At 40.8% G+C, this 144,179-nt stretch overlaps 3 protein-coding genes across 3 annotated transcripts; 1 reads left to right on the forward strand and 2 right to left on the reverse strand.

The window, feature by feature from the left end:
- Positions 1-36,698: 36,698 nt before the first annotated feature.
- Positions 36,699-103,010, reverse strand: ajap1 (adherens junctions associated protein 1). Its single transcript, XM_086277248.1, has 7 exons — positions 102,364-103,010; positions 102,056-102,177; positions 59,496-60,235; positions 46,055-46,142; positions 45,672-45,914; positions 44,207-44,339; positions 36,699-43,289 (listed from the first exon to the last, which is right to left on the reverse strand). Exons 2-6 carry the CDS (start codon positions 102,082-102,084, stop codon positions 44,267-44,269), a joined length of 1,173 nt encoding a protein of 390 aa, XP_086133374.1. The 5' UTR covers positions 102,085-102,177; positions 102,364-103,010; the 3' UTR covers positions 36,699-43,289; positions 44,207-44,266.
- Positions 87,573-92,819, forward strand: LOC147305183 (uncharacterized). Its single transcript, XM_086278130.1, has 9 exons — positions 87,573-88,010; positions 89,165-89,377; positions 89,621-89,756; positions 89,957-90,450; positions 90,632-90,942; positions 91,054-91,229; positions 91,592-91,764; positions 91,946-92,160; positions 92,452-92,819. The coding sequence occupies exons 1-9, from the start codon at positions 87,712-87,714 to the stop codon at positions 92,709-92,711; spliced, it is 2,277 nt and encodes a 758-aa protein (XP_086134256.1). The 5' UTR covers positions 87,573-87,711; the 3' UTR covers positions 92,712-92,819.
- LOC147305184 (uncharacterized) lies at positions 92,142-93,928 on the reverse strand (the record flags this gene model as incomplete). Its single annotated transcript, XM_086278131.1, has 1 exon — positions 92,142-93,928. A coding segment is annotated over one exon (762 nt), but the record flags the coding sequence as incomplete, so codon positions are not given.
- Positions 103,011-144,179: the final 41,169 nt, after the last annotated feature.

Genomic DNA, 144,179 nt, shown 5'->3' on the forward strand with positions numbered 1-144,179 from the left:
GATTGAAATGGAGCATCACACCCCCCAGGAGGTCTTTATAAGCCCCTCTTCTCTGGCAGGAAAAGCCACAATCGGAAGGCTGTAAATCATAACAGAGATGATAGTGGTTTTCCTAAGATAGAACTGGGGAACAGGAGAGACATTGAAAGCCAGCCTATAAAGGCTTCATTCAAGCCCCTGGCAAAGACCTTCCATAGCCCCCCAAGTGCACCTGCCGCTGCCTAGGGGACCCATGAGGAACCAGAGAGTGAGGCATGGAGAGAGAAAGAGGACAAAATAACAAAAAACGCCAAGGGAGATGGACAGGGTCTTAGCGTGTAGCCATCGCTGGCCAGCAGAAGTGACTGTCCTTTGGGTTTGCCAGTCTGGCAGTAATGCCAGAGGAGGATGTGGACTGTAATTCAAGCAGAGTGAGTTATCATGCTACTGGATGCCTGCCCTCATATAACAGAAATATATTGAAAAGGCTTGAAACAGCACTCAGAAATCAAAAGCACAAATCCAAGAGTTATTGATATGTTATCCACAACTTATGGTTATTTTCATGGCGCCAGATGTTATTTTTCCTCAAAGCTTAGAACAGATAAAGCTTTGCGTAAAGCTGAGGAAGTGGAAATGATGACGAGGAAATTGTGTGAAAATAAAAATGCTCGCATCTTCCTGCAGGGAATCTTTTAACTGTGAAGTTTCTGCAGTCAGCATTACAATAAGACACTCAGAAATGTTATTCACACACACTGACCAGGAAATGATGAATGGAAGCAGTTTTTTTTTTTTAAATCATTGTTGAAAATAAGTCACAATTTGTCAAAAACTGGACCAATAAAACACTAATAGCTTGTTCTGATAAAAAAATATATCTAAAGAACTAGAACCAATTCTCACAGGCTTCATAGACAGATAAAGCTGGGTGTCATCTGCATAATTAAACTGCATGCTATGCCTTCTAATAATAGTGTAATATAGCGTATTATGTCATTGTAAATTATTTTAATTTTGCTTTATGGTAAATTTCTATTAAGCTGATCATTTGACTAATTCTCAAAGTAATTACAAATCATCTTTTTATATCAGGGCAACAAACATATTATGTTTACAGTTAGCAGTAGCATAAAAGTCAGAAGAAACCATGAACATTTATAGAAACATTTATGGAAACATGTTATCCATTTCTCAAATCAAAGTTACACTTTACCTTTCCAGCGTGGATTAATCAGTGAACATTTCCATCTATTGAAGATATATTGCAAGATTGACAATGCACACAAACATTTATATTTGCACACTTACACTAATAAATGGCAAAATAGTAAACTGTGTAGCAGAGTGACAGCTCCATTTTGAGTGGAAATGTTCTTTTTTTCACCTGGAAAAACTCCAGCAGAACTGGTACATCCTTCACTTACATAAAAACAGTCATTCAGGCACACTCTCGGGGGTTTGCCACGAGGCATCCTGGGGAATGTAGGTCAGTGTAAGTTGAAGCTGAATAAAAGTACACAACAGCAAAACTTTTGATAGAAATGACTCTTGGTGGTGATAGTATGTGCTGCTCAGAAAATACAAATCTTGACATTATGCTTTTCATATTCTTTTAACCTCTTATCTTGTCATTATATTTTGTATTTTTAAAATCTTTTATTTTAGCAGCAGTTTCACAAAAATAAGTGGAATTATTAAAAACCCCTCATACTCTGAGCCTCTAAATAATAGAATATCTGATATTTTCCCACCTCTCTGCAGCTTTAGGAGACTATTGGTATTCAGAATCCTCATGAATAACTGTCTGATTACAAAGTGACGAGCAATAAAAGCGCCGTGAGCTTTAGTCAGAGGTGGCTGGGTCAAATTAGGATGCAAATTTAAACTAAACTTAATTCAATACATTAAGTACGCTCAGAGCAGTGAATCAGGGTTGATTTGGATATAGTATGCTTTCAAGCTTAGTGTACGTTTGTGCTTTGGACCCATAATGATAAAACTTTGTGCTTATCCCCTTGGCATTTTTAGACATTTTTGTGATTCAATAAATGCGTACCTGATGCTTTATCAGATAAAGACTGTCCATTTTTGCAGAGATTTCACATTTGCTTATTTAGCTTTTTTCTGAATTACATTGAGAAAGTATGTGTACACCTAACCTTTATACCCATATTGTCACAGGCTGGGTCTCTGACCCAGCGCTCTGAGTTCATGTTTGTATTTGTCTCATTTTGTTATGTGATTTAGTTTGTGTTATTTCCTATCTGCCTTTAGTTTAGGCAGTTATTGTTCCTGGGTTTTCTATGTTTTGGGGTTTTGTATTTATTCATCACGTATTAGGTCTGTTAAGTTGTGTTGTCATGTTTAGTTTTAGTATTTCCTGTTTTATTTTGACAATGTCATGTGTTCTTTGTTCATTGTATTTAGCTTTCCTCTCCTGGTCCTGTCATTAGGTTTATGTCTGTCAGCTGTTCCCCCATGTGTCCCCACTTCCCCTGATCACCTCATGTCTGTATTTAAGCCTTTTGTTTTCTTCATGCCATTGTCGGTTCGTCTGTTTACCTCAGCCATAGTTCTAGTTTTCGTCTGTTAATTCCACGTTAGTCTTAGTCTGTTTATCTCACCAGAGTTACAGTTATAGTCTTAGTCTTTGCCTGTTATTTTCCACCTCAGTTATAGTTATAGTTTTTGGTCTTAGTACCTTTAGTGTTTTGTTTCTTAGTGTTTTGCCAGTTTAGTGTTTTGTTTCTTAGTGTTTTGCCAGTTTAGTGTTTTGTTTCTTAGTGTTTTGCCGGTTTGTTTTGGTTTCCTGGTTTAACCCTGCCGTCATTTAAATAAAGCCTCACCTTTCTGTTAAACCTTACTACTCCTCATCGTCATCTGCTTTTGGGTCCTGTTTCCACACACATCGGCGCACCCCGCCGTGACAGAACGAACCGACCAGTATGGACCCAGCGGATGTCTGCGAGGATTTTTTTGAGTTCAGCGCTCGTGTGACCATCCTCCAGGGACAATGGAACATCTATTCTGTATGCAGACAGGAGAGTGAGGCGGAGTCAGTTAAAGTTCGGCTTCGCCAGATCCTGTCTGCTTACCCTGTCTACACGGCAGAATTGTCGGAGGATGTGCAGGATTTCGTTCGCACTATTTTTTTCACTTCGACAACATCAGGACTGCGAACAGGAATCACTGCCGCTGCCTTGCGAGCCTGAGACAGTTCGTGTCGGCTCGCTGAGACTCGCTGCAGCGTCCCCACCTCACAGCTCACCAGTTTCCACGCCCTCGTCACAGTCTCTCCATGCTCTTGCCACGGTCCAGTGCGGGGAAGCACTGGACACCATGGACTTAGACCACGACGAGCGCCAGTCAATATTCTGCGCTCTGTTGGAGGAGGAGCTCTGGTGGAAGCCATGGCTCATTCCGGAGCACGAGCTCTCTTTCCGGGGAACTCGACTGGCTCTCGGGGGACCTCGGAGTTACCAGGGACTTCCACCCATCGCTCCGATATCTTCCACTCACAAGAAAAAGCGGCGTGCGCGTCACCAACGCTCCGCACCACGAACGCAAGTGAGTGATTATATTTTGGCTCCTCATGTTTTTTCTCCGGAGGTTATGGAGACTGACACTGTTTTTCCGGTTCATGAGCCCGGCTGTGAAGAGACTGTTTGCACAGGAAATGCTAGCCAACAGGCTCAGCTAAGCTGTTGTGGGACTGCTATCCAGGCCGTTTTGGAGCCGGGGACGGAGGTGCAGCTTGTGCAGGCTTTTTCAGTGTTGGCTGGAGGGCCCGAGGAGCCCGTCCAGCTTCATGTTTCGTCTGCTGGAGGTTCGGAAGAACCCAGCCAGCTTCATGCTTCGTCTGCTGGAGGTTCAGGAGAACCCAGCCAGCTTCATGCTTCGTCTGCTGGAGGTTCAGGAGAACCCAGCCAGCTTCAAGTTTCGTCTGCTGGGGGTTCGGGTGAACCCAGCCGGCTCCAAGTTTCGTCTGCTGGAGGGCCCGAGGAGCCCGTCCAGCCTCAAGCCACGTCAGCTGGAGGGCCCGAGGAGCCCGTTCAGCCTCACGCCTCGTCAGCTGGAGGGCCCGAGGAGCCCGTCCAGCCTCACGCCTCGTCAGCTGGAGGGCCCGAGGAGCCCGTCCAGCCTCACGCCTCGTCAGCTGGAGGGCCCGAGGAGCCCGTCCAGCCTCACGCCTCGTCAGCTGGAGGGCCCGAGGAGCCCGTCCAGCCTCACGCCTCGTCAGCTGGAGGGCCCGAGGAGCCCGTCCAGCCTCACGCCTCGTCAGCTGGAGGGTCCGAGGGGACCGTTCAGCCGCTATCTGCCTCATGTCTGTATTTAAGCCTTTTGTTTTCTTCATGCCATTGTCGGTTCGTCTGTTTACCTCAGCCATAGTTCTAGTTTTCGTCTGTTAATTCCACGTTAGTCTTAGTCTGTTTATCTCACCAGAGTTACAGTTATAGTCTTAGTCTTTGCCTGTTATTTTCCACCTCAGTTATAGTTATAGTTTTTGGTCTTAGTACCTTTAGTGTTTTGTTTCTTAGTGTTTTGCCAGTTTAGTGTTTTGTTTCTTAGTGTTTTGCCGGTTTGTTTTGGTTTCCTGGTTTAACCCTGCCGTCATTTAAATAAAGCCTCACCTTTTTGTTAAACCTTACTACTCCTCATCGTCATCTGCTTTTGGGTCCTGTTTCCACACACATCGGCGCACCCCGCCGTGACACATATGTTATTGGCATTGATGTATCCTCAAATATTTCAGGGAAGACCTTAATCAGACTTGTAGAAACTGTATTGAGGAGCTTGCTTCCACTCAGCTGAAAGGTAATCAGTGAGGTCACCGATGTGGGGACAATTAAAACTGCACACTGAGCACTTTGAGTCCATCCAAAGGTATGGATGTGGAACAAATTACCAATATAGCATTTTAGATAATACCAAACAGATCTAAACAAAATGCTTTTGGATTGAGTCACCATCATTTACTCTTTTTAAGGTGCTCAGCTGAGATTATCAATGTTATACAATGTCAAGCTTTAATTAAAAAGGGTAGGCTGTATGTGTTACTAAATATTGGGGGGGGATCATCAACAGTGATTCTTGTAGTGCTATTTAGAGGTGCTTTTCAGCCTGAGAGAAGACAATGAATTTGGCCCTGATTACTGATGTGCCTCTTAGTTTTCTCCATAATGGCCGCCTCAGGATTAGCAGACAGTGTCAGCCTGTATTTAACTGTAATAAAGCTTCATTTTGGCTGAGTGGCTGAGACTACTGCTCCCTACTGTCCACTGTGCTCTTTATGTGTTCCATTATGATGAAAAAGAAAGAGCTAGAGGGCAAAGCTCTGTTTAAAAAAGATAAGGATGTCACCATCAAACAAGGAACAATGTCAAAGATTTCCATTTTTGAGGAACTGACTTAAATCGATCTATCGATCTATCTATCGATCTATCGATCGTTACTTTTGCAAGTATTAACACCACATAACAGTCATTGCATTTCTGTATAATCTCTTTAACATAATGGTTCTTAAAAGTAAGAACAAGAACTCATTTGTGTGTGTGAAACTCAAAAGTTTAAAAGAAAAAACTGTTGTCATATGTAGTGGATGTGCTTCTAACACAGAGAGTTCACACAAAATTTGCGATTTAAATCGACATCAACTGAAGCTTCTATGTTGCCCCTCATGCAGACTCGTAGAATGTTACTACCGCAAAGAGATAGAAAGAGATACTATAAGAGAAATGCCCCTAAATGCCTGAGCATCTTATTTTGCAAAAAGAATGAAGCAAGACCTTAATGTCTTATAGACTATGTTACAGTTTTTCTCAGTCGCTTTGGTGCGTTTCTCAGAACACCATTAACATTTGCACAGCAGTTAGTGCATTTCCCAAAACAATTAGTGCAAACTGCAAAACCTAGTGGATAGCCTGCAAAAGCACGTCACATGCACAGAATTGATTATCCATACCTCAAAAGCAAGTATCTATGTCAATGAAACTGTCAGTGCCATCAAAATGAAAAGTCTTGACACCATCTTTATGAACAAGATAGTCAAATGGCATTGTCATGTTTCCACTATGACAGTTTATAATTTCAGTGTTTCCCATTGCAAAAACAATTGGTGACATCTGAAAATGCTGACGACAGCACTATGGCCTACCTGTACAGCCATCTGAAATGTGCAGTAAAGTCACTGTAGATGTTATGGGAGTCTTGGGAGTAACTGAGACACTGAATACGTACGTTTCACATTTCCATTGTGTAGAAGTGTTTGTAATCCTACAGAATTGTGCAAAAGAAAAATATGCTACAGTCACTTGTGCACTGTAGAATACATGTAAACATAAAATCACCCATTTGGTAGAGCTGTGCACTAATGTGAACAATAAACAGCACATGTAACAGTACAGTAAATCATTCTGGCACATCCAGACGTTCCTGTCTGTCTGGCCACATATTTTCATCTACATCACAACAGATGTTATCCCTCGCAATGCAGCGAGGAAAGTATCTCCTGGAGTGGCGAATCCATCCTCTGCAGGACCCTGCTGTGATGTCGTCACATGCTGCATCCATGGCTGCTAGCAGGGCCATTTGCTCATGTGGATTTCATTTTTCTTGAGTACTCTGTCAATTGTTGAAATTGAAACAGATTCAATATTGCCAAATACCGTGTAATTCTCTATGACAGCGCTTTGTATGTCTCTCAGCTTTATTGCATTGTTTGCAATGACCATTGCACAAATGGCTTCTTCTTGCTGTGGGGTAAAAAGGGGCCCTCTTCCGCCTCCGCGAGGTTGTCTTACAATCCTATGTGGTGCAGAGTAAACTTTTTGTGAAATTGCAAATACAGTACAGTAACATGTGATGTGTCTGAGATGGCACAGTACAGTACAGTGTATTACTGTTTGCATACCTGTTTTCCCTACGGAATGTTTGAATGATTGAACTGACAGTAGTTCTTCCAATATTGGGTTGCACCCTTCGACCAGCCTCCTCCATGGTGAGGCCGTGATTGACAACATGGTCCACAATTGTAGCCCTTATTTCATTAGGAATCCGCCTATATCTGCCTCTTCTCCCTCTTCCCCTTCCTCCCCCCATCCTCACCCCTCTTCCACGGTGCTGACCTTCCATTTTGTGTCACAGAAGTGTAGAAATGGTACACACTAGCTCCTGCGCAGTTTATATATGCTTGCCAATTGGGGATTCACAGGATTCATCCATAATTGACAGTGAACAAGTTGTTTGTCATTGGTTACAACTAAACTTTCACACGCCTCCTCATGAGTGACAGCTGTAATTCACCCGAGATCAATTGTTCAATTTCGGAGACATTTCCAGGAACAATGATACAGAAAGGTATAGGATTTGCTTGACAGATGGCCAATATTTGGCATGTGATAACTAGTTCAACAATTTTGTGTGTGATGACTCAAGCAATGGATGTATGACTATTAGTTTTATTGGGAACGACTATTCAGCATCCATAGGTATGATTACTTTTGACTGACATGACATAAGCAAATGGAAATGTCAGAAAGCAGCAGGGAAATGTATGGAAGCAACTGATTCATGTCCAAAATCATTTGCAGTTTGTTCATGCACACAACCCACATATCCCATCCCATCCTTCCTGCTTGCATTCCCTGGCGCTTGCTCCTAAAAGCAAGCTGCTATTCTAGGAGCAAGGTAACAATCAACATGGCCAAGATCGTTAGCCTCAGTTTTCCCTACGGGCCAGGCACAGAAAATAACTTTCTCTTTCCCTGGCATCTGCAGATACTGGGGTAAATGAAGACATACAGCCCCCAGGTCCAGCGGCCTGCTCAAGGTAACCTCTGCTGTCAGCACACATTTACAAATACCGCCTGTCGAGAGGAGGGAGGCACCAGGAAAACGGAAAATGATATGCCACCAAGGTAATGCCCCATGCTTGATAAATTATTAAATAAATACCAGAACCCACTCCCATTTCATTTCCATAAGTAAATTTGCACCTCAGGTTTCTCCAAACAAAAACCTGTGTACTTTCTGCAGGTGGCCAACACTTCTGAAAAATCCATACGATAGGTTGGGTCATGTATTAGAGCATTCCCTAGTTAGAAACAGAATCTTTTTTGGCAAATTAAGGTATTTCTGTATATTAAACTAAATAATATTAAACCCTAGCAATTTATCTCAATCTAAGTTCACTTCCTGGGAGTGTTTTAGATATTCTTCAAGAAACTGAAAGACTCGGAGAAGAGGCCAAAGAGGGATGAATGTGCAAGTTTCCTGCAATTGTGATGTAAATATAGAATATGTAAATGATAATTCATATATATTTCTCCACTAAATTTAAAAATACTATGTTAATATTAATTACACTTTTGCTTTTCCTCCTATGACAACTTAACATATTGCCACAGTGCGACTGCTCAGTGGTACAAAGAAGATAAAAATATAAGCAGTAATAAGGTCATAAAAGTTTTGTCTTTTTTCTCAGTTTTTCTTCTTACCTTCTTTTCTTTTGAAGCCCCAATGTGCATCCTCTCTCATTCCTGTATATGTGCATGTTCATATGACAACAAAGTACCTGCACTTACTGACAACACTTATCCTTGGGGAAGCTTACAAGACCTATTACTACTGCGTACAAGGTCATTATTATCATACACAAGGCAGCAAGCTGCAGGCTCTGGCTGTAAGCTATGTTTTCAATATGTACTGAGTATATAAGGTGCAGACCATGTTGAACTTTACACTCCACATCTGCTCCAGTTGTTCATTCAGCCCTGTGTTCTTCTCAAGCCTGGGGCCTAAGAGTGCTTGACCTTGGGTGGAAACCTCCTTGCGCTGTGAGGAGTATTTACATCTTGACATTAGTTGCATCTCCTCTTGCATTCAGCTTATTATTCCAGCTGGATATCTAATAACATACTAGTGCATTTGTATTGGTGGCTTGCATTATATTCTGACCTGTGAGCTGGCACCTGTCTTTTATTGCTGAGATATTTGTACATGGGGAAATACCAAAATACTTGTGACTGCCCTGTTTGTCTACTGCTCTGTCTTCTCGTGAATCCACCTTCCCTCTTTTTGCCACCACTCAACCATACCTATCCAGTCTCAGTGACACCCAGGTGTCCTTGCTGTACTTCCTGGTCAGGTGAGTTAACCTCTTTCTCCTTCCTGGGGTAGTTTGATGTTATCTGTGTACAGCAGATGGCTGATGGTCACCTCACAGCGGAATCGGTTTCCATATCTGCTCTTTTTGCTTGCTGAGGGAGCTGAAGACTATGCATCACATTTGTATCTTCTGCAGATGATGGTGCAGAATATACTGTGATATAGTCTGCACTTGAGTGCTGTCTTCCACAGTCCCCTTGATGAAGGTTATCAGTGCACTTTTTGCCTTGTATAGTTTCAAGTGCTCCAGTATCCATGTGTGGAGTCATAGACTTTCTAGCAGTCAATCCAAGCAGCGCTCAGGTTGGTCTTCCTGGTCTTATAGTCTTGGTCTACAGCTCTGTTATCCAGTAGCTGGTGCTTTGGCCCAGTGGTGTTGTTTCTAATGCCATTCTGAGCATCATTCATGTGCCTAATACTCAGCTTGGTTGCTATGATGATTGAGAGGAGCATACATGTTGTGGAGAGGCAGGTAATTGGTATTTAGGTAGTAAGAAGGTGTTGTACCTTGGTAAGAATCATGAGCTAACTTTTTTATCATCTGTACTTCCAATGACTCTGAGTTTTGGTTTCATCTTTCCAAAGAAAGTTTTCTCTCTGGTCTGTATAGCCTCGATCTCACATGAGCATGAGAATACTTTTAAATTCTGCCATTATTTCTTAGCCTCTGAAAATGAGCACCCATGTATAAAAGTGGCTGTCATTCCAATTCCATTAATATAAGATTTTCTTTAATCCCTCTGCTGTGACAGTGCAAAATTTGAAAAACTGTGACAGTGTCTAAATACTTATGAACCTGAACCATTTCAGAACACTAACATTAAGCTAGGTAACACTGAGGGCAATTAGGTAAATAAAGGCAATTTAACAGGGAAGTCTCTTGGTTCTGGTCACCAAAAATCGTTTTCGTTTCTCAAATATAATTCAGTAATAGCTCTTTACTTTCACAGCCATCACATTACCACAAGGGAAATAAGTTTTAATACGGCCCTCTGGAGCAATATTTACAGACTACTGTCAATTAGACTATCCCCTGATTTAGAAAAAAAAGAAAGAGAGAGAAAGAGAGCATGAACTGAACGCCTCTATGAGCCCACTGTGTGTAGCGGTGTGTGAGAATCGCAGGGAGGAAGAACTACTTGTGAAATTTTGAAATGTTGAAGAAACGTTTTTGAGGAAAGTTCCTGTTAAAGTTTTAACACTGACTCTCCCATAGTTTTCCTGGCAGAAAAATGGGTCTGGGATGTGTTAATATTAATATTAACATTGGAGTCGCTCCAATGACATTTAAAGAAGAATACAAAATAAATCTGTATCACTATAAACATTAAAACTAAAGCTTTTCATCAGTAGCCTCAATTCTGTTAAGGAAAGTGAACTATATAGTTGAACTGCTTTCTCCAGTAACTTGGCTTTGGGTGAATAAATGAAAGAATAAATGGGACAAAATCGCCCGGAGAATTCTCATCAGAGGAAACATGTTTCAGCTCATTAACACTTGCGGCACACAAACTGTTTTCACTGTTGTACCACTGGCACAGACTGACCATTATGATTGCTAGGTCAAATTAAACAACCTATTGAACTTGCAATTATGTTCTTTTATGTTTGTTTTATATCCAACCGTTGGTCTTAACCACATATGTGACACTAAATTTCAACCGAAAGATTAAATGTGGTTTGAAAAACATCCTGTTACTGTCATTATTAGGATTTGCCATGTGTTTGCTCTTTAGAATTTACTTTTTAAAAAGATTAGATATTAATCTATGTCTGTATTATACCTTCTAATTATTTTTGATGGCATACATTGCAGATTCAAACAAAAAGTAAAGTGTTTACATCAGTCTGACCTGATTTGGCACTGCTAGCTGTAAGTATCTTGACTGATCATCGCACACAGTTTTGTTTCCTGTTTATCCTCCGAGCTAGAGGTTCATATTCATGCAGTTTTGGGCATTTTAACATTATTTCAATGCTACACACAGATAGCTTGAGGAATACCAAGGAGTTGAGTCGTGTAAGGGTGTTCTGGGTGACTAGTAAGCAGGTATACATTTATGAGATAACCACTAACCTCAGTATTTTGAAATTCAATTTGTCATTTAACTGTACTTGCTATTTTTGAAGGCAAATATTTTTTAGCCTGTGGATAAGTCAGACCAGACCATAAAGCTATATATACCAGTTACATAACATTACGAGCACTGACAGGTGAAGTGAATAACACTCTTTTCATCATGGCACCTGTTAGTGGGTGGATACATTAGGGATTTTGTCCTCAAAGTTGATATGTTAGAAATAAGGAAAATGGGCAAGTGTAAAGATTTGAGGGAATTTGACAAGGGGCAAACTCTGATGGCATCTACAAAACTGCAGCTCTTGTAGGGAGTTCACAGTCTGCAGTCTGCAGTCCATGGAAGGTACAGTGGTGAAACAGTGAGAGAGTCATGAGCGGGCACGATTCAGTGATGTACATGATGGAGCAAAGACTAGCCCGTGTGGTCCGATCCAACAGATGAGCAACTAGAGCTCAAATTGCCAAAAAAAAGTTAAAGGTAAATATAATCTATAGGTGTCAGGATACACAGTGCATCACATGTCTGTGTAGGTTCTCCATCATCCAGGTCATGGTAAGGCAAGGCAAGTTTATTTGTATAGCACAATTCAACAACAAGGTGATTCAAAGTGCTTGAACTACCAGGTGCCATGGTAGTTCTACCAGGTGCCATGGTAGTTCAAGGAGCTTGGAAAGAAAGGAGCTGGAGTTCTTTAAGTTTCTTCAAGACATTTCAGCTCTTATCTGAGAAGCTTCTTCAGTTCTAAAACCGTCTTCAACTTCACACCTTGGCCCATGTGGTGAGATACTTGATCAATAGTCTTAAGGGACAACTCCTGCATAACTACACATCAAACAGGGTGTCCATGCTGACCTCTGTCCACCACCAAAAATGCTAATAATCATGAGCATCAGAACTGGAGACAATGGCAGAAGGTGCCCTGGTTTGAATCTTGTTTTCTTTTACATTACATGGATGCCCATATGTGTGAGTCGCTTACCTGGTGAACACCTGGCACCAGGATGCACTGTGGGAAGAAGCCAAGCTGACAGAGGCAGTGTGATGCTTAGGGCACTGTTCTCCTGGGAAGATCCTGTCATCCAAGAGGATGTCACTTTCACATGCACCACCTACCTAAGGACTGTTGCAGTCCATGGAAACAGCATTCCCTGATGACTGTGGCCTCATTCAGCAGGATACTGTTCCCTATCATAAAAATGGTTTAAAGAGGAGCACAGCAATGAGTTTGAGGTGTTGACCTACCTGCCAAATTCCCCAGATCTCAGTTCAATCATGGGTCAGGGCACCTTGTTATAAATATAAATATATTTAATATTTATATTTATAACAAGGTGCAATAATAATTAATGTGCAATAATAACAGTGTGCAATACACATACACTTATTCTTCTTTTTTATACTAAGTTAATATACTGTGTTGTGTTGTTTGTTACGTTGTGATGTGTCATATCGTGTCGTGTTGTGTTATATGTAGTGCCGACGTAGGACAGTTTTTCCAATTTCATTGTACTACTGTACTATGTATGACTGTGCAATGACAATAAAGAGTTATCTTATCTTATCTTATCTTATCTTATCTTATTTGGCAGCATTAGGACCAACAGAATATTAGGAAGGAAGGTGGTATGTTCTGATCAGTATATGTATCCACATGGAGGGTTACAGTTTTATCAGAGTGTACCAGTGTACCCTGTACTGGAGATGCAGGCTTCCTACCTGTTCTCCAGAGCCGAAGTGACAGTCAGCATGCAAGTGCGAGGCTAAATGGAGGACTGCATGCAAGCTTTTTCTTTTTCCTTCTACTTGTTTCATTTCACTGTGTATTGCTGTCTTCCTGTTGCTGTCGACATTCTGTCTTTCTTCCCGTCCTATCCCCTATATCGTCACCCCACATCTAACTGGCTTCCTCTCACCCTCCTCTCTCTCTGTCTGACAGCAGTAAGGCTCCTTTGGGAGGTAATTAGGAAAAGCTCAACAGAGACACACACAGCAGCTGCTGAAAACAAGGCTTTCAATCGCTTTTACTCTCTCTCTGCATTACAATAGCAAAAGGCCGGGAGTCAGGGGAAGAGGATGATGAGGGAGGGTGCGCGGGCACTACCAGGACATCTTTAGGGAACAATGTCTGGGAGAAAATGCTGCTTTGGTAATCCTAAATTTTTATGTGCTGAAGAACCAGGTATTTTTTTTTTTAAATTACTTGTACCTGCGCTTGTGTCATTCCCTGTCTAGCACAATGGCAGCTTTGAAGTGAAGATGACACAAAAACTGAGAGTGTACAAAAGGAGACACATTTCAGTAATTTAGGACAGAGATGAAGTTGCTTTTCTTCCTTGAAGCAATTTGTTCACTTTTCAAAACTGCGTGTTATTGGCTCTAAGCCTTGTTCTCTGCAAGCTAGTAAACAAAACCATAGGATAAATCCTCAATAAAGGCACCTGATGGTTCTTCTCTCTTCAACAAACCTGCTGCCCTCTGGGCTGATTTCAAGTGTTTTCATCAAGCTGTATGGTCATTCTGTGCCCTCTCTGCACACTATGACTGACCTAGTTCAAATACTTCACTACTGAGAAACAGAAGAGGCTGTTGATGGTGTTGGTGACCATGAACCAAACTTTTAACCGTGCCAATCACAAACTTTACATTTTATAGATTTATAAGTCAAATGTCACTCCCCTTCACTCCACTCCTACATTTCACTGTTCCTGTCAAATAGAAGGCCAAAAGTTCCTGAATGCAATGTTCCATAAATTTCCGGCCACATTCCATAACCACAAAATGATGGCTTAATCATACCACCCAGAACTGGATGGTTTTATACATTTCAATACAGGATGTGAAAATATGAAAACATTGGTCTCTGAGTAAAATTCTATTACAAGATCCAGACAGAACAGCGTGACTATTGCCATGCTAATGCAGTTGTGTAACCATTGCTATAGAGCTCAGTTCTCACATTAGCATGCAATATGCTCACTATGACAATCCTGACATGGTGACATTTAGCGGTTTTAGTTCATCACCATGTTAACATTTGCTAATTAGCTGTAAAGACAAAGAAATGCTGAAGCTAAAGGGGAAAACTGATGATGCTGGATGAAAAGTGATTACAGTTAAAGACAGGCACGACAGTCCAGTAGATACAGTCCAGTGGTTACTGGACATTTCACTTAACTACAAATCCCAGCATTGTGATATTGATATGTATTTTTCTATCCTTCCAGTAATGATTTTGAAGATTTTTTTTAATATAACTTAAATATTGACTTTTACTCAATAGAAGCTATTCAGTTTATTTTAGTAATCAGATAACAATAAGAGACTGTACTGCAGATGTGTAGCATGGAGGAGTAATATCAGAGCCTTGATAAAAGTGAACTTTGCTTTTGTAGTTTCTGCAGCAGCATTAATAACTAAATGTGCAAACCTCTTCATTGCCTGCAGATGCAAAGTCTGTTATTACAGAGGTGAGCATGGAGAGGGGGGAGTGCATGCGGTAGTTCCAGGAGGGTGCACCGCTGTGCATTTTAAACACAAGCATACATAAATGCTAATGATATAGACAAACACAAATATTTACATACACCTGTAGATGCAAAGTGCACTGGCAGTTCTGGACTTTTCACTCAGCAATTACCTCCCACTTAAGACTGTACATCTGAAATCTCATTCAGCATATCTTCAGTCCCTCACTGCTGAATTACATGCTTTGGATATGCAGTATGCTGCACATCATGCATTAGAGCCCTAAATTTCCAATAGAATCATTTCTTTTATTTCCCACACTGTGCTCTGAATAGTTCTTTCCACTCTTAAATTTTCTTTGAAGAACTTGCAGTAGCTAAGTGTAACTGTCTTTTGAAATACATGGGACTGAATTCGTAACATTTCCAAAACTGCAGATTTCTTTGCTTTTCTTTGCGAAGTGTATGTTACTTTAATGCTGACGGTTTGTTAAACGTGGCTAAAGATGGATGAGCGGTCATGCTGAAGCATACCAAGGGTGAACAGATAACTTTTCTGTGCTGCAAAGAGGATGGATGGATGGATGGATGGATGGATGGATGGACGGTCATTCTGTGGCACGGAATGAAAGAAAGGGCTGACGATCGATGACCCACCATCTCTGTGTGTGGACTTCAGGACAGGCAGGCCAGGCATGTCTGGACAAGCCAAAATCAGCAGCTTTTACCTTTGTACAAAGGCAAGTGAAGACAACCAATTTGGCTGGAAGATTTATTCAGTGGACACCAAGCATCCCGACATGACAGGACTTCCACTGCAGAGATCTAGAAAATATCTTTGCAGTTTCTGGAGAGAACTGATTATAAAAGAGAAGAAAAGAGCGTTGGCATCAGACTTGACGTTACAGGAGCAAGGAGCCCAATCATATATAAAGCACTCTAAGCACTGTGCTTTCAGAAGTCACTTATTTTTTTTAAAGCCAACACATTGCTTTTACTGCCTGTGAGATTCAAATTCAGAGAGCAAGTATTAAGAAAGCTTTGACAGTATAGTTTAAATGAGGTCATGCTTCAGATTAAAAAGGGTGGTATTCAGCAAAAACTCAAACTCCCGACAGTAAAGTATTGCAAACACTCCCTTCTCTCTGAGGATATTATTAATGTGCTTTTAAAAAAAAGAAGGGGAAAAAAAGCAGCTTTATAATATTGCAAACTGACCAGTTGTGTACATTGTACATTCTCTTTTGGCTCTTGCTCAGATCAGAGAGGTGTTTAAATTATTTATGTAGAGATGTTCGTGCATTTGCATTGAGTGGTGATGCAGGAAGGATCGTGGGTGAGCTGTATACCGTACAGTGCGAGCTGTCTAGGTTCCAGGCTGATAAGCGCTAAAAAGAGTCTTTAGTAAGATGAAAGCTGCCTTCGGCCAGTGTGTAGATTGGGTTGACATCTCTCCAGTGGTGCAGACTTACTACAGCTGCCTTTTAGCTGCCTTTAATAATCCAAGCGGTAGCTCGGAAACAGCCCTGCAAATCCTGCTCTGTACGTGTTGACACAGTGGGCTCAATGGCAGTCATCTCATAACCAATCCATAAAGCTTGAAATGCTCCCATTCACTTAGGTGATGCAGTACCTCTCAGGGAGATGTTAGTGCAGGTGAATTTAAAAGGTTCAGTGTTACAGGCTCAAGGGATGGCGTTACCACCAAAGAACTAAATTACTTATTTGTGTTTTCAAAGCCCCTTAAAGAGCAAATCTAGGATAACAATTTTCTCTGCAGTGTTTTTGATCTCTGGGGTGCTCACATAGTCTCTGTGGTTCACAGCAACTAAATTACAATGCGTTTGGTATAGTACAGGAGCACAAAGCTGATACACCTCTGTCAGTAATCATTTGTACATTATGAGCAGGGAGCCGCTTCACTGGATCCAAGCTATTGGGGGGAAAGTGCCAAATCATTAAGTTATTTAATAGTTCATTGAGTCTCTACAGTTGGCTGCTAATTAAACAACATTCGATCAGTGTGAATAGGGAGAGGCAGTGGATGACATTAAGTAGATGAGGTGGTCTTAACCCCTGCAAACTGCTAGGATCAACTGATTGGCAATTAATGTTCTCGCCGGCTGCCGCTGATGAAACCTCCTGAAATGACTTTGAAAGCTCAAACTTTCCAGCAACACTGATGCCAGAGCTTCCAGTATTTCTCATACTGGGACGGTACTGTTCTCTCTGCCATCACGACTTTATGTTAATCCTGTGCTTTTGGACTCCAAAAGTGCTGCTTTTTTCCGTCTTTTTCTCAACTGATTTAAACTGATGTTTATTGGGAACAGCAGTTCACTGCATTTCATTATATTCATGCAAGTGAGAGTAAACTACAAACACTTCTCACTTGTTTCTTGATTACTTCAGAGAACATTTTTTTAACCTTCAAAACTGTATAAAATGCAGGTTTTGGAGTTGTGGCTCAAGGTGAGATAGTGGTTTGGATTCACTCAGTAAATAGAAGAAATACCAAAGACCAGGTTAGCGATGTTGTGTCACAGTCAGAAGGTCCTGACTTTGACTCCACCATCTGGCCAGAGCTTTTCCGTGTGGAATTTCCATGTTCTCCCTGTGTCTGGGTTCCTTCCGGGGTACTTTGGCTTCTTACCACAGTCCAAAGACATGCAGTTAGTGGGATTAGGTTAGGCAATTCTCTTGGCGACCTATCCACGGTGTAACCTGCATTTATGGTACCTGTATAGGTGCCAGTCCCCCTGCAATCCTGAATTAGATAAGTAGAAGAAAATGGATGGGTGGATGGATAGACCAAAGCCAAAGTCATTCAGTAAATATAAAAAACTCTTTGTTTTGCTGACCCATAGAATAAAGAATCAGTGGATGATTCTTTATTCTTCCATCATTTTCAATCAACACAGAAACTGGGGCAGTCGACGGTAGGAGTGGTTCACCTTAAGTAAGAAATGTTAGACTTTCAGAGGCGTTATTTCATTTTGGCAGTGTGTAATAATTACAATTAAAGTCACATTTTCACTATTTTGATTTTCATATTAATATATTTAGGGAGGTAGAAAAGCTGTGGTGGATTCTTAATGAACTAAACTGGTTGGTGGATAGAAGAACTGGAATTAGAGAATAGTTCCAGGCTACCGCAGTAATCGTGCAATATCCGGTGCCGAAATGAGAGTGGGTTGTCATGAGTAGGCTTACTTGCAGACCTTGTAAGGTCAACAAGGCTTTAAGGCTTTAATCAGCACTGAGATCATACAGGTATCGAAGGCCTAAACAACTGAGAAGCTACATGTCTTATAAATGTCTGAAAGAGAAAGCCAAAGGGTTTCAGAGGAATCTTGCCCTCCTGAAGGCGCCCACACACTGTGGGATTTCAGCAGTTTTATACATTCATCGTAACCCCTCATGGATCTAATAAAATTTACGTACCAAAGTTCAGCTGAGTTCTGATCCTGGCTTAGGACACACAGATGCTATTCCCCTATAACTTTTTCCATGCTACATCCTCCTTGGTGTTGTCATGACAACAGACACATACCTTTGCACATTTTATCTCCATCTAGTCTGTTTGAATGTGTTTTATTTATTTATCATTTAGTGTTGATGTCATGCTGACCACTCTGCCAGTTCATGCTGCATTCCCTTTGATTAGTTAATAAATGTAGCAGCAATCAGTGTACACTGACACGCTACACCATCTTTGGTTGTAAAGCTGTTACAGAATCCAACTTCAGTTCTATGACTCCTTTATGGTTTTGGTTATAGTTCATATTAGGAACAACACTGCACAGTGTCTACCAGGCTCACAGTTAGCTAAATGGGATCGTATAGACATCTATTACCTGTATTTTCTATGAGAATTGATTGGTTAGATCACTATTTGGTATTTTGAAGCACTTGTTATTTCCACTATAACCCGCTCAGCAGCACGTCATGTGCACCATGGCGAAGAAGTTTCCCCCCAAACCCCAGATCCCACCTTGTAGCACCAGCTAAAGCCTCGGGCTGTGAAGCAACATTTCCTTCTCTCAAAATAAAAGAGAAATAACTGCTCCTCAGATCAACACATTGAACTATTTCCTCATCAGGAAAATGCTATGCTTATAATTTCCTTGCCTGCCTTCCGCAAGCCAATCAGCCGTTTTGTGTGTGTGGTTTAAATCTCACTGCTCTTCTGTCATTCTGCCTTTCAGACTCTCATTTGTGTGACCTCCACCTCGCCAACTCCCCCTCATCATGACATCCACCTGGTTCATCTCAGCCACCACCAGCGTATATAGTCCACTTTGTTATTATCACCAAAGAATTTGTTATTCAAACTAAAGTATGTTCGATTCTTTCAATTATTCGCTCGTCAAATGGAATCATTCAAAACATTACTGTTTATTTTACTGTTTATTTTCATGTGTGTTTATGGCACCAATGCTAAGAACACAACGCGGCACAAAAATAAAATGCTTCAGTTTAGGAAACCTTGTGGTTTGGGTTAAAATGGCTATTTCATTGTCAGACTTTGTGTTGAAGCTACATACTTTACACATACTGTACCCAATTGTTGCTGTTTGCTAGTCTGAAAAAATGAATTCTTATAGCACAGCAGTAGGGGGAGGACTAACATGATGATTTTGCTGGTCATTATGATATGTTTGAACCTCAAAAATAGATGCTTCCACATGAAAATGTGTGAATATACACCACCCTAAACCTGTCCAGGACGGACGGTGGAAATCTGACATTTGGAATCATTTCATTTTTATCAAGGCTTCTATAATAATTAGCTGATCTTAGTTGGTACCCAGCCGGTCCGAGCAGTCACATAGCCGTGAAACTGTTTAGATGCAACACTATACCAAAAAAAGAAAATATTAAAAAGCATAGCATTTTCAGACACACACACTCGGCTGGAAGATTATCATCGCTGCAATGATGCACAATAACAGCAGAACTGAGGCTGTGAAAGAAATGAAAAATTCTGAGCGCTGGGCCTGATCCTCAGGAGGGCTGCTGCTGATTGATCACACGCAGAAAAGTCCCATGAAAACAACTCAAAGGTCAAGCTGGTGGGACTCTGTCTACAAAATATGAAAATCTCCAACTTATCTGTGATTATAATCACAGTGTGCCACCTCATCTGTTGCCTGGAGGCAATTAGCATCTGGATGGGAATATGTCAGATGGCGCAAATTAATCGCATAATGGAACATAATACTGGAATAATGGAAATACTTACACTCACACATGCAGCTGACAGACAGGGAGATTTGTTTTGTCTTTTCACTGCTTGTCATGTTCATCCCCATGAAGCTGTATAAAACATCAGAGTCATTTATAATACGAAAAAAACGGATTTTCCAAACACACTTACATTATCTGCATGTTTACATGACTTCCTGTTTGCTTGACTCATCCACTTACAGCCTTCCTTATGCACAAATGCAGCCTTATGGATTTCTTGCGGTAGTGTGCATAAATTCAGTTTGCTTAATTCCATCATCCCTTCAGTGGCTGCGACTCTCATCAGGAGGTAATGTTACAGTGAATAAAACTGACAGGAAGGCTTTTGGCTCCTAGCAAAGTGCAACTTTTCTTTTCCTCTGTCACTAAAATATTAACATCAGAATCAGCTTTGATCTTGTTTAACCCCTTTAATTTGAAATTGAGGTCACATGTGTACTACTTGGATGTTTTTTTGTTTCTTTTTTAAAATGAATGACCGCCGCAGTTTTATAGTTGACGGGGGTTTAAGTTTTACTGATTTGTAAAGGCAACCTTTCGGTACAATATAGGTAACACAATTACATAGATAGCAAACCTGTGACCCTAACCTGTCTGCTTGGGTAACAGAGAAAAATTAAACGTGTTAAATGTGTACAGTGCAAACTTTTTAAGTCTATTTCAAGTGATTTCATTCTCGCTGTCACTCCTACCTCTTTGATTATTCACCTGCAAGACTGAAAGAGAATTCAGCCAGAGTAAAAGAAGTCATCTTCTATCAGCTGAAAGAAAACGAGTCACAGATGGCAGACAATGACTATAGCGGGAGCTCTCTCAGTCGGCCCTATTCTTCCCTGCTGCCTGTGTTGTTAGCTGGATTCCTTACCCGCGGTTCTGGCATTCAGAGGCACTGGGCTGTGAGAAGGCAATCAAGGCTGCGCGTGGACGAGAGAAGAGGGACATCGGGGCAGTTAGGAAAGTGGGCTGTGCCCCGGAGACAGATAGGAAAAGGCGGATCTGGGCTGTCCTGAAGTCAATCTGTGTTCGCTCAAGAGGAGAGAGTGGAGGGGGAGGCGTTCTCAGCGAGGGAAGAGGATATCACCTCAGGCCATTCTGCCGCTGCTCAAGCCTTTTAATAAACATTTAACATTCACAGAGAGAAAAATCAATACCCACAGGAGGTGACTTCCCTCTGTTACTATGAGCTGCCGCTAACTGCTAGGAACATGTTTAAGAGTGTGGATGAACAGGTGGTAGCAGCATGGGAATACCAGTGGAATGCATAGATTAGATTTATTACGGCATATTCCAACACTGACGTTTAAAAGAATGCCCAAGTATATGCTTTTATTTTATGTGCATATAAGAAAACAAGGCATTCAATAATATTTACTGATTTTCTCACTGTGAATTTTGCATTACCCAAATGAGGGCGGAGCATTGACAATGATTAATGGCATGAAATTATGAATAACAGATAAGCATTTCAAAATTTCCCCCAAAACATCTCCAGCTCTGTTGAATAATCTTTATGAAATAATGCTTAACACGAGGTTTCAAGTGATAGTCTACATTGCTGAGCCTCTGACTTTTCATCTAGTGCCACCAACAGGTTGGCATTTTAGCTGAGAGTGTGATGTCTTCACAGCTGAGTGACTTGCCAATTTATTCAGACATTCTTCTCCTGCTCAGCGTAACTTTTTAACGACACTGATGAGCCTGTAACTTTTCATCAAGATTCATTACCAGGTCAGAATTGCACTTTGTCAATTTCTTTGATTTATGACCAAATACTTGCAAAACAACTGAAATTTCCATGCTCAGACTCAGAAATACTTTGTAGCTTTATTACTTTTTGTAGAAAGCCATCATTAGCTGTAACTGGATTTGCTTAATCACTATATGTTGCCTGTGCAGAAGGGCTGTGCTTATATTGAGGGTTTGTAGAAACAATAGCAGTGGGCAACAGTACAGTCATAAGAAAGATGATTACACTAGTTTATTTTAACTAACTAGTGTCACAGCTAATAACTCAGAGGACAATAAGGAAAATTTCCCGTTTGTGTTTGTTTTTTTTTAGATAGATAGATAGATAGATAGATAGATAGATAGATAGATAGATAGATAGATAGATAGATAGATAGATAGATAGATAGATAGATAGATTAGTTCTTATTTAGTGCAAACACTACAGTTTAGTTGTCCCCGCCCTCCTTTGCCCTCCTGTTGCCCCCAACAGTTTGATGACATGTGGGTCAAAGGAGTTTTTAGGTCTGTTGGTCCTAAGCAGACTCCTCTGGTTATTTATGATCATATGCAGAGGATGCCCAGCATTGTCCATAATGTCTAGCAGTTTTTTAAATGACCTCTTCTTTGCCACTGTCACCAGAGTGTCCAGTTTCATGCCTTGCTGAGTAGTTTTTCCAGCCTGGATGAGTCTCTCTTTGCTGCACTGCTCCCCCAGCACACCACAGCATAGAAAAGTACACCAGCAACCACCGACTGATAGAACATCCACACATTATATGATCTGACCCATCAGTCTTTTTGGAAACTTTATTTCTTCAAGATGATGAGAAGAGAAAGTGGGCAGCGGGCAATTTTGGAGGTAGGCTGTAGCCTGTGTGCTGTTTTCTACTGGCTTAAACAAATCATAACATTAAATTTTGATTGAGTGAGCAAGGTGCACATTTGGATTTCATGAGCCTATAGCTGCTGCCAACTTGGCTGTACACATAAGAACAGAATCTGTTCTGTTTTTCTATGGTATACATGGAATTCGTGCTGGTGCTGTGCATCTGTGAAGCTGGAGGAAATGCGGTATTTTTATCAAGGACAGTCTGCCAAAGTCTGTTCTTTTTTAGTGTGCATTTTTGGAATTTTGGTGACTCACCATGAACGTGACTGAACCTGACTGAGTTGGGACGACAAGCACAGAAGGGGGTATGACAGGGAAGATCAAGGGGATGGTGCAATTCTGATTTAAGCTGCAGCTCTTCCTCAGAATACCAAGTAGTTATTTTGATTTTTTTATATGATATGTTGTGGGAAAAATATAATCATATAAGAAACATGATAGTTGAGTATAGCGGCATTTATTTATTTGATATTTTTTGCAAGATGTTAGAAAATTTTCTTGTATCTATGATCGGTTTCAATGAGATATATTCATTTGCTTTTACCATTTACTTTTTCTTTATTTCATTTTTTACTGAAATGCTTCATTTTATAAATTCATTTCTTTTTGAGCTAGTTCTTGTTAGATTGTGCCACTTCACGTTTACTCAAATGGCTCAGCTTGAGCTGATAACTGCAGCTACCCTTGAAACAGTAAAAGAACCCCGAACCACCACAAACCATGACTAGTTGCATCATTTATAGGCATTCACAAGCTTTCTTTTTCGATCTAAATGAAACCACACGTGTATTTAGCTAAGAGATCATCAGGACTTTTTTTGGAGTAACTTGTATTACTAGGCAATTTTTCAAAGAGAATCAAATAATGTCAAAAATAATAAATCAATTTACACTTTTTCACATGACTGTACTCCATTTCTTAGACTCAACACACCCAGCAGTTTAGAAGTAGCACACTGCTTGCTCCTGCTATTTCAGCTCATTATTTTGAGTGCGCAGTAATTACTGAAGGCTAGTAAGATGAATGCATCAAGATTCTCTCATCACATCTTTCATATGTGTTATTGTGGCTGGTGGTAAGAAGGAAAGTTTCAAAGACGTTTCAGAAAGAAAAATCAACATGAAACAATAAAAGGGAGACAGACACGTTCCTCTCATCCCAACTGGAAATCCTGCCATTGCTGACAGGTTCAGTAAAATAAACCTTGTGAAGGCTATGGTCAAATATCAGCTTTTGGACATTCAAGGCGAATTTATTTTCCTATATCAACCCAACATCACTTCAGTTTATGTGCAAGACCACTTCTAAATGTCAAGAGACATTTTTTTGAAGGCCTCTATTGAATTTTACTTGGCGTTTACACAGCCTGAGTATTAGATTATTTAAAGGGGACTTCTTAATGTCAGTGGACGAAGAGAGAGTTAGTAGAAGAATTTACAGGAACACTTTAAAAACCAAACACTGTGCCCTTGGTACAACATCTCTCAGAGAGAGAAAGTTTTTTCAAGACACATACACTATACAGTGGGGCAAAAAAGTATTTAGTCAGCCACCGATTGTGCAAGTTCCCCCACCTAAAATGATGACAGAGGTCAGTAATTTGCACCAGAGGTACACTTCAACTGTGAGAGACAGAATGTGAAAAAAAAAATCCATGAATCCACATGGTAGGATTTGTAAAGAATTTATTCGTAAATTAGGGTGGAAAATAAGTATTTGGTCAATAACAAAAATACAACTCAATACTTTGTAACATAACCTTTGTTGGCAATAACAGAGGTCAAACGTTTACTATAGGTCTTTACCAGGTTTGCACACACAGTAGCTGGTATTTTGGCCCATTCCTCCATGCAGATCTTCTCGAGAGCAGTGATGTTTTGGGGCTGTCGCCGAGCAACACGGACTTTCAACTCCCGCCACAGATTTTCTATGGGGTTGAGGTCTGGAGACTGGCTAGGCCACTCCAGGACTTTCAAATGCTTCTTACGGAGCCACTCCTTTGTTGCCCGGGCGGTGTGTTTTGGATCATTGTCATGTTGGAAGACCCAGCCTCGTTTCATCTTCAAAGTTCTCACTGATGGAAGGAGGTTTTGGCTCAAAATCTCATGATACATGGCCCCATTCATTCTGTCCTTAACACGGATCAGTCGTCCTGTCCCCTTGGCAGAAAAACAGCCCCATAGCATGATGTTTCCACCCCCATGCTTCACAGTAGGTATGGTGTTCTTGGGATGCAACTCAGTATTCTTCTTCCTCCAAACACGACGAGTTGAGTTTATACCAAAAGGTTCTACTTTGGTTTCATCTGACCACATGACATTCTCCCAATCCTCTGCTGTATCATCCATGTGCTCTCTGGCAAACTTCAGACGGGCCTGGACATGCACTGGCTTCAGCAGCGGAACACGTCTGGCACTGCGGGATTTGATTCCCTGCCGTTGTAGTGTGTTACTGATGGCGACCTTTGTTACTTTGGTCCCAGCTCTCTGCAGGTCTTTCACCAGGTCCCCCCGTGTGGTTCTGGGATCTTTGCTCACCGTTCTCATGATCATTTTGACCCCACGGGATGAGATCTTGCGTGGAGCCCCAGATCGAGGGAGATTATCAGTGGTCTTGTATGTCTTCCATTTTCTGATGATTGCTCCCACAGTTGATTTTTTCACACCAAGCTGCTTGCCTATTGTAGATTCACTCTTCCCAGTCTGGTGCAGGTCTACAATACTTTTCCTGGTGTCCTTCGAAAGCTCTTTGGTCTTGGTCATGGCGGAGTTTGGAGTCTGACTGTTTGAGGCTGTGGACAGGTGTCTTTTATACAGATGATGAGTTCAAACAGGTGCCATTCATACAGGTAACGAGTGGGGGACAGAAAAGCTTCTTACAGAAGACGTTACAGGTCTGTGAGAGCCAGAGATTTTCCTTGTTTGAGGTGACCAAATACTTATTTTCCACCCTAATTTACGAATAAATTCTTTACAAATCCTACCATGTGAATTCATGGATTTTTTTTTCACATTCTGTCTCTCACAGTTGAAGTGTACCTCTGGTGCAAATTACTGACCTCTGTCATCATTTTAAGTGGGGGAACTTGCACAATCGGTGGCTGACTAAATACTTTTTTGCCCCACTGTATTGCCAAAAGTATTCGCCTCTCTGCCTTCACAGGCATATAGGCTTGAGTGACATTCCAGTGTTAGACACTGATGGCAGTCTCTGCTCTGATTCATCCCAAAGGTGCTACGTCGGGTTGAGGTCAGGACTCTGCACAGGCCAGTCAAGTTCTTCCACACCCATGGCCATGGAAGTGATTGGAAAACCTGAATTAAATGATTTGGATAAGCAATATAGTGTGTGTGTTTTGACTTGATTAGACAGTATTTGGGGTTTGACATTTAAATGAAAATTATAAAACCATATAATTAATAATTACAGAAGTCGCATTTCTATTGGTATTTGTGTCGAGATGTGCCTTGTTTAATAAATATATGAGCTATTTATTTAATTAAACATTTACATCTTTTGTCATGATGTGTTTCCTTTATATCAAGTAGAATGTATTGTGTAAGATATATATTTAAACCAGAACGTACAATACATGACCATTGTTTTAATTCTTTTAATGTTTAATTTAATTTTTACATTTCACTGTTAGCGAATTTTGACAAATGACTGTCATGGTCTTGTTTTTAAAGTATTTTTTAAGTTTTGATACATTTTTATTAAGTCTTGACCCATCGAGACATGGAGACCACTAGATCCCTGTAAGTGTGCTGTGGTAACCTGGCACCAAGATGTTTAAGTCCTGTAAGTTGTGAGGTGCGGCCGTATGGATCGGACATGTATATCGGACATATTTCACAATTCAACACCTCATTTGTTGTGTTCCTCAAATTATCCTGCTGAAAGAGGCCACAGTCGTCAGGGAATACTGTTTCCGTGAAAGGGTGTACATGGTCTGCAGTAATGCTCAGGTAGGTGGTGCATGTCAAAGAACACCACACACATGGATGGCAGGATCCATGGTTTCCCAGCAGAACACTGTCCAAAGCATCACACTGCCTCCACCAGTTTGCTTTTTTCCTATAGTCGATGTTCCTCAGGTAAGTGATGCACACACGATGCAAGAAGTCTAGTCGCTTTCTTTCAAAGCTCCTTGAACTACCATGACCTGGATGATGGAGACCTGTAATGCACTTTGTATTCTGACACCTTTATATCAGAACCAGCATTAAGTTTTTGGCAATTTTAGCTTCAGTAGCTCATCTGTTGGATTGGACCACATGGGTTAGTCCCCACGTGCATCAGTGAGCCTTGACTGCCCATGACCGTTTTGTTGGTTTACCACTGTTCCTTCCTTGGACCACTTTTCATAGATACTGATCACTGCAGACCGGAAATACCCCACAATAGCTGCAGTTTTGGAGATGTTCTGACCCAGTGGTCTAGTGCCCATATCAAAATCATGTAATCAAACTCTCTGAAATCCTTACCTTTGCCCATTTTTCCTGCTTGTAACACATCAACTTTCAGGACAAAATGTTCACTTGCACTCTGATATATCCCACCCACTAACAGGTGCCATGATGTACAGGGTGGGCCATTTATATGGATACACCGTAATAACATGGGAATTTTTGGTGATATTAAAGTCCTGTTTGTGGCACATTAGTATATGTGAGGGGGCAAACTCCTCAAGATGGGTGGTGACCATGGTGGCCATTTAGAAGTGGGCCATCTTGGATACAACTTTTGTTTTTTCAATAGGAAGAGGGCCATGTGACACATCAAACTTAGTGGTAATGTCACAAGAAAAACAATGGTGTGCTTGGTTTCAACATAACTTTATTCTGTCATGAGTTAGTTTTTCCTTTTGGCTCTCCTCCCCTTTATCTTCCCTGCTTAGTTCTTATGTCCTTGTCTAGTCTCGTGTTTTTTTGTATTACTTTTCCCTGGAACACTCTCTCACAGTCTGTTTCTAAAACCTAAAGAGAATTATGGATTTGATCAACTGGTCTCTGAATGCTATTGACACCCTTTTCTCAACGAGAAGTCTGGGCTCGGGAGAGCCCGAGTGCCCTGGAGGGACTTTCCCTGCCGGATGGACAGGTGGCAGGAATGGAGGGTCGTGTGCCTGGCGGGACTGTTGATCGAGGACGCTGAAGATATCTACCTATTCGGAACCATGATAACAGGGTTCTTGCTGATCGGTGCTGGCTTGGCCCTGGCTTATAGGAGAATTAAGAAAGCGGAACTGGCTGTTCAAACCCCCCCAAAGCTGCCCGCTGGGATTGAAACGATGGGATGAGGCGCGACTTCTCAGAACGGGAAGGACACTGTCTCAGCTGAACTATGGACACGCACACACATACATATACTGATACTGATAAGCACTCACTGACGCATCACCCTCCCTACCCCGGATCCAACGCCACCTCCAACGCTTACCTCCCCTCTGATGTGGACATCGGGTCAGCTGGAGGCGCAGTCGAAGATTGCAGCGGTCCCAGATCAGATGTACACACTGGAACACTTTCCCATGTTGCTGTCTGTGTTTATTGTGCTATGGTGTGTTGATATCTGTGCATTCATGTATTATCCTTTTGTGTTACACATTTCGATGTTTTTTTCCTCGCTACCTAGCCTGACCTGTCTCCCCAATGTGATGTTTGTGTATTGTATGTAAGTACGGTCGGCAAGGTCTGTCATCTCGGTTGTGGGCAAAAGACCTGCAACTGACAAATAAAGGCTATCTCATCATCATCTCATCAAAAGTTTCTCTTTGTTCACAGCCATTTACATGTCAAAGAGGTTAACACGTGAGGAGCGGATTGAAATTGTGTTGATATCTGGTGAACGCAGTAACCGGGTCATTGCAGCAGATTTCAATGCAAGACACCCTACGTGACCACCCATCTCCCATGCTACAGTTAGCAAACTGCTTGCTAAGTTTCGTGAAACTGGTTCAGTGTTGGATTTTCCAAAATGTGGACGCAAGAAAACTGTCACTAATGAAGAAACATCAGTCCTAGCTTCATTCAGCAAGAGCCCACAGCGTAGCACTCGCTGCATGTCACTGTAGAGTGGCATTAGTCAGTACAACTAATGGACCCACTATCGGTACAACAATAGTGGGTCCATTCTTCATCAATGGAAACCTCAAGGCCACTGGATATTTGAAATTGCTACATGATGATGTGTTTCCCTCTTTATGCACTGAAGCAGGCACGTTCCCTGAGTTTTTCCAGCAAGCTGGTGCACCACCACATTATGGGTGCCAGGTCCGAGCATTCCTAGATGAACAGTTTCCTGGAAAGTGGATTGGTTGTCGTCGGCCAGCTGAATGGCCCCCAAGGTCTCCCGATCTGACCCCCTTAGACTTTTATCTTTGGGGTCATCTGAAGGCAATTGTCTATGGTGTGAAGATACGAGATGTGCAGCACCTGAAACTATGGATACTGGATGCCTGTGCTGGCATTTCTCCTGCGGTGTTGCTATCAGTGTGTGAAGAGTGGGAGAAGAGGGTTGCACTGACAATCCAACACAATGGGCAGCACATTGATCACATTTTATAAGTGGTCAGAAACTTGTAAATAACTCATGAGAGAATAAAGTTACGTTGAAACCAAGCACACCATTGTTTTTCTTGTGAATAAAGTTTGATGTGTCACATGGCCCTCTTCCTATTGAAAAAACAAAAGTTGTATCCAAGATGGCCGACTTCTAAATGGCCACCATGGTCACCACCCATCTTGAGGAGTTTGCCCCCTCACATATACTAATGTGCCACAAACAGGACTTTAATATCACCAAAAATTCCCATGTTATTACGGTGTATCCATATAAATGGCCCACCCTGTACATCATGGCACCTGTTAGTGGGTGGGATATATCAGAGTGCAAGTGAACATTTTGTCCTGAAAGTTGATGTGTTACAAGCAGGAAAAATGGGCAAAGGTAAGGATTTCAGAGAGTTTGATTACATGATTTTGATATGGGCACTAGACCACTGGGTCAGAACATCTCCAAAACTGCAGCTATTGTGGGGTATTTCCGGTCTGCAGTGATCAGTATCTATGAAAAGTGGTCCAAGGAAGGAACAGTGGTTTAGTATATGTGAGTTTGCCCCCTCACATATACTAATGTGCCACAAACAGGACTTGTTATTACAGGACCATGTTATTACGGTGTATCCATATAAATGGCCCACCCTGTAGTGATAATCAGTGTTATTCCCTTCACCTCCCATAATATTATGGCTGATCGGTGTATATCTCTGCTCATGCCTCAAATGAAAAAGAATTGATTAGTGATCACTGATTTGATTAGCGATCCATAAAGTAATTTATTTGCACCAACAAGTGTTTTTTTGTTTTGTTTTTTGTTTTGTTCCATGAGGCAGCTGTCCAGGAACTGAGGCGCTGTCAGATTAAAAGCTCTGCCAAACAGGCAGACCGGACAGCTGCCTAGATGCGTTCAGTGTCTGCTACGATTAACAGTCACACAGTACAATACACACAGTTCTATTCATGGTTCATTAAATGGAAATCAATATCAATATACTGTGGCTTTATGTAAGACAGTGGCTACAAACTGCCAGCATTTTCTTTGTCATGTACTGTACGTGACTGTTTCTTATTTAGTACTTCTGTGTGTTTGTGCATTTTTCTCTGTGTGTGCAAGTACCAGCAAGACAGAATACCCCAGCTCAGCATTGCAAGTAGTGTGTGATAAAGCTGTCCTATCAGCCAGCAAGTCGGCAGTTATTGCGTCCGTTCCGCATCTGTGAGCTCCCTCCTTAAACTCAGCAAAGAAACTCTTGGAGGAGCCATTTGCGAGGAATTGAATCAGTCTTTGGAACACAGAGTGGCCTGGCACCACCAAGGATTAAAGGGAAAAAAAAGTGAAGCTGTTTCACTTCACTTGGGAACTTTTGCATATACTGTCTCACTGTATCATATACAGGTAGCGTTTTACAGGCTTGCCACAGAGACAGAGAAGGAGTGAGCTCATGAATGTTTAATCAACGTTTTCAACGTGCAGTCAAAACAAGCATTTATATTCCTCGAGTCGATATCCAGTGCGGAGGCTGATCTATGTTTAGCTATGCAAATGTGGGGATTAAAACTTGAGGCCAGGCTGGTAACGGGGAAGCGCTCACTGCTAAATTAGGCATTCCCAGCAAAATGCATTTGCAGAAATGTGTGTATGTGCACTCATAATTGCTAAAACAGAGACCAAGTTTTTGTTGTTGGACTCTCACAGAACACAGTATGAAAGAAAAACACTTCACCAAAGAGTTTCAATGACGAGGCGCCCAGTGAGTGATGGACTCTTGGATGTCACAAGCATCTACCAACCTGGAGATACTGCCCATCTACTTCAGCATCAATCAGCCCGAGGCCCAAAAATTCACCCCCCAAAAAAGCCCATTTGGATCTGTTCATTGATGTGTTTCCCTCAAAGGTGAGTCATTTGTTCCACGCTCAGACACTCATTAATTGGATTGTAAATCTTTGGTGACGATTAATCATTCGACCTGCTTCAGAGGTGCTAATGAGGAGCTATTTTAGCCTGGTGACATCACCACACATCACCTCTGGCAACTCCAGGCTCCGGGTTTTAGCCTGTTTGCGAGTGTTTCTCCCCGTTGCACGAGAAATTCAGTCATCATTACTGTGCTTACTTCTAGTTTCAAGTTTGCTGAAATAATGATAAACATTCATAGGTTCTCTACATTTTCTCTAGATCATGATATTTGAGTACTGTTCTGTTATGTTTTTGGTATCCTTTGCATCTATGCATGTCATTCCTTTGTTTGTAACACAATAGTTCACAAAATTCTGATCAAACTTTTCAGGAGTGTAGAGCAGGGTCAGGTTATAAAATCCATTAAAAATTGGCTTGCATCCACCAGGGTCTTCAAGGTCAACTTAATGATTTTTTGGTAGACAATTGGCCAAAAGCATTAGAACTTAGAAACTATGATTCCTACAAGTATGGTGTGTATAGTCATCATATAGAAATTCCCATATAAAGACTAAAATATCATGTCACATTTGACCTCAGACCTGTCATTCAAGGTCAATACACTGAAAGTAAAGCGTGAGCTGCCTTGACAGAGGTTTGCACTCTTGATGAGCTTCTTGTTTTGTTTTGTTTAACTCAGAAATAAAGCTGTAAAATCATTTCAGTCTCAGCATCAATTGTAAATTTTTGATGGAAAAAAAGGATTAAGATTGCTCATGTCACCATAGGAACCATGAAACCTGGATTTGGCCTGACAATTCTTGAACAAGTAAAACGCAGACTGGTCAAACAAAGGGTTCTGGATTGTGCTGATAAGTGATGTGCAAACAGCAGCCACCCTGCAGACGTCTGTCACTCAGGTCCCTTTGTCACAAATAATGACTGGCTTTCAGAACTTTGTTTACCTTGCAGCCCATTTATACTAAATCTGACCAACTGTTAAAAAGTTTTGTGCTCCAAATGTCACAACGCATAAGTATTATTAACACATCCTGATATTTTTCATCTTCGTCATGTAAATGCTATGTGCATGCATGACTAATGTGGCTTACAAAATGTTTTCTCTAGAAAATGTATGCAGTGTTACACTGAATATTTATGAAAGCCAATTTATGAGCAGACATCATTTTGCCAAGGTTTGCTTAGGCATAGGTACACATGCAGAGAGAAGATCATGTTTTGAGGTAAAATAGATGAGCGTTTTGCAATCTACACTGTGCATTTACCGCTGTTAAAATGGGAATGGGTGTCGATGGGGAAAGAAAGCAGTGTCACCTGTCATTAGGAAATGGGAAATAGCAATATCTTCAGTTAAAGTTCAATGTTTGTTTTTGCTAGCTATCCAATAAGATTTTCTGTCGAATTTTTGGCTTCGTAATAACATTCTTTCCCCTTCCTGACAGATAACTCATTATTACTGTGGCTTCAAGGGAGTTTACTTGATAGTAAACAAATCTTATTTGCTGGGATCTGTAGAAATGGCTGATGGTTGCATTCATTTTTTGGCTAGACACTCTCTATTACACATATAATTTTTTCACTACCTTTGAAGGATGCCCTCCTTTTTTTCCAATAATGTTGCCAGTGAACATAACCCCCTACAGTAAAACAGTGTAAAAACAAATAAATAAACAAATTTGGGGAATGAAAATACAAAAGAACTAGATGGGTTCATTTATTTGTATTTTGCTCAGGCAAATTAGTTGATGATTTTGTCTTGTGAGGTGTTAATCAGTGTTCCGCACTCTGGTTGGACTGAGACACGACCTTAATATTGATTCAGTGCGATTCAGTTCTTTTATAAACAAAGAAGATCTGAGTAAACTCAGGCAGACACTGAAAAACTGCCTCACAAGCTACTACTGTAGCTAATATAATTATGCAATATGTATGTGTGTAAGTTTTAACATTTAAAAGAAACGATAACCAATGTTGATCCCTCTGTTTATTTTTCTACTCTTGGTGGTGTCTGTTTAAACCATCACTATCCACAAGATGGCATTGAATGGGAGTAGAGTTTAGAAAGTTCTACTCAGGTCATAAATTCTAAGCTGACTCCAATCTAGTTCCACAGACTTCAATGCTAGGGCAGCAGTAACAGAAAACTGCTTTCAGGCGTTCAGTGCAGAAACCTAGTAGCTAGGCAATACTGTCTGGCAGACAGTGTAGTGCTTGCGCATAAAGTAGTGCACCATATAGCTAACCTTACATACTGCACAAGTGGTAAGCTTATCAAAAGGAGTCATTTGCCACTGCATGTTGTCGAAGCACAGATCCTCCAATTGGTTAGAGACCTGCAGGAGTGGCTCATTTTGTCCCCTAGCTCTTGAGTACTGCAGCCACTGTTTTAAGGCCAAGACCAAGACAGTGGCAGCCTTACATCACCTGCAGCTATGACTTATCAAGTTGCCTGAGGCATACCATTTTGAATTTCTTTATTGTTTTGCTAAACTGTCGGATTTTATTCAACATGCTCCCAACCAGCTGCCAAAGGACGAAACATGAGCATAACAGTCTGTCAAGACATTTTCACATGGAGCCCAAAGAACTGGCAACAAGAACTGCTTCTTTCCTACAGAGAAGACTACTTTATGGCACAAAGCAGGACATGTGTGGCTCTTCTTTCCCGCACAGTAGACATTCTGTCTCTTCAAGAAATATGGAAAATATGAGATGGGTTTGGAAAAGCACTCACACTGACAAGGCTTGACCCCGGTAGACAAAGCCAATCACCTCTAAAGACTCTAAAATATCAATTGAAAAAGTGAGTAGAATAGTTTAGTAGTCTTCTCAGCCCTGTCCTACACTATCTTAGCTGCCATTCAGAGGTGGTCTGGATGTTCCACTCCCCACTGGACAACTAAGGAGCTAATCAACTTTGACTCCCCTGTCTGGGCAAGGCGGCAGGAGACTCTTTGAAGGGTGCAGGTTTGCAACTGGGATTAATCTCACCGTGCTGAAGTATCTCCCTGGCAGCTGTTGGCATGTGCCGTCCACTCCATTGATCGTGTCCGTCTGTGCAGGCAGGGCTGCATAATTCTATTGTATGAGGAGCGAGAGGGGCTCCGTTCCTGTCACAGTCAGTGTAGACTGATCCAACTGGCCTCATGCTAATGCGGCCTGGCAGGCCTCCCCGAGGACAGAGTCTGGCTTTAGGGAGTACAGAGGAGGACTCATTCTGCCCATGCCGATTCGTCAAACATGAGAGGAGAACCGTATCTCCAGGTGATCTCAAAAGCACAGCGTGGGTGAGAAAGCAAGGACTAAAGAGAAGCCGCTGATCAACAAGATATGCTGTTAAACCGAGGAGCAGTATCACAATGCTTAGATAAATTAGCATTTATTGTCACACTGTGAATTTTGTCAAAGAGGAAAGATGCATATGACAGATACAATATGTCAACCTAGACCTTTTTGAAGTGTGGCTGAAGTGGAAGAAACATGAATTTTCTTTAAATTAAAGGCAATCCATTCAGTAGTTGTTAAGATATTTAAGAACATATACATAAGTTATGGCTCTCAAATTATACTAAATTGCTTTAGTTTTATCACAAAAAAGACAAGTAACTGATTATTGAATCTGAATACGAAGGATATATAATAATTACCACTTGGTGCGAAGTTGCTTGTTGTCAGTTGCTTTTTCATGTGAGCTGGTTGTAACTTTGGGCCAGTGTTAAGTGGGATTCTCCACTAAGCCTTCAAAAACCATTGTGTGGCGCATACTGAACAAACAGGGCCCGCGCTCGCAAAGCTTTAATCATTGCTATTATTAATGATTGAGTGGTTTAGATAGGAGGAAACGCGAGCCGAGAAGACATTTCGCACCTTAATCAGGTAGAAAAACAACCACTGGAGCGCTTACAGCTTTCCCTGCAAATATGTCACTACTCATTCTGGAGGCTTTTATCCAGGCAAGCCACGAAGGACGTTATTATTAGTTATTTTTGTCATTTTACAAGAAATTGTTGACTGGAGCCAATGAAGAGAGCTTCTTGACCTTAGTATTATAACAGTGACATAGTGTGATATTCATAAGTTTCAATTTTCCATTAACTTTCCTTTAATATAAATAAATACTGCATTTTTTTTCCTGTGTCATTAACGCAAAATAGAGTCCAATTTATTAATTTAATATTATGAAGATAATCCTGCATGTATAATGTACCCGATCACAAATGCGGTCATCCATTTAGACTCTTCTGCTCATCGAGGTCGCTGGTCACAGTCAGGCTGGAGGCTAGAAAGAGAACCATTCACATTCACAGCCGATTTAGAATCAGCAGTGGACCTAATGTGCATGTCTCTGGGCAGTGGGAGGAAGCTGGAGAATCAAGAAGGAACCCACACAGGCACATGGAGAACATGTAAACTCCTACCAGGTCAGTGGATTTGAATCAATGGCCCTTCTTGCTTTGAAGCAATAATGCTAACCACCGTAACACCGTACCACCAAAAGGCTGTGAAATGGAGAGAATGACGAGTTTACAAGGGAAACAGCAAAAAATAAACTAATAGATCAATTAAAAAATCGATGCTTCATATCTGGGATGATCAAGATAGATATTTCATGGTCAAGCTCACAAATATCGAAAAATAAACAATCACAGAAAAATTAGTCTTAATGAGCCGTGGCAGTGTTAAGTAATCTAATGGCTGAGGGAATGAAGGCTTTTAAGTTTCTGTTTGTGTTACTCTGGGGTAAAAGGTAACCTGTGTGCAACTTCCTGAACTCAGATGACAAAACATGTTCAGGATGGATATTAATGTTTTTTGCCTTCGTTGCCACCTGGTTTTCCCATAGTGAACACAAACCTCTCTGCCTGACCCCCGTGATTTTGGAGCAGGTGTTAACAATACTGCTGAGGGAGTTTCTATTATTGATCGAGAAAACAATGTAACACCAAATAAAAGAAAATCAACAATAAAAAATACATAAAATGTTCTTTAAAGTCTATATACGCTTTTTTTTTTTGCAGAGGACTTTGTTCATATTAAATTTGAGTTGATATGATGATCCCGGTATATGGAGATTTCACATTATAGTCTGCATCCAAATATAATTTCACATTTGACCCCTAACCTCCCTTTTATGTTTCAGCCCCCAAAATACAGTTCTAGTTTTTTAAAAGTAAATACTACCCTTGAATTTTGCTGCCTTGCTGGATGTTTCTTGTTTTTGTTTTTCCCTGATGATACTTTTCATGTTCCGTCTAGAATATTAGAGCTGTTTGAGTTCCGCATATTATATTCACCATGTTTAATATATTTCGCCAACGGTGTCATCTTTATGCTTTTAAAGCGACGCATGAGTCATTGTTACCACTGTGGTTACTGGAAGAACCCTGAGCCCTTGATACCACATAGTGTAAATGCTGGTGGATGTGAGTGCTAGTCTCATTTGTTAGCATTATTAATGCTCATGTATCACATTTGACATGATAACTCATGTTTATTCATTAAAATGCTGAGAATTTAGCTGCTCAGAATTTTGCACATCATTGGATTTGACAGAAGCATCGATTGGATTCATATTAAAATCTTTTATTTCGTGCCATTTGCCCAGATCGCTGCCCTCCCCCAGATTCATTCCAACAAACTCCCTATAGCACGTGCTCGTGTTGTTTTACATTTTATTAATAGCAACATCAGAGTACTAAATGTACAGAGGACGAGTCCAATGAGAATCGCATTTACAGTGCTTGCAAATACAGAGCTTAGTAGTACAAGAGTAACCAAATCAAAGTCACCTGGAAATCGTAACATTTACCAATAACTACAAAAGGAAGAGATGTCGTTCATAAGACACAAAATAAAAGTTATACAACATTTAGCCGTCACAGAGACAGACTAGAGTCCCTTTTCGTGGAGGTGTGTTTTGTGTGTGTGAGTGTGTTTGTATATACTATAGTCATAGGTCTTATACAAAAGTTAACAGAGGTACTCATTGATATATTAAACACAAATATAAAAGTTTGAGTCACAAAGTACAAACTCTTCATTTTTATGGCGACAACACAACTTGAGTCAGGTTCCTTCATGGTAGGTATGAATCATGATTGTAAGTCAGCCTCAATGAACTGTGTGTGAAAAGCCCTTCCCTCCCCCCTGCCCCAGAGAGAAAAGAATCTATACAAGCTCCTCACCCCTTGACCTTTGACTTGACCTTTGAACTTTTACTGTACTTCATATTTAGTTTTGTTGCTGTTTTTGCTCCATCTACTTTGATCAGCTCTCGCAGAACATGCAATCGCAGGCTATCCCATTCGCCTGCTATTCCGAATTCCCTCGCTGTGTCACTCGTTTCAGGCCTGCACTTAGCTCGCGAAGGCATGATCCAGGGCTAGAGGCCATCTGCATGAATTAGCTGACACGACAGCAGATTTGGGTCACGCTGCTAGTCTCATTCTAGCAGAGGGATTATAAGAGAATTGAGATGTTGCAAACAAAGTCGTTTTTTTTTTCTCCAAGTCTTTTTCAAGTCTGACTGCACTGATAATCACTGACAGTGATAGTGCTTTAGCTCTTGTGAATAGAAAAAGTAAAAACATGACCCGAGAGGAGAGTCGCAGCCCTCCGCTTAAAATACAGTAAGCGCACAGTACGTGATTTTTAGTTTTTTTTAGTTTTTTGAAAAGATGCGGAAAAGCGAGGAGTGAGGAGCTACAGTTTACTGGGAGTGAAAAAAAGAAATAAATGGATCCAGTGATATACCTCCACAGTCTCGGGGCAGTTTGTGAAATAGTCACAACAATATAATCACTTTTATTGAAGTTCTCAGGCAGAAAAGAGCTGTGTCACAGTTGTTTTTTGTGCTTCATTTTGAAAAAGCAACACATTAGGCATCAACAGACCTTCACCAAAGACTTGTCTACACCTTCTTTATATATTTTTTCTTTTCTGTCGACTTGCTGATTTTGGTTTCTTTGGTTCAGAAAAAAAACTCACGATTTGGATCAAAACACTTTTTGTTAATATGTTTAGGAAATATCCAATTTTCTAAGTTGCCTGTCAGAGGACAGTTTCAAAAGAAACACGTCCACTAGCATTAGCCTGAAAATCCTGCTGACTGAGAAAAGATGTGTCCGTGCACGAGTGGACTATATTTTGTCACTATTTCACAAAAGGCCAAAACACCGGCCGAGGATGGATATATATCATTCTGCAAAGATAAACTTTATCCTTTCCTCTCAGTTTGTCCTCTCACCTTCTAATTAAACGTCTCTTTTTGTTTTCATTGATAAAGCGTCCACAAGATATTTTTGTTATCACACAGTGTGCTAATAAGTCCACAATATAGCCAATACACAGATTCCTCTGACCGTTCCTCTGGTATGAATGCTTCCATTAATATGTGGAAAGAAAACAACTTTGTCCTTCAGCTAGCATGTCATTCAAACAAAACATATGTCAATAACTTCCACTCTGAGTTTCTGACATGCAAAGAGGAATCACAGTCTCTGTAAATGTGGCACATCGTTCATCTTGACAGGAAAAGCCTCGCTGATTGATAGCTTGTTTATGTCGAGGAGAGCACAGGTTTTATGGGCTGCTGAAGAAACAGAAAGGAGAACCGCAAAATATTCATTTGCTGTGAAAAAAAAGGCATGTCGAGTAACCCCCACACCCACACCTAACACAACAACACAATATTTCTTCAATCAAATCTGACTGGGCCGAGTGGAATTACTTTCCTGCCTCTTAGTTATAATAAACTAAACTCATCTGCTATACTGAAATGTAAACTGAAAACGCAAGAAAGCAGTAAGACGCTTCCTTACGTATCAGTTTGATTTCAGACAGCGGTAAAAGGGGGAAGCGTGCTGTATGCTGATGTCTCCAGACATCCGCGACTGTTTAAAATATAGATCACAGCTGCTGGTTACATTTTTCTTTGTCTAAATGTCCTTCAGGAATGCAAAGAGAATTCCTTTTAGCAGCTCCTCATGATTTCAAAGAGAAATACTAACATTAAAATCAAGCTTTTCAAGTCTTTATAGATCTGCCCGAAACACGCCCAATGCCTGAAAAGAAAAAAAAAGCTCAAAAACTTTTTCCCCAAAGTATTAAAACACAAAGAACTTCAGAAAGTTAAAGTTTCCTGTTGTTCAATTAGAGCATTTAGTATATTCCAAGGAATCCAGAATCTTTCCCACAATATCGGTATAATCTCAGCTGACACTTTCAGCAAATTCTAGCTAGTTGCATTGATATTCCACAATCATCAGATATGGTGTTGTTAACAGATGAAACTGTTTACATCAAATGTCAATCAGCCAAATGTTTTAAAGTTGTGAGACTAAAATAGAAGTTGTTCAAATTTCTGTGTAGGTCTCTTATATGTAGCATGTAATCTTAAAACGACAGTCAACTTTAGCACAGCTAGAAATTAGGGGGGGGGATTTTTACATAGATTTGGCCATCACTGCATTCAATAATATTAATATACTGTATTCAACAGAGTAACTGGGAAATTGTTTACATCAGGCAGCCATTTAAAAGAGAAAGAAATGGGCAAATTATAAAATGATCTCACAAACTTTCCACTTTGAAGGTTCATTGTCCTGTTGTTGTTGGCTCCCTCCCCTCAGCCTCATTGGGCTCAGGGAGAGGCAGATGGATGCCTCTCCCTGAGGTTCTGTTGGAGGTTTCTTCCTGTTATCAGGGAGTTTTCCCTTCCCACTGTTGCCAAGCGCTTGCTCAATGGGGCCGTCTGATTATTGAGGTTTTCTTTGTACAGTTGGAGTTTGAATTGATTTGATAACCTGGCTTGATTAGGCAAAATGACTGCGCTCCCAGTTTTTGGCAAATTACTTGTTTAGTACATTGTCATTATAAACAGCAGAAATTTTGGCCAAAGCTAAAGAAGCAGAAGAATTTGCAACCAAACTAGCAGCCCTGTGAGGCCGCACTGAAGCACAGCAGCTGTGATTTCAGCTAAAACAGCACGTAAACAGACAGTGCTAACATGCTAATGTTGAGCAGGTGTAAGGTTTGTCATATTCACTGGCCTAGTTCAGTGTGTTAGCATGCTAGGTACACCTAGCATACTGACTGAAACCAACACTGCCATAGCCATGCCGGGATTATAGCTGAAGGGCAAAGCTGGAATAAAAACAGGATTACTGAAAAAGTTTGAAAATGAAAACGTTGCCTATCAACGCTAAAGTTGGCTTTTTGTATTTTTAACCCTGACTATTTAGCAGTCACATCAAAAAGGACAGTGTACTTCACGAACGGTCCTCCTTTCAAAAGTTTTCCTTTAGATGTCTTTCCCTGATTTTCTTATATGCTTAATAAATGCTGATATTGGTTTATTTTCAGAGTCATTACAGTAAATAACATTTTCTGGGGCAGTTGTAGCAGTATGTATATACAAATACAAAATGAGGATGGTGACAAATGATTGCAATCCAGTCTAAATCAAGTTTAGTTAGTTTCTTGGCAGCTACTGTTGGATTAACAGTTTTTTTGTTTTTTGTTTTTTTTAATTCATGTGATGATACACTGTCTATTAAAATCGATGCAGAAATGATAGTTAAGAAGAGCAAGTCATTGGTTTCCCAGCCAACCATGGATACAGCTGAACCCAAGATATGATCACAACACCGTTTAAAACCACTCGGTACTGTTTTTACTTTCCACCTGGAAATCACTCTTCAGTCTCTGAGCTATTGCAGCGTCTACTGAAGTATTATACTGGTTAGCTAAAGATATAATACAAGTAACTGCTTGAAAGTGCAGGTAAGAAGCTTGGCACAAGGTTAGTTTTTGTGTTTTGAAAGAAATACCATAGTTACACATGTAAACAAAGACACTATCCCCGACCTAGCTGAAACCTTCCCAAAAAATGGGAGAGGTCTTGAAAAATAGAACACACCTGTACACAAATAGAAGCAAATATATAGAAAATACATTTACACGTGTATAATTTACAGCAAGTTTCATAACCCTCTTACTAGTAAGATATCACTGTTCATTCAAAAAAATATATGTTATGTCAAAGAAGCAACGCAGCCTATCGTGAGGCTGCACTGGTATGTGTCATTCATGAGATGAGTTTCATGTTGTGAATTGGCCAGAGCAGGAGTTTTGCACCACAGTGTTTATCCCAAGCCATCTCGACACCTCCTGAATGGCTCCCACGTACTGATACTGATCACTGGGACAACCTGTTGTCTTGAATCCTTTAAGGAAGTGAGTACAAGTCCGAAAACCTAGCAAGTGAAGTACTGGAGATCGACCGTCTATACCTAGTAAAACCCATCATTTATATCTGTACATATTGCTGTCTATAGCCATAAACATTTACAATTGCAGAATTGTAGTTGTGCTTTGTACAAACCCACAGCAAAATAAAAAGGTAGATTAACAGACAACTTTCTCGAAAGCTTCGTAGCACAAAGCTAATCTGTTTCAGGAGCTTGAAGATGATAATAAAAAGTATTGGTGCTAGGAAGCTCTCAGGAGAGCTTTACTGTCCTTCCTCACCAGAAGTTTAAACCAATTTGGCAGCAGCAGATTGGTTTGTCTTAATCCCCTTACTACAACAAAACACAGAGGGAGTGTTTTTAGGCCTTTGAAAGTACAAAATAGAATTTTTTCCTCTTAATTCTGTCCTTTTTTTCCCCTTTTTGCTCAGCTTTCTACGGCACAAATTAAAACAAATTATCCGAGAGTAACCCCAAACATCCTGGCTGTGATAGCTTAACTACTGAATGATTTAAACATTGTCCTCAAGAGTTTATTTGGGTCTGGAGAGAGCGAACCCTTAAAAAACCTACTGTGTTTGATGGGGGATTCCTTCCTGCTTACATTCCACAGTTAAACAAACCATGCATTTTGATCCTGAGGGACACCACATTTTTAGCTTCCCATTTCTTCTGTTTAATTCCACCTTGAACAAATCGGTTGACGATGGAATTACATAGACTTCCGCCTATAATTTAAGAGTTTCAGGCTCAACAACTAATTTGTCAAACCGGTCGAGAGTTGGGAGTTGGGTGGGGATGTTCAATTACTATCCGTTTTTCAACTTTGCTGTTTATGCAAATGACCACAATTTATTTGAACACAGGAGGTTCAGATTAAATCTCTTCTACCCTTTAATTTGGAGCTCGGATCAAAATCTAAACCGTTAGATTTATCCCAGACAGCTGCTGAGACAAGAGACTGATACGAGGTGTGCGAGAAAGCTAGACAGACCTGAGGCAGTATGAATGTCCTGTCAAGCTCCATGCAGTCTGTGGCTGTACTCACTCGTGAATGTGCCGCTGTGGGATCTAACGAGGACACACGCCTGCGCCACAGAAGCCTTTTGTGTATTTTTCCATTTTCCTAAATCAGATGCAAATCTTACATAATAAGCAGTCGAGGTGGGCGCTGTACTGGCTTGGACCAGATGTGTTCAGATGGTTGTCTTTGATATTACCTCAGCTTAGGTGGGAGTATTTAAAAAGTGGTTCCAAGCGCTTCTGACTTCCCCCGTTAGGGCTGTGGCAGACTCTTGTGTGTAAAAAAATAGACACGACTATTCTGATTTTAAAATGGGACCGGTAGAAACAACTTTTTTTCTTCTTTTTTTTCTTAAATTAACCGTCCAATAAAGCATATACCGTTTTCCATCATCTCTCTTCCCCAGCTAATAGAATAGTGCTTCATATAAATATCTTTTAGACTCTTTTGTAACACATTTCTTAAAACTATTTCATAACATATTCAAATACATTTAGCATTTTTTTGTACTTTCATATTTCTTTAAAAACCAAAAACCAAAAGAAAAAAATGTAACTGCAGTTGATACAGGGTTAATATAACGCTCTTTTTTTGTCGGCTTGTTTTTTAGTCCATCAGTCGTTGTTGAAACTTCTGTCCATCCAGGTTGTGGCACATAGTGGCATTATTGGCACATTGTTCAGAAATACAGTTCATCTTCCTCCCGAAGAAGCTCCTTGAGTTCCTCTGTGATAGGGCTAATGTTTTCCTTGAGACATCCGCGACGTCCACAGTCTAGTTCCATACATCCTGTAAATATATTTATATATAATCTATATCTAAATGACCGTAGGTTCTTGGAAATATGGTTTTCGCAGCGTTATGGCTGCTGCTTGTCAACTCTAGAAAAATAAATATCTTCACCAGTGTCCAAAGATCACGCTATTTTACAAAAGAAGCTGTTTTTTTGTGTTTCTTGTTTCCAACTGGATCCTGTGGAGATGCAGAGAACACAACCCCAGTTACTTCTCATTATGTTGCCAGTGCAAAATTAAACACACACACAAAGCTAGCCTGCTTCTGACTTATTATAGGGAGAATATGGGTTTGTCTCAAAAAACATGTGACTCCAGTGCCTTTTTTACATGATATGAAAGGGCAGTGTTGTATTAAAAATCAGTACAGTTAAGGTCTATTGTTGCATACACTTAAGCCTAAAAAATACACAAGATTTGCAAAGATAAAAAGGGATCTTATGTCTTTTATGACTCCAGCACAGGGAGCAAGCTGTGGAAAGCTAAGCTGAGTGAGACTAATGTGTGTCCAGATAACCCAGGGTCCCTGTCCCTGCCTCTCTGTGTTACCTGCTGGCAATCTATTCCTCTTAAAAATCTGGGTCAATAGCAAACATTACACCGCTTCTTGACCTTCCAGCAACACTGTGGGGCTAGACCATGTGTTTAACGTTCACGCTTTGAATTTCAAATGCTGGCCCATTCTGGCATATTTTAGCCACGCATAAAAATGTGTCACAAGTCAAGCAAAAGTGCCCCTTACTCCTTGAAATGCGCCAAACAATGCACCTTTGGTGTAAGAATGAAAGCGGCACCAAAAATATCAATGAAAATGTTTCAGATGTGAGAGGAGAAATAATTAACAGTGACCATAGTACTGATATTCACATAATTAGTCTCTTATCTCAGCTAAAGACCCCGGCTACTGCATTGAACCGGATTCCTCCTGGTTTTTTTTTATATCAAAAGGGAACAAGATGGAAAGGGAGCATAATCATGTCACAAATAACAAACATATGCCAAGTTCCCTTTTATTCCCAAAGTGGGGCAGCATCACCATGGGGATCGAAGGCTCAGATGATTATTTACAAGGGGATAAAGTGCTGCGGTACCCACCAAAGCGTGAATTCAGGAAGTCTCTTCCACCCACAGAACATGAACAAGGCCTTCAGCTCGTCAACATGAGATCTCAAACCACTTCTCTGACACAAAGGCCACAGGAATCAGTTGTCTTTCAGTTGGTGAGGGCCTGTTAGGCAAAACGCAAGAAGTCAGAGTCACACTGCAAGAAGTTAACTTGTGAATATAAATGATGTAATCAGACTGGTTACATTTTTATATTAGATACCATCACAACATATTAGTTGATAGTGAACCTCCTATAATTGATTCTAAAATTATCATTGGTGAGCAGTGTCTTTTTCTCATAAGACTTCTTCTTTTTTATGCTGCACACGCTACAAGGCCTAATTATGTCTCTTGGTAGCCTTAAGTGCCAAAATCAACACGGTACCACTGTCACGTACACAAGCGGGGTGACAGAGACCTGCACTGGGTGAAGGTCTATGTCAGCCTCGGACGGCTGCTCTGCAAAAATAAAAAAAATCCTAGATTTTTCAGCAGTGCTGTTGGTTAACCTGTGAAAAACAAGCTATAAAAACCTAACCATCCCTGTGTAATTTAAAAGCAGACTATTTACAGCAGATGAATTATCCCGCCATCCTTGCCAACATAATGAATCTGTTACAGGGTTTGGATTCACTGAGTAAGTGTGACCATCTTTGCTGGCCCTGCGGCTTAGATGACTATGTTATCCACTCAGACAGCAAACACTGTGAATACTCCACCAACTTATTGTCGGCGTGGCAATGCAAAGTGTGTGCGATTTCGATGTGAAACCTACCTGTCCGGTTAAATCGCAAAGCGGAATGCAAACGCACCAACGACTCACCAAAGACACATCTCTCGCCTAATGTTTCTCTGTATATATAACACTTTACATGTTCAGTAAACTTGGGCATGTAAAGTGTATTTACTGATATTACATAACTTGCAGGTATTGAAGTTCAAAGCATACACCTTTGTGCCAACGTTTAATACTCCCATGAAGAGCCAGACACAAAACGACACAGTAAAGACATCTATCAGCTGACTCATTACACCAATAGAAATCAGTAGAACATGTTATTTTTTGTGTGTGTGCAGCCTGAACATGCTGAGGCATGCGGCAGATGGATGAGGTGATGGGAAGCAGTCCGCCAATTTATGTGTAGATTTGCTCGAGCAAAATACCGACTGAAGCTGACTGTGGCTGCGGGGTAAAAACACGAGCTTGGAGACGAATGTGAGGATTCGTGGTCGACATTTCAATGCTCTTATTCTCATCTGTTTCTGCTTAATGCTTCTTAATCCTGAGTACGAGTTACTGGAACGTTTTTTAACCTATTTTAAACCGATCAAGCCTTGCTGCTCAGCACGGAGCTTCATAAAATATAAGCCACATGCTAATAACATTCACACTGTGGATTTCCAAGTGCTGAATGACTGGGAAGCGTGCATCCACCTGTCATACAGTCAGTACCTGTTTCCGTTATAAGCAGTCTTGTAGACAGGCGTCTGCTGGATCATCTCATCAGTGTAGATGGGTACGGCAGTCCGAACGCACTCGTGCGAGCACTGCAGGCTGTCGTTGTAGGCAGTGAATATGTCCACCTTGCTGGGCACCCGAGCTGGGGTGAAGTCTGTCAGGTTTTGGCAGCTTTCTTCTTGCTGGTGGATCTTTCGCTGATGGCTATTGTGGCGACCATTTCCAGACTGCGCACAGCTACAAAAACACGCACCAAAGACAAGAAACAAACATAAAATCATACCTTGTACCTTCGTTCATCTATTAGGGTTTCTGAAAAGGAACGGGGGTGCGCGTCTGACGTGTCGTGAAGCAAAAAGTAAAGGAATCTTTCCTACCAGTTTTTAAGGACGAGTGTTGTAATCAAGGCCGCGATAACCATAATGAGAGACACAGTGATTGTGATTATCTGGTGAACTGCCAAACCTGTAAAAAGGGCAGAAATGTGCAGGAGAGCAGAGAATTACAATCATTTGTATAGGAAATGGATTCCCCTGTTGTTCACAGCACACGGCCAAGCACTTCACTTCTGTTTTGTTTTTTGAACTGCACAAACTTGCTGCACTTGACAAAGTTTCGAGGCCGTCCTCTTAAAATGTAGAGGATAACAAGCTGCAAAGTGTACTGGTGACACTGACTGAGTTTGAGAATTAGAAATTATTCTATTACAGTACAGTCCACTCGAATGGGTAAGTGAGTTTTCTAATCTGCAGATCGGAACTTTATATTATGTCACCAAACTCACAATCAGTAGCTCTACAAAAAAGAACTGACATGTTTTTCCATAATGCTGTCTTTGTAGATACTGCCCCAAGGCTTTTATTTAAATATTAAATGAGAGCAAACAAGTTGATATGTTATAGATGTATATTTTTATGCATGAAAAAAAAAAACAGATCGAAAGATGATCTGCAGTCTGAACGCTCTAAAGGGAGGCATGCCATTGCACAGCTAACAACCAAGGCCACTTACACACATACATACAAAGACACACACGCACATTATGTGAATCATTAATTGATTTGGGGCAACAAGACATGACCATATATAATTCGCAGAAAAGTACTACCACGTTAAGATGGCAAACTAGTCATGGCCCGCCTAGGAAAGATTGCATTCACTTGAATGTTTGGTTTGTTGTGTAAACTGAAACATTTTTCCACATTTAAGGTGTTTTTGGAAACCTTAAATTAAAGTTTGGTGTCACATATACCACTATTTCTCCAACTAGCTGCTAACTGTGTTTGTTAGCTGTCTGGTGCTGGGCAGGTAGCATACGGTGACTGAGGTTATATATACTCCTGCATTTCTGTGGTACTTCACTTCTTTACTGATAAAGTCAAAATTTGAACCACAGTAAACACTGACTCAGTCACTGCAAGGACTTCTGAGGTCACATTCCTATCCACTCACTGTTAATATTCATGATACTCTGGGCTGAGTAAGATCTATTTGGACGTGTCTCCCTGCTCTTAGAAAATCATTATTGGAAAAAATTAAACCCCAATTATAGGGCTATCAGAAGGAAAGAGTGGTTGCTAGCTGACAAAATGATAACTCATATGGACTGAGTCTTTAGTGGTCAATTTAGAACAGAACACTTTTGTATGAATCACTGCTTATTATTATTTGATCTAAGGAGGATTATAAAACCCGCAAATCTCTGTATAATCACAAGTCAACCTGGTGGCAACCATATCATTGTAAATTCACACAATCACTACGATTGTTTGCTAAGCTTTCTGGACAGTGCCAAGCCATACAAGTATTCAGCCTTTTGTTTATGCAGGACATCTTAATCAGCTTCCACATATATATGAAGCCCACATTTGTATGTTCTGTATGACTAAAGTATAAAAGCGCTTTTATTACTTAAAGACTTCAGACTCATGTGTGCTGATCTCTCACTGGTGCCAGAGGAGAGTAATCCAAACAAAACTGCCCAGGACATGTCTAAAGTAAGGATTAGTGCAAGCCTATTGCATTGTACTGTAAGGTTAGTGTGTATCTGTGTGGGTGAGTGATACAGCATGAGAGAGACTAGGACACAATGACACACTGCAGCAGGAAGCCAAAAAAAGAGAAAAAAGGGAAAGAAAAGCCGTCATGATGAAAATGCCCACGTGGGCCTTATACATCTCACCTCTCCATCAGCCAGCTGCCTGGCTGCTGATCCAAGCCAATTTGTCTTCGGGAAACGCTCAAAAGGAAGTGCTGCTCGGTCATTTTAGAAAGCACACAACGTCTCCTCTGCCTTCCAACTGTCTAAACAGCCTCTTCTTAGACAATAAACTTAGATGGGCAGGACCATGCAAAAGACATACCAGGTCAACCTTGGATTAATGATATCTCCGGCTGGCTCAGGGAAGCCTTACCTTCCCAGTGCAATCAGGGTCCCTTGCCATGGCAAAGGCACATTAACTTATCTGGCAAGTCATTTGCATTTGCCTCATATCCCCTCTGTATCCTCTAACCCCCCTCTCTGCCTGTGCCAGGCTTATGCTGAAGCTGTTAAGTTGAAAGTGTTCAGCTGTAAATTAACATCTGTCCAAATTCAGGCACAATACAGCTCCAACCTGACCTTGATCGATAGTTGAGTTGTCCACTGAGGATTGCTTCATTTTATATCGATATCAGACTGAAAGAGGGGGACTTTCCAGTCAGTAGATTTTAAAATCAAAAGCTGCACTAATTTGATTTGTAAAGCCATTACTGATTAAATCCCATTATGGGACAGAATTAGGCTGTGTTCCTTTCCAGCCTCCTATGGACACTCCTCAGCTCAGGAAACAAGTGGAACTTCAATTAGTAAATTACAAACTGCCATTAACTGACAAATATGATGATTGATGTCTGTAAACATGTTCAGAATTCTATAATTTTGTATGAGGGGAATGTGATTGGCTACGCTAGGCAAACATTCACATGCTGTGCAGGGCTTACTGATGCGGCTTTACATCTTATTGTGGCTGTAGCTCAGGTGGCAGAGCAGGTCAGCCACTAACCTGAAGGTCAGTGGTTCGATCCCAGGCTGCCTCCTGGCGGCATGCCAAATATCCTTGGGCAAGATACTAACCCCATGTTTGCCTACTGGTGGTGGTCAGAGGGCCCGGTGGCGCCAGTGTCCGGCAGCCTCGCCTCTGTCAGTGCGCCCCAGGGCAGCTGTGGCTACAATGTAGCTTGCCATCGCCAGTGTGTGAATGGGTGAATGACTGAATGTAGTGTGAAGCGCTTTTGGGTCCTTAGGGACTAGAAAAGCGCTATACAAATGCAGGCCATTTACCATTTATTGCTATTTTTTAATGGTATTTAACCCTCTCAAGGCAGGCGTTGCAGATTTGTAACAAGTAAAAGCTAACAACCTGATTACCCCACATACATATTTTATGAGTTTTTTTTACTCAGAAGTACCACTGCAGGTATTCTTTTGTGCATTAGCAACAAAAACTTAATTTGAGCCTGAGAGGGTTAAATCAAAGTTACTTCCAGCTGCCATTCGGAGCCAAAACAAGCACACTGTCCTTTAATGAAACAACTGTACCCAAGAATGTGAGGTCCAGCAACACAAACACAACATTAAGTCTATTGCATCTTAATTTTCAGGGCAGTACATTTAAGGCTGTGGGAATAATGGAGCAGATAATGACACGGGTGACAAATCTGAGTGCAGAGGCTAGTTCTATTTTAATCCACGACTGCCAGTTGGAGGGAGGGAAATTTGGCCTCTCTATCTAAAACTCATTGTGTCCTGGCAGTCAGCTTGAAAAATCACCTTTGGCAGTCACCTTGCTTTAGAGATACCCAGTTAGATTTTGTTTGGTCAAATCACTGCCAAACAAAGAGCAGCAGAGAGTCACACAGGCAGAGGGAGGAAGGAAGAGGAAATAGGGACATGAAGTGATACAAAAGGGAAGGGACTGCTGGCCTGTAACCTCTGTGGAGCTCCCATCAATGCTCCCAGCAAGGAATAAATGAGATTTTTCACCTTCATTGCTATGACAGTTTGATGAACATGTCAACAAAAAGAAGTACAATTAAATTAAATTTCCCCTTGCCACCTATTTTTAATAAAAGAGCGACAGCTTAGACACAAAAACTCTGGGGAGTCAATTAATGTGACGTTAATGCGTCGAAGACAAATATCTGTCTCATCAAAGCAAAAAGGTCAAAAGAACAAAAATACAGTAACATTTTTACAGATATATGTACACCAAAAATAACGGCCCCACCTTTACAGAGTGGTGGAGCATTGGAGAAAGAAAACTTCGCCTATGTCGGTGCAGCTCTAGATTGCCTTCTTTAAAAGTGCAAGATAACTGATAGGGGATTGTGAAGTCCAGGTTCTCTTCTAGTTTTAAACCATCAACCTTTCTCTTTATGTACATAGTTTATCTTCTCTAATTCTGGATGCCGTAGTTAGCTTTTCCTACCTGTTTTGCACCAAACATCAGGCACAGTCAGCAGCTAAACAGCCAGGCATTTCTCTCAGCACATTTCTTAGTGGACACAAAACTAATACCAGTGAATATGGGACTTTCAGTCTGCTCAAAGTGTCAAGCAAAAACATTTTATTGACATGTGTGCCATTACAATTGTATAAAAAATTTGGTGTTGTGTTTACTCTGCTGCCTCCAAGTGGAAAAACATCCACTTTTTACACTGTTGCTGCATTAATCTGAAGAATCACATCTCTAATCAGAAGATTTACTAATTTATATTTATAAGTCACCAATTTCTTGAGTTGTGGAGTGATGGTTATGGCTGTTTTTATGAAGGAAAATACAGTCACAGCAGTTCTCTCTAAAAATCCAGTATGATTTATATGGGTAAAACTCCTCAGCCGTCAGTGTCTTGAAATATCACTTTGGCTTAAAATGTTATGCACACAAATTGTTATTTTCCCTTATAGCTAACGGGTTATTAAATGAGATTAGATTTATTTTTAGCTTTTGAATAGTGGCAGTTGAGTCAGACCTGAAAGTGTAGCAAGAAAACAGCATGTTGACATGAAACAGCTGGCCTGGGATTGGCTCAACCCAGGCAAATGCTGACTGCAAGCTACAGGGACATCATTTATTTTGATAATATTAGCAGTAGTCGTTTTATTTGTTCAGTGGCATATCAAAATTTCTTCTTGTGCAAACACCATTCAAATCGTCTCCATGCACAAGGAATCTACTTTAGCCTTTCTAAACAGTAGTTGAGATGCAAGATCTGTCTGTCTGCTGTTTCATTCGTAAATTAGAATGATGCAACAACTCAATGGTGATGGTGCTACAAAGAAAATCAATATTTAATCACTGTGCATATGTATGAGTTATTGTGTTAATGTGAGTGTGTGTGTGTATACTGCATCGTCTACATGTAGTGGGTTTAGGCATTATTTGCAAAGTGATTTAGAGGTAATGGCACCAAAGCCCACGCAGTATTTGCTTAAAAGCACCTGAAAAATGTAGGAAAGGGTCCTCATTTGTAAACCAGACTTTTAGCTTATAGAGGTTGAGCAACCTCATTTCCACAGAGAGCAATGTGTGTTTGTTCTGGCATACCCAATACATGCCTATATAAACCCTCCAAGACTGAGCAAAACAGGTTAGGAGAGGGCTTCCATCAAAGGTTTGCCTACTGATAGCTAGAAACTGCCAATTAATGCTGGTGTCAAAGTGTCAGTCTAGGGCTGATTTCCACAGAGTCACCGAGCAATCTAAAATGCTCACTGAAGAAGCGGACAAGAGAGCTGAATGAGGAGCAGGGAGAGGAAGAAAGAGAGCGAGAGGGGGAGAGGAAGAAAGCTAAAGATCGGAAACAATTAGTCTACAGATCTTTTCTCTCAATGTCAAAAGCATTGCTGCATAAGTCAAGCTCAATGGCAAATGCAACAATCCATTGCCAAAAAGAAAAAGTAGCTAGAGTCTATTGCTCCAGTAAGGCCTTTTTTCCCACAAACATGCGCTCCTCTTCTGTCCTTCTCTGTATTAGAAACAGCAGGGAGCACACAAGAGCTCATCCTACAACAAACAAATGAAAATTACTGCAATTTTCAGGAGGGTGTAAAATGGCATTGCTACTGAGGCAGTTTCAAACAACCTTCTGAAAAATCTGTGTACTATCATGCTGGTGACAGGAGGCATTTTTGTAAACCAAACAAAAAGCTTAGCTGAACTGCTGACCAGGCGATTGGACCTAAAACTGGCAGGCAATACAATATCTCTCTCTCTCACTCTCTTATTTTTCCAACAAAACCTCCAAAAATAAAACAAATAAGAGTTTGGAGAAGTCATATTAAAAATTCTCCCTAAGCACTTTTGATTGACAGAACAATCTAACATAGCCAAAACAGTGTCTCGGTCAACATCTGTAGTCTTCTTCCTTGAGGCGGACGTGTCAAGCCACGGAGAAAGAGCTGGAGAAAACAGAAAGTGAAACAGCATCTGCTCAGTGAAGCCCGCTCAGCTCCTCTTGGCTGAGATTTCTGTAAATCAGGAACAGGGGGGTTTGACTCTGCACGCCTGTCGCCGGGCATCAGCATTTAAGTCCAGATTTAATGCTTGAGAAAAGGAGATTCATTTTTACTCACTTTATTGAGAGTCAATACAGAGAGTAAAGGCAACCTTATTGGATTGCCATGGTAACTGTTGGGAGAAGTGATTTCTCTCTGTCTCTATGTGTATCTCTCATTGTTGAAGAGGCTGCATTGTACGCCTATATGGGTGTGCACAGGTCAAAAATCTGCATTACAATGCTCGCCGCGCTGCCTTCTTTAAAAATAGATTGCTGGGATGCTTAACGTACATTTTACATGCTCTCACTTTGCTCCGTAGTGGATGTAAACTCCATCCACTTTACCCACACGTCCATCACAAACTTGATAGCGTGACGTGATTTGTTACCACATGGATCCGTTTAGTTTAAATACCTCGAATTCATACGCTGAATGCTGTTCTGTGCATTTTAAACATCCTCTACAAGCAACCGACAGGTCCGCACGGCTCAACGGGACCGTTCGGGAACACGTGGTGGCGTTCGATGGCCCAACATAACACTGCAACATTTAACCTTGCAACCCTCAGATCATCTAACAAGGCCCAAGTTATCAGGAGTGGCTTTGCTGACTGGAGTTTTAATCATCTCATATCCATAATGGAGCTGACAGCTCCATCTGCGTGGAATAGAGGGGGGTTGAAGTTGCTAGCAGCACAAACAACAGGAACAATCAGTGAGCATCTGGAGGCTCCACAGCTATAACACCCCCCCCTCCACCCGCCTCCGCTCCCTACCCTCAGCTCCTCTATGATGGCCAGAGAGAGCAGGATCAACAGGAGCCTGTTTGCTTACAGTATCCCGAAAAACTCCAATCCAAACAAAGTAAAATGTGTAACATGCACAATGCTGGCATATTGTCTCAATACAAGAAACTACAGATTGCATGTTGGTGATTAACCACAAAGGTTATAATACTGTGAGAAAGCATTTAATTACATAATCATAAAAACCTACGGCTGCAAGCCAATAAAACTTCACAGGTGTTAAACGGATGCCCTGACAGATGACATGCATGAGAATAGTTCAATCTCTGTTAATGAGACAGAAGGCATGCGAAAGCTACTTCCTTCACACAGATTAAGGGCAACATTCACTTCTTTATCTCGGTCTAAACAATTTGGATTTTCACCAGTGCCAGAAAGAACCATCCCTTTTGTTGTCCTGTGCATCCACGCCAACAGCGAGTGGGAGTTAAGACACATAGCCTGTATTCAACAAGTGCAACTCAGTCAAGCTGCGGCAAGCTGTTGTGTACTTTCCCTGTGTCACTACGTAGCTGGTTTTTCTACCAACCCAAACTGGTTGGAGAAATGTCAGAGTAACTGACTGGATCCCACGGCAGGCGTGAGGAAATACAGCTCAAATGTTCATTTCTGGACACTGACATAAATATAGAAAGAAACAAGCTTTTGATGGTAGTTGGATCCAAATGAGCTGCAGTCTCTCAAGAATAATAAGGACTTCCAGAAAATCCAGAAAAGATTATGACAAAAAAATATGGGAAAAATTGACAGCAACAGTCAACGGTGCAAACAGTACAGAAAACTTTCTGCTGCATAAAAGCTCAGCGCAGTGCAATCCTGTGGCATAGGTGGGATTATTTTCAGGTTTCAGTATAGTTCTGTGAATTCTGCAGTCAGGATCAGGACAGTTTCCTTTCGCTTTGTGTGACCAAAATCAATGTTAGAAAAGCACAAAATATGAGCTCTGTTTTCCTCCTTTTGTGACTCGAGTCCCAATCGTCAACACAGGTGTAACTGCCTGTTGCCATGGTAATGGCAGTCTTAGGTTTGATTTAGCCTGGGGTTAAGTTGGAATTTTTTTTAATATCTGAAGACATTTCCGCTAATGACAGAATAAACCTGGTTTTCAAAGTGCTGTGGAGCTTGCTTTTCTACATTTTTTTCTATCCTTGTGGTCATACAGGTGCAACATGCGTTCAGAAATTCACCATCACCTGAAGTATTAATGATTTTATCGGAGCACAGTCAAGCAACAGAATGTAACATTCAGACTACTGTCGGAAAAAATCTACATTACTTCTATTTTCTTTCTTTTTTGATTTAAAAAAAAGGCTTTTTGGATACTTCCTCTATCACTGGCAAATCCTTGTGAATAAGAGAGCAGTCGAAAGTAGCTTCCTCTACTCTCTGCCACTCTCTGCTCTTTGCATTCATGTTTGACAGCGATTACACTCTGAAATGATTACAGTCATGTTACACACACGCCATATGGGATGACACCAAGTACATTCACGACTTGCGTTTGTGCAAGCATACAATATTCATGAGTCATAATGTGCATTTATTGCATGGCTGCATGTCTCTACTTGTACTGTGGTCTCATAGTCAGTGAATGCCTAAGCAGCAAAGATATAGACATTTTCTGAGCTGCTGAGCTAAAGCAACTAAGTGATTTAGTATAAGGAAGTTCATTTGTGATCTGAATATGTATCTAATTATTTTAGGAAACGTGCTACCAGCCCATGCTGCGAGGACCTTTTTGCCTTAGAAAGTCTATAGACTGCATCAACACTATAGATGAAGAGAAGAAGAAGGTACTGAAAGTAACTGCAAGGATGAATGTACCAAACAAATGAATATTTAATTAGTCAATAACTGGCTCTGTTAAATACATAATTTCTAGACATCTTTTTCAGCTATTTTGCAGCTTCTTAGCAATCATTCAGAGCATTGCAGAAACCATTTTTGTAATTAATCATCCAACTTGAAATAACACTTCTGGCATTTTTAATAATTTAGATTTTTTTATAGAATGTCCGTGACCCTAAATTGTATATATATCGATGAAGATGGAGGGATGGATGGATGGCAGAACCCCGGAATCCAGAATGCATGCTATGAGCTAACTGTCATTCTCCATCGATACTTTAAGAATGCAGTTACTTTTGAGTGCCCTTGGTGCTGCACAGTGGAAAATGTGGCCCTCTCCCAATTTTTTTTGAGAAGAGCTGCCATCAAACTCAAAATGAGCTAATATTTTTTCTTCAATAAATAAAGGGCAGATTTTCTCAATTTAAACCTTAATTTTTTTTCCATTTTACACGGCATCCCAACATTTTTCAGAATTGGGGTTATACATGCTTATTGATACTGTGAATATAGGAAACAATCAAGCACAGGAGAATTACAACAGTAATTAAAAATGTTTAGTTTAGAATAACTTGGTTAGTAAACAGCATAAGTTGTTTAAATCCTCATAACATTGAAACTAATAGTCTCTTAGGTTCTTCTCATACTGGCTGCAGATGACTTGACCATGTTTTGAATGTGAACTGAAATGTGGCGGCACTTCCATGTACATGAAAATATTGTATCATTCACCTGAAATAACTGCCACAGTTAACTTAGCAGAGTGAGTGAAAGCTTCGAGGATGGCAAGGCACAACCACGGAGCGAAAAGTACATTCAGCAGATACCAGCTGGGTGCCAAATGCGCTTGAACTCTCTGCATGCATGCATGATGCATGCACAGTCTTTTGCACTGGTTATGCATTTTTCAGAGCAATGCATCTACATTGCATGCATGTGCACCAGCTTCTCTCCTACTCACTACTAACCTTAAATGGACTTCGACACAGCTCTGTTTAAGCACTGACATTTAGGTTGGTCTTGTACGAAAAATAACTTTCATCTAGGGCTGTGCAATATGACCAAAATCTCATATCCCAATATAAGAATTCTATCGTCCGATAACAATATAAATCACAAAAATGTAAGATTTTCTGTAAATTCTGTGAATCTCGGGCAGCTCGTCTTGCGGAAAGTGTTTCCAGCTGCGCGTCATTTAGCTGGAGTCTAGTGTTTTAACCTATGCATGAACCATACATTTTTAGACATAAGTTGTAAAGGCCGCCGTTTTCTTTGTATTTATTACACGGCGTGCTGCGGGGAAAAGCCTGTTCTAACGTTTGAGTCTAAGGTTTATTTTTTAGCACCTGGCGGCTCTTTTTTAATTCTCATCCGTAGATAATCTGCTCTTTCACGTGATTCAGTTTATTTTGAAAAGTCTCAACAGGATCTTGAGCTTTATTGTGAAAGGTTTACGTGGAACATAAACAAGCGGACACGCGATGCTGTTACCGTCGTTGTTGCTAACCACAACGCATAAAAACAGGCTCTTGTCCGTCCGTAGTGTGGTTATATAAAATATAAGAGAAAGAGAGAACTTTAAGAAATTAATATAGCCACTACAGTGACCATCAAAACGATGAAAAAATATTGCTGTAAACAGTTTATTTTGCGACACCACGAAACAAACGATAGCGTAAAATGAAACGATAGACGTTTTTATATCGTCATCCGATATATCGAACAGCCCTACTTTCAGCAGTTATTTTGTGACAAAGCAGCCTTATGTCTTAGGCACTGACAGATTAGATGCCGTTGTTAGCATTGCTGTCAGATGATGTCAACTCATCTGCCTGTTGAAGTTAACATTGCATGCAGCGGGCAGGTTAGACACAGTAGACATCCGGAAGTGCAGTCATCCGGTTGTTCAGTCTGACGTCACTAGCCGTGTCTGGGTCTAAACTCCGCTGCAGGTCCATATATCAAACGATCACTATGGCATTACTGAGAGTTGAAAAACTGTCTAAAGTATTTCATCTTTAATAAAATGATCAGCCTTCTCCTCTACCAGGTGTAACAATTGAGTTTAACATCCAGGCATCCATGAAAACGGAATTTATGACATTTAACAGAGTTAGAAGTTAGCAGGGAGTTAGCTCGCTAGCTTCTATCTAAATACAATATAGCATGTCCTGACTGCGGGGTTTTGGAAACAAATTAAAACGTACAGCTCTGCTATCACTTCCAGCATAAATGAAGACAGAAAACTAAACAGCAGTGACGTTTGTAGGGTTACTGAAGTTGGGCTAGCTGGTATATAATGATGTGCTACGTGACCGCTAGCGACACAGCTATGTTAGCTATGTTTTTCCACTCGATAAAAGTTAACGTGAGTGTTCTCGGTGGTCAGGAACAAATGTAATCGCATGGCAGGATGCTGTAAAAGGACCAAACTTCAGCCAGGAGAACAACTGAGATAATCCATCCACAATACGAGGTTAGTCATTCATATACTGCTGCATGGGCTGGGCTGTAGTTACATCGTAAGGTTTTAAAAACTGAGCTTAAATAAATGATTAGCGGTAATAAAAGCCGAGGGAGGTCAACAGTGGTCGCTGACTGTTTTAGGAGCTTTTTGAGATCAAATAGAAGAAAATACATAACATTAAACATGTTAACAACACAAAAGCCATATTAAACGCAGACTACTTTAGACCCGGAAGTAGGATTCGTCGCGTCATCACTGAACAACCGGATAGATCTTAACCTTCTATGAAAGGATTTCCTGTGAGGGATAGTGGTAAGAGAGAAGGAGAAACCTAGATAAATTAAAATAAATTTTATTAACACTTTTCCCACTTTAACAGAATCAGTTTAAGTTTGCAAGTGAGAGGTTATCCCACTGCAAGTTTCATCAATCATGACTAAGAAATTTTGTATGCATCCACTAAGACAATTCAGAGATATGAGAGTAAGAGACAGGCATACAGTGAAGCGCCTCTCCATCTGCAATGCTTTCAATTCAGCAGCAATCCAATGCTGCACTGCTCGTGTGGTAATTACATCTTGCCTTGGGGCTAATATGAGGCAGAGGGTTAACGTGTTGTGAAGGCAGAGGGAAAATTTCTGCTGCGATTACACACCCACTCTTTGCTCTGAAACATGATTCTCTTCATCTGCTCTGATCAGATACAATGTGCTTATTGATACAATAATATTCAACCAGTTGGAGGGAGAAAAAGTCTCAACTCTCCTTTCTTATCAGCTCTCAGTTAGCTGTGGTGACTGATTTCCTCCAGGATACAAGCCATCATCTGAATCACAGGTGGTTTCACACTTACCTCCCAATCAAGAGAAAATGAAGAGATCACAACAACACAAGATAATTATGTCCTGCCATTTCATTTTGCATGAGCTATATACAGTTCAATCACAGTGCAACTTATATGTATGCAAATACATATAAGCACACTTTGAACAGCAAATAGTTCAAAGTGTTCATTATCTGAATACTCCCACTGCAGGATGAACTTTTCTTGATTCCTCTAACATTTATCATTGAAACTGAGTAAGTCCTTCCTTATCTTTGCATACTTTTATGACATTTTTGCTACTGCACTAAATGGGAAAACTTAATTTACCACAGTTATTGTTCCTAAGTTGTTAAAACATAACTTACATAGGTCATTTTAATAAAAAAAAAACATGTTCCTCATAGACATAATGACATACTAAATCTAATAAGCCCGGCAGGAGAAGATTGTGTTTCCACATTACAGAAGAACTGCCCATAAAAATCCTTGCCCATAAAATGCCCACCACCGGTATTTCAGACCTGAGGGCTACAATATAGTCGAGGGCATAGTCTGTCAGTATCAGCGCCTATATCTCTAAGCTGCAATATTATAGTCATGAAAGCAGATCATCAGATGTACAGTGAAAAGGTGATTATAGAGGCTTATAATCAAACAAACAACAACCTTTATTTATCACATAGACAATTAAACAGGGTACAACATGTAGTGAAATTCTTGCGTCCGAGCTGCGGACAGGCTGCAGACATAGCCGCGCCATTCCAGGGCTTTGTTTTAAGCATGGGAGGTCTAGCCAGGACCGTTACTGGCTAGACCAGTAAGGGTGGTAAATGTGTGATGGTCACACATTTAACCCCTTTTCAGTGTAAAAGCAAAGCTGTATATTTCAGATTCATTTGATTTTCAGTTTGTCAGAGAGTGGCCAATTATCCATAGATCCATTGGGGCTTAAACAGATTATGAATTTGTTAGGAAATGTCATTAACATACGTTTCATTCCTATAGAACCTGTTTTACGTGTATATATACCTGTAAACACAACTGTGGAAAACTTGTCATATCACAAAATAAAGCTCTGCAGAGAAAAGCCAATTCATAATTTATTTATAATGTTTTCAGAGCTGATTTAACAAATGTGTTACCTTTATCCGCTTAAGGTTCCCCTGAGAAATGTTTTATTAAAAAGACAACCTGCAAAGGAAAATCTAAGTAGCATGTTTGGACACTGCTGACTTGAAGAATTACCTTCACAGCACTCTATGTTTGTCTGTTTAACAGTTACTGAGAGAAAAAAAACATATCTATATCTATATATATCTTATATCTCTTACCTGGTGTGTCCCCTGGTGGGTCTAGCTTTGGTGGTTTGACAGACTCCGTGTTGCTCATAGAGGACTTGGTGGTGCTCTTGGACTCTGTTGTGGTCACCACAGTGAACGTCCTTTGGGAGAGCCTGGTTGTAGTGCTAGTGGTTGTGGCCACTGTAGTAGTTGCAGCCCTGGTGGACGTTAAGTTTGGCTCCATTTTGCCATCATCTATGCTATCAGTCCCCGTGGGTCCCCAGTCAATAAATCCAGCCACTGTTGTAGTCCGGCCCTCCTGAGACTTGTCATAGCTGTCCCATTTGAGCTGCCTCCTGGTTCTAATTAACAACCTCCCGCTTGATAAAGCAACTGGAGCTTTTGCTAATACAGCCAAAGGATCGCCCGTCTCTTTTTGAGAGTATCTCAGCCGGCAATTCTTGCACGCTGCTTGTCCTTTGTGTGCTGGCTTCCAATGCTTTTGACCTTTAACTTTTGGCACTATTCCTGCCCTGCTGTCTTGGGGCGGAGGAACAGGGCTGAGGAGCCGGTGGGCTAACGGGCTCACTGTTCTCCAGTGAAGCATGTTAGGCTTATCCCAGAGGGGCTGCAAGCGAGGCCGTGAGCGAGGCACCGGTTTAGGCGTGAGTTTGATCCCCAGACCTTGACTGAGAGGGCTGCACACAGAAAAGTCCAAGGTAAGGTGAGTCATGGCTAGCAGGATCCACACCCGATGCCCCACACAGCTGCCTGGCTTCAAAGCAGACGGACTGCAAAGAGAGAGTAAATGAGAGGCAGCGTTTTAGATTTAGCACTAAATGTTAAAAAAATACAAATCAAATTTTCTCCGTCTCCCATCCTACCAAGTTTTAGCTCTTTTGTCAAGATGCACAGCAGTAATTATCCCCTATTTACACACTTAGCAAAGCTTAACTCCAAGTTCTGGAAAACACACCCAATTACACTATGATAATAATTAGCCTCGCAAAGTGATTCTTCAATAACAACATAAAGGTCAGACGCAGGGTAAACGTTGCAGAACATGGGAAAGATTCTGGAGTTGCTCTTTTCACTCTCAACTGTAACAAGCAGGGAGGGCGAAGCTGCAGATTCACATCAACCCAGTGATGATAACGACAACACACAAGGTCAGTCCTCGTTTAACTGATCATCATCATCATTTTCAGCATTATCTCCTCCAAAACACAAAGTCATCTGATTCCCAAAAGGGAAATCTGGTCGTGCAGAGAAACATCTAAGAAGGTTTAGTGTAACAATAATGGGAATGCACAAGTGAGCTTCACATATAACAGGTCTGCTTCGGTGTGTACATGCTGTTATTTTCAGTCGTAGATTCCTTCGCTCCTCTCTGCTGCTTTGGGCACTGTGAACTCCCGCTGGGTCCTGCCTTAATATGCACCACTGTGCACTTTGACTCGCAGGTGTCTCCGTAGTTTGCGGCTGGATTATAAAATCGAATCACTGAAGTTTGACGTTGTATTTTAGCTTTGTTGAGGTTGAGTACTGCTTACAATATGATATCTAGTGATATTAACTTTTACTTACCTTGCCCTCTTATACAGAACAGTGAATTACTATGTCTGTCTTTTTACATGCTTTATTGTCTTTTCAAGACTTAAATGTTATTGCATTTTAGTTATATAATTTACCTTATTTTACTTGCTTTCTGTAAAATGTCCGTGAGAATATGTTAATGTTTTCACTGACTGTTGATGCCGATAACGCATGTGGAAAAAAATTACGTGAGGAATCAAGTTATGCTAGCTTTGTGGAGAAGTTAGCAGGTTACTTCCTAGTGCAGCCGCTCAATGCCCGGTGAACTCAAAAACCTACTTCTAGTCAGAGAGGAGAGGAGCTGGAGCAGACAGTTTAATACAAGGCAGCTTTTCTTTATCATTTGTTGTCAGAATGAACAGTGATCGCCTATAAGGCGAGGTGTCATGGCAGTCTTTTCATGACAACAAAAAATGAAGAGCCTTATTGTTTCACATTTGTGAACACTGCGGAAAAAGCCACGGTGACAAACTTGGGTGAAGTTAAATGAAGAAGTTATGAACAAGGGCGCAAATTAAAAGTGTGGATCACGGTGCAATATTTTCAGATGAGGCATGATGACTACGTTGCAGAAAGCTTCACTTATATCACATGTGCGTACATTTTTTTCATATTTTATGATGTCCAAAAATAGATTTTGTCCCTAAGTAAACTTCACCTCTAGACAACATTAACTGCATGGCAAGGTGACAGACAAGCTGGCTGTTCGGGCTTGAGCCCCATAGCAGACTGATTCTAGAGACAACCTTCAGGAGCCCCTGGGACAAAGCTACACATTGAATCCTAAGGGAGGAACCTCATTATGGGCAGCTTTCATCTCTGCTGTCCTTGGCCAATTTAAACCCATACGGAGGACTTTTGTGGAGAAGTAATGATGGGTGGGAAAGTTTGAACGGGTCTGTCAACAGTCAGAAGCAGCATTAGACATCTTTTGATCATATAATCATAAAGTCTCTATCATGTTTCTATTACAGTTGTCCAAATAATCAACACTCAGCTACTAATCGATACAAAAACTACTACCGGATTAGATACTCATTTGCAACAGTCTCAATACAGACAGTACCATCTTTGCCTCCTCCAGTTGACACACAACTTTACCTTAAGCCATTTAACTATTATGCGACAGCCACATTAGCCATGGGTTATTATTCAATTCAGTTCAATGTAATTCAATTTTATTTATCTAGCGCCAAATCACAACAACAGTAAGGTAATAATACATACAGAGAAAACCCCAACAATCATATGACCCCCTATGAGCAAGCACTTTGGTGACAGTGGGAAGGAAAAACTCCCTTTTAACTGGGAGAAACCTCCAGCAGAAGCAGGCTCAGGGAGGGGCGGCCATCTGCTGCGACAGGTTGGGGTGAGAGAAGATGTGTTTATAGGATAAAAGACATGCTGTGGAAGATGTGAGAGATCAATAACAAGTATGATTCAATGCAGAGAGGTCTATTAACACATGTTGAGTGAGAAAGGTGACTGAAAATGAAATACTCAGTGCATCACAGGAATCCCCCTGCAGCCTACACTTATTGCAGCATAACTAAAGGAGGATTTAGGGTCACCTGATCCAGCCCCAACTATATGCTTTAGCAAAAAGGAAAGTTTTAACCCTAATCTTAACAGTAGAGATAGTGTCTATCTCCTGAATCCAAAACCATTATCAAAACAGTGTCTAGCTAAATCCAATAATAACAAAGTGACATTAATGTGGGAGCTAGGCAGTGCTTGTTGAATAGTATAACACAGTTATTTATACTTTAAGTGTTAAGGTTCCCTTTAAGTCCCAGATCAAAGCAGAGAAAAGTCTACTAACAGCGTGACAGAAACAGTGGCAGCCTACCTCACCAACTGCATTTGATAAGCAATGAAAATAGGGTGCTAAGTCACCAGCAGAAAAAAAGAATGAACTGGGATGTAGATAAATACATTTGCACATAACAATATTGTTTTAATCTATTTCTGCCTAACTCTTAATTTTCTACCCACTGATGGAAAATGGTATTGAGTATTTGTCGAGTGTAAAGTTCTAGTATCATGATGACCCTACTAACTATACTAAGGTGACATTTGATGAGACAAACTAAACTTTTTAAGGTTGTATCTACAATTGCTTTGATCATAAACAATGCTTCTTACAAGCACATGTACACAAATAGGACAAAATAAGTACAGCGTGCCAAGAGCCTTGCTAAATCATTTCTACTCACTAAGAATACCAATTTTTAAAAACAAATTAAATGTATATTTCACAGGCGACGGTACATATGTCAGTCCCCATACATTTAATCTCCGCCTGACCCTCTGCATAGATTGTTGCCTCGAATGTAAAAAACAAGAAGAGAAAATGTGGGTTTTGGATTTGAGCTATAAACAAGGCTCAAAGTAGGGCTGCTCAATTAATCGAATTTTAATCACGATTACGATCTGGGCTTTCAACGATCATTAAAAATGACTGAGCCGATTATTAGCCCCTCCCTCATTTATCCGCGACACCTTAAAGGCCGGTCCGTGAAAATATTGTCGGGCATAAACCGGTCCGTGGTGCAAAAAAGGTTGGAGACGCTGATTAAGAGGACCCGAGGGAAGCTCGGAAAGCTAAGCAGAAGTTATTTGGAGAGTGACTGCTGTTGGTTGAAAAGAGAGTTAAAAAAAAAAACTTCAGTGGTGTTGCACACTATTTTATATTATTTTTTTAAAGTCATTGTTAACCCTTTAAAGCCGGTCAGAGCAGCACGCTCCGTTTTGTGTAACTATTTTTTAAATCCCTGTAGAACCTGAACCGTGTAAGCTAGCGCAATAATTTGTTTTGCATATGAAACCAGAGGAGTTGTACTTACATCTTATGCCATCAGCTTGTCCTCGGTCACGGTTTCCTTTCACATAAAGCTTTGCAAAAATTGCATAAAAAGGCTTGCAGGAACAAAAACATAATATTCCAGAAACACGCTTTGCCGATCCGATCAGCTGTTCGTAACACTTCCCACAGTGAAACAGATGTCAGCACGAACTATCACATGTCCGCCATTTCCTGGCCGAAACCGGAAGTGATGTCATTTTCGCGGAAATTGTAGTTTTTTACTTGTAGGCCTTAAACCTATACTGGTCATGTTTGACTTTTCTGTGTCGTTTCTGGGATGCTTGGAACTCGAATTGCACTGCTGGAAATAGTTTATTTTGATGCACCTGCTGTTTTCTTTGCAAATTTGCATCATAGGATTGTTTTTTCGTTTTTCCTGCAGTATATAAAAATTGCTGTATCTCCAAAATAAAACTATGAAGACACTCAAAATAAATTTCCTGTTGTTGTAAACTATTTTTTGCAACTTTTTTGTATTTAAAGCTTTGAGGGATAAACCTCTTAAATTTCTCCAAGTAGAAATATATGTAAAAAATACAAAAAACGATTTTCAATTTTTTTGTAGTTTATTGCACTTTTTTTGCAATTAATGTAGTTACTATGGACTTAATGCATACATATTATTAAAATATGGGCTATAACAGTTGTATAGCAACTTGAAATGCTCCCACAAATGGCACTACAACATGTAAAAAAATAATATAAGCTCTGGCGGACTTGGTTCTATAGTAGGTCTTAAAGGGTTAAATAAATATCGTCAAATAATCGAGATCTCAATTTCAGTGAAAATAATCGTGATTATCATTTTTGCCATAATCGAGCAGCCCTAGTTCAAAGCGCTTCAGTGGCATAAAAACATATTAAAAGATAAAACCGTTGCTGCCTGGCAGTAATATTATAACACTGCTTGTCACTTGAGGTGAGCTTCACACTTTTTGAACTTGTTCAATTATAATTCAAAGGTAATCCAGCATGCTAACTAGAGACCTTTACAATTATTATGTAGACAGGCTGCCCATGAAGAATGACAACAGGCTTTTATTATCACCAGCGTTCCATTTTTAAGGTGTGAGAGACCAGCCGACCACTAACTGATAAATAATTTAGAATGACATCTTAATTGAGCTGTAAATGGTGACTGATGTGGTCAGGAAAGAGCTGTGACAAGGTCATTTGATTTTTGACAGTTAAAAATATGGATAATAATTTGTCTTGTGAGTGTTTTGGCCTTGGCCTCAGACTGAGACCTTGGCACCTGCTCAACCTGCACACTTCAGGTGAGTAAATTTTAACACTCCAATCCAAATTATGGCAATACATGATAAGGAAAATGGCTGTTAGGAATATTATTATTTTACAGCATGGAAAAATGCGGTGTAAACATTTTTTGACCATGTTTGTTTGCTGTACCTCAAACATGATCAGAACAATGTAAGCAAAAATAACCCTGAGGAGAGATGCCTACAAAAGGCAGCAGAGAGGACTTTTATGATCTCACTCACGCAAGTCTCTGATATGATTGAGTAAGATGGAAGTGTTGTTCTTTTTTGCCAGCGGTACATAAGTGAATAACAACCACAGACAACAAATACTGAGCTCATGCTGGGTATTGAACTTCATTCATTAGGGAGTGGTAGGTAACTTTTGTATGTTATTCATTGTCAACTGAACATTGAGAGCACAGATGCAAACATTATTCCTAAAATAAAAGGAACTTCTTTCTGTGCCTGCACCATCTTTAGTATCACAGCTGTGGCTCAGGCGCTAGAGCGGGTCATCTGCTAATCATTAGGCTGGCAGTTCGATCCTTAGCTCCTCCAGCCTGCATGTTTAAGTATTCTTGGATAAGATACTAAACCCCGAGTTGTCCAGTAGGTTCGCTTAATCATTCTTAATTACTTTGAAAAAAGAGGAGAGCATTATGTATTACCAAAATGCTTTGAACCATAAGGAGGAGCACCTATAAGAAGTCAACTATAGGCTGATGCACAGAGACCTGCCATCTTCAGAAGTTTTCTGATGACTCTGCGGTGGTTGGATGCATCAGCAGGGATGATGAGACAGAGTACCGGGCTGTGGTCGACTCCTTTGTCACGTGGTGTGAGCAGAATCATCTGCAGCTCAACGTGGCAAAGACCAAGGAACTGATCGTGGACTTCAGGAAGACCAGGAAACACTTGACCCCTGTTTCAATCCAGGGGGTCAGTGTTGACATTGTGGAGGACTATAAATACCTTGGAGTACACATTGACAATAAACTGGACTGGGCTAAAAACACCACAGCACTTTACAGGAAGGGCCAGAGTCGTCTCTATTTTTTGAGGCGACTGAGGTCCTTCAACATCTGCCAGAAAATGCTGAGGATTTTCTATGAGTCTGTGGTGGCCAGTGCGATCCTCTATGCTGTTGCATGCTGGGGGAGCAGGCTGAGGGTCGCAGATGCCAACAGACTTAATAAACTGATCCGTAAGGCCAGCAATGTTGTGGGGATGGAGCTGGACTCCCTCAAGGTGGTGTCCAAGATAAAGACAATGTTGGATAACACCTCCCACCCACTCCATGACATGTTGGTCAGTCACAGGAGCTCGTTCAGTGAGAGACTGAGATTACCGAAAAGCACCACTGAACGACACAGGAAATCATTCCTGCCTGTGGCCATCTCCCTGTACAACGCATCCACTTAACACACTGTTTGCTGCTACAACTACACGTTTCTTTTCCAAATATTTATTTATAAGTGACTTATGTATGTATGTATGTATATATATGTATATATTGTACTATTCTTAGTTAGCGTATTGTCTGTCTTGTCTTAATGTTGGTTTAAAATGGAGCACTGTAACAAAAAATAATTTCCCCCAGGGATCAATAAAGTATTCTGATTCTGATTCTGATTCTGATTAACTTCATTGTGGACTTCAAGGTTTATGTTTTATTAGCCTATTTTGACTAAACTGTCTGATCAATATTAAGAAGCAAAACCATAACTTTTTAAAAAAGTCACGGCCAGTGTTTTATATAAAGTAGCTATAATGAGAGATCTTTAAAAAATACTGTTATTACTGCTCTAAAATTTATCTAAAATTAAGCAGTGTTCATAAACTTGATTCACTAACATGCTGATGTATTTTCACTTGCCTTTCATTCACATACCTTCTACACCGTGAAGCAATGTTGGTGTTGAATTAGACAGAAAAGGAAAAAAAAGTTACAGCAAGAACAACACATGCTACAGATAAATTTCCTTCAACCGATGTTTTCTAAGAACAGCACTTGCATAATTTCAGAATTGCTAATACTCTTTGACATCCTGCATAATGAAAATATAATCTACAAGTATACCGCACAGATGGCGGAATAATTGCAGTTTTCACAGCATGAACATACCAGATTGCTTTCTGGTTGGATTGTGTGTCTGGTGTCCTATTTTATGAGCACATGCTCTATCATACTGTCAATGCTAACTTCAGAATATAGGTAAGCCTTGCCGATATGGCAGGAAATCCCTTTAGTAGAGCTTGTGACATCTAATGACTCACTAATGAGTTTCTCGGGCACCTTCTTACATGCAGTCTTTCCACAAGAAGGAGTATCTCATGCACATGTTTACTGGAGACTTGGTGAAGTTAACCGAAAGCCAATTTAAATGCATTATTCAGGCATCATTCAGTGACCCTACGGGATACTTTTTAGTCCTGAATCTCAGTATGCCAGCCCCATTTTTGAACCCAGACATACAGGGAATGAAATTGCTTTGTGAAGTTACGGACCAATCCGTTAATTAGCATGTCTGCTGGCCTGGAGGACTCAGGTTTGAAGGTCAGCGAAAGACTTGCTGGAATGATGATTTTAACCAAGACTTGACAGACAGCAGATGAAAGAGGTACCTTGGGATTCTGTTCGCAGATATATCAGGCAAAACAAAATTGCTGTGCATAGCACGTAGACACATTCCAGGAGTTTCTACCATTATATTACACATAAAGCACAATATGTTTTGTAAACAACATATTTGCTGCTATCCTTCACTGCTTCTTGTACCTTATCAATCCAGCAACTGTGGTTCTTGCTATATGTGTGGACTCTAATTACACTAAAATGCAAGAAATGGAAGGAACGTGTGTGTGTGTGTGTGTGTGTGTGTGTGTGTGTGTGTGTGTGTGTGTGTGTGTGTGTGTGTGTGTGTGTGTGTGTGTGTGTTTTTCAAGCCTCTATCATCCTTAACCAAACTCAAGTGATGTAGGATTTCAACAGAAACTCTGTGATGTAACAGTGTATGTAAGATGTGATATTTTGGAGCAATATATTTAGATTACCAAATATGAAAAAGCGCTGGAGGAAGGTTCACCAAGCTTGACTTCTCACTCTGCTCGTTGCCAGTTTAAGCTGTACTATATTCAGTAAATCTACTTCCAACTTATTCTGCAGCTTTTTACAAATGCCACAGTCGGGGGGGTGGTGTGTGTGTGTGTGTGTGTGTGTGTGTGTGTGTGTGTGTGGGGGGGGGGGGTTATCTTTGACAGGCACACCAAATTAAACAGATGATCTATAAGCACAAAATCACAGTCAGCCACAAATATATTATTAGTAAACCATACATAAGCTTCCAATGTGCAAATGCCAAAAAGGTCATCCGAAATCTAACAACAAATGTCAAAGTGAAGACTTTGCCAGCAGAATTTCAGCACACAGCGTGACTGTCTCACTAACACTGGAACTAAAATGAATTTTTCGTTATTCTTTTCCGATTTTCTGTCACTTTCTTCTTCAAAAGCTAATGCAGTGCTGTTGCGCAAAACAGGAAAACATTACAGAGAGTAATCCATTGCGTACGGCACTTAATACCATTTACCTGTCCTTGAAACTGGAAACCTCGCTTAACCAACATAATACCATCAAAAGACCAAAATGAATGAAGAGTAGCCTTTGAAGTCTGTGAAAAAGATTCACGGCATAATCCTGAATCAAATGCTTAAGCAAAGGGTGTGAGCGGTTAATAAAAAAAGACCATTCATACGGGCCATTATGCCTCGCAGACACAGCGTCTGCATCCTATATGTCAGATTGTTGACATGAAAAGTGGACTACTGTGGTATGTGCTTGACCACTGGTTTTCCTGCCTATTGTTTTTTACTCTTTCATGGTCTGTGAACTCAGGCAGAGCAGCGTTTGCGGATTCTTGCTTTCAGCAGCACAGAGACTATGGCACTCTAAAGTAATTACATTTCCTTTCCTCTTATACAAGCATATGTTATGTGGGCTTAGCTGAAGCATAGAGATGCTTAAGCAGGTCTGTGTTAAACTGAATTTATGCAAATGTTAGATTTATCATGTTGTTTAAAACTCTGTTACACTCTCTGCACCAGTAGTCTGCATTACCAACACTGAAAATGCTTCAAAGATCATGAAATGGTGTAGTATATGTACCGTATATATGTATATACAGTGGCTTGCAAAAGTATTCGGCCCCCTTGAACTTTTCCACATTTTGTCACATTACAGCCACAAACATGAATCAATTTTATTGGAATTCCACGTGAAAGACCAACACAAAGTGGTGTACATGTGAGAAGTGGAACGAAAATCATACATGATTCCAAACATTTTTCACAAATAAATAACTGCAAAGTGGGGTGTGCGTAATTATTCAGCCCCCTGAGTCAATACTTTGTAGAACCACCTTTTGCTGCAATTGCAGCTGCCAGTCTTTTAGGGTATGTCTCTACCAGCTTTGCCCATCTAGAGACTGAAGTCCTTGCCCATTCTTCTTTGCAAAACAGCTCCAGCTCAGTCAGATTAGATGGACAGCATTTGTGAACAGCAGTTTTCAGATCTTGCCACAGATTCTCGATTGGATTTAGATCTGGACTTTAACTGGGCCATTTCAACACATGGATGTGTTTTGTTTTAAACCACTCCATTGTTGCCCTGGCTTTATGTTTAGGGTCGTTGTCCTGCTGGAAGGTGAACCTCTGCCCCAGTCTCAAGTCTTTTGCAGACTCCAAGAGGTTTTCTTCCAAGATTGCCCTGTATTTGGCTCCATCCATGTTCCCATCAACTCTGACCAGCTTCCCTGTCCCTGCTGAAGAGAAGCACCCCAGAACATGATGCTGCCACCACCATATTTGACAGTGGGGATGGTGTGTTCAGACTGATGTGCAGTGTTAGTTTTCTGCCACACAGCGTTTTGCATTTTGGCCAAAAAGTTCCACTTTGGTCTCATCTGACCAGAGCACCTTCTTCCACATGTTTGCTGTGTCCCCCACATGGCTTGTGGCAAACTGCAAACGGGACTTCTTATGGTTTTCTTTTAACAATGGCTTTCTTCTTGCCACTCTTCCATAAAGGCCAACTTTGTGCAGTGCACGACTAATAGTTGTCCTATGGACAGATTTCCCCACTTGAGCTGTAGATCTCTGCAGCTCGTCCAGAGTCACCATGGGCCTCTTGGCTGCATTTCTGATCAGCGCTCTCCTTGTTCGGCCTGTGAGTTTAGGTGGACGGCCTTGTCTGGGTAGGTTTACAGTTGTGCCAAACTCCTTCCATTTCTGAATGATTGCTTGAACAGTGCTCCGTGGGATGTTCAAGGCTTGGGAAATCTTTTTGTAGCCTAAACCTGCTTTAAATTTCTCAATAACTTTATCCCCGACCTGTCTGGTGTGTTCTTTGGACTTCATGGTGTTGTTGCTCCCAATATTCTCTTAGACAACCTCTGAGGCCGTCACAGAGCAGCTGTATTTGTACTGAAATTAGATTACACACAGGTGCACTCTATTTAGTCATTAGCACTCATCAGGCATGTCTATGGGCAACTGACTGCACTCAGACCAAAGGGAGCTGAATAATTACGCACACCCCACTTTGCAGTTATTTATTTGTAAAAAATGTTTGGAATCATGTATGATTTTCGTTCCACTTCTCACGTGTGCACCACTTTGTATCGGTCTTTCACGTGGAATTCCAATAAAATTGTTTCATGTTTGTGGCTGTAATGTGACAAAATGTGGAAAAGTTCAAGGGGGCCGAATACTTTTGCAAGCCACTGTATATATTAAAAACACTATAATTTTATTTTACTCACAGTCTGAATTCTCTGAGTGTCAGCTAGATTAATTCTTTTAGTTTATAAACATCTCAGTCTAAAGTCACACTTTCAAATTCCTTTAATGGTCAAACAAAATAAAACATTAATAAAATAAAATATTTTCAAACATCAGGTTAGTTGCATATTTTGTTTTTTCCGTCGACTCACTTGAATTGGCACAAGACAAACTTTTCCCACTAAGAGGCGAGACCCTAGACTATCATGACCTGGATGAATGAGAACCTACAAAGGCACTAATAACCAACTCAGCTGATAAAAACAGTATAAACTGGGTGGAAAGCAAATCTGAAAGCTTAATAATTGAACTGGTACATTATTAAAATTTTAATAGACGTGTGCACATAATGAGGTCAATAAATACATAAATGATGGGAGGAGCTTGCATTTTTAGAGGTTTTTTAATAACATTAAACTGTAAGTCAGTCTGTGCATCATCATTATCTTCTTCATATTTGCAGTATTATTTTGTCAAATTCTTTTAAGGATTTCAATGCAATGCCAGATTTGCTGTATTAAATATGTCAAACGACCACAATCTAAATAAATAATCTAATGACAGTCAGCATCGTGACGGTTTTTGGGCCGGTTACAACCACCATTTTATCCGAGTGAAGAGGAAACTCATCACATCCTTACGGCTTGCAACATGTCAAGCATCTTGAAAAAGGAGAGCAGTGCCCGGTGCCTGATGATTCCGCTCTTTCCCTAGAAAAGATCAAAGTAGTTGAGTGCTGTGTAGGCTATTATGCGCAGCAATTCTGCAAACCATTTGCCAGTGGGACACGGATAAGCAAAGAAACAAAGGGCAGGAAACAGCATCTGTGAATGAGGCCAACTTTAAAGGCTCTTCTGAAGCCTTTTTATAATGCTTCACAGAGCCTCGATGTTTTAGTAATCAGAAGAAGTCAAGCTTAACAGAGAGTGATAAAACAGTTAAGAATACATTAAAGTGATACTACACACAGACTATTTTAAAAAGTCCAAATTTAGAGGAAAATTTCTTCCCTATAGTGTACTTAAATTATCGTCATGAGAGTACAAGGGCCTAGTAAAGGATTATCTGACTCTTTGAACTCATCCTTTTCACCCTGTTAGACCCAGTAAAACAAAACTATTATCTCTGAAGCTAATCAGATATTGCCCCTAATTGTCTCTGCGCACTATCTCTGGCCCATTTCTTGGTTCATCATCACACTGTGATCACTTGTGCGAAGTAGGTCTTAATTAGAACTTGTTGGGAGTTTGCAGATCTGAGGCCTCAGCAGATGGGCTTCCCACCTGAGGGAGGTGAAAAAGGCATGCCTTCTTCAATCCCTTCAACCTGGATCCCCAGGCTGCCATCCATAGAAATTTGATCAGCATGGTCTTGACAGCCCTGCCACTGAGTACACCTAATTTTCTTGGCTGGCCATTGAAAGGTGCCTTATTGAAGGTGACTCCACCTCTACTGAAAATCTGGGTGGAATGGCAGACGCTATATGCCAGACAAGATTTAGACTGAACCAGTGGTTTCCTTTCCTTTTTTATAACCTCTCAGTGGGGCTTTGCATGCCCTAGGAAAAGTGCTCCAATTCAGCCTTTTGTGAACAATCTCAAGAGTACAAAAAGTAACTGGTGTTATACAGGGTAGCACAAGCAATTTATAGAGTATTTACACGTTGAACTATGGTATTCATGTGTCTCCCACACACTTCTAAAAACAGCACCTGTAAATACACACACACACACACACACACACACACACACATATATATATATACACTGGGGAAAAGGTTCACCAGCTACAGTTCAGAAAGTTTCACAATGCAGTGGGTGGTTTTCCCTGGTTGGACCAAGCAGGCGCAGCAAGCGGTTAAAATGAGACTATGAGCATAAACTGGAGGACAACATCTCAGCATCATACTTGTTTTTAACTAACTTGACTTTTCTTTTTTCATATTGTTCCCCGAGACAGAACCCTTTGGCTGGGCAGAGGGAGTCGGGGTAGTGGTGGAGGTTGTGTGTGCCTTTTTTTATTGGGTTCTTTAAAAAAACATAATAATAATGTTTGTAGAGAGCAGAAGCTGTAACAGAAAATCAATAAAGTATTCCTAATATAATAATACATGTACATACATACATACATACATACATACATACATACATACATACATACATCCTAATAATACATGTCTCAACTTTGTATATTTTTATATATTTTATTTATTGTTTACTCTATTTAATTTGTAAAATATGTGTACACACACACACACACACACACGTAGAAAAATATTTAGTATACACATCCAGAAATGCATATACTATTATATATTGTGCATATATTTATTAGTTTCAGATGTAGCCATTCTTGTATTTTGCACAACTCTGTTGCTTGTGAAGCTCGCACACAAGAATTTCACTCACATGTGCTGTACCAATGTACCTGCACATGTGATGTGACAATAAAAGTGATTTGATTTGATTTGATATCGCTGAATAAGGTATTCAGTAGCATCAGCTCAAGGATTTTAGGGAGATTTTATTGCACTTAAGGTTGTGGTCATCTTCAGTAATCTCAAATTAGCAGAGTCCTACATACAGCTACAGTGAAACATGTAAACACTGCACAGAAATTTGGTAATAACATACAATAAGATATATTTTGAATCTTGTTAAGTCAGCAGCCTCCTCTGCTGACTTTCCCGACCACTGTATCTTGGTCAAAGACTGATTTTTGTACTTTTATTGCGCTTTCTGGTCTCCTGGGCCTCATTTTGATTACTCCCACCTGCCATTATCGAGACAACTGAAAGTAGATACAGTTGCAGGTAGTTAAATCTCAATCTGTGTGCTCTTCTTGAACATTGTCCCTTAGATGCCTCAGCATGGTACAGAAGAACTACACACTGGCAGTTTGACCCTTGGGGACATATATAATAGTAAAGTATCTGATGAATACTGAAGTTGAGCTGTACATAAACAGCAAACTATAGGATACGCCACACCTTCAAGTTTTCAGTTTGTAACAGAATTTCGTATTTGATAGTATTTATCAAGATGATATCCATCCGTTTTCTTCCATGAACCTGAGTGGTGTGGCTGGAGACTATCCCAGTTGTCATAGGGTACATCCTGAACAGGTCACCGATCTACTGCAGCGCTATCATAAAGCCAATCACACACCTTCACATCATGCCAGCTAAGAATCACCAATTAATGTAACATGCATGTTTTGGGAGGAAGCCAGAGTACCTAGAGTGAAGCCAAGTAGAGAACATGGAAACTGCACACAGAAAGGCCCAAGCTGGCAAGCAAATTTGAACCCAGGACTGCTGTGAGGTGATGGTGCTACCCACCACAACAACATGCTGCGCCATGGGGAAACTGGCAACGTTTAATCATTTGTGTATCATCGTATCACGTCTCATTTTTGTTTCTATGGCTAAGTTTTTGATCGTAATTTGTATTCAGTTATGGATATCCACAAACATTTGCTTCTCAGTTGGAGTTTATATCTCTTATGTAAAGACATCATTTTGCCATAAATGTTTTCTTGTTAAGCCTTATTTTAAAAAAAATTCAATATTACCTCAAATGAATCTGTGGAATACGCAAAGTAATATAACAACTTCGTTTAACTAAGGAGCTTGTAAAGAAAAGGTATTTCAGTCCTACTGAGAGCTTTCCATTAAGAGGGTCATTGACCAACGATTGATCGTGTGCCTCAACACATGAGCCAAGGTGTGAAAAAGGGTGTGGGTCATTATCACCAGAGTTTTCAGGTGAAACTATTATGAGACCTTGCCTCAATATATCATGAGACCTACTGAGCTCAACTGACGTATGTGAGTGGGTGTTGTTAAGGCCCTGGAAAGGGATCTCAAAACTGGATTGTAGGTGACATCTGTCATAGGCCATTTCCAACTGTTAAATATTTTCTTTGGTGAAAAGGGTTTATCCATGATTTATGCTTTGTGTTAAACTGCTGTATTCTAACCACTTTCAGATACTTCAGCTTCTAGGCTAAAGCAAACAATAGAACTGAGCATAACAGCACAATGCAGATTAGTCAGCATGTCAAGTTTGTAGACTGTGTTTACACTGATCGCTTTTTCGGGTTTCGATGGAGGTCCCTAGGGGTTTCCTGTTTACATTAAATGTATCAACAAAAAGGAGGTATTTGTTGACACATTTATTATTCATGGTCATATACTCATTCTCCCAACACTGTTATAATAGCTACTGTAATGTTTGCAGAGTAACACCAGGTTATTATCAGTCAGTGAATTAATATTTTATGTCTGTGCAATTAACTTTTTCCCTTAGAAGCATTAATTCTGGTATTGAGTCCTTTAACATTATTTATAACCAAGTTGTCTGAAAAACATTACACGGTCATGGCTTTTTGCAAAAGCCTGCAGGGGATTTGTGGATGGTTCATACCTTAAAAGTCATACACTTTGGGGCAACTATTAAGTCGCTCCAGTGGCTATGTTGCTAGATTGAACAACTTTAAAGGATTATGGATTGAGAACACACCAAAGACAGTGGGATGCTTGTGAGCGCTCATACAGTCTGTTTCCAGTCATTCAACCTTCCCCAATTCGACCAGCCCCAAGCACAGCATGTCCACACGAGAGAGAAGATTCTTAAAATAGAGATGGGAGTATATGGAGTATGCATTTGAATTACCCTAAGAGAGTGACAGAGATGGAGAAAGAAAGGAGAGAACAGGGAAGGAGCTGTGTGGTAGTCTTACCCCTCTGGGGGTAAAAACTCTCTGATAACATCCAGGCCACAGAACAAGGACGACTTACTCTAAGGGCAATGCACATAGGTTTGCAGACTGGATGCACTGGCAAAGCTAGCTGCATTTGACTGCTGTATCAGATTACAACAGGGCCTTATTTACTTGCAAACTGAATATTGATAAATTCTAGATTTACATGAACATGTTATTGGCATATTGGCATTGCATTGTGGCTCAGTTAACCTAAAATCTTTATGTGGTAATTATAATTGGTTGTTATTATTGTTTTGGTCACTGCTGACCTCACAACACAATATCACTATCTTGGTAGTGAACTTAACTTGTCTATAGTCACCAAACATCAAACAATCCTTTGCCACAGAGATCACTGGCCAGGTAGGACTGATAGAAATGTATAACATAAAATGTATCATGCACTGTCACATTATGCTAACAGACCTCCAGTTTCAGTAGTAGTAATAAGAGGATTAATGTCATTTTAGCCTCACAATAAAAACCACAAGTGGATGAAGCCCTGGGGAGCTAAAGTGCTGCTTAATCTCCCCAAAGACTCAATTCTGACCTCTAGAACATGAAAAACAATGCCGACACACATTAAATAATTCCATCACTCTCACACTGGGAATTGACGTGCTTTCCTACAGAAAACACAAATTTACAATGAATGGAAATGACTGACCCCTCTAGGATTAGCGAGGTAAAACATGTCTTTTTTTTCAGCTGCAGCGCACTGAGAAACAAGGGCACAATAACATTCCCTATTTGCCCTTCCCAGTTCCATTAATTCCAGCATGTAGCTTTAAAAGAGTCTGACCCAGAATAATCACTGTGTTCAAGAGGAGGTCAGCAGAGATGTCCTGTGCAGCTGAAACCGCCTCAAGTTGGGAGGCTCAAAACAACTGGCTCTCTCTGTAAAACAAAGGCGCTACTGGAGAAGACACCACACATGATCAAAACAAACTTACAAATATTTTTACTGTTGTATTTCAGAATTTCTCACAGTTTTACTGAAGAATCAAACATAAAGTCCAATCATTAGGAGGATAATCCGACAACAATGAGGGGGGAGTCATCATGGAAAGCTTGCTAAGATAAGATGATAAAAAAAATCAAGCAAAGTTTTTTTAAACTTGAAACTGTGAAATTTTATCCACATGAATGCCAGGACCAAAGGTTTGGCAGCATCGCACTCTGGGGTATTTACTTTAATATTTATCAATATGATCAATGTTATACACTTCCCCTGTCAAGGTGAGATTTTTAAGGGAGATACAAGATAAGAAATTACAGCTGACAATGACATATTCTGACGTTGGGGTATGAAACATGAATGTCTGGCTGCTCTCACGGCACTCGTCCAAGAATAAATAATATTTCAAAGTTGGGAGGCTTACAGAGTTAATCTTACAATCAAAGTTTGCTGATTCAAAGTCAACAGGCTCCGTTGACACAAACTGCAATTTTACCGTGCAGAGCACTGGATTGGTGGACCACCACTGTGTGATCAGAAAATAAGAAAAATAAGCTAATCACTTGAGGCAGCAGTTGACCTGCAAATGCAGCGTTCTCCGAGGTAAAATTACTGTGTTGACAAAGTCCAGTGACTTTAGAAGGCGATTACACCGATTGTGAAATGGTCATCTGACGGCAAGGCAGAAAAATGTTTTACAGCCTGTTTTAAATATAGCCTAAGCCTAATCTAATATTGATTTCTGTAAGTGGGTGGCTAAAATACACGCCTACATCAATACCTTGCTTTATCTCCATATCTGTTTGAGGGCATGCCAACAGTAGGTAATATTCTGACTATGGATAAGTACCTTATACAATCCCACTTCAAGAAAGCAAAGGAAGTTTGGAGTGGAAACAGTTTAGTCAGCTAAGCTTTTATTTTTTCTAAACCCTACAATCAAATTTATAAAATGTTTCCTGTTAGCTGTAAGTTTCCTGAAAATTCCAAATGCTCCAGAAAGACAATTTGACAGGGTTAAAACACATCCTGTGATAATTTTTTTTGGCTCATTTTAGACAGATTAATAAAAGTGCATGAAAGATTTAACATGTTGCTTTGACTTATAACCAGACATACAGTTGGCTTTTTATGTAGAACTTGAATCAAATCCTGCTCTCCCCCAGCAGAAGACCCAGAGCAGACAGGCTCACATCAGCAGCAGGTGGAAGATAAAAGGAAAGGTTGAATGATTACAAAGCCAGTTTCATGTAAAATTATGAACCTTTTTAAATTTTGTTTTGATCCATGTGTGTAATAAAGAGGCTCTCAAACCTTCATATTCCCCACTGATAAAATTAAGCTTCTAATGTTTGAGGCTTTTTTGAATCATTGGTGGAACTGCACTTTTTTACTACTAGTCGTGAGTAAAAAATGAAGGCATAATATTGCCGTATTTTGCGTGGTGAGATTTTATTGATATAAGGACACCAAATATCGATATTTTATTCAATGCAATAAAATACAACAAACAAGAGGCCTCGTCTCATGCATCACGATCCTGAGATAACGTTCGCTGAGAAAACTTGCATTAAGTCAACTCAACGGAAAATCCATCCGACAGTGGACACGCTTAGCTTGATGAAGTTGGACCGACTGCTATCAGCCTCAGAGAGCTTGTTGACAATTTACAAATAATTGTTGTCTAATTTATAAATCCACAGATTGGCAACACATGGACATCAGTATGAATGAGTCTTTGTCAATGAGCAAAACTTACAGGAATCAATTCAACTGGCTGTCACATCGCTGTATTCTGGTTATATTCCTATAGAACAGGAAGGTTGTTGAGCACAAATGTGGTAGTTAAATGTGAATCTCTGTAGATTGCAACAGATATGTGACTTTTGATGGTTTATCACGGTTAACTGGTGTATTATTGGAAAAAGATTGCATGTAAGTTCCAATTATACCCCATTCAGTTGCAAACTGACTCCAACTTAAGGCAACATTTCTGACAGGTTTAAGTGATAGTGTTAGTAGCCTGTCAAACTGGAGTGAAATAACATCAGTTTATTAGTGGATAAAACAGACACTGACCAAGTTTAACTATGAGGACAAAATGTGCAGTTTAGAAAAGCTAATAAATCAAAATGAATGTTATTGCAATACTATATATAGAATATTGGAAAATGTTAAAATTGCTATAATGTGGTATCTTGCCAAGTATTGTGATAATTTTATACCATGGGGTGTCAAGTGATTCTCACTTTTAGTTGCTACCAACTTGACTCTTCACACATTTACAATATATTTGTGCTACCATGATTGTCCATACCTGGATTTTAAAGTAAAATATCTTAACAGACCTGGTATCATAAATAATAACAAATGTTCTGTTTTGGCTATTTTTTGGTAAATAACCATGTCAACTAGTGATTATTGACAAGTGACTACAAATACAGTAGATCATGATTAAAAACAGTTGTTTCCATGTATGTGTATAAGCAAGTCAAAAACAGAAACAGAAATTTGTATTTTAAATAGATATTATAGATACTAGCTTGATAAAGCTTGGACTAAAAGATGTTTAATACGAGGTCTTGGACGTTATGCAAGTTGACACCCATCTGCGCACAGACTGCACAAGTGTCTGTCGTTGCAGCTGTGTAGTGGTCATTGTTTGTAGCTACTTCTGATGAACATATCAACCCAGCATGTCCTAGGCATGTTCAATAGCAGACATAAATAAAAGCTGGCCAAGGAAGTGTCTAGATATGCTTGGGATCCAGAAAGCCCTGCTGTGTACTCTGGCAGTGTGGCAACAAGCAGTCTTCTGTTGAAATAGCTGAAAGGTGGACTGCTGCTGCAAGAATGCCACAAGTTCAGGTTAGAACACCTGATCTCAGTACCTCTGTCCAGTCAGATTTCCACCAAGTTCAGTAAGATCAGAGATGGTGCTTTTATAGCTAGTTTGAGGCATGCCAACAGCCAAGCCTTGGTCAATCTCAGTCAGTCATGGTATGACGGCACTGATGATGATAATATTGTGCATATATTAGTATCAGTACTAGTTTATATTCAGAGACTGCTGGTTAGAAAATGTGGCGGTGTAGAAATGAGTTCATCTGTGTTTGGTAAACAAATCAACAATTTTATAGGGCTGCTCAATTAATCGAATTTTAATCACAATTACGATCTGGGCTTTCAACGATCATTAAAAATGACTGAGCCGATTATTAGCCCCTCCCTCGTGCTTTACTCTCGCGCTGCTCCGTGTGGCAAATCGAGCGCACCTCTCTGCATTTCGAACACGTGTCACAACAATTAAGAGCAGCGGTCCCCAACCTTTTTTGCGCCACGGACCGGTTTATGCCCGACAATATTTTCATGGACCGGCCTTTAAGGTGTCGCGGATAAATACAACAAAATAAAACTAGTACCGGTACCGAAAAAAAGAAAATTTATTCATAGCACACGTGAAAAGACCCAGGAAAACAGAGTAAACAATAAAAACGCTAACAAAATAACACTAAAAACCGATTTAAAAACCCTGAAAACTATACATTTCACCCCTGAGCCTCAACTCTCGCGGCCCGGTACCAAACAACTTACGTACCGGTCCGAGGCCCGGGGGTTGGGGACCGCTGATTAAGAGGACCCGAGGGATGCTCGGAAAGCTAAGCAGAAGTTATTTGGAGAGGAGAGTGACTGCCGTTGGTTGAAAAGAGAGGTAAAAAAAAAACTTCAGTGGTGCGGAAACATTATGGGTTCGCGGAGTCAGACGTGGATCAAGTAGACATAGTGTGTAAACTTTGCTGCAGTGTCGTAGCTGCACCACAGAGCAACACTGCAAAGTTCACTAAACATAGATGTTTACATTTTTCATTTATTTTTTATATTGCAAACATTTGCACTGTTATCAGTATTGCACACTATTTTATATTATTTTTTGACAATCTTTAAAGTCATTATTCAATACATTGTTATTGTTAAATAAATATCGTCAAATAATCGAGATCTCAATTTCAGTGAAAATAATCGTGATTATCATTTTTGCCATAATCAAGCAGCCCTACAATTTTACAATGGACAAAACTACTCACAGAATATGTTTGGGTTTAAAATTATGATTAAAATGATGTACAGAGAAATCAACTGCAAACAAAGATTAAAAATGTATTTCATGCATGAAAACTTCTATTTTTCAAAACTTGCTTCTATTTTTTACATACTTTACTGTATGTATGCAACTCTTTCTGTGATAAACTGTGTTGTAGTGGTATCACGCTATCAATGATACAATAATATTTCCTAGCACACAGAACAAGGCCAAATTTGTCTGACAGCAAAGGCCATGTGTCAGCCTCCATTGATGTTTAGTAAAGAAGTCACTTCAACCAAACACAGCACTTTGCAAAACATTCAATTCAATTCAGTTCAATATAATTTTGTTTATACAAAATCACAATAACAGTCAATTAAGACACTTTATATTGTAAGGTGGAGACACTACAATGCAGGAACACCGAAGTGGAAAAAACAAACTTGGCTCACCATTACAAACAAACCATCAAGTACACGTGTGACCCGAGCTTTAACAAATGACTCGATTGGACGACGCCGGAACATCTGCCAGTTGTGTGAAAGGTAAAGGAAAATTACTGATGCGGTTACATGGTGGTAAAACAGGACTTTAAGCAGCTGGTTAAAAAGCTCAACATCCCAGACTCCCGAAGAGTTAAAAGGTAAAGTTTCTTTAGCTATTGTTAAACTAAAGTGATAAGCAGTTATGTTTTACTTTTACATAACATTTCCTTGGCTACTTTTGTGGCTTTCCTGTGTTGCTATATATACTCCTATGTCACTAGTAATGCAATATAAATCTGCTCCTGCTGACAACTGAGGGCACAAGATTCTCACTTTGAATCAGTTAGTGTGTCATAAACGAGCTCATTTGAAAAGAATGGTGGAAAATACACTTCAGTATTTTTTTTCTGTATCATCATAAATATCGTTATCACAAAATTCCTTGAAATATTGTAATATCATTTTGAGAAAATATTGCCCAACCTCTACTGTGTACTGTGAGCAAATAGACTCAAGATCTAGAATATATAAAAGCAGACGTTTTATGTGCATGAATAAATCTGATGCAGACTAAATGTATTCAGACAGGTTTAATTTCAAACTGCTGCTTCATCATCTGTGTGCGTGTGGGGTGGGAAGCAGATGATAGGGCTGCAGACCTTTGGGACATTTAGGTTATAGAACAAAAGTGAGGCTGTGTTTTTTGCACAGTGCTCACACGGTGCACAACTCTCAGGGGGACTGAGGGAATATGTGGGAGCTTCACCGCAACAAGGTCCAGAAACACACTTACTCAAATACACTCTGACCACTCTGCTGCCCTTAATACACCTGTCTCTCAGGCTTTCTTTTTCCTCTCACACTTTTTTTCTCCACACAATGGAGAAAACACACGATTCTGGGTGGAATCAAACTAGCTCTGCCTTTTAAAAAAAAGAAAAAACAAAAGAATGAAATCTGCTGTTCTTTATTTATGGTAGAAATAACACCACCTTTGTTCCCCCCAGCTATTTGCTTTCATCCTCCTATCCATTTACATGAAGAGCTGACCTATCGTACAGACTACTCAGTTAATGTGCTTTTGCTACTGATCACACAAAGACTGCTTTCTGGCAATAAGCCTGGTCACTGCTTTTAAATCTGCATCTGTTATTTTAATAAGCACATACTGGTGTGTTGTTCAGCCCACCATGTTAGTCCAGACTCAGTTTCCTTTATAACTGTTTGATGGACTAAGATAAAGGTTTGGATGAATCTGACTTACATCTCATTTAACCATTATTGTAGCTTGCTTATCTGTCAGTTAAATCTACCACATTCTATAAGCAAAATAAGCAGTCTCTATCAATTCAAAAGCTGCCAGCAAATTTGAGCAGAAATTTTGTAACATAAAGCAAATGCAAAGGTTCCAATAACAGTAATATTCTTCTACACTGGTTTGCATGAAATCTACTATTATGAGGGCATCATTAGTAAAAATGTGAAGCCATTAACAGCTAAAATATTTATGTCATATCACTGCAACTAGCGGTTACTCGTAGCCACAGTATTCTATGAGCCTACCCTGATCTCACCTCAGTACACTGATCACTTAAACCTGACAGGCAGATCAGAGCTAGAGTCGGGGTTACTTTAATACAGCTGATACTATAATATTGCAGGCTTCATCAGTCTGTGAAAGTCTGTGAAAGTGGGCTTTCTTTTATGTTAATGTTGCTCATGACAGATAAGATGGAGAGAGCTACAGTACATGCACGATTGGTCAGTACATGTGTGTTGCATTAAATGATTTTTTTTTTCTTACTAAAAAAATGGCAGAAGAATATGTTTCCCAGACAGATAGTTTATAATCTTAATAGTATTTAATGCTATTCCAAAACAACTTTATCAAACTGAGAAACTATGAGCACATGCAGCACACGTTACATGCCCCGTGCATGCCTGCTCTTTAGTGCAAGTGCAAGTATTCAAACTTATTGTGTTTAAAGTAATGCATGCAGTATAGTTACTACAAGAGGTGGGACCTTGTTTTTAACTGCAAATTATGTCCTTAAAATTAAACCATATCAATGTCTGTTTTATCCAATAAGAAAAGGTTATCAAATCCCTTCAGAATTTTTTGTTATGTCATTTTCGTTGCAAAATTACTGTCAAGCACACCAAGACTGTCATTTAAACCTGCCATAGATGTTGCCCTAAGACAGAGTCAGACTGCAATCAGTCTGCAACTGAATGCCAATTAAAGGTTGGCAATTACATTCAATCCATTTTTTATTATCCAGCAATTAACTGTAATAAATCATCAAAATTGCACATCTTTCTTTATAGACAGAAATTCACATTTAATTAGTACACCTGTGCTCAGCAGAACAGGATGGTTATCCTGTTCTATATGAATATAACCAGTAAACAACCAACTGACAACCAATTGAGTCGAGTTTCCTTGAGTTGTGTTCCCTGACAAAAACTCATTCAGACCGATGGCAACATGTTGGCATCAGAGAGATGAGACCTTGTGTTCATAGTATTTTTAATTTATTTAAGAAAATATTAATATTTAGTGTATAATACTGAAAAATATGCCAATACTATACTGTGTCATCTTTATAGTTACTAAATCCAATTTAGTAATACTGCCACCACCGCTTTTATGGACACATGACCAGAGTGCAAGGATGAAGTCGACAAGTTCAGGCGCAGTGTCATCGCTGCAAAGAAGTGCATATCTGAAAGAGCCTATTGTGTCTCCAGGGAGATAATGCCTAAATTGACTGGGATCATCTCTTGAAAAAGAAACAAAAATCTGCAGAACAGTGTGTAATCATGCGTACAGCCTGAAAGAAACACCCAGTTGTCATTTAAGAAAATATACGACCATTTAAAAGGCTGAACTTCTCAGAGAAATGAATGTTATTCATGTGAAAAATATGGCAGGCCTGCTTTTCCAGTTCAATAAACACAATAGACTGCTAATGATAATGCAAATTGAAAATGTCAGAAGGTATACAAAATGCTGAAAGGAGTTCTCTGCAGCTTTGATGAATGGTGCTGCATACAGGATATTTGTGAATTATGAGGCTACACAGTTCGTTCCATTATTCCATTTAAAACTCATTTTAACTGGCACCTGGCCCACAGACCCAGACACAATGGAAACATTTTATGGCACTGAACTTTGAGACACTGTTGAAATAGTGCTTTAGATTTTTATCAAATACAAAAGTTAATTATTTTCTAATAGAAAGCAAAGCCTCATTTACTAAAACTGTCTGCAGGATGTAATATGTGCTAATAGGCAACGTGTCTTAGAGAAAGAATGACAGTCAGCATTATCCATTATCAAACACTAACATTCTCACAAAGTAAGGCATGCAAAGCATTAGTATGTCTCTAGAGACATCAGCACCTTTCTTATCCACCATAATTCTCACAGACAGTATTACATTGTGGCAACAGCTCAAAATGGACTATTAGCAAAATGCTCTATTGTTATTTTAATCCATTTCTGCTCACTTTTCATTTTTCCCTTTGCTTGGCACTTTTTTTCCCTCCACTATCTCCCAATGTGCAGAGAACTTTTCAGGGCAAAGACTCCAATGGCCTTTTTATTTCTGAGGGAATATTAGTGGGACGGGAGTTTTTGCATCTTTATACATTTAACTACAAGCGATCCTCATGATGAACATCATGTTTTCCGTTTTTATTTTTCATCCCCCAATGTTACACACATTTAACAGTATTTATGTTTAAGTACCATTTCACTCTTAATAACTGTGGTTTATTTGCTGTCAGAGATTTTCTTATTCTTATTTGTTTCATGCCTGTATTGTATTGTATTGTATTGTATTGTATTGTATTGTATCTTTATTTAGGTAGGTTTGTTTTATTAGATTTTTGCATTTACAGGAAGAGTCATAAATTTTGAACAAAACCTGTTTTTGTAGTTATCGCCCCACACCACACACAAATAATCAAATATAATTGAAGTTCATACTTTCAGCTTTATTTCAGAAAGTTTTACAGCTTCAACATTAACTGGCCAGGAAGTTTCATGGCCAGGTCTAGCCTGTGTTCTCTTGTTATTTCATGACAAAACAATCAGAATGTGTGAAGTCGATTCACAGTGTTGGATGTGTATTTTATAGCTTTTCGCTGTCGTTTTAAATATATGCTCCACAAGATGTTAGTCCAAGGGACAGAAGACGTCATGACATTGAAAAACAGAGCACACCTGTCACAGGGACAGCAAAACTTTTAGGAGTGGCAACATTAACAGTCTGATTCATTCGTAAAATATTACAGTGTTTATTTACAACAAGGTGCAAACCTCTGGTTACACTCAAGAACAGGAAGGCCAGGTCAGAAAACAAGAGCCTGTGCAACTTCTAAAAACAAAGAAAAATGGAAGAAACCAAGAAAACTGTTTGCCATAATGATGGGAAGAGAAAACTTTGGAAAAGGAAAGAAACAATTCATGATCCTAAACATACCACGTTATCTGTGAAACATGATGGAGGCAATGTGACAGGATGTGGCTGTACGGCTGCCAGGGGTACCGGGGCGCCACTGTTTATTGATGATGTGACTGTTGACAGAAGTAGCAGGAAGAAATGTGAAGTATATATTCTGTTCAGATTTTCGAATGCTTCAAAATTGATTAGATGGTACATAACAGTGCAAATGAAGTTTGTCGAGATAAAGAAAATTAGGACTCTTCAATGGCCAAGTCAGTCAAAGAATCCAAGTAATAAATACAGTCGTTATATGTAAAAATCAGATTAGTTTTTCCAATTAATTTATAGCCTCTTTTTAACTTCAATCACATCTTGATTGTTTGATAGAAAATCCCTTGGTACAGAATTACAGAAATGGTCTAATTTACAAACAAATTATGGCTCTAAATGTATAAAATTTGTATTTCTAATGTATTATAGTTAAAATATTCCACATATAAATGTTACAAATTAATATGTGGAATAAAAATCAACACCCACAATAACAGTTGTATTATTTAGTCATTTATTTTGAAGACATAAGTGCAGAAACATGGAAGAAGAGCATCACGTTTTTCATATAAATGTGATTAGATGTGACTGGAGAGGGTGGGTACAATTTTATGTTGCACTTGATTTTTACAGCACTAGCTACCTGCTGTAGCGCTAATCACTAATTGTGTGGTGGAACAGACAGAACAGCAAGACTGCGTATGTGCACACAGGAGGAGAGAATATGAGGTGCCGTAAGGGACATTATTACTGAAACGCTCTCACACACACTACTGAAACGCTCTCACACACACTACTGAAACACTCTCACAGACACTACTGAAATGCTCTCACACACACTACTGAAATGCTCTCACACACACTACTGAAATTTTACCTCTCACACACACTACTGAAACGCTCTCACACACACTACTGAAACGCTCTCACACACACTACTGAAATTTTACCTCTCACACACACTACTGAAACGCTCTCACACACACTACTGAAATGCTCTCACACACACTACTGAAACGCTCTCACACACACTACTGAAATCTTACCTCTCACACACACTACTGAAACGCTCTCACACACACTACTGAAATGCTCTCACACACACTACTGAAACGCTCTCACACACACTACTGAAATTTTACCTCTCACACACACTACTGAAACGCTCTCACACACACTACTGAAACGCTCTCACACACACTACTGAAACGCTCTCACACACACTACTGAAACGCTCTCACACACACAACTGAAACGCTCTCACACACACTACTGAAACGCTCTCACACACACTACTGAAATTTTACCTCTCACACACACTACTGAAACGCTCTCACACACACTACTGAAACGCTCTCACACACACTACTGAAATGCTCTCACACACACTACTGAAACGCTCTCACACACACTACTGAAACGCTCTCACACACACTACTGAAATTTTACCTCTCACACACACTACTGAAACGCTCTCACACACACTACTGAAACGCTCTCACACACACTACTGAAATTTTAGCTCTCACACACACTACTGAAATGCTCTCACACACACTACTGAAACGCTCTCACACACACTACTGAAAATCCAAGGCATTTCAGTTAAACAGGAAGGCGTTTCAGTTGAACAGGAAGGCATTTCAGTTAAACAGGAAGGCGTTTCAGTTGAACAGGAAGGCATTTCAGTTAAACAGGAAGGCGTTTCAGTTGAACAGGAAGGCATTTCAGTTAAACAGGAAGGCGTTTCAGTTGAACAGGAAGGCATTTCAGTTAAACAGGAAGGCGTTTCAGTTAAACAGGAAGGCATTTCAGTTGAACAGGAAGGAGTTTTAGATGAACAGGAAGTTGTGTCCAGACCAGGAAAGTGAAGGAAAAAGTGGTACACTTTCAAACCACTACACAGATGTCTACTCAGCAACCTGCTAGTAGCCTAAGTGAAGCAGCCGCATTACTCAACAGTATATTATCCTCAGCAGAGACCATCAGAACTTTGTCAAATGCCACAGTCGTGGGGCAGCAACCTGTTGCAAGTACCAGTGTGGACGGACTGGATAGTCACTTAACATCCCTCTTTCCCTCACGTCAACGTAGCAGCTTGCCCATGCCAGCGACATCTACAGTCAGGAGAGAATGTGCACCTGCACCACGTTATCAAACTCGGCAATGCTTCGGCAGCTGGACATCAGGCACCAGAAGAAAAAGGTAGTTACAAAGTTTAATGAGTTTGTATTCACTTGCCTGAAATGGGGCCATATGTAATAGTCTGATATTTAATAATATACTGCAGGGCTCGCAAAATTGCTAGCGATTTTTCCAGGCTACCAAAATCTATCTCTGCCCTGCCCGTCGGGCTATCGTAGGAAGGAAAAATATATGTCTATGCTTTTGCATTCTTTCGGAAATGTGGCTGGGTAATTATGTCATTGGCATCGGTGAGCCACTGTCAATATGTGACATATTGAAATCGCGTTTGAATTTGCGCTTGTTTTTTTGCTTTCACTTTGCAATTATGTGTTATGCAACTGTGTATAGAGAGCGACAGTACTGATTGGTGAGTGATGATAATTTGCGCACCAATTCCTCTGACATCGTCTTATCAATCGTTAGCTTACTATGCAAACATGACAAGTGAAATCTCCCGCAGCTTAAACATGTGAGAGGTTGATTGCGCAGAGAATCGCTGAGCGTTATGTGTGTGTGTGTGTGTGTGTGTGTGTGTGTGTGTGTGTGTGTGTGTGTGTGTGTGTGTGTGTAAAAGCAGCAGGATTTATATTTTAGTTCTGCTGAGCCAAATAAGACAGGTCAGGGTGAAGAAGTGACAGCCAAAGAAAAACTTACCACAAAACGGAAAAGTTATGACAAATCAGACTATAAGGCAAAAAGAAAGTGCAGCTTTATGGTTTCATGGACAAAATAATTTCTGTGGCTGCAATGACGAGCTAAATAACCAGGGCTGCACATAAGTGGTCCGCAGGTGCGCATTCGCTGTCAAAACAAAAGACACGCACAAGATAAGAAGTTGCAACGCGTGTTTGCGTACATAGGATTTTCTGGAGGAGGACAGACATTTGTTTAGAACTCTTAAAGATGTCGAAGAAGCTCCTTTAAGCAATTACTTTGGTTTTCCTCCACCTCCAAAGAAATGTCAGAAGGAGTCCGAACCACAAAAGAAGCACGTATTCTCGGAAAAGTATAAAAAAAAGTATATAAAATTAACCCTTATGTTTGCCTAACTACAACAATTTTGTCTATGAAAGCATTCTGTGTAGGGGTTTGGATAGTGTTCTGCTGTCTGCATCTCAGTATTATTAGTTATCACTTGCTGTTGTTTATGGTATCTAATATTTATATTTCAGAGCTATGGCCCAGCAGCATGACCATTTCAACAAAGATGTTATACTACTTCCAACTCCATCATGGGGAGTAGTGTGCAAACAAGGTTCAAAATTATGGTTACACAAACATGGGCACATCCTCAGTGCTTTTGAATTCCAGAAGACCTGGGACAACCAAACTGTCGTGAAACACCTCAAGGAAAGCTTTGGTGAACGCCTTCCAGAGGATGTCAGGTAAAATACTATTGTTTATTGTTACTGTGTGTATTCATGTAATGACTTGTACTTAAAGATAATATACCAAAGTAAAGAAGTTTAAAATATCATTCATCATTATAAAAACATATGACTATACCAGTAGAATTTAAGTCATAAAAGCATACACACAAACAGAACAATATATAATAAAATATTTAACTAATACTTAAAATATTTAACTAATTAGCAATTGCTGTTGTCCCTATTTATTTTTTGTAGCCTCGAGTTTCTAATGGCTTGTGGCAATAAGCTGGTGTCTCCAAAGCTCCAAGTTGGTCAGGAGCTGAATGGGATGCTGATCCTAAAGGTTTTTAAAACCAAAGCCCTCTATGTAAGGCCATCAAGGACACTTTTAGTAAGTTACTAAAAGAATGAAAAGTAATCATGATTTGGGGAAAAAACATGTCAACAATTGGGCTTCTAACAAAATAGAATATATTTATTTAAAACAAGTGTTTGGGAGCAATCAATATGGATATTTCTTATTTTAATCTTTTTAAGATAAGCTATAATTACTTGCTTTTGATATATGTTTTTGGTCTTTTTCTGTTGAAGAGTGAATCAGATGAAGACAAAGATCCTTCCCACATCAGCTCCAAATCAGCATTAAGCAGTTGTGCAACTGATAAGGACAGTGACAATGATTGTTTTGAAGTTGATAGTTCAAAAATCCAACAAGACATGAGCAGCCAAGTCACTACAAGGTTAAGAAGTCATGTTAAAGGTGATAACCCTGGCACTAGCAGTGATGAAGAAGATGATACTGGGACCAACTGTATTCGAAGGAGTGTTGGTAAAAGGCAACGAGCAAAGCAAGGAAGTGATGGGAACAGCATTTGTGATGAAGGCTACATGGCAAGAAGTGATGACAAACCTAGCACAAGCAGTCACAGCAGAGATTTCAATGCAAGAAGTGAAGACATCCCTGCCATGAGCGTTAATGATGAAGATTATTCTTCATATTTAACTCTCGTGGCATCGCTTTCTGGCGATTCTTCAGATGATGAGGATTTAAATCAAGCTATAATTGCGAGCTTGGAGAATCAGATGTGAGTAACAAACATACAGAATTTGAGTTTGAGACATAATTTGGGCTTTCCAGAATTGTCAAATCAATATAAACCTTTAAAGCTTTAACTCTCTATGATCAGTGTGACACATATTCTCAAATTCTGTAACATGACTACATGGCTGATATATTTTATTTTCTGTTTTATTTTCTTTTTTTAGTGCAGAAAAAGTCCCTGTTCAAGAGATACTGCTGGAACTATCAAGCAAAATTAGCACAAAACAGCAGTGCAAATTTAATATAAATCGCTCTGCTGTGTGGGAGGGAGCCTTGCGTGGTTTTCAAAGGCTATCTTATGATCCCAACTTGATGATCTGTGTGAAATTCTCAGATGATATGGGGAAAAATGAGGAAGGGGTTGATTTAGGTGGGCCAAGGAGGGAATTCTTGAGACTATTGATGGACACCATTGCCAGGTCAGCCATGTTTGAGGGGAAAGAAAACTGCAAGAACTTGGCTCTTGACAGTACTGGTAATTACCTATTTTTCTAAGATTAATAGTGGGAACTGTTTAACTGATATTTATTTTTACAGGCAACATTACTGACAATTTTGCTTTTCCTTTTATTCTGTTGCTTTGCAGCTCTCAGAGGGGACTGGTACTACATCTCTGGGAGAGCCATTGCAGTGAGCTTGGTACATGGTGGTCCACCACCTAACTTTCTGTCACCAACAGTATTTTCCCTTCTGGTTGGAAATTCAGCAAATCCAGCCCTGGAAGACATAGCTGACCTGGAACTCTTTGAAAAAGTCCGAAAGGTCTCTATATGTTTATTTTATAAATCTTATAGTGAATTGAAAATAGTTTGTGTTCCAGTTTTCTTTTGCAGGGAATGTTTATCCGGATCAGTCTGGCCATTGCTGAATGCCAAGTTTTTATATTTTGCTGCTATATTAAACTAAGATTCAGTAGATAAGGGTAGACGAAAGAGTATATTTTATCATTTTTTTAAGCACATTGTAAACATATTAAAAAAATATGTGTAGTCATTTGACTTCCAATGTACGCGCGGGCATATTGTGATTGTGTAGACCACTGGTGGCTGGGTTCCTTCTAATAGGTTATAAGACTACTGAGTAACTTCCATAACAAGCCCTTCCTCTGCTCTTTGTGATGCTAGATATCTCAAAGTACAACCCTTGAGGACCTTGAAAAGTCAAAAGAACCTCTGCTTGATTACTTGGCCAATGCAGGATGCCTGAGGCCTATGCGTTCACTAAGAGACAGGGATCTGCTGGTACATGATATTGTCATGTTTCAGGTCATCCACAGGGTTCAAGGTCCATTTCAAAGGTATTTTGGTATTCTGTGTTTTTCAGATTAATTAAAATGTGATAAAAATCTTACCTATTAATCAAAATGGCCAGTTAATAACCTAGTATAACTGATTGTGCCAAATTGATAATATACAATTAACTTAGAAGCATGAAATTGCAGAATTATTGAATAAAATTTCTTTGTGCTGTTTATCCAGATTTTGTGAAGGTCTGAAAACTCTTGGGGTTCTCGAGAAAATGAGGAGGCATCCAGACAGTTTTCGCCCGCTGTTCTGCTATGAGCCACATATGCTGACTGCTGACCAGGTGGATGATCTTTTCAACATTCATCTATCTCCAGAAGGAAGCAACAGAAGAGCTGCTGAGGAGACAGTTGTTACCTTCTGGAGAGACTATCTCCAAGATGCAGAAGGTAATTGTCACTTTAGTGCACAATAAATAGATGTAACGATTTATAGGTTAGCATTTCTGAAATCTTTATTTTAAATAACATACTCATATAACAATAACACCACATTACCCTCTTGGTTGTAGTAACATTTTTACATAGTTCTTTGAGACTATTGAAAGATGAAAAGCATGCTCTATAGTCATTGCAATAACAGTCATTAAGATTCTTGCTTTAGATTTGTACTCACTGACAATTTATGTTGGCCAAATGAAATAACCTTTTAACACTTTTTTCCTTCTCTGTTTTATGCAGAAGAAGAAGGACCTTCCAAATTACAGAAGATATTGGCCTTTGCAACTGGAGCAACTGCGGTGCCACCTATTGGCTTTTCCCCAGCACCCTCGATTGAGTTCATTCATAGAGGAGACGATGACTTCTCTTCTACACCAATTTTCCCTCTTGCCAACACGTGTGTTAACTGCATTAGGCTGCCACTGCATGTTTCATACCAGCTGTTCAAGGAGAAGTTTGATTTTGCATTAGGTAACACTTACGGCTTTGGCAGGGTATGAACACATTATGCTGGAGGAGTTTGCGTGTTTCTCTTTTGTATTGGTCTCTCTTTTGATTCAAAGTGAGTATTGAGTATTAACTTGTTAAGGTTTTAATATTTCCAAATTTACCTGATGTTTTAAGACATCAATTTGACAAGAAGTGATTGTTCTTCAGGATTCATACAGGTAGATACCAATTGTTTAACAGCACGTCAGAAGTTAATTTAGATTGTTGAGTTTGAATATACAAAATTTGTGTCACTTTACTCATTTCATGTGTATGTCCATCGGTTTTTGATTTGGTTGTCTTTGTGTCTGTTTATTCTTCTGCCTGTGTCAGTTTCTGTTTGACAACAGAGCTGTCATTTTATCATTTTAAAGAAAATGGTTTCAATATGTTAGTTTCGATCACATATGTTTTCTGAAATGTTTTTTTTATATATCTTTTTTTTATTTTTTGCAAAATATTTTATTTAATGTAGAAGGTGTAAAAGTGAAGAAAACACATCTATTCCATGATTTCCATCATTTTCTAATGGATTCACTTGTTGAATTATGTTCATTGCAGTCTCATTTATGTTGATGTCAATAGCTGGAATATTGACATTATTGTTTGTTTGAAGTTCTGGTAATGGCCCTTCTTCATCAACGCCATAATAGTTATCAACATGAAAAATGTCATTTATAAACGACAGGATTCCCACATTGTTTGTGACACCTGTATGCCACAGCTGAAGAGGGGTCTGTCCTCCTTGTGTAGAGAGACCATGGTTGTTCCACTGATTGACAAATTCTGTTAATGCTCTTTCAATCCTTGGCAAATAAACATAATGCAGACAAAAAAGATGTAGCTCATTCAGTGAATCCAACATACCCTGTTCTTCCATAAAGTTAAAGATATTTATAAAGTGTCTTGATACAACTCTGTTGAGTTCTGCCCACAGTCTTTCAATTCTTTGGTTATGTACTGAAACACCTGTAATAACACTGCCTACTCCTCTTCTCTGTAACATAAAACGAGCAACCTGTATATTTTCCATACCATGATCACACCTGACCCTTAAGGGCAAACCAAAGTTTTGTATTCCTTCCAAAAATAATGACAAGACACTTGAGGCTCTGTTATTGGATAAGCAACGTAAGTATATGATAGTTCGGCTGAAGCCATCAACACAGCCATGCAGGACCAAGCGCCATCTAATCAATTTGTGGTTGCCGTCAAAATGCCTGTTGAGAGATCAGAAAGCATTACTACAGTTCCACATGTTTGTTCATATTATTTAGTAGTGAATTCCTGACCCTGTACTTAAACAAAAACTAGAGGTTTCATTTTGTACATTTACTTCAACAACAGCACACCTCTGTCTCTCACACACACACACACACACGTGCACACACATACACACAGTGGCATAAAATGTCTTTTTCCACACTACGTTTACCTGGCACAATTGATGTTAGAGATTAAAATTGTGATGTAAAATAAAGGATTAAACAACTCAACAGTATATACATTAGACAACATCTAAATTGATGTACTATGAATCCCCCAAATATTTAACATACTTATATCAATTTCAGTTTTTTTGGTTATTGTTATTTTTTATTATTATTATTACCTTATGCTGATCATATAGATTAACTTCAGTAATGTTTTGAATGAAGGACCATTAATTTTGATGTATTGTGTTAATACTTTTAAACACAAGGCCTGATCATTTGTTTCAAACCAGTGAACTTACCATAAGTGGTTGGGGGCCTGAACACTATAGATCCTTCGCCTTATCGCATGACGACGTCTAAATGCACGTCCAATAGGATCCACTTCCTGTAGACTTTGTCTGACCCTCCAACGTTGAACTCTTAAGCCACGAGATCTCAGACTTCCAAGAATGTATACTTCCCCTGCATTTGGAGTGTTCTGTAGGATATCCGTCACAAGGCCATTCAGTTCTTGATTTGAAATATCCACATAGCTTAATGGCTCAACTCCCAAAGTTTGTCTGTGTCTGTACAGGGTTCTTCGACTTATTCCAAAGCATGATGCAATTCTCTGCCATGTCATACCAATGGAAACAAAGTGAGAAATCTGTTCAGCAGATATAGTGTATCGTGGCCGACCTGGATGACCACTCAAGGTGGTTGGGGGTAACAATCTGTGGGTCACATAAGCAGATCTCTGTCTAGCATCATATTCATGTAGCAAGCTGCAAAAGCATCTATACAAGGATTGTAGTAGGTTGGTGGCAACCCTATTATTGGGATCATATCGAGATACAGCAGCAAGAAATTCTGATAGAGTTCGTGTATGATCATCTAGCTCTCTATAAAGCCGCTCTTGTCTGATATTGTCCGAATTTTCATTTTGGAGCGCCCCAATACATTGCAGAGCACAAGTAAAAAATCTTTCAACATCTTCTTCATTGGTTCTCACCTCAAAAAACAAAGAAAGTATGTAAAAAATGACAAGGATCTGATGTAATTTCATTGTAGATGAGGTACTGTCAGACACAGTCTTTCCAGATTATACGGGCAGCTAGCATAGCCAGGATGCCCCGACTTGTTGCAATAGGCTGCTACCCTACAACAATGTTTGGATAGTCACTGATGAAGGCAAAATATTTTTCAATTATACCTCTAACAGACTGTTGTCGACGTCACCGCGGTGTTAGCTGTGCATTAATGTGTTATTTGTTTTTCCTCACCTTCCTGTGCAGCTAAAATGCCTTCCTGTTCAATTGAAATCCTCTTGGTTTTCATTAGTGTGTGTGAGAGCGTTTCAGTAGTGTGTGTGAGAGCGTTTCAGTAGTGTGTGTGAGAGGTAAAATTTCAGTAGTGTGTGTGAGAGCGTTTCAGTAGTGTGTGTGAGAGCGTTTCAGTAGTGTGTGTGAGAGCATTTCAGTAGTGTGTGTGAGAGCGTTTCAGTAGTGTGTGTGAGAGCATTTCAGTAGTGTGTGTGAGAGCGTTTCAGTAGTGTGTGTGAGAGCGTTTCAGTAGTGTGTGTGAGAGCGTTTCAGTAGTGTGTGTGAGAGCATTTCAGTAGTGTGTGTGAGAGGTAAAATTTCAGTAGTGTGTGTGAGAGCGTTTCAGTAGTGTGTGTGAGAGCGTTTCAGTAGTGTGTGTGAGAGCGTTTCAGTAGTGTGTGTGAGAGGTAAAATTTCAGTAGTGTGTGTGAGAGCGTTTCAGTAGTGTGTGTGAGAGCGTTTCAGTAGTGTGTGTGAGAGCATTTCAGTAGTGTGTGTGAGAGCGTTTCAGTAGTGTGTGTGAGAGCGTTTCAGTAGTGTGTGTGAGAGCGTTTCAGTAGTGTGTGTGAGAGCGTTTCAGTAGTGTGTGTGAGAGCATTTCAGTAGTGTGTGTGAGAGGTAAAATTTCAGTAGTGTGTGTGAGAGGTAAAATTTCAGTAGTGTGTGTGAGAGCGTTTCAGTAGTGTGTGTGAGAGCATTTCAGTAGTGTGTGTGAGAGCGTTTCAGTAGTGTGTGTGAGAGGTAAAATTTCAGTAGTGTGTGTGAGAGCGTTTCAGTAGTGTGTGTGAGAGCGTTTCAGTAATAATGTCCCTTACGGCACCTCATAAGAGAAGGCAGAGACAGAGAGACACTGGGAAGTGGAATATGGAAGTAAAATGTATCTATAACAGAAGGGGAGAATTGATTTACAGTTGGATTCATATGATAGCTTAGCCTACCTTAATTAGTTGACCTGTGTATTTATGTACTGCACTTTTTCTAACCCTCCCGTTCAGCTTTACACCACATACTTAAACTGACAATCAGACCATGGTTGTTGGTCGTTGTTTGCATTTCAATTGCAGAAGCATTTGCATTTCATCCAGAAGACCTGAGGGGGTTCATCCTCTGTCCACTTAAAGGAAGAGCCGTGATACCCTGAGTCTGTATTTGCAGCCTGTTGAATATGCAATCACGCCTTTGTTGGAAAGTGAAAAGGGCTGTGTGCTCAAGCTCTCAGCTCTCAGACTAAGTGATGGGGCAAATATAACCCAGCATGTATACACACACTCGCACTCACACACACTAACATACCTACATGGAAATGGCTCTGTATTGGCAAGCACAATTGCCAAGATACACAGGAACCAAATCGCTTATTCCCACTACGTTGTGTTTCTAATTTGTTGACTGTGGTGGCTAAATCCTCCTCAATGCCACTCTAACCAAGTAACATGCCTCTAGTATCAAATGAATGTGATTAGCTTTGAGACTTGCCAGATGTTTACAATCCCCGCTGACATATCCCACTGATCAGCAATAAAAGAAAAAAGGCATATCACTCAAGTTGTCTGCTTTGATGCAGGTTATACAAACAATTTCCCTTCCACAGTGGCCCGGCTTTCATCTTGACTCTGAGGAAACTAAATGTTTTGTCCTATTTCCAAATTACCAGAAATACAGAGCGACCCTCCTTAGTTACTGATAGTGAACATACAGTACCTTTCCATGTTATCTGTAATACATGAGAGCTTTGTTCCAGAATATCTTGAACATCAAATTGAAAGGTCAGAAACATTGGTAGGAAGATACTGATCATCTGTGTAGAAACATGAACTTCTCTTATGACCTTTTACTTTGGATGATGCCCGAATGCCTCAGTGCATCCCTTATTTCCCCACTCTACTTCTAAAATAAATCCTAGCTCTTCTCATCATAAATCAAAATGTACTGTTTATGATTATCTCTAGATGCTTGCTGTGTTTATATTTATTTATTTAGCTATTTTATTTTTAGGGATCTCAGCGGCATGTGCTTGCATTGCTCGTAAAAATGCAGGCTCCAAGGTGTAGGAGTTAAGCTGTCCTCAGTAGATATCCAGTATTAGGGAGATAAATACCACAGTTGGCTTTCCAAAGAGTTCCAGAGATTTATGGATTGCCTCGGTGCAGCAGGCCTCTGGGAGGCAAATATTGTATGAAATCCTCCAAATGTTTTGGTAGTGTGCAACGCGCACACACACACGCACACACACACACACACACACACACACACACACACACAAACAGATATGCACACAAATAAGACTCCATCCATGCCTGAAAGGCTGAGCTGCAGCAGCTGCTACTATGGCCGTAGTGTAAGAAACATTGCTGCATTGCTGAGGTCAGAACATAATTCATCGAGGAAAACAAACAAAAGAGAAAATGGGTGGGGCAGAGTGTGTATATGTGTGTATATGGGGGGTCTAAGGCGCAACAGCCAAGAGTGTTGCATCATCCCATTAATTACTCCCACTGCAGTAGAGTGTACATGACCCACATGCTCAGAAAGATAAGCAGGGCTGTAAAGAAACATGGTGGAAAAAGGAAATAACAGGACAATGCTTCGGTCATATCAGCCCTTTACTGTCTTTAAGTCTTGTTTGTCTCTTGTGACAAACTTGACAGCAAATACCACTACGTAGCTAAACACAAAATAAAGCAGGTGGCAGTTTGGGGTTTTGGTGGAGGAGGAGGAGTAGAAAATGGCCCTCTGAGAGGCACCCCAGTGCCTGGAGAAGGCCAGTTAGTGGGAAGGGCCATGACGGATAAGTCTGATCCTTTGTAGAGGCAGTATTGATCCAGCAAAAGCTCACTACATGAATCAAGTATGAGTTCTGTGCTGTTAGTTCCTTTACTTTGTGGATGGTTGTGCTCCAGTGCGATAGAAACACGCACACTTTTTTCATGTAGCACAAAGCGGACAAGCCGGTGATTAAACACAATCAGGCTGAAGGTTGCTGCCAATAAAGTTAGAACACGGACTATAAATTCATGAGATCTGAATATGGAGGTTTTATTCTGAGGTTTACTGTCATTTGGCGGTCTACAGCCGGTTCCACAAAGCAAAACACTTATTCTGATTGCTATTGATTTTTTTTTTTTTTTTGATCACCAGCGCATAAATTCAAGTATTTTAAGTGTTCGGTTTTCAAAAAAAAAAAGAAAGAAAAAACTTAATGAGCTAAACTCCAGGCTTCTCATTTCAAGCTTCCGATATGCACTCATGTGTTGCAGTAAGAAATTAAAGCACAGTAGCAGTTACGGTCCCATTCTGCCTTTGACTCCTCTCTGCTAATTGCTATGCCAGTCAGTGACAGGTCGTTCATGTTTCACCCACGTCTTCAACAACAGCTAGCCTTTCTCTTGTTCTCTTTCTTTCTCAGAGGTATTTCCAGAAGGTTTAGATGGACAGCGTCCATGCCTTTTTTGTCTTTTATGTCATTAGAAAGGGACAACCTGTACCGGTCCTTCTGGATCTAACAGATTCCTGCTGAGCACAGGGTGCTAATGACACACATGCAGACACACTCTCACATACACACAGACACACACGCCTCCAGAGGATAGGATCTCCAAGAAGCAACACAGCCTATTTCACTGCAAATTAGGTTAATCACGCTCCAGAGAGGCCCAGTTAATAACCCTCATAGAGGCTATTAAGATGGCACCTAAATCATAGGAATATCTGAATATCTGATGGCCCCTAACACAGTAATGCCATGTTTAGCCCTGGAGTTCTTAGTAGGGCTCGCTAAGAGAACCACGGCTTGTCATATAACCAGCTGCAGACTGATGATGCTGTGCAACTTTTTCTCATTGGGGAAGAAAAAAACACCTCACTGCAAACTGTAATACATGAGGAACCCTTCTCATTAAGCCAGTGATATTAATCAGAATTAGACTATTATAACAGTTTTCTTTTTCACACAGGAGTAACTCACAAAATACCAAAGAAATTATCACCAGGTGTAGCAATATTAGGCAGCTCACAGCTCATTAAAACCACTCTCTTTTCTTTTTTAGTGCATATCTGAATCACTACTGTCAAATTCACTCGATGTATCACTCTTGATCACTCAATGTATCCCTATTGAGCAGAAAAGGCTAAACATACAAAGACACAGCCATCTATGCTTTACAATCCTCTGCCAGGCAAGTGAAACAAGACAAATAAAGCCTTCGTAAAAGGCAACTGGTGTCTCAGTCAGCAACGCTTTTTACTGCCGCAGTGTGCCGAGGCTTGATAGCATCTCCGGTGCCTCAGCTGTACAAGAGCTCGCCATGGGGGACCTGAAACTGTGTGACATCCATGAAAGGCTCAGCCCAGAGATCCCGAGTGTGTGAGAGCTGAATCCCCGCTGGTTAACCCTCGAGTCAGATGCTCTCTGGTTCAAGCTCGTTATAACGCTGCAAATTACCAGCATTTAGCTTTGACTGGAAGATTTCACACATCACAGACAGTGAAGCATGTCGCAGGTCATGAGCGTTCATTGTTATCCATTTACGAGAAAAACTGAATGCACACCAACAAACAGCTGGTTTACAATTTGGGATGGCTACTTTAATAAGAACCCAATTACAATTCGTTCCCATGTTATCATCACATCTTTACAGTCTTTTTAGTAAGTCTATAAATAATAGTGATAATCACTAAAGCCCAGCCTTAGCCCACAGGCTGTCTTAATGAGACGGTTTGCCCAGAACGATGAGTAACTACTGTAGTCATCTCTAGAAGCCTTGTTTTTTTAAAATTGTATCTGTAACTCTCCATCAGCCCTTTTTTTTCTCCTGGTCTACTGAAGCCAGTGCGGTTGCATTTACGCCCACATATTTACTTTCTGTAGGTGGTTTGTTCTTTGTCTCTTCCAACAGGTACAGTGGCTTTCTCTGTACACATTCAGTTCATCCATCCTTTTTTTTTTTTTCAAACAAAGGAAAGTAAATATTTTCACCACCCATACTGCAGGGAAGGAAATCACTCCAGTAAAAGCCCCGCCACCAACTGCTGCCATCAATGTCTGATAATCAGCGACAGCATTGCAAAACTTTAGACTGTGGCGGGGTTTCTCGTGCACAGAGTAACCGTGGGCACCTCATGAAGATGCTTCGGCTACAGCTACTGAACTACCGAGAGCATTTTAATATTCTTTAACGAGTTTTGATAATTGGGGTTTAACTTAAAGGAAAATGGACAGATCTCTGTCACATAAACAACTTTATTGCCTTTAATGCATGTGCACAGATTCCTGTGTGCACAATAACTTCTGCGCCCTGAAAAGGCCCAAGCCAGTAAAAATACCTGACTACAAAACAGGGTACATTACTGCTAATAACAAGCAACTTCAGTCCATAACAGCGGCTGCAGATCGTCCAATGTCCCATTTGGACATTCCAGTTTGTGTGAGCAAGTGACAAGGAAATTCCCGATGATGGAAATTGGTTTCTCTGTGCCCCTTGCCGATCCATCTAAAGGCATGGCATTTCATTTCATCATCTCGCACAACTGCACTGTCTAAGACGTGCATTGCCATTACCCTGCGAGGTCAGCCCTAAAGATGTACAGCGTGTGTCATGCATAACAAATGTACGGCTGCAACTGGGCAGGAATATGAGCTGCCGGTGGGAATGGGATCCAGCAGGTGGCAAGAAAACAGACTTGGTCTCATTTTGCAGTGTGTCATTACCTATAAACCCACTTTGGGGCAAATGAATGATCTCACTTAGGGCTTTTGTTTGGACTTCCTCACTCATCAGTTGAAGTCTGAAGCCTACTTTCTATATCTTCACTTTAGGGATGTAGTTCTATCATATCTATCATTTAAAAAAAACTATTTCTCAGGCAAAAAGACTTTAATGTAGCCTAAAAAGATAAGGGATGTGTTGTTCAGTGTGATCAAGCTGACCCCTGCGCACAGATATTTTGTATGCCATCCTCTCCTTGTGCTTGGATACGCACTCATCAGAACACCAAGTGCTTTAATATTTTGGGGGCAAAGCTTCTCAGTTTTATTTATTTCATCATTTTACCTTCACTTTATGCCAACGAATTGCACGTGGAGCTCACCTGGACGCGTTTATTCTCACAAGTGGGGAGGAATTGACAGACCTAACCTTGAGACTGTGCACGCGCACGCGCGCGTGTGTCTACACACGTGTCGCTTTGAGCACGCGTCTGTTATCTGCGAATGTATGTGCGTCGCTTGCGCCGTACTGTTGGCGACCCCCAGCGTACAGGATGTGAAATTTTCCAATTATTTTCTTCCTTAAAATTTTTTTTAAAAATCACACAACATATCTATAGAAAGCCTGTACCCGGATATTCTTTATTACCAACACTAAAGCAGCTAATATGTGTATAACTCTAACACAGCGGCAGCCACAGCCTCGCGCTTTTCACAGTCCAATTGATCTATGTTATTCGTTCATCAATTCCAGCAGACTCTAATAACTTGCAGTGGCGTAGATTTAAAAGAAAAAATTGAGACACGCTGTTGAAGAGAAATTACAATGCACAATCACAGTCTACATTTCCCCCCTTAATCATTCAAGAATTTAAGTACAAAGTAATTACTGAACAAAATAATTTGTGCCTTACCTGCGCGCGACACTCCGTTTTATCCACATTTTTTTCTCTCTCTCTCTCGACTGTCGAAAACCGACTCAGTCCTCCAGGTATCCTCCCATTTGGATGGGTTTTTCCACCAAAGTCGGCAATTGCTGATGAGAAGAAAGCACTCAAGTTACGGACCTTACTCCAGCTGTCAACGCAAACATCATTTAAGCCATATCCTTCTACGTTGCGCACATCAAATTCCTCCCAAAAAAAGGACAGGGGGGGGGGGGGGGGGAAGGAGGAAAAAAACTGCCGAAAAAAACAAACAAAAAAAATTCCACTAAAAATACCAGAACAATTGTCGGGTCTCTTTGAAGTTGTCCGTCAGTTCTTCTGTTGGCGATGATTTGCTCTCCCTGCTCACCAGCCGAGAGGAGAGAGAGGGGGTAGGCGCGTGCAGGCGGACAGGTGAGCGGGAAACCGAAAGAGGTACCCTCAAACTTTGCCTTCACGCAAATCGTTCATTTTTCAGTCGCCCCAGCAGAAAAGGCAAAGATGCAAGATGCCGAGAGCCGAAATCGGGGCATGCAGTTGGCATCCTCATTGCTGAAATGACGCCGTCACTTCTCCTACATTGCTGAACGGCAGATGAACGTCCAAAAAAGAAAATTGGAAAAAAAAATGGGGGGCGGAAAATGAGAATGTTCAGTTCTCTGAAGCAGGGAGGATTCAAGTCACCAGAGGCAGGGGATCTTCATTATCTGTTGACATCTCTGTGGAGGGGGGTGGTTGAGAGGTTAGATAAAGTAAAATAAATGAAAGTAAAATGAAATAAGGTGCAACTGAAAAGAAAAAGGAAGAGGGGAAGCGGCGGAGGAAAATCCTGGAGGCTGAGGGTTGTTTCAGAGGAGTTGGAGAGAGTGGCTGTGAGGGCTTGTCATTACAGCGGAGAGGAGACCGGCACGTCTCCTCCTGCTGCTCCTCTTCTCTCAGACTGACGAACGATCTGCCTGCTGAGCCCCACGCTGCCGTGACGTCACTTTAAAGCCAAATATGTCATGTGCTGGAGTGTCTCACGTCATATGGGTGCACATTCATGACTGCAAGACTGGGTATGACAAATCCAGTAGAGTACAGAAGTGTGCAGAGCTGCACACTATGGTTGGAAGACCATATAACAGTGAGACCATTACGTATCTGCACTTTTGTAGCCAGCTAAGGGAATTGCCAAATAACCTTGTAGCCTGTAAGATAGCATATCATAAAATAATTTATATTTTATATGATATGAGACACATAAAATAGAAACGACCCAGTTCATTTAGCCTGGGTGTTGCTATGTTCTGCCAGGCAGATCGACAACACTGCTCAATATCAGCTTGCTCACAAACTGCTTGTTATTCTTGTTATTTCTTTTTTTAAGCCATAGACTGTATATAAAAGATGGACACAACAAGGACATCAATAAGCATAAATGCGTCTGGCTGCAAAAGGAGGTTGTCAAAATCATCCTCTCTCCTCTAATCTTCCTCCTATACTACTGATCAGAATTTAATCAAACTTACACAATGATTATCTAATGAGTAGCCATCTGAATTGTCAAGGTCAAAATCATATTTATTGTTTTATGGGCAATTTTACAAGACTTGCTACTCCCTTCAGAATAGATTTTACTCTGAAAAGAGATTTTATTGAAACTTATACACGATGATTGCCTAATGGGTCTTCACCCCAACTGTGTTCGTGTTCAACGTCGCATTTGTTGTTTTTTTATAGCAATAACCTGTGAATTGTGATGGAGCGGGATTGCTGATTTAATCACATATACTCTTCAGCATCTGGTTTCAAAAAGCTGAAATAGATGGCATCACAGTAACTAGATACATTTTTTATATACAGTCTTTCGTTGAAGCCGCAAAACTTGTTGTTCAGTTTAGATAAGAAGTTGTTTTTTTCTTATTTGCTTTATAAATTTTTGAAGCAATATTTTTGGATTAAAAAATCTCTGGGAAATAAATAAAAATGATTAATAAATATGTAGCCAATCAATGACACAGTCTACTACAGCACATGTAAGGTATAATACAACAATACATTGACCTGTGGCTGAAGACATTTTATGCATGTCTAACACAGTGTGATAATAAATTAGCCAAGGTAATATTGGCCTATATGATACATACTGCAATTGTATTACAGGGTCTATTGCTGAACTGGCTCTAGACTCTGCGAATGCTCTAATGATCCAGTCCAACCACAAAGGAGTGCCCGGAAAATTAAAAAGAGTCCCTTTTTTTGTTCAAAAGTCCAATTCTGAAGCAACAGCCCAATATGAAACATTAACATTTTAACCAGAGGCACGGACAAGCCCATTTGTGAAGTAATCAAAAAATGGAAAATTGAAGTTTCAAACCTTTTTCATTTGATTTATTTTGATGGTGTAAATTGACCAAAGAACTGGAACGAATAATGGAACAAATAATGGAATGAATGAATAATGGAACCACTTTCTTACTTTTGTAAGATACCACTTTCTTACTTTTGTAAGAAAGTGGTATTAAGCAAACTAGAACTTGCCTGACTGAAATACGTTTTTATACCATTATTCATAATTTGTATTCCACCTCCCATCCTTTTTCAGTTTGGTGTTGGCTCATACTTCCTATATTCCTTGGTACAGGTGTCATGATCCAGAATGTGTAGTTCCTGTTGATGCCACTAGGACATGGTCCTTCACCAGAGAACCAGTTTCTGTTTATGGAAAGCATGGTGTTATGACCCAGGGTCATTATTTGTGGTACGGGGTTGTTATTGTTTGTATTTGTATTCAGCGATGCTTGTTTCCAGGTGGAGGCCGCCCATTGGTGGAGGAAGGAAAGAGGCCAGCTACAAAAGGGGTTGGACTGGGCCGGTGAGCAGACTTTTCCTGGTTCCCCGTGAGCTGTGTGACTGGGGACCGTCGTGGTGTGTGACTGCACGGGGCTGCAATATTAATGTTGAAAAAGGGTTGTACCTGGGCTTGGTAGCTGTAGGGGTGGGAAGCCGTTTTCTTTTATTCCCCTCTTTTTTCCTGTTTCGGGTAGGGAGACAGGTTAGAGAATTGTATTTTGTTTTGGAATCGTGGGAGGTAAGTTAGCTCTGTTTTTCTTTCTAGTGTGTTTTGTTTGTTGTTTTGGCATCGCCCACCCTGAAGCTCGCTACCTGTTCAGTGAATAAATTAACCAACTCTCGTCATTCTGCCGTGGTGTGTTTTTTTTTTGTCGTTATTATGTATCGGGTTTATCTTTTTGTTGTGTTGCACCCCGGCTTCGGGCCGGTGTGTAACATAAATGGGGGCTCGTTCGTTTGAGGGATTTCGGGTTCGTTTGTGTGTCGTGGGGCTCGTGTGGGTGTGTGGGGTTGTTTTTTGTGTGTTTGGGGGTTGTTGGTGTGGGTGGCCGCGGATGGAGTTCGATGTGGACAAGTTTGCCGAGGCGCCTTCCTTGCAGCAGTTGGGTCGGTGTCGGAGGGAGGATTTGTTGCTTATTGCGGGCCGTTTTGATGTGCGAGCACCGGCGGGGGTAAAGAAGGAAGATTTGCGGCAGCTTGTCACGGTGGCTTTGAGCGAGCGGGGTTTGCTGTCGGGCGTGCCGCTTGTTGGTGGGACGGGCGGGGCGGTTGTGGAGCCGTTGGCTCCGGTGTCTGTTCCTCCTGTGGCCACCCCCTCTGTGGCTCCTCTGGCTCCGGTGGTGGGGTCGTCGGCGGAGGAGCTCCAGTTGTTGCTCCGCATTAAGGAGGTGGAGTTGAGTAGTCACCGGTTGGAGGTAGAAGCGATGCATCTGAGGGTGAGGGCGTTGGAGTTGGAGCGTGGACCGCCGCGTGCCCCTGACTCTACGCCGCGTGCCCCTGACTCTACGCCGCCCACGCCTGCGCCCTCTGTGCTCCCTGCGCCGCCGGCGCCTGGTCCCGCCCCGGCTCTCCGTCAGGATTTTGATATTGGGAGGCACATTAAATTGGTGCCGCCCTTTTGTGAATCTGAGGTGGAGTCGTTTTTTCCTGCTTTTGAGCGTGTGGCTGCCGCGTTACAGTGGCCGGAGGAGGTCTGGGTTTTACTGTTGCAGTGTCGGCTGGTGGGTAGGGCTCAGGAGGTGTGGGCTAGCCTGTCGGCATCTGAGAGCTTAGATTATGGTGTGGTTAAGGCTGCTGTATTGCGTGCTTTTGAGTTGGTGCCTGAAGCGTACCGTCAGAAGTTTCGGCAGTGTGTGAGGGGGGGGGATCAGACTTATGTGGAGTTTGCGCGCGAGAAGGGTTTGCTCTTTGATCGGTGGTGCCAGGCTAGTGAGGTTAAGGAGTTTGCACAGCTGAGGGAGTTAGTGTTATTGGAGGATTTCAAAGGGTGTCTGCCAGAGCGGGTGGTTGTTTATTTGAACGAGCAGAAGGTCGTTTCCCTCGCGAAAGCGGCGGTTCTGGCAGATGAGTTTGCTTTGACGCATAAGAGGGGTTTTTCCCCTCCGTTACGTCGGGGTTCTAGGGTTTTGCCGGAGGTGGGGGGGGGGCGTTCTCCCCCGCTCTCGCGGCATAGCCCTGCGGTGGCCGCTGGGGACCGCCGATGTTTTTTTTGTCATGAGCTCGGTCATCTCGTTGCTTCTTGTCCCGTGCTGAGGGCGAGGGAGGGGGCGCGGGCCAACATTTCGGGGGGGGCCGTGCAGTGTTGCTCCGCGGTAACCCGCCCTAGCTTAATGCCGATTGGCGTCGTTCCGCGGGGGATAGATGAGGTGTTTCGGCCGTTTATTTCGTCGGGGTTTTTATCGTTGTCTGGTGATGCGGGGGACCGGGTTCCGATCACCATCTTGAGGGATACAGGGGCGAAGCATTCGGTGGCGCGGCGTGGAGTCGTGCCTTTCTCTCAGCAGTCGTACTGTGGTTCTGACTTACTGGTGTGGGGTATACAGATGAGTATTCTACGCATGCCTCTCCATACGGTTACTTTGACCTCGTCTTTTGTATCGGGCGCTGTGCGGGTGGGGGTTCGAGATCAGCTGCCGATTGAAGGCATTGATCTTATTTTGGGAAATGACTTGGCCGGGGGAAAGGTGTTTCCGGCTACTCCGGAAGTTATTGAGTGTCCTACTTCGGATCGGTTATGCCAATTCCCGTCGGAGCTGGGTGACTCCACGGTGTTTCCAGCATGTGTGGTTACTCGTGCTCAAGCTCGTCGCTTGGGTGGTGAGGTGGACATATCCGAAATGTTTCCGGACGGCTCTGAGCCGCATGATAGTTCTGTTCCGGGGGTGGATGGTGGGACGGCGAAGGTTTTTAGTGTGGTGTCGGAGGATTTGCGCCTGGCGGTAAACAGGGAGCAGCTCATTGCGGCCCAACAGGCTGATGATACGTTGTCTGCCTGTCGAGCTGCTGCCTTGCAGCCAGGGGCGGTGCCTGGTTCTGCATCTTATGAAGTTGATCGCGGGGTTCTGTTACGCAATTGGGCTCCGGTGGGTGGGTTGGGGGGTGAGGTGGTCACTCAGGTGGTGGTGCCGACGGAGTACCGACCCCAGGTTTTGAGTCTGGCCCATGAGCATCATCTGTCAGGCCACTTGGGGATTAAAAAAACTTATGACCGAGTGCTTCGTTACTTTTTTTGGCCGGGGCTTAAGTCTGATGTGGCGTGCTATTGTCGGTCCTGTCATGTGTGCCAGGTGTCGGGTAAGCCCAATCAGGTCATTCCACCCGCCCCGTTACATCCAATTCCTGCAATAGGGGAGCCCTTCGAGCATGTTATTGTGGACTGTGTAGGGCCTTTACCGAAAACTAAGGCGGGTTACCAGTACGTACTCACCATAATGTGTGCGGCCACACGGTTTCCAGAAGCTATCCCCCTGCGATCGCTTAGGGCTAAGGCCGTGGTGAAAGCCTTAGTACAGTTCTTTTCTATATTTGGGTTACCGAAGTACATTCAGACCGATCAGGGCTCTAATTTTCTGTCGGGGGTTTTTGCTCAGGTGATGACTGAGTTGTCGGTTAAGCACCGGGTGTCTAGTGCTTATCACCCAGAAACGCAGGGGGCTTTGGAGCGATTCCATCAGACCTTGAAGGCCATGTTACGGAAGTACTGTTTTGAAACTGAGTCCGAATGGGATGTGGGCCTGCCGTTATTGCTATTTGCCATTCGAGAGACCACACAAGAGTCTCTGGGTTTTAGCCCGGCGGCGTTGGTTTTTGGGCATACGGTGCGTGGACCCCTACGTCTGCTCCAGGAGGGGTGGCTCGCGCAGCCCGACCAGCCGCGGCCCGTGCACAACGTGCTTGATTATGTAAGTTCGTTTAGGGAGAGGCTGCACGCTGCATGTGAGTTGGCGCGCAGGTCGCTTTCCGGTGCTCAGGAGAAGATGAAAGAGAGGTATGATAGGAAGACCCTCAAGCGCACCTTTTTGCCTGGTGAGCGTGTTTTAGTTCTCTTACCCATTGTGGGTTCATGTTTTCAAGCTCGTTTTAGTGGTCCGTATGAGATCGAGCGCCAAGTTAGTGACACAGATTACCTGATTAAAACCCCGGATAGGCGGAAGAAGTCCCGGGTTTGTCATGTTAATATGCTCAAGAAATATGTGGACCGGAACCAGAGCCAGACTAACTCTGTTTCCCCTGTGGTGACGGTGGGTTCACCCTCCTACCAACCGGAGGTGGATGGGTTGCGTGAACCCCAGGGACCCAGCTCAGGGGCCCGCTTGGAGAATTCAAAGATCTTGGAGGACCTTGAGGCTCATTTGCTTTATTTGGGTGAGCCCCACAGGCAGGATATTTACAATCTGATCTGTGGTCATATTGTGCTCTTTAGTGACAAGCCGACTCAAACCACTATGCTTGAGCATGATATAGATGTTGGCGAACACCGGCCCATTAAGCAGCATGCCTATCGGGTCAATCCCGGAAAGCGGGCAATCATGAGAAAGGAGGTGGAATACCTGTTGGAGAATGGTTTTGCGGTGCCCAGCTTCAGTCCATGGAGCTCTCCTACCCTCTTGGTGCCTAAATCTGATCAAACCCCACGTTTTTGTAATGATTATCGTAAAGTAAATGCCATCACCAAGCCAGACTCCTTTCCGCTCCCCCGTATGGATGACTGTGTTGATAGGGTGGGCTCAGCCAGATTTGTCACCAAGCTAGATCTTTTGAAAGGTTATTGGCAGGTGCCCCTGTCGCAACGGGCGGCGGAGATTTCAGCTTTCGTGACACCAGACCATTTCCTGCAATACACGGTGATGCCGTTTGGGTTGAGAAATGCTCCCGCCACGTTTCAAAGGCTGATGAACATGGTGCTACTGGGTGTTCAGGGATGCGAGGTGTACTTAGATGATATTGTGGTTTACTCGCTGACCTGGCTAGAGCACATGGAGACGCTACGGGAGGTTCTTGTCCGATTGAAGGGTGCCTGTTTGACAGTCAATTTGGCCAAATGCGAGTTTGGCAAAGCTGTGGTTACCTACCTAGGGAAGCAGGTGGGACAGGGGCAGGTACGCCCTCTCATGGCCAAAGTCCAGGCCGTCTTGGATTTCCCTGTACCAACTACGCGGCGTCAGCTTCGCCGTTTTTTGGGAATGTGTGGTTACTATCGAGGGTTCTGCAAAAATTTCGCCACCGTGGTTATTCCTCTGACGGCCCTGACAAGTCCGTCGTGCCTGTTTTTGTGGAACTCTGATTGTCAGGATGCCTTTGACTCAGCCAAAGCCCTGTTATGCAGTGCCCCAGTGTTAGATGCCCCTGACTTCACTCGGGTGTTTAAGTTAGAGGTGGATGCCAGTGCGCATGGTGCGGGTGCTGTACTCCTGCAGGAGGATGACCAGGGTATTGATCACCCCGTGTGTTACTTCTCAAGAAAATTCAATAAACATCAGGTGAATTATAGTACCATCGAGAAGGAAACTTTAGCGTTACTCTTAGCCCTCCAACATTTTGAGGTGTATGTCAGTTCCAGCCCCGCTCCAACCGCTGTGTATACGGACCACAACCCCTTGGTTTTCCTCTCTCGCATGAGGAATAACAATCAGCGTCTCATGCGTTGGTCTTTGCTGCTGCAGGACTTTAATATTGACATCCATCATCTTAGAGGGGCTGATAATATTGTGGCCGATGCCCTATCCCGGGTGGAGACCTAGGTCTAGCATCTCTCTAATGAGATGCTTGATTTTAGGTGGGGGGGTGTTATGACCCAGGGTCATTATTTGTGGTACGGGGTTGTTATTGTTTGTATTTGTATTCAGCGATGCTTGTTTCCAGGTGGAGGCCGCCCATTGGTGGAGGAAGGAAAGAGGCCAGCTACAAAAGGGGTTGGACTGGGCCAGTGAGCAGACTTTTCCTGGTTCCCCGTGAGCTGTGTGACTGGGGACCGTCGTGGTGTGTGACTGCACGGGGCTGCAATATTAATGTTGAAAAAGGGTTGTACCTGGGCTTGGTAGCTGTAGGGGTGGGAAGCCATTTTCTTTTATTCCCCTCTTTTCTCCTGTTTCGGGTAGGGAGACAGGTTAGAGAATTGTATTTTGTTTTGGAATCGTGGGAGGTAAGTTAGCTCTGTTTTTCTTTCTAGTGTGTTTTGTTTGTTGTTTTGGCATCGCCCACCCTGAAGCTCGCTACCTGTTCAGTGAATAAATTAACCAACTCTCGTCATTCTGCCGTGGTGTGTTTTTTTTTTGTCGTTATTATGTATCGGGTTTATCTTTTTGTTGTGTTGCACCCCGGCTTCGGGCCGGTGTGTAACAATGGCAACAGCAGGCAATGAGCAGGAATTATTTCACTGTATGCCAAAGAAGTAAGACTTTAAGTGTCCCCTACTCTGTAACACGTGAGTAGAGTTACAGTTAAGTCTGTAACACTTTAACTGTTTTAAAAGGCTCAAAAGAGACAGAAAAAAAGACACATTTCTGTATTCTGTTAGATCAGTTTGTCATTAGAAATGTGGGATCTCATCCATCATTCAATGTAATCAAATTGATTATCATGTGTTTTTCACCTGTGATTGATGTTGTCAGTGCTTTTCACACTCCCTGCCCCACAAGTCAAAAAGGTCCATAGTGTACAATACACAATATAAACAGAGATAGCTACAATGAGATGTCAGATATCAGGAAGTGCTCTGAACATCAGGATCAATCACATCACCTGAGCTTTGGAATAGCTCCACAATCTGAGGTTAAATGTTCTTTCCTTGTAACATTTGCTAGCTGAGTGCTGAAGCTAAAGCGACAGGTATTCTCTAGTGAGGGGCTTATATCTACCATCGTTCCCATATGACACGAATGCAGCATTAAACTGTCAACCTGGGGGCTTTTTGCACACCTGTACTACAAGATATCAGCGGTAGGCAAAATCCAATTTCATTAGAATCATTGTGCTCATGTGACCGCACAGCGAGATAGGTGAAAATATTACCCATGACAAGACCAGCTCTTGCGTGAGAGAAAGAGGGGATGTGCCGGCCTTTCTTGTACACCTCGGGGTCAACGTGTCAAACTGGTGAACGCATCACACCTGTTTTTTAGCCTTTGCAGCCGCTCTAGAATTTCCTGGAAAAGAAGAAAAAAGCATGTATAGCCATTGTATTTACTGAATTTAAATTTGCTTTTCACTCCAATTCTCAGTGTCTAAACCCGAGGCCGACTTTGCCTCTGGCGTGCCTGTCTGGGGTTGCCTTGATCAGCATCTAGTCATGAAGAAAGTCACTCATCTCCCAATCAGAACTGCAGCTGTTTCAGAACAGTGACTGCTCTATACGCGAAGATGCGACTTTCCTCCCCCACTAATTGTTGCTATAAAGCACACTTCTGTCAAATACCCTCATTACTCCATTACTGTGTATACGTATGTACTGATCCAAGTGGGTATCTCTGTCTGAGGAAGCGGTCCGTGGCTCCGCAGCAGATGGAAGCTGTCATCACTCTTTTTCTCTCTGTCACTTCCTCCATCTCATCCCTTCTCATTCACACTCCATATCCCACACTCGCTGTTTCTGCATGCCGTCTTCCTCCCTTTCCCGTTTGTGTGCGCACTCGCACGTGCCTTTGCCTTTGTTACTTCATGCGAGCAGCATATGTGCAGTAAAGTGTTAACGGGCTTATTTTGCCTCCGAGATAAGAGTCACAGGTTGTCATATATAAGGCTGCGGGTGGCTTGGGCTCACATGGACCTAAACGCAGCATACTAAACATCTGTTGTGTAAGCCATTAACACCCCGCCAAGAGAGTGCGAATTAAAAGGAAGAGGGATTTGGGTATTGCTGTGTGTCTGCTAAGCTGGACTGAGTCACTCTGAACAGCAGTTGTGGGTACAGTTAAGTGTGCAAGGGTGAAATTGATGCTGCAGAAGTTTAAAGCTGTTTTGACGTTGCTGGGGGTACACGGAGAGAACATACAGTCTCTCCCTGAGGAAGAGGCCATTTATGTCTCTTGTGTCTTCTCTCTCCTGTGCCCCCCCCCATACCTTTCTGCGGGTATTTCCGACTCATGTCTCTGATCTGTTACTGGCCTCAGCAACCTGGTGAGTATTTGTTGTTTGTTGCTTCTCAGTGCTCTTCTTTGCGCTCTTCACTCTTCCCTCACCCCAACCGGTTGAGGCAGATGGCCGCCCTCCCCGAGTCTGATTCTGCCTGAGGTTTCTTCCTGTTAAAAGGGAGTTGTTGTTTTTTTTACTCCCTACTGCTGCCAAGTCCTTGCTCAAAGGGAATTGTTTGGTTTCTCTCTATAATATTGTGAAGGCTTGTCCTTACTGTGCAAAGCGCCTTGAGACGACTTGAGCCAGATCTGTTGTGATTTGGTGCTATACAAATAAAACTGAATTGAACTGCCCAAGGCTTTAATCTAAAGTGAAATCTTAAGAGGTTTATACAAACGGCCACAAGCACAGATGTTTAAGAGAATACGAAAAGAGCTTGTAAGCACACAGATGGATTTGGTTTTCCAGTGAACGATAATAATTATGTACAGTTTATTTATAATGTATTAGTTAACTCGCTCTGTCTTTAATAGAAGTTTCCTGTGACTGGAAGCAGAAGCGGAAAGCGCACAGAGGCTCACAAAGTGAAGTAGACCTATTGTGCTGTCTCCGTATTTTTATTCTTGGACTCCACTGGAATAATTTTACATGACTCATAGTTCAAACTAATCCTCATTTATCTTACGCCGGGTGCTCAGTTAATACCCTGTCTGAAACAAGTGTCTCAATTTAAAGCTACAGTCTCTGTAGGCTTTCTTCTGATTGGTTGCCCCTCACTTGTTTTTTCACAAACTGAATCTGGTGCTGCAGATTGTAAACTGTAAACTTACTAAAAGAAAAAAACAAATCCAAGTATGAAGCAGAGCTCACAAACATCAGTTTACAAAGATTAAAGCAAGACAACCGTCTTCGGTAAACGTTACACTTATTTCACTTATTTCACTTATTTCTCACAATGAGCTTTTCAAAAATGAGTTGTATGAAACTGTGTCTGTATACAGGATTTAAATATACTATTAAAGGATGCACATGCAGGGAAATGTGATGAAACTCCTTCTGCTATGAGGAAACATGAAATAGTGAGTAAAATGCTATTCGGCTCTGGCTAAAAGACTCTGTTCCACAAGTTAGTCAAATTAAAAGCTTAACTATATTGTAAGTGTGCACACTTTTCTTCCTTCCTTAAACAGGGAAATATTCATCATTCAGTCATCATTAGTCATTTTGGTTTGATTATCAGTACAAAGCAAACATTTCAGCGATATGTTAATTACAGCTCGTATCTCTGATGCTCCACCACTGCCCCTTAAATCAGGAAGTCAAATAACTTTAACTCTCCCTCACAAATCGAAACCCCTATCCAGAGTCCCAAAACCTGCTGAGTAATCTGTTTCAGAGCTTGACCACATGGAGCAAATCCCCTCTCATCAGCATGAGTTATTGTGAGTGACTGTCAGCCAGTAAACTTTACTAGTTTTTGTTGCTTACCGTCTTGACTTTTTTGTTTCCGTTCTCTTTTTTGAGCTACAGATGGGAAAGGTAGACAAGACATTTTTTTATTTAATTAGCTGCTCTTCAATGTTTGCATTTATTAGAGTTATTGTTGGAAGCACTAAGGAAAAAAGAAAGAGTTTCCAAGTTGCTTTAACATTACTGCATTATGTTATTTCAGTGTAAACATATAGAGATTTTTGGTCCTGTTTTTATATAACTTTGCTTGATCTGACCTGGTGTCACAGTCCCTGAAAATTCATCACAGCACTTGCTCTGAGTGATGCTGGAAAGATCCTCCTGACCCTTTCATGTAGTTACCACTGCAATACATCTTCAGTTGCATACACCAGCCACACTGGGTGTTCGAGCCTTTGATTACATGACATCCTCGGGCAAGGCAGGTCCGCCACGTGCTTATGTCGGTGACAGTGTCAAGTTCCTTAATTGCCTTCTGATGGGTCTGTCCTCTGATGTGGACTTCCTTCAGCAGTCTTCTAGTTAACCTCTCCAGCTAACGTCCACTGGCCACACCTTCACCTTCCAGCCCCACACCTTCGCCACAGCTGCCAAGTGTGCATATAATAGTTCCCTTGATATTCCTCATGGAGGACCTCCTCCCATGGGGCTGTCGGCTCAACAGTGAGGACATGCTGCCTTGGGCCAAAGGATCAGATCCAGGCACAAGTTGATGATTGCGATTTTGATTGGGAATATGAGTCTTCAGTGGTGCTCTAACGCTGAGGCCAAGCACCAAGCAACCTGTCCATCTGTCCATTTTCTTCCACTTATCAGGCTCAAGGTTGCAAGGGGGCTAGAGCCCATTCCAGCTGCCATAGGGTGAGAAGTGGGTTACATCCTGGACATCCGGTCAGTCACAGGGCTTAAACAGAGCGCCCGTAAACCAACTACTCACTATCGCATTCATGCCTACAACCAATTTAGAATAATCAGTGAACCTAACCCATTCATGTGGGACTCTGGAAGGAAGCCAGAGTACTTGGAGGGAACCCAAGAATGGGGAAAACATGCAAACGCCACACAGAAAGGCCCCAGACCTCTTGGGTGTGAGGCAACAGTGCTAGCAACTGAACCACCATGCTAATGTTAGTGTGGCTGTATAGCTGTATAATACAGAGGTTTGGGGTTTTTTTTAAATCAAGAATAAAACCTTTTCACATTTCACGTGGGACTATGTTCGTGGACAGAGGTTATATCACTGAGTTACACAGAAGACTGAGAAGATAACACATTTTTATCAAGCAAAATTATAAGGTATCTGTCCCAACATTCCTAATGTTAAAAGAAGAGACTAGTCACCAACTTTTCATTTATGTATTTCTTTATTCATTGCATCTTCAAAGCCACATTTAACTAAGCATCAATCCCTTTCATCAATATCAAAGTGCTCATGTTTTAAATAGGGAATCACAGACAGATCCAATTACATTTCTAATCATTTACATTTGAAATGTTCATATTATATGTAACTCCTTTTAAAAATGTGATCTAATAATCTAACAGTTTGATATATAAATCAAGTTTTCACCTTTTTGTTGCAGCTGAAAATTATTCAAGAAAGAAAATCAAGTTAAAAACATCTGTATGAAACAACTATAAATGTATAATACCCCACAAATCCTGGCACAACACTCTAAATTATTCTTCCATTGTATGACAGAAAGTTATGAATTAAAGAGTGAAAAAAATTTCATCTCAGGTTCTCCTGTCAACGTCTTTGCTAGTGGGAATTTCAAACTGAAATCACAAGCACAGATAAAATATATTGCAAGTGCTGCAACATAGGCACTTTTTACTTTCCTCTTCATGCTACTAGTAGGCAAAGTAGTGCCAATCAGAATCAGCCGGCAGACGTCTCCCAGAATAGCCCAAAAGACTGTGAGGAAAAGAGTTACTATCAGGGGAGTCTCTGGATTTCTTCAAGCAACTTTTTACATCACAAAGGTTGTACTGGCTTCTTTTAATCGCAAAATGCTGTGTAAGCTATGATATTGGTGTAGATATACTTTTCCTATGTTACAACTTTAATTATGTCCAGTGTTCTGAATAAAAGGTGCACTCGGGAGTGAAAATTGTTCTTTAAATGTTGCCAAAATACATCAAGACAAAGAGATGACCTTTGAAGGTTTACATTTAATGTTTTATTTTATTATCATTATTATTATTATTTTGTAGATGGCAGTACACTGAGTGGCTGAGTTGCCCACCTTCAGTTCTCAGGGATGGAGGACATGCAGAGCTGAACCCACATTAATGTGTTGTCTCCTTACTCTGATAAGCTGTACACACATCCACAAGCTACTCTTTAGCATGTCAACCATACATCTAACAATCACAGCATCTCGTGGGTCAAATATGTGCAGGCTCGACTGAGACTAAAGCTGATGTTACTATGGCAACATCATTTGGATGAACATTTTAGTGGCAGCTGGGATTAACAGTCTAACTTACCAGAGATCATATTTTTGTGCTGACAAATAAGAAACAATGCCAAATAAAAAGAACATTTTTTAAATGCTGCTTGTTATTCTTTAACATTAGTCTGTAAATCTATAAATAGACCGGTTGTTAAAGGGCAGCAATATAGTCCTGCTTCTCCTCAGCTCTTAGGCATTAACTCTGAGCCACATGCGGAGTGGCCAAGGAATCCGATTTGGCACTCTGCTATGATTGGATTGGTGGAAACTGTCCATTCCACTTTTTTTTAGTATTCAGTCTGAGACATAAAACATGCAATACTTTAATTAGAATATTTCAATTGAAAGCAGGGGTTGAGTTTTCCTATAAATAACAGAAGGTATTGCCTGGATTATGTAGTGCACACTCACTGGACTGTAAGAGAAGCTAAGTGAAGCTCGCTTACAGTCTACTCAGAAAGACTACTTTATGTTAGATATTTATTGATATATATTGCTCCTTGACTCCAGGCCATCCATAGTTCTCATCCACTTCCTCTTAGAGCACAATTCAACTAAAGGAGACACAACTGATCAATGTACTCTTTGTGTATGGAACATTTGGCATGCTAATGACTAATGAATGAAAAAAACACGTGTTGGGAAGGACAATGAATCAAGCCGTTGTCTTTAATAACTCAAAAAACATTTCGGTTTTTCATTGTGAATTGAATTATCCACACCACATTAAATTAAGTCACAGCACAGAAAACAGAGTGAGGAGGTGTGCTGCATTTCAGTCTTGTCCAGAGGAAAGCAGTGTGAAATTGCCAACACAAAATGCAAAGAAAAGTCATTATCGTCCAAGAAGAGGTGCAAGAAAGCATCTCCTACTTTGAAATTGAGTCATTGATGCCAGAGTAAACAACTGCTAACTGACCAGTCACTTTCTTTTTTGGCACTTTTTAAACTCCCCGATATGAGCTTGATTGATTTTCACATCAAGACACCCAACATGTGACTTCACATTTCAGTTCATCTCCTTGAATTCGTCTTCTATGTCTTCTGACTCTGCCTACATGAAGGGCATGCGTGGGCTGTTAGTGGGGATCAAGCAACATATGTGGGAGGGTTTAATAATACCTTGCAATGTATGTGTTATCCATTACCACATCACAAACTTGTGGCCTCTAAAGGAAGAGCGTTCCTTTGGTGTTTGCTGGATTAGAATTCTGTGCACCCCTTTATGCATTATAAGAACAACATCAGAATAAAATATTTGCATTCAAGGAGTAGTTGATCAAACAATGTACAAGGCAGCTTTGCAACAGCAAACCTATATTTCAGGATTTATGTTGATTATAGTGGCTCTGACGCTGTGCAGTATGACTGTGAACAGCTGGATATACGTCTTTGGCTTTCAAGAGTGAAAGAGAAGCAGTGTTGAGATAGAGTGTCAGCATTTCATCTGCCAAACTTCCTTTGCTTCGTTAAATAATGAACGACTGGCTACAGCTGTGTTATTTAGGAGTTATTTCATGTCAGTGGATAATGTTTGCACTAAAAACAAACTCAGCTGGCTGAGCAGGTCAAGTTATGTAAAAGGCCTTTTACTCACTGGTCTTACATGAGTAACAAAGGGGAGTGAAAGGGACTAAGGGTAGGATGATCAGCAAGCAGCAGCTTCGATATGATGAACACAAATAGCTTAGCCATTGCATAGTTATTTGCTCACTGAGTTTATGCTTATGGGAGATTCGTTTTCCATCCGTGTTTGTCTGCTAGCGCCCCGTGCACACAAATTTTCCCTGGATGTTGTTTTGAACTCATCAACACATGGCCATTCGAAGAGTTATTACCTCCACCAAGGAGGTTACTTTTTTAGTAGTGCCGTCACTCCGTCTGTAAACACGACAGCTCGAAAAGTTTTGAATGAATTCTGATAAAACTTTGTGTGAGTGTAGAGTGGGGTCGTGTTAGCAATCCATTCAAATTTGTTTTACATCCACCAAGATCATTAATGTCAGCTTAACGATTTATTGGTCAAAAAGCCTTATAATGCAAAAACTATGATTCTTACACATGCGGTGTGTAGTGGACACGTAGAAAGCACCATATAAAGATTTAAAATATGTCACACCTCTCATACCAGGTCAATAGAAGGTCTAAGTGATAATAAACTATTTCTCTTACTGCTATAACGTTATACTGATGAGAATAGATAATAGAATATATATTCCTGTATGCTCCTGGCATATAAGGAAGGTATATGGGAATTCTAAATATGACCTCTAACCTTTTCTTGAAGGTCAAATAAGGTCAAACGCTCAAATATCTTTGGCAGTGTTGGGAAAGTTACTTTTAAAATGTATTCCACTACATAATACAGAATACATGCCCCAAAATGTATTTTGTAACATATTCCGTTACGTTACTCAATGAGAGTAACGTATTCAGAATACTTTGGATTACTTAATATATTATCATGCTTTTTACAACTGCATGAATGTACTATTGCTGTGTGATTTATTACTATTACTGAAGGTTACTCGCCATACCAATACCAACTAGATTTTTAAATCTTAATATAAAATAAGTAACAGTAGGGTGGACATTAGGTAAGGCTGCACTTCTTGCAGCGATCTCGTATGGAAAACTATTCTGCGCGTATATAAAACAGGTCCGCGGCTCCGAACCGTAGTACAGGGACCTCTGGCTAATGCGTCGGGTTCCGTGTTGGGCTCGTAGCTGAAAACTAGCTTTACTTTGTTGTCTGGATCAACTTTGCTAGTGAGAGGCAGAGAGAGGCATTGAAAGGCTGCTTCAACAGAACCTATTGTTTCGGAGGAAAACATGAAGACAGTGTACAGGCGAGTCTTAATAGCTTATATACAACTGGGCTCGTCAGGCACTCTTTTTGGCTGCAGTGGTTATTATTATATTTACATGCTTCATACATGCAATGCATGTAACACTCTGCCTTATTTCCTTCATATTAAATACTTTTTATAATAATACTTTTAAAAAATATTTCTTCACGTCATTATGCGGCCGCAAGTTGAGGTGACATTGCGACACACGCATTAGAGCATCTTAATGCGTGTTTTGTTCAGGTTTCCACCGGCGTGGAATTTTCAGAAGAGGGCATAGCCTAACGTATGAAACAGGAAAAGAAGTGTAATCCATTTATTTCAACAAAGTAACTGTATTCTGAATACCACCTTTTTAAACTGTAACTGAGTACAGTTACTCATATTTTGTATTTTAAATACGTAACGCCGGTACATGTATTAAGTTACTCCCCAACACTGATCTTTTGCCTTAAGAAATGATCCTAAATTTAACTGCCTTTGTTTCTATTGGGAACATTTGGAAAATGATACTGGTATATGGGGTTTTAAATATTGCATTATAGTTCAAATCCAAATATCATGTCACATTTGACCTCTGAGCTCACTTATACGTTTCAGATTAATTTTTTCTACACTACAAACATCCCACTGTGTGTTTAAAAAGAACTACCGTATATTCTATTCCATTAAAAGTAAATGCTGCCCTGGTCTGCTCATTTTGGACTATTTATTTATCAAATTCGGCAGCCATGTAAAACTGCTGTAGTAGAATAGAATAGAATAGAATTCAACTTTATTGTCATTGCACATGCACAGGTACAGTGCAACGAAATGCAGTTTGCATCCATCCAGAAGTGCTTTAGTGATATAGATATATTACAATATATATTAGCAATAATATAGATATGTGAGTATATTACAGAAATGGGTCTATTATGGTATGTTATAATGTACACGGTATGAAGTATGTTGTGAATATTCTATAACTATAAGTATGTACAGGCTGTAGTGAGTACAAGCTATGTACAGGCTATGAACAGGATATAAATATGAAAAACTATACAGAATATGAAATAAATAACTTTACAGAATTTGAGATATACAGCTATACAGAAATGGGAACTATGCAAGTTGTAAACAGTTGTAGGATTAAAGATTATCGAATGTACAGAATGATTATTTTATTATTTTATTAGTACCATTGCAAATTGAAAATACCCATGCAGTCTGTTATGATGGCAAAGAAATGACTATAAATTGTGAGAATTTCCAATAATATTGAACCAGAATTCAAGTAGAAGGGAAAAAAGATTTGGAGAACTAATATTTCATTCTGTTGCATCTACCTGACTTTTTTTCCAGACGTTTTTTGCTGATTGAGATTTATCTGACATAATTTCGGTGACTTCTTCCTAACAGGGTCTGTGAAACCGATAAAAGTATGAGTAAGTGCGAGCAGGGCGGCTGTTTGAGTGCGGAGACGAGCCATCTCCATTGATCTCCTGCCATCCAAGGCTGTGATACCCGACACGCTGCCTGCAAGACTCTATAGTGTCAAGATGGACGTTCGCTTTATCTGTCTCTTGTTAAATTGTTAAACACACCCTCCCCTCACACACACACACACACACACACCCTGTCAGCACACTGGGCTGGTGCCCAGGGCCACTGAACTATTTTGAGGGAAATGTCATATCTTCTCAGTTCAAAGACAAGCAGCGGTGACGGTTCAACTCACATTCACCTTTTCATTTACATGTAGTCTTTGGTGTGGAAAGGAAAACAAAATGTGTTTATGTTGTGCTGCACATAGAATGCGCTCTGCCTGCCTGTAACGACGAGCGTCTACTTGATTCAGTGCTTTCAACTCTTTAGTGTGCTTTCACACAGCTGCAGCGAAGTCGCACTGACTTTTCACTTGTCGGCCTGAAAGAAAACAAGTTCGCACCGCCGCTCGTGAGCTCCGACTTTGATACTACAATGAGGCTCCTCAGAATTAAGCTTATTTCTCTGAGTGCAATCAAATACACAATGACATTTTATTGGGGAAAGAAAAGTCAAAGCTGAAAAGAAGTAAACTGCAACTGAGTATATAATAAGGAAGAGTGATTTTCACTAGTTCATGCTACATGGGCTTCTTTCATTTGGCATCCCATGGATGGTAGTGGATTCCTTCACTTACCTGTGATAAGTGAACAGATTTTTTTTTAAAAAGCAACGTGATTATGTGATTCCCTGCCCGTGTGGTCCTTTCTGGAAATGGGAAGGAATGGCACATGATAAATCACCACAGAGCTCAAGTGTTTTATATGATTAGATGGTGGAGGGAACATTAAATCAGGCTTGATTTACTAATTGACTGGCTGTGAGACCCTTATCACTGCGCATTCTGGCTGCAAGTATTTTCCATGCTTAAATGAAAATGGCTATCCCAAAAAAAAAAAAAAATCCTCCTTCTCCATCACAGAGGCAATATCCCTTCATGGCTCTGGAAGACTGTTATGTACGTCTCTCCTGCTCCAGCGCTTACTTTTTTTGGTCATTTTGTTGAATCATACAAAGGCAGCTGAGATAAATCAGAATTTGAGCAACGTCAGCAGGGCCTGATGAAGGGGGAGAGGGGGTGGGTGTAGTGATGTGAAATGTGAGGTGGGTGGGGGGGGTGACCTTGAAGAAGAATACCGTATTTGTTAGCGGTGTGGGCTAAATTCCAGTTAGGCTGTGCATTCTCCGAGCACAGAGGAGGGCAGAAATATCCAGGAGCTAAGCATAATGTGAAAGTTTGTTGCCCTGAATGAAAACTATTAGAAAATGATACAAAAACATTTGGCTGCTCTGCATAGGAACGTAATGCCTGAAGGCATCGATTATATCATTCCTATTTGATCTTGATATCTATGATGTGTTGGTTTTAAAAGAAAGAGCCACCGCCGTCTCGTTTTCTGTGACCCTTTTAATTCAGTTTAACACAGAGTGTAAAGTGTTTTATGAAGCCCCTCTGTTATGTCGAACGTTAACGCCTGAGCCTTTCAACGAAACATCAATGGAAATTTATTGGAGCACACTCAAGGACAATTGACTTACTGCTAGAATACCTCTCTTCAGTCTAGCAGAGGAGCTGTAACGATGAGAAATTCTTCAGTGAAGCATTGTCACCCCAGCAGAGCCTACCTGGAAGTCGAGTGTGGGAGCAACCAGAGTCATCGCTATGGAAACAAGGATAACAACACCAGAAAAGAGGCGTACGCAGGGCATAACCAGAAGCAGAAACTTCACCGTGGCAGAAAGAATGCTCTAATTGATTGGTTGATAGGGATGGTGCAGAGAAATCCTTCATTCCATTTCTCCCGGGTCACACTTGTGCAGCACTTTTTTTTTTCTCTCCTCAGTGTCTAGGCAGAAAAAAAAGTTGGTGGTAATAGTGTTGTACGAGAGAAAAGCCAGAGGGGAGAAGCGTCAAGCTAGACTTTAGATGTCCACAACAAATTCAGCCCAGGCAGAATGGTCTCTTATTTGATTGATGTGCACCTGCAGGGATAGAAAAAAAACACTTCTAAGAGTGTAACATCTGCTTCACTGGGAATCTGAACATCTTGTTGAGAAAATTAGTCTGAACAAAGTAAAGCAGGACCCGCCAAGATCTCCGCGGGTCAGCGAGCCGAGCTCTTTACCATCTGACAAATGGCGCGATGACTTGTGTGACCACAAAGGTTAATGCGATGTATTTCAAGTCACTTCTCAGCCTCCGTCACCTAGAAAAATGCTCTCCTGGTGTAAGAATATTTTAGCTCCAGTAGCCACAGTTTGCTAGCCATTGGTGAAGCAACACACGGCTGGAGTGCAATGGATGGATTGTGGCCATTTGGAAAGCCAGCACAACCAATATCACACATGGTTGGCTTTAGTATTAAGTAGGACGGGATATCTGCGGATGGAGAAATAGGGGTAGCAAGAGTGGACAGAGCAAAAGAGCACCAGCTTTCGGCTTTCCCGGAGAAAAAACGATAAAGGACTACGTTCAGTTTCCAAAAAAATAATTCTGAGGGCTGAGAGATTTCATCTACGTTTACAGGAATCCACTGGCACACGTTAAAGCCTCAAGAACTTTGCTCAAAGTTGTCGCAAACGATCATTCTCAGATACAAAAGCGTTAATTTAAAAAAAGCCACCAAACTGCAACAATGTTTCTTGCTGAGGAGCTTTTTTTATTGATACAAGTGAACAGAAATCTAATAACAAGGAATTCTACATTAAATCAGTGAAGTATTCCAGAGAGTTTTTGCTTTTGTTTTTTTTAATCAAATCTTATGCTCTTCAGTAGCAGTGTGTTGTTGTAGCACAGTTGTAGTACTATACTTGTGTGCTTGTATTTGCTGATAAGGATTATGCAATCAGAAGCTTTGGAACGGCTACTAACTGGAACTCGGGGTGAGGCAGCGCTCTCTGCTACTGTGTCGCAGATCCAAGTAATAAGTCCAGACTTTTAAGCCAGCATAGAATGCATTACATTTGCTGATTTAAACGTGTGAGATTTCTAAGTCCTTCACGCATCTATGATACCCAATATTGTCTCGCTTGTTGGCGGGATAGCTCCGGCTGTGACAGTAATCTGACTTCAAAAATCGCTGCCGTGATGGCGGGGGATGCTGGGCTTTGTGCTGCAAACTTCCGCTTTTAACTGCTGGCCACTTAAGCAGTTGAGGTGATTGGGGGAATAGGTTTACCCAGTGTGAGAGGTTTGTCACTGAAACTGAATTAGGGCAAATTGATGGTATTATTCCTCCGGCTGCACTAGTGGGACGGTATAAATCACTTTGCAGCCGAGCAATAAAAAAAATTAAAAGAAAAACGAAAAAGAAAAAAATGTCAGCCAGTGGATTAAAGACACTCTGGCTATGAACTTTTCTTTTCTCTTCTCAAGCTACGCAAATATGACATTTGGAAAGAACAGGACCCTTGAAGCAAAAGCAGCAATCATCTTTGTAACATATCCGGCCATACTACACCAGAGCTATTGTCTGCCAGGGGCTGAATAATAGTGTGTTTTGATAAGAGCCTGTGTGCCACCAGCATATTATGAGGCAGTTAATAGGTTTTACTTGCTTTCATCTGCAATTCAAAGGATTTTTCTGTACAAACAAAATAATTTGCCTTTTTCTGTCCTAATGCTCCCGCCGTTCTGTCCTCTAAGTAAATGCAGACATAACGCACGTTCAAACATCCTGGATGTGAAGAGAGGCATTTAAGATTGGGGTTATTTGTTTGATCTCGTCTTACCTCTCATCTCCACACCTGCGTTCCTCCTTACTACTCCCCTACCTGTGTGGGTTATGCCACATCGCCGGAGAAATGAGGGTCACAAATCCAATAAGATTCATCGCAGGCTCAAATCAGATTAGATTAATCTTGTGTAAAGCAGGGGCCAAATGTACTTCCTGTCAACACGGAGCATCGGAATCCAGACAAAACAATGACAGCACTTCATGACAGCTTGCTGCAGAGTGTGTAGTAGTACGTTGCGATATGTTTGCAGACACTGAAGCAATATGTGCTCTGGTTTTAGGCACCGTTTAGCACTCACCTTTTTGCTTTTTCTCGTGAACGCTGGAGCGGCGCGTTCAAAGAAACCAGTTAAGAGTTGGGATTGTGCTGTCACACAAGCCCTCGGGCACGAGCAACGCTTTTCAACAGATGCTGCCTTCAACAAATCGGCCTAAAAGATGCCTGTCTTACACACCCTTATTCCTCATTGTGCACTAGCCTCCCGGCATATCAGTTTACACAGAGGCTGTTTTAATCACCTTGTAATATTGCTTGAGTTTGGCTCTCCGTTCATCGCTCACTCTTTCCTCCCTCGGTGGCTTTAATTTATCCACAATGTATCGATTTAGGACCAAGAGTGGGCCGCTAATGATGACTCTCAAAATTATTCATATGTTTATTGAGAGGTTTGTAAAGCACTGAGACACTCCTGCTGCCTCTCCCATAGAGCTGGGCGATATGAGATTTTTTCATATCACGATATGTTTTTTTCATTTCAGGCGATAACGATATCTATCACGATATAAGCCAAATAACTATATTTGTAAGATTTAAATGTGCCGTTGCTCACAAGTAAAATGTGAAAGAATCAGCAGCTTGTTTTTATTTAAATATTTATTTCCCATAATAAGTTCAACAGGGTAGATGTACTTAAGGAACATGAGTTTTTCAGATAAATAAAGGCAAATATTGCAAACTACACAAAAGGCAGCCGCTAAAGCGTTTAAGTTTCAAAATAGAACAAACAAAACAGACTAAATTGTCAATTCCACTTAGAAACAAAATATTAATTCTAAAAATAAATCTTAGTTTGTTTTACAGAAGAACAGACAAAACTGACTAACTTTTGTCAATATCAAATAAACTGAGAACTAAAAGGAAATTCTCAATCTCTCCTTGTTGTATAGCTTAGCTTTTCAAACAGTTTTAACAGTTACTTTAGTCTGACAAAAGCCGAATGACGAATTAGCGCTTCCAGTCAGAGACTGAGGCTACGTCCACACGTACACGGGTATTTTTGAAAACGGAGATTTTCCGTTTTCGTTTTAAAAAATAATCCCGTCCACACATAAAGGCAGAAATGAAGGAAAACGCTGCTATGAACATGCCAAAGCAGCAGGTGGCGCTAGATTCCTAACTGTGCAGAAATGTTGGCCAATCAGAAGTCTAGAAGCCTCGGTGGGAAAAAGTAAACAAAGCTGGGGCATAGAAGCAGAACCGAGTCGTATGTGTGGAGGGACAGTAACTGTGTGTATATGTAAGCATTTAAACACTGCAGAGAGTAGAATTAACAGTATTGTAGAAATTCATTTCACCGAAACAATAACGTGGTGCACAGTGTGACGCATGCACCAGTTTATTGTATTTCCAGACTTGCTTTCGGCACAATTTACAGTGCACGCTACTCTGTTTTTTGTCAGACTTGAAATAGCCGAAATACCTTCACACTACGGAACTTCTATGGCTCTTCCGTTTGACAATCTCTCCGGCATTGGAACCATCATCTGTTTTCTCTTCGGTCACGCTCGGTTGATTTTTCTAGTCGGCACACTCATTTCCTCCATTACCCGCTGGCTGCTTCCCAAACAAACACACGTGCGGCTTGGCACTTGTGCTGTACGTAACAAGTCACGCGACATGACGCTGCGGCTGTGATTGGTTCGGCTCTGCGCTACTTAATTTGGATTGGCTGACCTTTTTTTTTTTTTTTTTTTTTTTTTTTGAGGACAAGAGCGGCGAGGTCTATCGCGATAGCTTAATTTCTCTATCGAGTAAAAGTTATATCGCGATACATATCGTTATCGTTCTATCGCCCAGCTCTACTCTCCCACATTGCCAACGCTACCATCCCATTCCACGCTTGGCGATAAATTCCTTCTATGTTTCAAGATGGGTGATTTGAAAGATTTATAGCTCCCCTTCACTTACTCATTGCTTCAGTTTCCTTGTAACACTGTGGTGTACTGTGGCAATTTGCCTATTGGAGAGCCTCTTTTGCTGGAAAACCTATGCTGGGCAGTGTATGTGGGTTACAGTTTACTATTTACAGTTAAATGGCAATTGAGTATCTGCAAACTTTAAAGAGACTACATCCTCACTTTCTGAGGAATAAACTCTAAATCTGAATATTCTATATGTGGAAATCCTTAAGAACAAACATTATATGAATGCCTAAAAAGAGGGGTATGCCATGGAATTACTTTAAAAGGTCATCAGTGCTCATTAGAAGTTAATCTTTTTATCTACTGATGCTATTCATAGCTAATGTCATATCGCTATAGGAACCACCACCAAAATGAAAAAAACAAGCATCATTTATTGGCCAGCTGCACCATTTTCTCTTCTTTTGCAACACAAGCAGTCAAAGAGTGATTTAAAGAGGCAACACAGATAGGTTTCAATTAGATTTATGTTAGGGAATATATTTAATCCAAAAAACAGTATCTTCTCACTACTTCGTTAAAACTCTGTCTACGGAGATCCTGCAACGCTGTTAGGTAGGAACTGGTACATTATCTAAACTCGCCACTGGTTTGACAGTACAGAATTTCTCATCCACATTGCATCATTATTCACCCGCCTAGACCCACTAAACACATCTTCTTCTGTAGTTTATACGTTTGCATCCTGGTGACAGTGTAAGGGGAATGAATCCTTGAAGAAACCTATTGACAAAGTGCAGCTCTGGTATGGTGACGTTGTTTTTTTTTAGTGATTGAAATATTACAGTCAATGCTCCCAGAGTGATCAAAACATAATTTATTTGCTTTTTTTGGAGGTAATCTAAATATTTGTGGCATAAAACAGACTGACAGGTTTTTCGGTGCAGTTCTGTTGAGTTTCGAGAGTTAGCTTCCACACTGAAATAATGTTTTGCCCTCTAGCTCCCAGAGCCAGACCCATGACTGAAAACAATGAATTACGGCATGTCTGGACACTTTTATCTCTCCGATAGCTACAGTAGAAAGCGTTGAACACACATTACTGCTGTCCGTTTGCTCTCAGGTACTTGGATGACCCCAGGGCTCCCTTTATATTTGCCTCACATAGGGTCCACTTGTCAGAAGAACGTCGAACATATGGTAATGATTCCTAGACAGGGTTTGGTAAGTGGTCAGACAGCTGCGAACTGCAAAGCAGATGGAATGATGTACCCTTTACAGAGCTGAATGTCATTGGCTGGCATTTTCCACCATGCCTCATGGATAAGACTACTGAAAATGGCCTGGAGCAAAAACGAGAGGCCCTCCTCACTGTAACAGTGCATGAAGTGATATGTTTTTGGCAGCGACTGCATACTTATTAATTACACGAGATAGTGATACATTCCTATAAAATGGCAATAAAAGAAAAAAATATTTGAAGCAAAATGCTACTTTAGGTCGGCAGGTAGATGGATAGATTAATGAAGCTGTGACCTTGTTGTGAAATTGTCCATCACATCAGATTTATCAAACTGGGGTGTATATCTGAAGTCCAGAGTGCCACAGGTCTCTCTAAACGCAATTCATCATGTCTTTAAGTAACCTATAGGGGCAGACTACATCATTTTTAACTTTTATCATTACAATTCATAGCAATATGAATGTGGCAACATGAGCTTTTTACAGGAAAATTAACTAAGGTATTTATGATAACATATAAACATGAAAGGGACAAGTTAGGAATGGATAGATAATATAGGTGCAGAGCACAATGACAAACATCAGGTCACCAGCAGAAATAGAGACCTTCTTTTGACTAGAGTCTCTTCAGGAGAAGATAAATGAAAGAAGTGAAGTAGCACAAGACTGAGAATTACCATGGGATGTGTTCATGATCTCAGTGACCTACTGAACCAGCGTGCAAAGGAAACCAGTTCAACAGCAGCAACCTATCAGAGCATTTATGGATGTTATCACAGTTACCGCAGATTCAGTTCACGGCTGTCAGATCTCAAAAAGCTTGCGGAGCAAACCCAGATGCATTTCAAGTAAGCCAAGTCAAGATCAAAGGTGCTCAGAAGAGAAAAAAGCCTTAGTTCAGTGCTTCAGGTGCAACAGCGTCAATCATCATGGAAAATCTATTTAAGAGGTTAGGCAAGTAATCCTATAGGATATACTTCCCATCCATTCAGTCTGCACTGAGCTGGATATTTGGCTTGCCATTTGACCACTCTGGCCTGCTAGAGACGTTCAAAGCATAGTTGTACCAGTATGGCACTCTTCCCTGAAACCTTTGACAACTCACCATGTATGAAGAGCCCGTCTCCAAAGTTGAGATCTTGGACAGGAAGGTCATCAGCCTGACACAGTGGATGAGACTGCAAGGCACTGTCTTCAGGGCAAAAAGCTACAACTGCCATTCATGTTCTCATAGACTGACAAGAGCCAGAGAAATGTTGCAGCCATCCAAACAAACTATTACGTCAATCAGAGCTAGCAAACAGCTGACGGACTGAAAAACCATCTCCGTAAGAGACCAGCAGCTATTAGTTGATCTTGAGCACCGAATGAAGTTTCCCACATACATTGTGACAACTACCTTGATACCTGTGCACTAAAGTGGACTTGTCAGCACTGACAGTTCGAACGCATGGAAGAGGCTTTTGAAAAGAAGCTCACAAAGCTCAAGGGACTGGTTAGTGGGTGTCAGCGAGCCATTTGGAGAGCAAAATGTCTCGTTTGCTGTTGGATTCCTGTTTAAAGCCCTCAGCTTACTGGGCATGGTAGGAGAGAGGAGAAGATCCATGTACCAAACCGCTAAGCAGAGAAGGTTTGTAGATGGCAGTGGCTCTAAAAAGAAGAGTAAAGTAGCTAGTAAGCCATCTGGATCCAAGATGTGTATCATGCTGAAAGCATCTCTGTGACCAAGAGCCTGTATTTAGATATGTCTCTATATATTTTGCTGATATAGCACAAATCTTGCATACATACTGAAATTTTTGTCTTTTACGTGTTTGCCATGTATTGACATAAAGTGACACGTCCCTATTAACATTAACTGCTCTGAGATGGATTACAGGGTTAAGATCCTGGCTAGTCTCCTGTCAAGAACTGAGATCTCTAGGGATTATGATACATTTACCACATGCCTGGATTGCTACAGCCTTACAAATTAAGATGCCAGTAAGTGGTACGAATCCTCAAATTTTAAACGGTCCTTCAGATACCTGGGACAAAAATGTCAAGAAAGCTATATAGAAATGCCATATTCTCATTCAGAAACACAGAGAGTGTTTATAACAAGTAGTAAAGAGACGATAAGGTCTAAGTGTTTTTTATCCCCCTCCCTTCTTTAATTTGGAGACTGCCGTTGGCAATAGCAATAACTGTAGATTAGCGGTAGGGGGATTTCTCTTGGGAGAGAGACTACAGAGGAAATCGTTCCAGGCCGATCCTCTGCAAATGTTTTTCTTTCCAAAGGCCAGATCTCTCTGCTTCATTGTCTTTGCTGCCCCCGTATTTTCCCCAGTTTTACTGCTCTTTTGAGGGTCAATTTGTGTGTTGGGCCCTGGTTTTATTTGTTGGTGCTCTGTGAAGGGTAGGAGAGGCCGTCAAATGAAACCCATTAATCACCTCACAGGCTATAACAGATAATTGTGAAGGGAGAGTGAGAAAGACATTGAGAGAGGTGGAACGAGTAAGCATGAAAGAGAGAGGTAAGCAAGGGAAGAGAGTCAGGGGAGTGCAAATAAAATAAATCAGGAAGTGTGGTGCGGGGATTCTTACATATAACAGCCTTTACCTTCAATTTTCTCACTCGCTCTTTTTCCCACCACGCTCGGAGACGGTTGATTGAGTGCAGCGCAAAAGTGAAATATTAGGGTAAATACATGACTTTTCAAGCCCCCATGATGCTCAATTGATGGCACCTTGTACCATTTGTTTAAATTACACAGCTGCATTGTGCCAGAACTTAGAGTCAACTGACATGACACGGACATGTACTTTATGAATGAATTGTGGATCCGTGGTGTCACCCTGAAACTGAAGCAATATTAAACACGTCAGCTGCTGTGGTTGATGTCATTTCTCTTTGGTTCAATCATTTATAATTATGTCCAAACAGCAATAACTCTCAACCTTATAACATACTGCAAATGCAACTAATATGTTTGGTGTACGTATCTTTGCCTTGTTGTCTATTTGGAGATTCTGGACCGTCGCAAAGACGCCTTAAAGCCTTGATCAAACATTTTAGCATCAACAAAGCAAGAATGCATGAATCTAATGTTGGCTAAACATGTACAAAAATGCCTTTAATATAGCACATTGCACATACACAGACAGAAAAAATAAATAAATGAAAGCGAACGCAAGAGTGATTTAACAGCAGGTAAATTTAGCCCGGAATCGTAAATGAATCATGATTTTATTCAGCGGCGGGGGAACCATGGGGTCACGTCAGAAACCTTAAAATGAGCCGCAAACAGCTGATAAAATGAACGATTTCACAAATTATCCCATCCTCCCCTGCCAACTGAAGTCGAACTTCTGATGAACTAAACATTTAATCTACATAATTAGTCAACGCAGCAGACAGACACATCCTGTGCACATCCACACACAGTTCACTCCATCAGCTTGAGAAACACACCATCAGACACAACAAAAACATTTTTTTCCCCTTTTTTCCACATTGAGATAAGACACTTTGATGACAGACTAGTTGTAGGACATGTTAACATTTAAGTCAGGGGTGGGGAACTCCAGGCCTCAAGGGCCGGTGTCCTGCAGATTATATCGCCCTGGGTAAACACACCTGAATCAAATGATTAGTTCATTGCCAGGCCTCTGGAGAACTTCAAGACATGTTGAGGAGGTAATTTAGCCATTTGAATCTGCTGTGTTGGATCAAGGACACATCTAAAACCTGCAGGACACCGGCCCTCGAGGCCTGGAGTTCCCCCACCTCTGATTTAAGTGATGCCACAGTAGGGATCAGTGATCAATTCAATCCAATTTTCAAAGCTTTAATAGCCCTCCGGGGACAAGAACTGATAGCTTTGAATCTGACAAGATATACAGAAAATCCGTTTTCATTTTTGCTCACCAGAAATATGACACTTTCTACGTGTGTGCAGTTTTGCTTTGTTTTATATCTGAATTTATTTTTCTCTCAGCGATGACAATGTGAGATGTGCGATCCTTTAGAATGCTTTCACACCTAAGCTGCTGGACACAACAAAACCCTGATGCATTTTTCTTATTTGGAGCTGTTCTTTTAGACTGGTGTGAAAGCCATCAATCTCACGTTGGTGTATCCCAAACAACCGGATCGGGACGACCTGAAAAAAGCAGCATCAGTTTAACCCTCTGTGGTGTTATGGAAAAGGAGACCAACAGCAGCGTTGTGCAAGAGCGTTGCTATAACCACTATTAAACCCATCTGCCGATCTTGAACTGTTACAAAGAGCAGTGTCCCGATGAAAGGACGGATAGCATATAAAAAAATATTTTAAAATGTAACCATGGTAACACATCTGTACAACTGAATTCAGGTTTTGTCCCTGATAAACAGGAAAGTTAAAAAAGAAGCTCAATCAGAGGTTTGTCGACCTTGTGTCCTTCTTCATATAGTTTCATCAGAAAACGCTCTAAAACCACACAGCAACTATCCTCCCAAAATGTAGCCATCCTCCTCTCTTAGGGGACATGTGCTCGACTTGTTTTGCTGATATTATCATGTGAGCTACCTGTGACGACACATGTAACCGCGCGCAGGAAAGCGCAGCATAACCAGAAAAGAGCCACAGGATATGATTTCCCCATGAAGTGCTGCATCACCCCAGACAGAGGCAAGGACAAGGCTCCCTCTGTGCAATTTGTGTCTATGTAACTTGATTCTTTGTTCACTGCTTAGAAATTTGTTCGACTGCAGTACATTACAAACTATGTCGGATCTTTCATCTCAGGCTAGTGGTTCTGGTCTTGTGGAAAGGCTCAAAATATAACCTGAATGGATTTAGTTCTTTTTTATTAAACTGCCTTGTGTTTCTTTTCCTCTTGAGAAATGATCATATTGAACCCTGGGTCAAGCGTACAGCTCCAAACAACGATTTTAAATACATCTGATTGTTGTTTTCTTAAATAATATTTAGATTTTTCTGTTTAAAAAAAGACTATATGCCACACAATAACATTTGGAAGTCTGGCCAGCTATTAAAAATCCCCAAAATGTTTGTAGTTATTTACTCTTGATAGATATGTCATTGTTTAGTGCGATTCCTGTGATTTCAGAGTAGTCAGGTATGTTATACTGTTCAACCTCACTCAGGCTCTTTACCTTGGATGACTCACATCGTCAGGGTTGCGCTGGGTATTTCACACAGTCACTTTGTTGTCTGGCAGCACAGTCCAGTGTTGCAGAGCACATCACCACACTGACCCTGAAAAATCAAGGAAAATGTGCTGAGAGCACTTCATGATGCTGCTGCAGACATGTCTGCAATCAACCTGTTCTCACTCCCCACACTGGAACTTGGTCAGGCTCTTTTGCTTGTATAGTCCTATACTCCTTTAGCAGCTTTTTAAAATGGATATTAAATTCCGATATATAAGATTTATATCACACGTGAGTGTTGTTTCTGTTTTCATAATTTTTGGATTCTTCAGGCAAAAACATTTTTAAAAAAGGTTTGCCTTTTAAAAACACCGGCGTTATTGTGTCTTGCATTAATCATCAATTACTTGTGAAGTATGTGAAACGATTAATTGGTTGTCAAAATAAAACCGATTTTCTAGCTCTAAGTCAAACAGCTGGATATACTGGCCTCTCACCAAAGCTATCCAATCATTTTTTATAAAGCAACAATGGGCTGTTGTCTTCCTTGGTCCTAACCATATCAATCAAATCTCAGGTGTGAACTCCCTAGCTAACAAAATGTGAATTTCTTCCAGCGCCTGCAGACCTGAGGACCAGGATTCATTTTTAAACACACTTAAGCATTTGTATTAGTTGCCTTTAAAAAAAATCACTTAATGTACAATTTACAAATGCCAAATCTTTTGCACTTGCAGATGTGATTTTGGTGAGAAGGTACTAGCACGCCTGACAAAAGTCTGCCAAATAAATAACAGCATAGACAGATTCGTATTTTTATATTTCCTTTATAAACTGTGTAATAATAATTCATTATTATATACTAATCATGAAATTGTTGATTAAGATCATTTGTTTGCAAAGTAAAGATTGCATTCCCAACCGGGAAACCAGGGTATCCAGGAATATCCAGGAGGCACTTGGCGACAGTGGGAAGGAAAAACTCTCTCTTAGGAAGAAACCTTCGGTAGAACCAGGCTCGGAGAGGGGAGGCCATCTGCCGTGAAGACAGGATTTAATGCACACTGTGGAAGAGAGCCAGCAATGAATAATAAGTAATAATTAAATGCAGAGGGGTTTAAAAACACAAAGAGAGTGAAAAGAGATGCATCATGGGAAGCCCCCAGCCGCCTAGACCTATAATGCTCATGCATTCATGGTTACCTGATCAGGCCCTAACTATCTGCTTTACTATAATAATGTGTACTTCAGTTTCCAAGCTGCTTTTGGAAAAAGCTGCCGGCTGTTCAGAAAGTTTTCAAGCTTTGCAGCACTTAACGCATTCAGAAACACTTCATTGGCAGCTCTTACAGGAAGAGCAACTGATAAATTTCCAGTTTTGCACAGATATAATAAAATGTCAGTAAATACGAGTTAAACATTGGTACGGAATTTATTGGGCTGATCTCTTTAGGTGTCAGAGCTGAAAATCCAGCCCTTTTATTCTAATCTGCTCTCTTAATGAGGACAAGCTCATCTATTGAACACTTGCACACCGATCGCTCAGTACAAGACACTGTATTCAGTACATCGCCATTCTGTTTTAATCTTCGGAATGACTGGTATTGATCATTCTGCATATGAGTCAATGTCAGTGTTACTTGGTGATATAAGAGCCAGTCTCCCACTTACAGCGTGATGTGCCAGGGCTCAGCATGGAGAAAACACACATTTGATTCAGACAGTGATGTTTCACAACAGAATTAGAAGCCTGCCACTGGCTGCCAAAGTTTTGCAATAGGATATGCAAATGTGCTGATGGGCTGAAGGGAGAGAGGTGGAAATTATCTTGAAATACAACACTGTGAAGCAAAGTAAGTGTGAACTGTCACAGCTTGCTCCAATAGTCCCTGTTCTCATGTTACTCCCATCATTCAAATTGGCTGGAGCCTTGCGGTTTTCTGCCACTTTTATGGTGTGTATTTATTGTTGCTCTGTTGAATCATTTTACTTATCCACCCTCTTGATATGTAGTTTTATTCACTAGGCCTTTGATTTAAGGCCCAATTAACAAAAGAGCACCACAGCTGCTTCTTTATAACTCTGTGCATCAATGATATATTGACTTTGGGCTCTGCGAGATTTTTTTTCCCGCGGTGTCCTTGTAGTACATATGGTGCAGAAGCATGGTGGTGCATAGCTTACAAATATGAAATGAATTTAAAAGGGCAGAATCATTTCTGGCTCTGACAAAAAAAATGCAATTACAAGACTTTTATCTTGTAATTACACTGATTAGCTATACAACTGATTTTATAATTAGTTCCTCCTCTACACCCCATAATTCTGATATCTGTGTTAAGAGTGGGACTGAGAGTTTTTAAAAATATTTACCGCAGTATGTGATTGTGACATAGCACTATTAACATGCACAGTGGCTAAGACAAGTGCTAGGGTCGTTATACTTTTCTTAAAAGTAATGCAGTACATTGCTTAATCACTCATCAGAGAAAGTAATTTGTTACACTACTGGTTACATTACTTTCATGTTACTCTGTAAATTGACCAGCTAAAAAAAATCTCTGGCTCTCTTTCACAGCATGTCTTTTGTTTTAACTCCCAACCCCTCCCGCATGTTGGCTGCCCCTCCCTGAGCTTGGTTGTGCTGGAGGTTTCTTGTTAAAACTGAGTTTTTCCTTGCCACTGTCGCCAAAGTGCTTGCTCATAGGGGGAGGAAAGAATTCTTGGGGTTTTTCTGCATTACTGGAGGGTCTTTACCTTACAGTAAAGCACCCTGAGGTGACTATTGTGATTTGGCGCTATGTAAATAAAACTGAATTCAGTTAAATTGAATTAATTTGACACATCAACACAAACCTCTATCTTAATGAGGACATACAATGTTTCTTTTAGTTTTTACGTAAAAACACAAAACTGGCAACACAAGACAAAGATGAAAATTAGCCCAAAAAGATTCAAAAGCCACAGTGATTCTACTTTAGAAATATGAACAGGTAGAAACACAGGCTGTCAGCCTGACTGCTCATCACTGCTTTGGTTACCTGTTGAAGATTAAGCTCTAGTTGCTGAGTTTGGGCTGGCATGCACTCAGAAAAAAGCAAGTTGAAGTAATTTTCCTTTCCATTGTATCCACCCTGTGTGCAGATAACTGAAGGTTTTTTAAACACAAGTACTGATATAATTGTAACTTTAATGTTCTTACTAGAATCAGTAGAGTTAGTGCTGTGTTATTTAAAAATGTAATGTGATTACAGCACTTTTAAATGTGTTACACTTAACATTGTCTAAGACAGTTTTACAGCAACTTCAGTCATTATATAAGTCAAATGAGTGTAGTGAACCTATGCAGTCCTATGTATAGTCGTACATATTTATTAAAAATATAAAATGTTCTTAATAAACATAAATAATAAGAATGAATTCATTTCATTCACATTTGTGCATAAAAGTGGAATTGTAAAATGTATGGAGGAGCATGGGTGATTCATCCTTGATTCACTCATCATACAGGGAGTGCAGAATTATTAGGCAAGTTGTATTTTTGAGGAATAATTTTTTTATTGAACAACAACCATGTTCTCAATGAACCCAAAAAACTCATTAATATCAAAGCTGAATGTTTTTGGAAGTAGTTTGTAGTTTGTTTTTAGTTTTAGCTATTTTAGGGGGATATCTGTGTGTGCAGGTGACTATTACTGTGCATAATTATTAGGCAACTTAACAAAAAACAAATATATACCCATTTCAATTATTTATTTTTACCAATTGAAACCAATATAACATCTCCACATTCACAAATATACATTTCTGACATTCAAAAACAAAACAAAAACAAATCAGCGACCAATATAGCCACCTTTCTTTGCAAGGACACTCAAAAGCCTGCCATCCATGGATTCTGTCAGTGTTTTGATCTGTTCACCATCAACATTGCGTGCAGCAGCAACCACAGCCTCCCAGACACTGTTCAGAGGTGTACTGTTTTCCCTCCTTGTAAATCTCACATTTGATGATGGACCACAGGTTCTCAATGGGGTTCAGATCAGGTGAACAAGGTGGCCATGTCATTCGTTTTTCTTCTTTTATACCCTTTCTTGCCAGCCACGCTGTGGAGTACTTGGACGCGTGTGATGGAGCATTGTCCTGCATGAAAATCATGTTTTTCTTGAAGGATGCAGACTTCTTCCTGTACCACTGCTTGAAGAAGGTGTCTTCCAGAAACTGGCAGTAGGACTGGGAGTTGAGCTTGACTCCATCCTCAACCCGAAAAGGCCCCACAAGCTCATCTTTGATGATACCAGCCCAAACCAGTACTCCACCTCCACCTTGCTGGCGTCTGAGTCGGACCGGAGCTCTCTGCCCTTTACCAATCCAGCCACGGGCCCATCCATCTGGCCCATCAAGACTCACTCTCATTTCATCAGTCCATAAAACCTTAGAAAAGTCAGTCTTGAGATATTTGTTGGCCCAGTCTTGATGTTTCAGCTTGTGTCTTGTTCAGTGGTGGTCGTCTTTCAGCCTTTCTTACCTTGGCCATGTCTCTGAGTATTGCACACCTTGTGCTTTTGGGCACTCCAGTGATGTTGCAGCTCTGAAATATGGCCAAACTGGTGGCAAGTGGCATCTTGGCAGCTGCACGCTTGACTTTTCTCAGTTCATGGGCAGTTATTTTGCGCCTTGGTTTTTCCACATGCTTCTTGCGACCCTGTTGACTATTTTGAATGAAACGCTTGATTGTTCGATGATCACGCTTCAGAAGCTTTGCAATTTTGAGACTGCTGCATCCCTCTGCAAGATATCTCACTATTTTTGACTTTTCTGAGCCTGTCAAGTCCTTCTTTTGACCCATTTTGCCAAAGGAAAGGAAGTTGCCTAATAATTATGCACACCTGATATAGGGTGTTGATGTCATTAGACCACACTCCTTCTCATTACAGAGATGCACATCACCTAATATGCTTAATTGGTAGTAGGCTTTCGAGCCCATACAGCTTGGAGTAAGACAACATGCATGAAGAGGATGAAGTGGACAAAATACTCATTTGCCTAATAATTCTGCACTCCCTGTATATACAATTTGCACACAGCAGCAACTTGATAGTTAGTGCCCAGCATGGACAGTGTAAAGACAGACCCAACACACTGTTGTTGTGTTACCATTGAGGAGTGTTTATTGCGGTTTCCCACATACAGTGTCGCTCGGTTCAACACCCGATTCACCAACTTTGCAGCTGGTCTCAGCACACACACTCCTATCGCTCCGGTCTCAGGTTTCACTATAAAAAAGGAGACTCTTCATTAGTCAGATCATCACAACCTGTGGCCTCACTTGTCTCCCCGGTGCTGCCCCATTGAGCTCACTGCACCACCCCTCGGCTGCACACCTCCGCCACAGACAGCTAGTGCTTCCTCTTTCTCAAGTGAGAGCAGTAGCTCAGGTCAGAAACTGATGTTATTGTATGCAGAGGACTAAACAGTGTTAAGGAAATCAGTTCAACTTTTCGGAAATTTCTGTGATTTATTCTTACAAAACTTTTTCAGGTCAGAAAAACACGATTTCCAAATGATGCGATTTTCAAATTCCACGTTTTCATGACTGAAACAATTCCACTTCACACACAGATTTATGATAACATATCTGAAAAACATGGCACAACAACATCACTATAACTGTGCCTAACAAGTTGAAACGTGAATGTTTAGACAGGCTGTAAGCAAGTGGGCAAGAAGTTCTCATAGTTGGTGAGGGCAGAAAATAATGCCAACTGAATGTGTTCCCACAGGAAGGCAATGCTCTGTTTTATTATGTATTCATTTAATTTGAGCTATTTTGGCTGTTGTCTGGCTGTAGCAGAACCGAAATGTCTGAGAAACATCTAATCAAGTTTCCAGAGACAAATCAAATATGCAAAAAATAAATGGACTTACAAAGAGAGAGACCTGAAAGACAATATTTGAATCACACATCATATCGTTTATTCAGAACTTCTTCCCATCAATTAAAATGTAAAGAGAAAACAAAGACGCCTACTCATTGAAAGGTCCAAGCTCACAGCGAGAAACTGTCCAATTTAATGTTATTTTACCTGAATATAAAAAAAGAAGGTTTAGCAATAAACATGTAGTCGGACAAGTGGCTGATTAAACCTGATAAACACAGAGGCGGGGTTAACGGCAACTCTTGCCAATAAATGCCTTTGTTTTGATCAGTGACAGAAAGGCTTGTTTTTTTAATGATATGATTAATTCGTTAAAGTATTGTAACCTGGAACATTTGCTTACTTCTATATACTTTTGTGTGGTGATAGAAGAAACAGACAGAGAACTCGACAGCTTTAATTTTTTAAGTAAAAAACTGACAACTCCACCCTGGGAATTTGTCACAGGGAGTATTTACTCAAAAGAAGTAGCAGCACCAAAACTTCATTCAGGTCCATTCAGCTCCATTATACTTAATGAACAGAAAAGTGGTTCAGCCCATTAAGAAGTTTCCTTATTAAAGCCATCAGTCCACTCACATGGATGCTTTCAAACGTCAGTTCAGAGCTGTGGCTCCGCAGTGTGTGGATGGGATAAAGGAGTTCCAAAAGGATCACTTCGTGCGTCTCATATCCACACACTAAAGTCTAGTTCAACTTATGGCATAGACGACCACAACCAAAACTAAGGTGCCCAGCTGCTGCCCCTTTAGGGCCTCAACGTCTGAATGAGGCAAAGATAAAGAAGTATGTCTAAAACATGAGCAAGAAAACAATCAGATTTAACTGTACTGTACTTAATGCTGCTGTTAAAACACACTAGTAATCCACAGCTATAAAAGGGGGCCTCCTTCCACCTTTCACAGACACACAGTACACACAGCACACATTTCATTTTAAAGGCCTTGAAGACCCAACAAATTACAACAAATCTAACAAACTGTTACAAATTCACCGCTTAAATAGGAGCCAGCTGCGTGTGAAGCAAAAAGCCAGCAATAATGTTAGCCCAGCCCAGCCAATTAGTAGAAATGAAAAAGATTGTTTTAGAGAACGCAACCCAAATGCAAATACAGAAACAATGCAAGCTGAAACAAAAGAACAAAGCAAAGGCAGAGCAAAAGCAACACAATATGCAACACAAATAGTAACGCAAGAAGGACAGGCAAAGCCAGCAACATCAAAAGAAACACAATCTAGGCCAGAGTAGCAGCAGTGGCTTCAGTGTAAGGATATTAGCCACCAAATGGGTTAACGTCCCTTCAACTCCATCCTGTAGCATCACAAAAAGCTAACATTACATACCAATGAGATGAGATCTTCTGTTTCCGAGAGGATGTGGTCTATTTGGGGTTTATGCAGCGGCAGTCTACGATGAAACACCCGTTTACTACATGTGAAATTATTAACCTTGGTGTGCAAGAGAATGAATAACTTGTAAACTGAAGTGGAGACTTCTGGGGAAATGAAAATCCGCAGGTGGCTTCCGCAAAACCACCAATCGGCACCAATGTCTCAGAGGTGAGCAGGACACAGGAAACCAAGAGAGAGCAGATACCCTCCTTTAATAATGTGCCGTATAAGGTGATTGATTACTGCTTGAGCAATTAAAAGTGGCACAACACTAAAGAAGATATTCATTCTGCTACAGTCACTAATAAATGTTTTCAAAGGGGCAGTAAAACAAGAGAAAGTGTTAGAGAACCTACCCTGTGGTTCTCTAACACGAACCACAGGGTAGGTAAGCTGTGTGGCCTTAGGTGTGATATAAAAATCTGTTTATTGTCTGCTGAGCAGCAGTAGGTTGTACATTGGCATGACGCACGTCAGAGGTTTATTCTTTTATTTTCTAGTTACAGGGAAGTTGTTGAGTTATGCTTACAAATACTGATTGGGTGCCCAGAAGCCATCAGAATATGATTTCAGTTTTGTGGTATTCCACTTAAAGTCCTTGTGCTTCCTCCGGGGCTGTGGCAATGGCTCATTTTGAAATTCATATCGTGTTGTGCGAGAGGCCGAAAGCTGTGATTAAATTCGCTCATTACCACTCACCGTGTGACTTAGTACCACAACGATATTTTGCACAGGTCAGACAGCCTGAGAGCAATAGTCATAAGAGAATAATGTCTGTGGCGCGCTCATTAAGAGGAGGAAAGACATCACCATTTGCCCACTTTCAGAATTGTAAAGACTTTCTTGAGGGGCACAGGATCAAAAGCATATTAGAAGAACACTCAGCCTGTGCCAGCCTTTTAAGTAATGGTGCAGATTCTTAAGGAAGAAGAAGAAGAGCCACTAGGCCCAACAAGGGCGATAGTGGACTGGACTGCTGTTACACTTACCGGCTGCTTTTAATGGACGTTAGTTGATTAAGTTTCACAGGGCCACAGTGATGCACTTGTCATCTGTGTTTCACTTTAATTGGATATGCTTTTTTGCCTACACCACGAGGCGGACATAGAATACAGAAGTGAGTTTTCCACACTGTCAGCTCTGGCTGTGAATGAAATTCTAAATGAAGAAAGACAGAAAGCGATTGCCATATATAGCTGCAAATGCTTTAATTAATAAAGTGAGAAAACATGTCTTTAGGGTGTTTCCTGGACTATGTGATAGAAATGTGATGCTTATGATTTGCAAGTTACGCCCCGTGTCAGCCAAGAGCAAGGACTGCCTTACGCTGTCAAACAAGTAGTGTCATATTGGTTACCCCATTAACCCAGTCACCAAATTAAAAGGGTTATTCCAACTGGTAATGAAAGAAGGGGTAAAAGGCGACCATTGTGGAAATGGGAAATTCTTCCTGAAGACATTCATATGGTGCACTCCATTTCAAGTCGAATATTCAACTGGAAGAATTAGAACTTTCCCTGAAGTCAGACTACCAATTCCATCTCCGAAAACCAACATTTGACTTCTGAGGCAAATGGAGTGTAGCGTTCCGACTCAGGAACAATCCAAGATGGTGCCAGTGTACATAAACATTAGTAAAACTCTAAAACTGTCTGATTGCTGTCGTGTATTTAAGATTCAAGAGCTTTATTGTCAATACACAGTATAAACAGTATACCAGCGGTCTCCAACCTTTTTTGCGCCACGGACCGGTTTATGCCTGACAATATTTTCATGGACTGGCCTTTAAGGTGTCGCGGATAAATACAACAAAATAAAAAAATTTATTCATAGCACACGTGAAAAGACCCAGGAAAACAGAGTAAACGATAAAAACGATAACAAAATAACGCCGAAAACCGATAAAAACCCTGAAAACCATACATTTCACACCTGAGTCTCAACTCTCGCGGCCCGGTACCAAACAACTCACGGACCGGTACCGGTCCGAGACCCGGGGGTTGGGGACCGCTGCAGTATACAGTGTACCGAAATTCTGTTTCACCCCAAGCCCTCCCTCATGGTGCATTTATAAGTACATAAAAGATATATCTCCAAGTGATATAAAACTAGAAATTAATAAATAAATAACGTGCTAAATTTCGGTAAAATTAAGGGATAAGTTAATTGGATAATCCAAATTGCCACTAGGTGTGAATGTGCGAGTGAATGTGAGTGTGAATGGTTGTCTGTCCCTGTGTGTTGGCCCTGCGACAGACTGGCGACCTGTCCAGGGTGTACCCTGCCTCTCGCCCAATGACAGCTGGGATAGGCTCCAGCGCCCCCCGCGACCCTGAAAAGGACAAGCGGAAGCGGATGGATGGATGGATGGATGGGTACTAATTACTTACTATACAATACTATACAATACTAACTGTACGATAAATGAGGACAGGACAGAGAAAATACAAAGTGGATTGTGCAATGGTATTGAATACCAGGTTCAAGTTATTGTCAGGATATTATAGATAAGACATGACAAAGATATGTGCAAGATACAAAATGTGCAAATGCAGTATAGTTTAGATGTGTGTGACTGGCTAAATAAGCTGTACGCAGAGTACCAATTATGAACGTGTGCGGCGGTGTTTAAGTGCAAAAACAAGAATTGTGTTGCATTGTTAGCAACAACTGGCTCTGCCTTCTTAAGGTACCCCCACAAGAAATAGTCCATTGGGGTTAGAACCAGTGATCTTACTGGCCAATGGTTATCGCCAAAATACAGTGAATGCAGCTGAATGACCAAGCTCTAGTAAAGTAACAATAAAATGTTACTTTGTGTCCCATCTTTTTTAGAATTTGAGAACATAGTGTTTTGTTTTGTTTTTAGAATAATGTAGTCATTAAAAAACTGACCAGAGACAAAGTGCACTTTGCTACAACAAACTCATGGCCAAGTCAAGTGTTGGTAAATGATCGTTCACTGTTCATCCAAAATTGTGTTCACACCACACGACAGTAGGATGCCCCCCTCTTGTAATAGAAAGCAAAATGGGGACCGACCTGTAAAAGTCACTGCTCTGTGAGAGGCAGAGTGCTCCACAGAGTCCCTTTAACTTGTTCGGTGCAGTCATTGTCGATAAGATTAATGGCCGGAACGACAACAGAATGAGCCCCGAGTTGTAATAAAAAATCTTTTGTTTTTGAAATAGCTATGCTAGCTGTTTCAAACACTGGCATATAGAATTGTTTTAGGAATACACTTGCCCAATCTTGTCAGATCACACACTAAATATGAAATACCAACGTCTACTTCAGACTTTTAATTCCAGTGGGAAACATTCCCGTGCGTTTTTAATCCACAGGTTTTGAAAGGCACCTGCATATCTACAGATATCACTTCTGCAGCTCACTAGCAAATGTATCAGCACTGTGACCTTCATGAAGGGGCCCACAAATCATTATTATACTGATTATGGAGTCAACACAAAATGTTTTATTGTGACAAGAGGCCTTTGGATTTATCGAATGCTGTACAACTCAAATGCTGTTTAACAATAAGAGGTTAATCCCGTCTTTATTGTCGGTGCCACAGCGTGTTTAACTCAGGTCTCGTCCATATGCAATAATCACCCGCCTCATTCCCTCGTCAGTCCACGTCTCTATTTATCTGTATCTCATTTTCTCACTTCTCCAGCGACACTGAGGTTAAAGCCATCGGCTGGGAATGTCTGACCTACCGCAGCACGAGATATGCAGCATGAGCTCAGTTCAATAATCAATCTCCTGCGTTATCAGAGTAAGAGTTGTCTCGTCTCGGGTGGAATTGGTT

The sequence above is a fragment of the Aulonocara sp. 'chitande type north' Nkhata Bay genome, linkage group LG20, assembly GCF_057382095.1.
Source record: "Aulonocara sp. 'chitande type north' Nkhata Bay isolate Kocher_YH1m ecotype deep benthic linkage group LG20, A_spYH_male_GT1.1, whole genome shotgun sequence".
NCBI lineage: Eukaryota > Metazoa > Chordata > Actinopteri > Cichliformes > Cichlidae > Aulonocara > Aulonocara sp. 'chitande type north' Nkhata Bay.

Excerpts from the sequence above, each read along its gene's own strand:
- LOC147305183 (XM_086278130.1), top strand. The coding sequence starts at position 87,712 with ATGTCTACTCAGCAACCTGCTAGTAGCCTAAGTGAAGCAGCCGCATTA. Across the intron at positions 90,943-91,053 it reads CTTGGCTCTTGACAGTACTG|CTCTCAGAGGGGACTGGTAC; the intron begins GTAATTACCTAT and ends GTTGCTTTGCAG. Across the intron at positions 91,230-91,591 it reads TCTTTGAAAAAGTCCGAAAG|ATATCTCAAAGTACAACCCT; the intron begins GTCTCTATATGT and ends TTGTGATGCTAG.
- ajap1 (XM_086277248.1), bottom strand. The coding sequence starts at position 102,084 with ATGTGGATAAAACGGAGTGTCGCGCGCAG. Across the intron at positions 60,236-102,055 it reads AAACGGAGTGTCGCGCGCAG|TCCGTCTGCTTTGAAGCCAG; the intron begins GTAAGGCACAAA and ends CTCTCTTTGCAG. Across the intron at positions 45,915-46,054 it reads ACACTCGTCCTTAAAAACTG|CTGTGCGCAGTCTGGAAATG; the intron begins GTAGGAAAGATT and ends GTGTTTTTGTAG.